Source organism: Pristiophorus japonicus, chromosome 5 (genome assembly GCF_044704955.1).
Source record: "Pristiophorus japonicus isolate sPriJap1 chromosome 5, sPriJap1.hap1, whole genome shotgun sequence".
Taxonomy (NCBI): domain Eukaryota; kingdom Metazoa; phylum Chordata; class Chondrichthyes; family Pristiophoridae; genus Pristiophorus; species Pristiophorus japonicus.
The window spans coordinates 93,156,582-93,300,760 of NC_091981.1; the positions used below are offsets into that span (position 1 = coordinate 93,156,582).

At 46.5% G+C, this 144,179-nt stretch overlaps 1 long non-coding RNA gene across 1 annotated transcript; it reads left to right on the top strand.

Moving 5' to 3' along the window:
- Positions 1–11,057: 11,057 nt before the first annotated feature.
- LOC139263850 (uncharacterized) lies at positions 11,058–119,884 on the top strand. Its single transcript, XR_011593232.1, has 4 exons — positions 11,058–11,153; positions 63,572–63,732; positions 118,397–118,494; positions 119,599–119,884. It is a non-coding gene; the product is annotated as an uncharacterized lncRNA (long non-coding RNA).
- The last annotated feature ends 24,295 nt before the right edge of the window (positions 119,885–144,179 follow it).

Consider the following 144,179-nt stretch of genomic DNA (forward strand, 5'->3'; position numbering starts at 1 on the left):
TGACCCCCCAACATACACACCAGTGACAACCGACACCGCGGTTGGCCACGAAGCAGAACCCATCATCCACAGCAGCCCAGCAGGACTCACCACACCAGGCAGCCCAGCAAGGCCAACTGCACAGCAGCCCAGCAAGGCCCAACAAACGATTCACCAAAACCAGCATTTGCACCGAGACGATCAATCAGGGAAAGAAAGGCCCCAGATCGACTCACCTTGTAAATAGTTACACTATTGACTTTGGAGGGGAGTGTTGTTATATAGGTAAACCTGTATATACCTTGTGTAGCCACCAGAGGGCTCATCCCCTGGAGTCCCAATGGATGCCACAATCCCTTGGGAGCATCTGTACTTAAGGAGGCTTCACAGGCTGGAGAGGCACTCTGGAGACCTGCAATAAAATACTAAGGTCACACTTTACTTTGAGCTCAGAGTATCCAGTCAGACTCTTTATTCATCCATAACAATAACCACTGCCCCCATGCTTTTGATAGCAGCTGTTGGTAATGATTCTGCTATTCTCATTTACACCCCCTGTAGAGATCCATCTTTTACTTGTCCCATTACTATTCCCTTTTGCCTTGCACCATCATCCATTTTGTCATGAATTTCTCCTGCCTTCCTCCCCTCCCCGCTTTCCCTGCTTCTATACTTGCGTGGGGGCCCCGACCTGCATGAGAACACCAGCAGCAGATCGGGGCCATAAAAGGAGCAGCATGGAGGCATCAGGAGCAGCGTGGAGGCCCCGACCTGTGTGAGAACACCAGAGGCAGGTCGGGGCCATAAAAGGAGCGGCGAGCAGTGGCCCTGGAGCAGCGATGGCAGCGAAGAGTGACGTCCTCAAGGTCCAGGTTGGTGATTGGAGCATGGGCAGATACAGCAGGAGTGGCGAGGTCGTGACGAAGGAGCAGCGAGAGAATGTAGAGGGACATGATCGGAGCCCAGGGGAGGCGTGAGTTCGGGGCCAGGGTCACAACGGGAGCACAGGCCAGCCCACACTGCGATATGTGTGTGCACTAGGTCCGTGCAGCAGAGCTGGTCTCCAGTTGTCTTGGATAATCCTTGCCACTGGACCAAGACCTAGCTCTGTCAAGTCCATGGGGTGGCTGGTGTGCAATGGCCACCACACGTTAAAAAAATCCATGCACAGGCATCTTCCACCATTGAGGATGTAGTTTGGGTCCTTCATTGAAACACCTGTGAACTCAGCCTTTTTTGGTGTGGGAGCAAGTCATCCTCGTTTCAAGGGACCGCCTATGATTAATGACTTTCTTAAAACCAGTTACTAACATCTCTAAATTTTTCCCGTTCTGATGAAAGCTCATCACCCTGAAACGTTGACTCAGTTTCTCTCTCCGATGCTGAGTATTTCCAGTATTTTCAGTTTTTATTGTAGTGCTTGTTTAACTGGCTATTTCTCACCTGTTACAAAATTGCTGTCTCAGATTTTTTGTATTTCAGATGTGTTATACGTTTTTTGATCTAATTGAAACCAAGAGATTATGTCGTCGAAAATGAAGCGCCCGTATTATAGTACTGTCACATCGCTTGTTAGATGCATTCACCTCACTCGGATGGAACAGGCGTGACTGGAGAACCTGCAACGTGAAAGCGGCAGTCTTCAGTTAAAGGTGAACTGCTGTAAATTCCGTTTCCACATTCAAAGTTTTTTGTTTGCAGCAATCAGTCTTGGGATTGGAGGACCAGCACGAGTAGGAGAGTGACATCAGGTGCCAAGTGATATCAAGTCCCATTGTTCCGATAGACAGCAGGTCTACAATACCAGACACTCTTACATTGTACTGACAGAGAAAGAAAGACTTTCATTTATATAGCACCTTTCACGACCACCAGACGTCTCAAAATGGTTTACAGCTAATGAAGTACTTTTGCAGTGTAGTCACTGTTGTAATGTGGGAAACACAGCAGCCAATTTGTGCACAGCAAACTCCCACAAACAGCAATGTGATATTGACCAGTTAATCTGTTTTTGTTACTGTCATGTATCTTACATTATTATATATAACTGTATCCTAACATGCTATACATGACTGTAATAAGATATGACCTGTAACCACCAGCATACCTGATCACCAGTGGTGCACTTGCAAGAGACAGGTATATAAGGGCAGGTCTCAGGCAAGTGCAGCATTCCAGAGCCGTGAAATAAAGGTGCAGGTCCAGAGTGACCTTGACTTCACTACATGCCTTGTGTGAATCTGTACTGAGGGGACAGGACTTTACAGTGGTGACGAGTTATGGGATTACAGAATCCACAGAATGGCGAACAACGGATCAGATGAAAAGTACAATGCGGGAGACTGGTTAGGCGACGATAAGGCAGACAAGAGAAGAGCCCATCTCTTGACCAGCAGTGGCTCGAAAACATACGCTTTAATGAAGGATCTGTTGGCACCCGAGAAACCAGCAAGCAAGTCGTTTGAAGAATTGAGCACACTGGTAAGAGACCACCTGAAGCCAGCGAGCAGCCTACACATGGCCAGACACAGGTTCTACAACTACAGACGCTGTGTGGGCCAGAGCATACCCGACTTCGTGGCGGAACTTCGGAGGTTGGCTAGTTTATGTGAGTTCTCCGATGAACTGAGGAGAGAAATGCTGAGAGACTTTTTCATTGAAGGAATAGGCCACGCAGGCATATTCTGAAAGCTCATAGAGACCAAGAACCTGACCTTAGAGGCAGCAGCACTGGTTGCACAGACATTCTTGGTAGGGGAAGACGAAACGAGGTTGATTTACAATGCAGGTACGACAACTAAAGAAATATCGGAACAAGAAGTTCACAGCACTAAACACGCTGCTGCCCCCACACACAGACAAAACCGGGAAAACAGGCTCTCGACAGCAGGCAGAAGCCATCAAGGGCCACAGGAACGGCCGTTCACACCTCATCAACCCACAATGCGAGCAATCAACTACAAACTGAGAGAAGCTCAAGAGAGATCAGCCAGATGCAGCTCATTCTTTGGGAACACTTTGAACAATGGAACAGGTCTGTGCTGGAGGTGTGAGGGTGGGCACTCATCAAGGGGATGTCAATTTCAGCAGGCTGTTTGCAGAAATTGTGAAAATACAGGGCATTTGGCCCGCATGTGCAAAAAAACGGCAGCTTGACTGGTATATGAATCAGATGGATCGGAAAGCGGACCAGAAGATGGTGGGGACAGTACCCGGGACACCGATGTACAGCGGGTCAACACGATCAATGGCCGCTGCTCCTACAACAGGACGCCTCCTATAATGATGAGGGTCCTACTCAATGGGATATCTGTCAACATGGAGCTGGATACGGGAGCGAGTCAATCTCTCATGGGCGCTCAACAATTTGAAGGACTGTGACTGCATAAAAGAGACAGACCAAAACTCACAAGGGTCGACGCCACACTAAGGACCTATACCAAAGAAATCGTACCAGTCCTCGGCAGCACCATGCTCTCTGTCACACACAAAAGGACAGTGCACTGACTTCCCCTGTGGATTGTATCCGGAGACCCCCCAGCACTGCTGGGGAGAAGCTGGCTGGCAAAACTAAACTGCAAATGGGATGATGTCCATGCCATGTTATTAGAGGAATGGATCTCCTGCTCAACAGTTATAAAGCGATTTGAACATCTCTTTCAGCCAGGTGTGGGCACTTTCAAAGGGACCAAAGTCAAAATCGACATCACACAGGATGTTAGACCGGTCCATCACAAGGCCAGAGCTGTACCCTATGTGATGAGGGAAAAGATTGAACACGAACTAGACAGGCTTCTGCGGGAAGGCATTATATCACCTGTGGAATTTAGCGACTGGGCAAGTCCCATCGTCCCAGTCATGAAGCCTGATGGATCCGTACGAATCTGTGGGGACTACAAATCTGCCATAAACAGAGTCTCCCTACAGGACCAGTACCCACTGCCCAGAGCGGAGGACTTATTTGCCACATTGGCTGGAGGAAAATTTTCTCAAAATTAGACCTCACATCTGCGTATATGACACAAGAATTGACCGAGGAATCCAAGCTACTCACCACCATCAACACACATCGAGGCCTTTTCATGTACAATCGATGCCCATTCGGCATCAGGTCGGCAGCTGCCATATTCCAGCACAACATGGAGAGCCTGCTCAAGTCCATCCTGGGGACGGTTGTATTTCAAGACGACATACTTATCACGGGCAGGGACCCTGACTCCCATCTCCGTAATTTGGAGGAAGTACAAAAGCGGTTGGATCGGGTAGGCCTACGAGTCAAGAAATCCAAGTGCCTGTTTCTCGCTCCTGAGGTTGAATTATTGGGCAGAAGGATTGCCGCTGATGGAATCCGCACAACAGAGTGCAAAACAGAAGTGATTCACCTGGCATCCAGGCCCCGGAATGTCTCAAAACTGCGCGCCTTTCTCGGGCTACTCAATTACTTTGGGAACTTTATGCAGAAGTTAAGCACGCTGCTGGAGCCTCTCCATGTGCTACTCAGGAAAGGGTGCGATTAGTTTTGGGGGGACACCCAGGAACGTGCCTTCAATAAGGTACGCAACCTTCTGTGTTCCAACAGCGTTTTGACTTTGATCTAGTTCTCACATGTGATGCGTCAGCATATGGGGTCAGGTGCATTTTGCAACATGTCAATAGTGCGGGCAAATTACAACCCATACCTTATGCCTCCAGGTCACTTTCGCGGGCGGAGCGCGTGTACAGAATGGTAGAGAAGGAGGCACTCGCGTGTGTGTACGGTGTCAAAAAGATGCACCAATACCTTTTCAGGGCCAAGTTCGCGTTAGAAACCGACCACAAGCCCCTCATGTCCCTCCTATCCAAGAGCAATGCAATAAACGCCAACACCTCAGTGCGAATTTAACGGTGGGCTCTCATGTTGGCGTCCTACGACTATACCATAAGGCACAGACCAGGCACAGACAACTGTGCCAACGCGCTCAGCAGGCTACCCCTGGCGACCACGGAAGGGTCTGACGAACAGTACTGTGAGATAGTCATGGGAATCAATGCCTTTGAGTCCAAAAGTTCGCCCATGATGGCTCGCCAAATCAGAGCCTCGACGGCCAGCGACCCCACGTTATCCTTAGTAAAAAGATGTGTCCTAACAGGTGACTGGGCAGAGGCTCGCGATGCCTGCCCCGAGGAATTAAAACCCTTTCACAGACACATGCATGAGCTATCACTACAAGCAGACTGCCTGATGTGGGGCAGCCGAGTAGTCATGCCTCTGCGAGGCAGAGAGGCATTGGTCCGGGAGCTCCACCGCGAGCACCCGGGGATCGTTCTCATGAAGGTCATAGCCAGATCCCACGTCTGGTGGCTTGGTATTGACACGGATTTGGAGCTCTGCGTCCGAAGGTGCACCATTTGTGCCCAACTCAGCAATGCCCCCAGGGAGGCTCCACTGAGCCCCTGGCCCTGGCCTACTAAACCGTGGTCGCGGGTGCACGTAGACTATGCGGGCCCATTCATGGGCAAAATGTTCCTTGTAGTAGTAGATCCATTTTCAAAGTGGATCGAATGCACCATTTTTAACTCGAGCACAATCTCCGCCACTGTGGAGAGCCTCGCAACCATGTTTGCAACGCACGGAATCCCTGACATATTGGTCAGTGACCATGGTCCGTGCTTCACCAGCGTAGAATTCCAAGACTTTATAATTGACCACGGCATAAATCACGTCAAGACGGCACGTTCAAGCCGGCCTCCAACGGCCAGGCGGAGAGAGCAGTGCAAATCATTAAAATCCAAGGTCCCACGCTGCAGGGTTGCCTGTCGCGACTGCTGCTGGCATACAGATCTCGTCCGCACTCATTGACTGGGATCCCCCCCGCGCAACTGTTGATGAAAAGGACTTTAAAAACAAGGCTCTCATTAATCCTCCCAGACATGCACAAAATCGTTGAGGCAAAGCGCCGTAAGCTGACTGAGTACCATGACAGAAATTCGAGGGAGAGATGGAATGAGATAGGGGACAAAGTGTTTATACTAAACTATGGCAGGGGTCCCAAATGGCTTGCAGGGACAGTAACAGGCAAGGAAGGAAACGGGCTACTGGTATTACAAATGGACAATGGCAAAACCTGCCGAAGGCATGTAGACCAAGTCAAAAGCAGATTTACCAACATCACTGCGGAACCAGAGGCAGACTACAATGTGGAACTCGCATCACACCTGGTGGACAGACAGAGGGAACAACCTGAGGAAAGGGCAATCCCAACAGATAGCCCAGGCGAGTCAACAACAATCACACCAATCGAAACAGACATCCAAGGTGAGATACTAGCAACCACACCCAAAGAAAAACAGACACCAAGGATAGCTCAGATGAATACGTGGCTTGAGCAATGGTGCAGCAGGGAGGGATTCAAATTCCTGGGGCATTGGAACCGGTTCTGGGGGAGGTGGGACCAGTACAATCCGGACGGTCTGCACCTGGGCAGAATCGGAACCAATGTCCTCGGGGGAGTGTTTGCTAGTGCTGTTGGGGAGGAGTTAAACTAATATGGCAGGGGGATGGGAACCAATGCAGGGAGATAGAGGGAAACAAAAAGGAGGCAAAAACAAAAGACAGAAAGGAGATGAGGAAAAGTGGAGGGCAGAGAAACCCAAGGCAAAGAACAAAAAGGGCCATTGTACAGCAAAATTCTAAAAGGACAGAGGGTGTTAAAAAAACAAGCCTAAAGGCTTTGTGTCTTAATGCAAGGAGTATCCGCAATAAGGTGGATGAATTAACTGTGCAAATAGATGTTAACAAATATGATGTGATTGGGATTACGGAGACGTGGCTCCAGGATGAGCAGGGCTGGGAACTCAACATCCAGGGGTATTCAACATTCAGGAAGGATAGAATAAAAGGAAAAGGAGGTGGGGTAGCATTGCTGGTTAAGGAGGAGATTAAGGCAATAGTTAGGAAGGACATTAGCTTGGATGATGTGGAATCTATATGGGTAGAGCTGCAGAACACCAAAGGGCAAAAAACGTTAGTGGGAGTTGTGTACAGACCTCCAAACAGTAGTAGTGATGTTGGGGAGGGCATCAAACAGGAAATTAGGGGTGCGTGCAATAAAGGTGCAGCAGTTATAATGGGTGACTTTAATATGCACATAGATTGGGCTAACCAAACTGGAAGCAATACGGTGGAGGAGGATTTTCTGGAGTGCATAAGGGATGGTTTTTTAGACCAATATGTCGAGGAACCAACTAGGGGGGAGGCCATCTTAGACTGGGTGTTATGTAATGAGAAAGGATTAATTAGCAATCTCGTTGTGCGAGGCCCCTTGGGGAAGAGTGACCATAATATGGTGGAATTCTGCATTAGGATGGAGAATGAAACAGTTAATTCAGAGACCATGGTCCAGAACTTAAAGAAGGCTAACTTTGAAGGTATGAGGCGTGAATTGGCTGAGATGGATTGGCGAATGATACTTAAGGGGTTGACTGTGGATGGGCAATGGCAGACATTTAGAGACCGCATGGATGAACTACAACAATTGTACATTCCTGTCTGGCATAGAAATAAAAAAGGGAAGGTGGCTCAACTGTGGCTATCAAGGGAAATCAGGGATAGTATTAAAGCCAAGGAAGTGGCATACAAATTGGCCAGAAATAGCAGCGAACCTGGGGACTGGGAGAAATTTAGAACTCAGCAGAGGAGGACAAAGGGTTTGATTAGGGCAGGGAAAATGGAGTATGAGAAGAAGCTTGCAGGGAACATTAAGACGGATTGCAAAAGTTTCTATAGATATGTAAAGAGAAAAAGGTTAGTAAAGACAAATGTAGGTCCCCTGCAGTCAGAATCAGGGGAAGTCATAACGGGGAACAAAGAAATGGCGGACCAATTGAACAAGTACTTTGGTTCGGTATTCACGAAGGAGGACACGAACAACCTTCCGGTTATAAAAGGGGTCGGGGGGTCTAGTAAGGAGGAGGAACTGAGGGAAATCCTTATTAGCCGGGAAATTGTGTTGGGGAAATTGATGGGATTGAAGGCCGATAAATCCCCAGGGCCTGATGGACTGCATCCCAGAGTACTTAAGGAGGTGGCCTTGGAAATAGTGGATGCGTTGACAGTCATTTTCCAACATTCCATTGACTCTGGATCAGTTCCTATGGAGTGAAGGGTAGCCAATGTAACCCCACTTTTTAAAAAAGGAGGGAGAGAGAAAACAGGGAATTATAGACCGGTCAGCCTGACATCGGTAGTGGGTAAAATGATGGAATCAATTATTAAGGATGTCATAGCAGTGCATTTGGAAAGAGGTGACATGATAGGTCCAAGTCAGCATGGATTTGTGAAAGGGAAATCATGCTTGACAAATCTTCTGGAATTTTTTGAGGATGTTTCCAGTAGAGTGGATAAGGGAGAACCAGTTGATGTGGTATATTTGGACTTTCAGAAGGCGTTCGACAAGGTCCCACACAAGAGATTGATGTGCAAAGTTAGAGCACATGGGATTGGGGGTAGTGTACTGACATGGATTGAGAACTGGTTGTCAGACAGGAAGCAAAGAGTAGGAGTAAATGGGTACTTTTCAGAATGGCAGGCAGTGACTAGTGGGGTACCGCAAGGTTCTGTGCTGGGGCCCCAGCTGTTTACACTGTACATTAATGATTTAGATGAGGGGATTAAATGTAGTATCTCCAAATTTGCGGATGACACTAAGTTGGGTGGCAGTGTGAGCTGCGAGGAGGATGCTGTGAGGCTGCAGAGCGACTTGGATAGGTTAGGTGAGTGGGCAAATGCATGGCAGATGAAGTATAATGTGGATAAATGTGAGGTTATCCACTTTGGTGGTAAAAACAGAGAGACAGACTATTATCTGAATGGTGACAGATTAGGAAAAGGGGAGGTGCAAAGAGACCTGGGTGTCATGGTACATCAGTCATTGAAGGTTGGCATGCAGGTGCAGCAGGCGGTTAAGAAAGCAAATGGCATGTTGGCCTTCATAGCAAGGGGATTTGAGTACAGGGGCAGGGAGGTGTTGCTACAGTTGTACAGGGCATTGGTGAGGCCACACCTGGAGTATTGTGTACAGTTTTGGTCTCCTAACCTGAGGAAGGACATTCTTGCTATTGAGGGAGTGCAGCGAAGGTTCACCAGACTGATTCCCGGGATGGCGGGACTGACCTATCAAGAAAGACTGGATCAACTGGGCTTGTATTCACTGGAGTTCAGAAGAATGAGAGGGGACCTCATAGAAACATATAAAATTCTGACGGGGTTAGACAGGTTAGATGCAGGAAGAATGTTCCCAATGTTGGGGAAGTCCAGAACCAGGGGTCACAGTCTAAGGATAAGGGGTAAGCCATTTAGGACCGAGATGCGGAGGAACTTCTTCACCCAGAGAGTGGTGAACCTGTGGAATTCTCTACCACAGAAAGTTGTTGAGGCCAATTCACTAAATATATTCAAAAAGGAGTTAGATGAGGTCCTTACTGCTAGGGGGATCAAGGGGTATGGCGAGAAAGCAGGAATGGGGTACTGAAGTTGAATGTTCAGCCATGAACTCATTGAATGGCGGTGCAGGCTAGAAGGGCCGAATGGCCTACCCCTGCACCTATTTTCTATGTTTCTATGTTTCTAAACAACTGAACCACAACTCAGATGCTCCACGCGAGAGCGTAGACCACCTGAGAGACTGAACCTAAAAAGACAATAAGACCTTGGGGGAGGGTGATGTCATGTATCTTACATTATTATATATAACTGTATCCCAACATACTATACATGACTGTAATAAGATATGACCTGTAACCACCAGCATTCCTTACCACCAGGGATGCACTTGCAAGAGACAGGTATATAAGGACAGGTCTCAGGCAAGTGCAGCATTCCAGAGCTGTGAAATAAAGGTGCAGGTCCAGAGTGACCTTGACTTCACTACATGCCTCGTGTGAATCTGTACTGAGGGGACAGGACTTTACAATTACGTTGATTGAGGGATACATATTGACCAGGACACCAGGGATAAGTCCCCTACACTTCTTCGAAAAAGTGCCATGTGATTTTTTATGTCCACCTGAGAGGGCAGACAGGGGCTCGATTTAATGTCTCATCAGAAAAACGGCACCTCTGACAGTGCAGAAGGAGGCTTAGGTATAGTCAGGAATGAGTGACAGAGCGGCGGGGCGGGGAATTGGTGGGAAGGCACGGCCTGATCCAATAGCAGAAATCATGAAAGGACAAAAATCTATGGTCACTAGTTACAGACACATCGCTAAAGTAATCAAACTTCAACCAGATGTGAACAGCTGTTTGAAGACCAGACTTTGCCTGGAATCAGCACAGCTTTACAAATCGGTAAATATAGGGGACTATCAAGGTGCGAAGAACTTATTGAACTGCTTGAAATAATAGGTTATAAGCTGCGCCTTTGTAACTGAGGCCTGTGATAATGGTGAATGGTGAGCGTTATTTGCGGATATAGCAACTGCTTGAGGTAAGCGTGGATGGTGGGGACTGTACTGGTTAAGGGCCTTATTTTTTATATTTTTCTTACTGTGATTATAATCTGCATTTGAATTTTATACTGGCACTCGGAACTACTTTACCCTGCTTTGAGAGCATGTTTACATGCCATTGCCATTCTTAAGAACGCTCAGGCAATTTTTATTAATCATAATGGAAAATGCTAAGGAACCAATTATTCTCTGATTGAGTGCACACATTTCAGGCACCTCTCTGCTGGTTGAATGCCTTCTGAAGACTGGAATGGATATTTTTGGTTTGGGTCAGGAGCATTTCAATGATTTATAAATAATATAATGAGTTCATAAATCTCAATGAGCATATTGTTGGCAACCACCAATCAATGCCTGCTTCCTCACATGTGGGCTCAACTTTCCCCGAGCCAGTTTTTTTAGCGTACTTGCCCAAGTTGTGCCGCTTCATTACGCCAGTAGATGCTCCAGAAAAAAATCTTTGTACTTTCGCCAATGTTTGGCCTCTACTATAGACCCGCGCAGCGTGGCCAGTTGCCTCGGGGGTGGAGCCTGCGGCCTGCACCGGAAAAATGTGCTGGGATATCTGCACATGCGCAGTGGCAGTTCAGCACGACAGTTGAGTGAAAGGCTGTGTTCAAACTGCCTTTGAAGTGGCGAAGCTGCCAGAGCGATGCATTCACTACAGTGTTGAGCTACCAGCTCAACAGGTAATGCCATCAGTACAGTGAAATGCTGCAATCACCATATTGTTAAGAGACTGAAGGCTGTTTGTTCAAAATACCATGGCTGAGGGAATAGTTGAGGGATTGCTTTGAAAATGGCCTCATTGTTGAAGCCACTCATACTACCTCTTTCATATTCCTTAACAAGAGATTAATTACATTAGGACGTATATAATTTTGTGACCGTGCTTATTGTTAAAGGGACTGTATGGCATACTATTGTTTACCGAGTTGTTGGAGGGTCTACATGCTCCCTCCCCTCCCCCCCCCAGCCTCTACGTTGAATTGCCGCCCCTCTGTGGCCCCGATGTTGCCCAGTTCACTCCCTCCTGCCCCTAGCGCAGGCCGAGTGGCCTCCCGATACATTCTCCCACCCCTAGCCCAGGCCGAGTGGCCTCCCGGTGCGTTCTCCCGCCCCTAGCCCAGGCCGAGTGGCCTCCCGGTGCGTTCTCCCACCCCTAGCTCAGGCCGAGTGGCCTCCCGGTGCATTCTCCCACCCATAGCCCAGGCCGAGTGGCCTCCCGGTGCGTTCTCCCACCCATAGCCCAGGCCGAGTGGCCTCCCGGTGCGTTCTCCCGCCCCTAACCCAGGCCGAGTGGCTTCCCGGTGCGTTCTCCCGCCCCTAGCCCAGGCCGAGTGGCCTCCCGGTGCGTTCTCCCACCCCTAGCCCAGGCCGAGTGACCTCCCGGTGCGTTCTCCCACCCCTAGCCCAGGCTGAGTGGCCTCCCAGTGCGTTCTCCTACCCCTAGCTCAGGCCGAGTGGCCTCCCAGTGCGTTCTCCCGCCCCTAACCCAGGCCTAGTGGCCTCCCAGTGCGTTCTCCCGCCCCTAAACCAGGCCGAGTGGCCTCCCGGTGCATTCTCCCGCCCCTAGCCCAGGCCGAGTGGCCTCCCGGTGCGTTCTCCCGCCCCTAAACCAGGCCGAGTGGCCTCCCGGTGCATTCTCCCGCCCCTAGCCCAGGCCGAGTGGCCTCCCGGTGCGTTCTCCCGCCCCTAACCCAGGCCGAGTGGCCTCCCAGTGTGTTCTCCCACCCCTAGCCCAGGCCGAGTGGCCTCCCAGTGCGTTCTCCCATCCCTAGCCCAGGCCGGGTGGCTTCCCAGTGCGTTCTCCCACCCCTAGCCCAGGTCGAGTGGCCTCCCAGTGCGTTCTCCCACCCCTAGCCCAGGCCGAGTGGCCTCCCAGTGCGTTCTCCCGCCCCTAAACCAGGCCGAGTGGCCTCCCAGTGCGTTCTCCCGCCCCAAAACCAGGCCGAGTGGCCTCCCGGTGCGTTTTCCCGCCCCTAAACCAGGCCGAGTGGCCTCCCGGTGCATTCTCCCACCCCTAGCCCAGGCCGAGTGGCCTCCCAGTGCGTTCTCCCGCCCCTAAACCAGGCCGAGTGGCCTCCCAGTGCGTTCTCCCGCCCCAAAACCAGGCCGAGTGGCCTCCCGGTGCGTTCTCCCGTCCCTAGCCCAGGCCGAGTGACCTCCCGGTGCGTTCTCCCACCCCTAGCCCAGGCCGAGTGGCCTCCCAGTGCATTCTCCTACCCCTAGCTCAGGCCGAGTGGCCTCCCAGTGCGTCCTCCCACCCCTAACCCAGGCCTAGTGGCCTCCCAGTGCGTTCTCCCGCCCCTAAACCAGGCCGAGTGGCCTCCCGGTGCATTCTCCCGCCCCTAGCCCAGGCCGAGTGGCCTCCAGGTGCGTTCTCCCACCCCTAAACCAGGCCGAGTGGCCTCCCGGTGCGTTCGCCCGCCCCTAGCCCAGGCCGAGTGGCCTCCCGGTGCGTTCTCCCACAACTAGCCCAGGCCGAGTGGCCTCCCGGTGCGTTCGCCCGCCCCTAGCCCAGGCCGAGTGGCCTCCCGGTGCGTTCTCCCACCCCTAGCCCAGGCCGAGTGGCCTCCCGGTGCATTCTCCCACCCCTAGCCCAGGCCGAGTGGCCTCCCGGTGCGTTCTCCCACCCCTAGCTCAGGCCGAGTGGCCTCCCAGTGCGTTCTCCTACACCTAGCCCAGGCCGAGTGGCCTCCCAGTGCGTTCTCCTACCCCTAGCTCAGGCCGAGTGGCCTCCCGGTGCGTTCTCCCGCCCCTAACCCAGGCCGAGTGGCCTCCCAGTGTGTTCTCCCACCCCTAGCCCAGGCCGAGTGGCCTCCCAGTGCGTTCTCCCATCCCTAGCCCAGGCCGGGTGGCTTCCCAGTGCGTTCTCCCACCCCTAGCCCAGGTCGAGTGGCCTCCCAGTGCGTTCTCCCACCCCTAGCCCAGGCCGAGTGGCCTCCCAGTGCGTTCTCCCGCCCCTAAACCAGGCCGAGTGGCCTCCCAGTGCGTTCTCCCGCCCCAAAACCAGGCCGAGTGGCCTCCCGGTGCGTTTTCCCGCCCCTAAACCAGGCCGAGTGGCCTCCCGGTGCATTCTCCCACCCCTAGCCCAGGCCGAGTGGCCTCCCAGTGCGTTCTCCCGCCCCTAAACCAGGCCGAGTGGCCTCCCAGTGCGTTCTCCCGCCCCAAAACCAGGCCGAGTGGCCTCCCGGTGCGTTCTCCCGTCCCTAGCCCAGGCCGAGTGACCTCCCGGTGCGTTCTCCCACCCCTAGCCCAGGCCGAGTGGCCTCCCAGTGCATTCTCCTACCCCTAGCTCAGGCCGAGTGGCCTCCCAGTGCGTCCTCCCGCCCCTAACCCAGGCCTAGTGGCCTCCCAGTGCGTTCTCCCGCCCCTAAACCAGGCCGAGTGGCCTCCCGGTGCATTCTCCCGCCCCTAGCCCAGGCCGAGTGGCCTCCCGGTGCGTTCTCCCGCCCCTAAACCAGGCCGAGTGGCCTCCCGGTGCGTTCGCCCGCCCCTAGCCCAGGCCGAGTGGCCTCCCGGTGCGTTCTCCCACAACTAGCCCAGGCCGAGTGGCCTCCCGGTGCGTTCGCCCGCCCCTAGCCCAGGCCGAGTGGCCTCCCGGTGCGTTCGCCCGCCCCTAGCCCAGGCCGAGTGGCCTCCCAGTGCGTTGTCCCGCCCCTAAACCAGGCCGAGTGGCCTCCCGGTGCATTCTCCCACCCCTAGCTCAGGCCGAGTGGTCTCCCGGTGCGTTCTCCCACCCCTAGCCCAGGCCGAGTGGCCTCCCGGTGCGTTCTCCCACCCCTAGCCCAGGCCGAGTGGCCTCCCGGTGCATTCTCCCACCCCTAGCCCAGGCCGAGTGGCCTCCCGGTGCGTTCTCCCACCCCTAGCTCAGGCCGAGTGGCCTCCCGGTGCGTTCCCCCACCCCTAGCCCAGGCCGAGTGGCCTCCCAGTGCGTTCTCCCGTCCCTAACCCAGGCCGAGTGACCTCCCGGAGCGTTCTCCCGTCCCTAACCCAGGCCGAGTGGCCTCCCGGTGCGTTCTCCCACCCCCCTAGCCCAGGCCGAGTGGCCTCCCCGTGCATTGTCCCGCCCCTAGCCCAGGCCGAGTGGCCTCCCAGTGCGTTCTCCCACCCCTAACCCAGGCCGAGTGGCCTCCCGGTGCATTCTCCCGCCCCTAACCCAGGCCGAGTGGCCTCCCGGTGCGTTCTCCCACCCCTAACCCAGGCCGAGTGACCTCCCAGTGCATTCTCCCACCCCTAACCCAGGCCGAGTGACCTCCCAGTGCATTCTCCCGCCCCTAGCCCAGGCCGAGTGGCCTCCCGGTGCGTTCGCCCGCCCCTAACCCAGGCCGAGTGACCTCCCGGTGCATTGTCCCGCCCCTAGCCCAGGCCGAGTGGCCTTCCGGTGCATTGTCCCGCCCCTAACCCAGGCCGAGTGGCCTGCCGGTGCATTGTCCCGCCCCTAGCCCAGGCCGAGTGGCCTCCCGCTCCGCCCGCTGCCTTCCCGTGCTGAGTGCAGAAAGGTGAATTGGAGTTTGATGCTGAAGGTACGACTTCAATTTTTTTATTTCTTATAGAATTGCGGTAATGATTATTTCTTGATTATTTTAATAGTGTGAAAAATGGTTTTGCAAATTTGTTCCCTCTGAGAAGTGGTGTTTCTATTCAATGGATTTTATTTTTCAATATCTCATTAGTAGTTTTTGTTTGCAAATTTATTATCGATTTGTTTGCATTGATTTATTTAACATTGCTAAGGCTTGGTTGGTTCAGTTCCAGATCCTCTCCTCTTCCTGCCCCTATCCCAGGCCGAATGGCCTCCGGGGTACTTACCTGCACCAATTTCTTTAACTCTCCGCAAGGGTTTTCTCGAGTGACCACATACGTTGGCTTAAGTAGAAATGGAGTAACTATTAGCGGGCCAAAGTTGCTTAAATGGCCAGAACTGGTGTAGGTGGTTGTTAGTTATGCTGGTGCAAATTGATTGGGGAAACTGGGGATTTTTAAGTTAGGCCAGAAAGGCAGCCTACCCCCAAAAAAACCTGAGCAAATACTGGGGAAAATTGAGCCCATGCTCTCACCATATTTACAATTTGAGGTAATAATGTGGGCCACTATTATTTGAAGGGGAACAAACGATAGGAGATGGCTTCCAGGGAAATCAAGGTTAATGTATGCAGCCATAGCTCATAACACCCGTATGCTACACGCAAAAGGAAACAGGATGTAAGTACAAAGATGCACAGCTATTTCCAGAATTAGTATAAAAAATCTCTTGAGATTTTAAAGCAACGTTTCACATATCTAGACTAATCAGGGCAGTCTTACAGTACATCCCCCTCCCCCCTCAAGTTTCTAGTATAATTGTCATCTACTGCATGATCCATAATTTCACCCTAAAAAGAAATCTCAATGTGTAGGTCAATGACCCAGATGATAAAGACAAGGATGAAAGTGACAGTGAAGAATCAGCAGTGCTGCCAGAAATGCAGCAGGGAAGACTGGTGCACCAGGCATTAATTCCAGATATCTTCCAAGGAGTGCCACAGCTACACCATTTCTTAAAAAGCCAACCACAGCTGCAAAGCAACTGAGCCTCAACCCTTTCCTCCTCTATTTTTATGGCACAATTCTTCAAATATCAACAATTGAAATCTTCTGCTGGGCTGTTTCTATATTGTAGTCAATGACAGATAAATACTCAGTACAATGTTCAAACCAAGCGTAGTGTATTTATTTCCTGCATTGTGCAGTGTGTGAATATTGCCAGTTTGAATTGGCACAGTGCTGCCCTTGTGTACTATGCAACAGACATATGGCACCTAACCTACTTCTATGTGATTTCCTTGCAGAAGGAATAAATGTGCTGGTTGACATTGAAAGTTTGCTGAGGTTCTGGTGTCTCTAGAATTCTTGGGACTATGTAGTGTGTGAGGGCCCTGCTTTTGAGTCCACCACATCAGTGCCTGTGAAAGTTGCCTGGATGGTGCCATTTCTTCCAATGACTGATGTAGCAGGCACTTTGGAGGAGGAGTTAGCCATGAGTCCCTTAGATTCTGTTCTTCATCGAAACATAGAAACATAGAAAATAGGTGCAGGAGTAGGCCATTCGGCCCTTCGAGCCTGCACCACCATTCAATGAGTTCATGGCTGATCATTCACCTCAGTACGCCTTTCTTGCTTTCTCTCCATACCCCTTAATCCCTTTAGTCGTGAGGGCCATGTGTAACTCCCTCTTGAATATATCCAATGAACTGTCATCAACAACTCTCTGCGGTAGTGAATTCCACAGGTTAACAACTCTCTGAGTGAAGAGGTTTCTCCTCATCTCAGTCCTAAATGGCTTACCCCTTATCCTGAGACTCTGTCCCCTGGTTCTGGACTTCCCCAACATCGGGAACATTCTTCCTGCATCTAACCTGTCCAGTCCCGTCAGAATTTTATATGTTTCTCTGAGATCCCCTCTCATCCTTCTAATCTCCAGTGAATAAAGACCCAGTCATTCCAGTCTCTCCTCATATGTCAGTCCTGCCATCCCAGGAATCAGTCTGGTGAACCTTCGCTCCACTCCTTCAATAGCAAGAGCATCCTTCCTCAGATTAGGAGACCAAAACTGAACACAATATTCCAGGTGAAGCCTCACGAAGGCCCTGTACAACTGCAGTAAGACCTCCCTGCTCCTATACTCAAAACCTCTAGCTATGAAGGCCAACATACCGTTTGCCTTCTTCACTGCCTGCTGTACCTGCATGCCAACTTTCAATGACTGATGTACCATGACACCCAGGTCCCGTTGCACCTCCCCTTTTCCTAATCTGCCGCCATTCAAATAATATTCTGTCTTTGCGTTTTGCCCCAAAAGTGGATAATCTCATATTTATCCACATTATACTGCATCTACCATGCATTTGCCCACTCACCTAACCTGTCCAAGTCACCCTGCAGCATCTTAGCATCCTCCTCACAGCTCACACTGCAACCCAGCTTAGTGTCATCTGCAAACTTGGAGATATTACACTCAATTCCCTTATCCAAATCATTAATGTATATTTTAAATAGCTGGGGTCCCAGCACTGAGCCCTGCAGCACCCCACTAGTCACTGCCTGGCATTCTGAAAAGGACCCGTTTATCCCCACTCTCTGTTTCTGTCTGCCAACCAGTTCTCTATCCACGTCAGTGCATTACCCCCTATCATGCTTGTAACCTTCACGTAACTGTAACCTTCATGTAGCAACACTGTACACTGTATACATATAAGAAATGCACACCTTGACCACAGGGGGTGAACTTGTGGGAGACAATCCTCACCTGGTCATCCAGGTGTATAAAGGGAGATCGCACGCAGGGTCATTACTTCGTGGTCCTGTGAATAAAGGTACAGGTCACATAGTGACCTTGTCTCCAGTATGTGCCTCGTGTTGATTTGCTGTAGTGTGTAAGGACACAACATTTGGCGACGAGAAATGGGAATCAACGACTCATGAGAATGGCCACCGGTAGCATGGAGGAACGGTACTGTGTTGGTGAGGACTGGGACGATTTTGTTGAGAGGCTCCAGCAGAGCTTTGTCATGAAGGACTGGCTGCGAGAGGTAGCGGCTGACAAGTGAAGGGCGCATCTACGCTGTGGACCTAAGACGTACACGCTGATGAAAGATCTACTCGCACGCGAGAAGCCGGCGGACAAGACCTTCGAGGAGCTCAGCAAACTGATCGGTGAGCACCTCAAACTGGTGAGTAGTATACACATGGCCCGACACCGATTCAATACGCACCAACATCGGGAAGGGAAGAGCATACCGGACTTCGTTGTGGACCTTCGGCGCTTGGCCAGCCTCTGTAAGTTCAGAGACGCCTGAAGGGGGGAGATGTTGCGGGATTGCTTCATTGAGGGCATTGGTCATGCCGGGATTTTTAGGAAGCTAATTGAGACCAAGGACTTGACCTTGGAAGCAGCGGCATTGGTGGCTCAAACCTTCATGGCGGGGGAGGAGGAAACCAAGATCATATACGCGCGTAACTCTGCTCCCAATGTCGCGATGGAGCAGGGAGTTAACATGGTAAATGCGACGCAGAACCCCGCAGGCAGGCAAGGGCAATTCGACACCAACCAGGCAGTAACAGACTTTAGGGTGGGTCCTCAACAGAGACAATGGCAGGTTGAATGGACATTTACACCATCAGAAGGGACAATACTTCCCGGAATGGGACCATTGACACCCACTAACAGAGTGCTCAAGAGTAATCAAAGAGATAATCAGAGAGGAATGCCTGGTAACAGCTCTTTTGTTCACAACAATCTCAGCTCATGCTGGAGGTGCGGTGGCAGACATGCTGCGAAAACCTGCAAGTTTCAGCAATTTACCTGCAGAAATTGTAACTTATGTGGACATTTAGCCAGGATGTGCAGGAAGCCTGCAGCGAGGCTGGTCTATTAAGTGGATGAACCACAAGAGGGGTCTGCAAGGCAGGGTTATGCTTGTGACACAGCAATGGACGCTGAAGTTCAGCGGGTTCAGGTGGCAAATGATCCACAGCTCATACACAAAAACGTCACCTATGAGGATGAGAGTACTGCTAAATGGCATCCCGGTATGCATGGAGCTGGACACAGGAGGCAGCCAGTCACTTATGAGTGTCCAACAATTCGAGAAACTGTGGTCACTCAGAGCTAGCAGACCCAAACTAGAACTCATTGACACGCAATTACGGACATACACCAAAGAGATCATCTCAGTGCTAGGCAGTGCAATGTTGGTGGTCACGCATAATGGATCCGAGAACTGGCTGCCACTCTGGATTGTCCCGGGAAATAGTCCCGTGCTTTTGGGGAGGAGCTGGCTAGCCGAGAGGAACTGGAAATGGTGGGATGTGCACGCCATTTCATCTGTGGAGCGAAGTTCATGCTCACAGGTCTTACAAAAGTTTGAGTCACTATTTCAACCTGGTGTCGGGACTTTCAAGGGCACCAAAGTAAGGTTACGCATCACCCCGGATGCCACACCGGTGCACCACAAAGCCAGAGCTGTGCCATATGTGATGCAGGAGAAATTGAGAGTGAGTTGGACAGGTTGCTAAGAGAGGGCAAAATTTCGCCAGTTGAATTCAGCGACTGGGCAAGCCCCATCCTGTTCTAAAAACGGATGGCTCGGTCAGGATCTGTGGCGACTACAAGGCCACCATCAACCGAGTGTCACTTCAGGACCAATACCCGCTTCCGAGAGCAGAGGATCTTTTTGCCATGCTGGCAGGCGGCAAGCTGTTCACCAAGTTGGACCTCACCTCGGCCTACATGACCCAGGAACTGGCCAAAGAATCCTAGCTACTGACCACCATCACCACGCACAAGGGGCTGTTTGTCTACAACAGGTGTCCGTTTGGCATTCGTTCAGCAGCCACTATCTTTCAAAGGAACATGGAAGGCCTGCTCAAATCCATCCCCGGAACAATCGTATTTCAGGACGACATCCTTATCACGGGTTGAGACACCGAGGAACACCTTCACAACCTGGAAGGGGTGCTACGCTGACTGGGTAGGCCTGCGACTAAAGAAGTCCAAATGTGTGTTTTTGGCCCCAGAGGTCGAGTTTTTGGGCAGGAGGGTTGCCGCAGACGGGATCCGGCCTACCGAATCCAAAACGGAGGCGATCCATCGCACGCCCAGGCCCGGCAATACATCGGAGTTGCGTTCATTTCTGGGACTATTGAACTATTTCGGGAACTTTCTGCCGAACTTAAGTATATTGTTGGAGCCGCTGCACGTGCTCCTGCGTAAGGGTTGCGATTGGTTTTGGGGGGATTGTCAGGAACAGGCTTTCAATCGGACGCGGAACCTGCTTTGTTCTAATAAGCTGTTGACCCTGTACGACCCCTGTAAGAAATTGGTTTTGACATGTGATGCATCATCCTATGGGGTTGGGTGCATGTTGCAGCAGAGTGATGATGAGGGCCAACTCCAACCTGTGGCTTATGCTTCCAGGTCGCTCTCCCAAGCAGAAATGGGGTATGGGATAGTTGAAAAGGAAGCACTCGCATGTGTCTACGGGGTGAAAAAGATGCACCAGTACCTTTTTGGCAGAAGGTTCAAGTAAGAAACGGACCACAAGCCGTTAACATCCCTGTTGTCCAACAGCAAAGCTGTTAATGCTAATGCGTCAGCTCGCATACAGCGATGGGCTCTCATGCTGGCTGCGTATGACTACACCATACGGCACCGGCCAGGCACCGAAAATTGCGCTGACGCGCTCAGCAGGCTTCCACTGGCCACCACTGAGGGGGCAGCGGAGCAAAGCGCTGAGATGGTCATGGCTGTCGATGCTTTTTACAGCGCAGGCTCCCCCATCACAGCCCACCAGATCAAAACCTGGACAAACAGAGATCCCCTCCTGTCCCTGATTAAGAAATGTGTTCTGACTGGGGATTGGGCGCCCACACACGGAGCATGACCTGAAGAGGTCAGACCGTTTCACAGACGGATGGATGAACTTTCCATCCAAGCCGACTGCCTACTATGGGCAGCCGGGTAGTCATGCCCCAGAGGGGTAGGGAAGCATTCATCAGGGAACTCCACAGCGAGCACCCAGGCATTGTGCTAATGAAGGCCATTGCCCGGTCACACGTATGGTGGCTGGGAATTGATGCAGACCTGGAACACTGTGTTCGCAGGTGCACAACGTGTGCCTAGCTGGGCAATGCCCCTAGGGAGGCCCCACTCAGCCCATGGCCCTGGCCCACCAAGCCATGGTCACGCATTCACGTAGACTACGGGGGCCCGTTCATGGGGAAAATGTTCCTCATTGTTGTTGACGCGTACTCAAAATGGATCGAGTGCATCATATTGAATTCATGCACGACATCCACCACAGTGGAAAGTCTGCATACGGTATATGTGACCCACGGCTTGCTGGACATCCTGGTTAGCGACAACGGCCCGTGCTTCACCAGTTATGAATTCCGGGAGTTTATGTTGGGTAATGGCATCAAACATGTCAGGACAGCACCGTTCAAGCCAGCTTCCAATGGCCAGGCAGAACGTGCGGTCCAAGTAATAAAGCAAGACATGCTACGGATTCAAGGACCCTTCCTTCAATGCCATCTATCGCGCCTCCTGCTGGCCTACAGGTCCCGACCGCACTCGCTCATGGGAGTCCCGCCAGTGGAACTACTCATGAAACTACACTTAAAACTCGGCTGTCCCTCATCCATCCAGTCCTGTCAGACATTGTTGAGAGCAAGCGCCAGTCCCAAAATGAGTGCCACGACCGTAACTCAAAGGGGAGATGGATAGAAATCGATGACCCGGTATTTGTTCTTAATCACGCTGTGGGGCCCAAGTGGCTCAAGGGTACTGTAATTGGCAAAGAGGGGAATAGGGTCATAGTGGTCAGACTTAACAATGGGCAGATATGCCGCAAGCATCTGGACCAAGTAAAAAAATGGTTCAGCATGGACACTGAGGAACCTGAGGAAAATCATGAGATGCTGCCCACACCACTGTCAGTGAACAAGCAACAAGAACCATGCACAGTCCCTGTGGTCAGCCCGGACAAGCCGGAATCACCACAGGTGACAAAGATGCATGCCGAGGCTCAACAACCAGAGCCCCAATTGCAGCGCTCTACGAGAGAGCATCGACTGCCCAAAAGACTCAATCTTTGACCCAAAGACGTTGGGGGGAGGTGATGTCATGTTTGTAACCTTCATGTAACTGTAACCTTCATGTAACAACACTGTACGCTGTATACACATAAGAAATGCACACCTTGACCACAGTGGGGTGAACTTGTGGGAGACACTCCTCACCTGGTCATCCAGGTATATAAAGGGAGGTCCCATGCAGGGGCATCACTTCGTGGTCCTGTGACTAAAGGTACAGGTCACAGAGTGACCTTGTCTCCAGTATGTGCCTCGTGTTGATTTGCTGTAGTGTGTAAGGACACAACACCCCGAATACCATGTGCTTTAATTTTGCACACGAATCTCTTGTGTGGGACCTTGTCAAAATCCTTTTGGATGTCCAAATACACCACATCCACTGGTTCTCCCTTGTCCACTCTACGAGTTACATTCTCAAAAAATTCCGGAAGATTTGTCAAGCATGATTTCCCTTTCATAAATCCATGTTGACTTGGACCAATCCTGTCACTGCATTCCAATGTGTTGTTATTTCAGTTTTAATAATTGATTCCAACATTTTTCCCACTAGTGGTGTCAGGCTAAGCAGGCTATAATTCCCTGTTTCCTCTCTCCCTCCTTTTTAAAAAAATGGTGTTACATTAGCTACCCTCCAGTCCATAGGAACTGATCCAGAGTCGATAGACTGTTGGAAAATGATCACCAATGCATCCACTATTTCTAGGGCCACTTCGTTAAGTACTCTGCAATGCAGACTATCAGGCCCCAGGGATTTATCAGCCTTCAATCCCATCAATTTCCCTAACACAATTTCCCGCCTAATAAGGATTATCTTCAGTTCCTCCTTCTCACTAGACCCTCAGTCCCTTAGTATTTCCGGAAGGTTATTTGTGTCTTCCTTAGTGAAGACAGAACCAAAGTATTTGTTCAACTGGTCTGCCATTTCTTTGTTCCCCATTATAAATTCACCTGATTCTGACTACAAGAGACCTACGTTTGTCTTCACTAATCTTTTTCTCTTCACATATCTATAGAAGCTTATGCAGTCAGTTTTTATGTTCCCGGCAAGCTTCTTCTCATATTCTATTTTCCCCCTCCTAATTAAACATTTTTATCCTCCTCTGCTGAATTCTACATTTCTCCCAGTCCTCAGGTTTGCTGCTTTTTCTGGCCTATTTATATACTTCTTTCTTGGATTTAACACTATCCCTAATTTCCCTTGCTGGCCACGGTTGAGCCACCTTCCCCGTTTTATTATTACTCCAGACAGGGATGTACAATTGTTGAAGTTCATCCATGTGATCTTTAAATGTTTGCCATTGCCTATCCATCATCAACCCTTTAAGTATCACTTGCCAGTCTATCCTAGCCAATTCACATCTCGTACCATTCCCTTAAGTTCAGGACCATAGTCTCTGAATTAACTGTGTCACTCTCCATCTTAATAAAGAATTCTACCATATTATGGTCACTCTTCCCCAAGGGGCCTCGCAAAACAAGATTGCTAAGTAATCCTCTCTCATTACACAACACCCAGTCTAGGATGGCCAGCTCTCTAGTTGGTTTCTCGACAAATTGGTCGAGAAAATCATCCCTAATACACTCCAGGAAATCCTCCCCCACCGCATTGCTACCAGTTTGGTTAGCCCAATCGATGTGTAGATTATAGCCACCCATGATAACTGCTGTACCTTTATTGCACGCATCCCTAATTTGTTGTTTGATGCTGTCCCCAACCTCACTACTACTGTTTGGTGGTCTGTGCACAACTCCTACTAGCATTTTCTGCCCTTTGGTCTTCCACAGCTCCACCCATACAGATTCCATATCATCCAAGCTAATGTCCTTCCTTACTATTGCGTTAATTTCCTCTTTCACCAGCAATGCTACCCCACCTCCTTTCCTTTCTGTCTATACTTCTTGACTGTTGAATACCCCTGGATTTTGAGTTTCCAGCCTTGGTCACCCTGGAGCCATGTCTCCGTGATGCCAATTATATCATATTGATTAATTATAAGAACATAAGAATTAGGAACAGGAGTAGGCCATTTAGCCCCTCGAGCCTGCTCCGCTATTCAATAAGATCATGGCTGATCTGGCCATGGACTCAGCTCCACTTACCTGCCCGCTCCCCGTAACCCTTAATTCCCTTATTGGTTAAAAATCTATCTATCTGTGATTTGAATACATTCAATGAGCTAGCCTCAACTGCTTCCTTGGGCAGAGAATCCCACAGATTCACAACCCTCTGGGAGAAGAAATTCCTTCTCAACTCAGTTTTAAATTGGCTCCCCCGTATTATGAAGCTGTGCCCCCCCCCCCCAGTTCTAGTCTCCCCGATCAGTGGAAACAACCTCTCTGCCTCTATCTTGTCTATCCCTTTCATTATTTTAAATGTTTCTATAAGATCACCCCTCATCCTTCTGAACTCCAATGAGTAAAGACCCAGTCTACTCAATCTATCATCAAAAGGTAACCCCCTCATCTCCGGAATCAGCCTAGTGAATCGTCTCTGTACCCTCTCCAAAGCTAGTATATCCTTCCTTAAGTAAGGTGACCAAAACTGCACGCAGTACTCCAGGTACAGCCTCACCAATACGCTATGCAGTTGCAGCAAGACCTCCCTGCTTTTGTACTCCATCCCTCTCGCAATGAAGGCCAACATTCCATTCGCCTTCCTGATTACCTGCTGCACCTGCAAAATAACTTTTTGGGATTCATGCACAAGGACCCCCAGGTCCCTCTGCACCGCAGCATGTTGTAATTTCTCCCCATTCAAATAATATTCCCTTTTACTGTTTTTTTTTCCAAGGTGGATGACCTCACATTTTCCGACATTGTATTCCATCTGCCAAACCTTAGCCCATTCGCTTAACCTATCTAAATCTCTTTGCAGCCTTTCTGTGTCCTCTACACAACCCGCTTTCCCACTAATCTTCGTGTCATCTGCAAACTTTGTTACACTACACTCTGTCCCCTCTTCCAGGTCATCTATGTATATTGTAAACAGTTGTGGTCCCAGCACCGATCCCTGTGGCACACCACTAACCACCGATTTCCAACCCGAAAAGGACCCATTTATCCTGACTCTCTGCTTTCTGTTAGCCAGCCAATTCTCTATCCAGGCTAATTCATTTCCTTTGACTCCGTGTACCTTTATCTTCTGCAGTAACCTTTTGTGTGGCACCTTATCGAATGCCTTTTGGAAATCTAAATACACCACATCCATCGGTACACCTCTATCCACCATGCTCATTATATTGTCAAAGAATTCCAGTAAATTAGTGAAACATGATTTCCCTTTCATAAATCCATGTTGCGTCTGCTTGATTGCACTATTCCTATCTAGCTGTCCCGCTATTTCTTCCTTACTGATAGCTTCAAGCATTTTCCCCACAGATGTTAAACTAACTGGCCTATAGTTACCTGCCTTTTGTCTGCCCCCTTTTTTAAACAGAGGCGTTACATTAGCTGCTTTCCAATCCGCTGGTACCTCCCCAGAGTCCAGAGAATTTTGGTAGATTATAACGAATGCATCTGCTATAACTTCCACCATCTCTTTTAATACCCTGGGATGCATTTCATCAGGACCAGGGGACTTGTCTACCTTGAGTCCCATTAGCCTGTCCAGCACTACCCCCCTCGTGATAGTGATTGTCTCAAGGTCCTCCCTTCCCACATTCCTGTGACCAGCAATTTTTGGCATGGTTTTTGGTGTCTTCCACTGTGAAAATGGAAGCAAAATAATTGTTTAAGGTCTCAGCCATTTCCACATTTCTCATTTCTCATCTTCTAAGGGACCAACATTTACTTTAGTCACTCTTTTCCATTTTACATATCTGTAAAAGCTTTTACTATCTGTGCTGCCTGTGCAGTTAATTTGTCCACCTTATTCCGAATACTCCTCGCATTGAGGCACAGAGCCTTCAGGTTTGTCTTTTTAACACACTTTGCCCTTTAGAATTTTGTTGCAATGTGGCCCTTTTTGATTTTTGCCTTGGGTTTCTCTGCCCTCCACTTTTACTTTTCTTCTTTCTATCTTTTGCTTCTGCCCCCATTCTACTTCCCTCTATCTCCCTGCATAGGTTCCCATCCCCCCTGCCATATTAGTTTAACCCCTCCCAAACAGCACTAGCAAACACTCCCCCTAGGACATTGATTCCGGTCCTGCCCAGGTGCAGACCGTCTGGTTTGTACTGGTCCCACCTACCGAGAATCGGTTCCAATATCCCAGGAATTTGAATCCCTCCCTTCTACACCACTCCTTAAGCCAGGTATTCTTTTGAGCTATCCTGCGATTACTACCTTTGAGGTCCTGCTTTTTACTTTAACTCCTAGCTCCCTAAATTCAACCTGTAGGACCTCATCCCATTTTCTACCTATATCGTTGGTTCCTATATGGACCACGACAACTGACTGTTCACCCTCCCCCTTCAAAATGTCCGTCAACCATTCCGAGACATCCTTGACCGTTGCACCAGGGAGGCAACATACCATCCTGGAGTCTTGATTCCGGCCGCAGAAACGTCTATCTATTCCACTTATAATAGAATCCCCTACCACTATGGCTCTCCCACTCTTTTTCCTGCCCTCCTGTGCAGCAGAGCCACCCACGGTGACATGGACTTGGCTGCTGCTGCCCTGCTCTGATGAGTCATCCCCCCCAACAATACCCAAAGCGGTGAATCTGTTTTGGAGGGGGATGATCGTAGGGGATCCCTGCACTACCTTCCTTCCACTGCTCTTCCTGTTGGTCATCCATCCCGTATCTGTTTGTGTAACCTTTACCTGCGGTAAGATCAACACACTAAACGTGCTATTCACGGCATCCTCAGCATTGCGCATGCTCCAGAGTGAACCCACCCGCAGCTCCAGTGCCGCAATGTGGTCTGTCAGGACCTGCAGCAGGGTACACTTCCTGCACATGTAATCATCAGGGACACTGGAAGCGTCCCTGAGTTCCCACATAGCACAGGACTCCTTGCAACAGGATTTGCAGCATCTGAGCTATAAAATTGTCTTTCCTCACTCTGTAACATACAATTTGTCGCTGCGTCGGTGAGGCGGGAGATCGAGCACCCAGAGGCCTATAAAGGCCATCAGTTGGGAGTTGGAGAGTTCGAGGTGCGTCGGTGAGGCGGGAGATCGAGCAGCCAGAGGCCTAGAAAGGCCAGCTGGTGCAGTTGCAGCAGTGAGGCAAAAAAAAATTAGAAAGAAATCGAAAGTTGACGTCACAGCCATGGAGGTAAGTGATTGGCTGGTGATTGGTAAGTAGTTTTTCTTTTTCTTTTCTATATCAGTAAGTAACCTTAAGCATTGTTGTTGCCAAATTAAGTTTATCCAAGGGTTAAGTCGTGGCAGGACAGCTCGGACATATGTTATGTTCCTCCTATACTATGTGGGAAATCAGGGACACTTCCGGTATCCCTGACGACTACGTGTGCGGGAAGTGCATCCGCCTCCAGGTCCTGACAGACCGCATTGAGACACTGGAGCTGCGGGTGGATTCACTCTGGAGCATGAACGATGCTGAGAATGACATGAATAGCATGTTTAGCGAGTTGGTCTCACCGCAGGTAAAGGGTACACAGCCAGATAGTAAATGGGTGACCAGCAGGAAGAGCAGTGCAAGGAAGTCGGTGCAGGGGTCCCCTGCGGTCATCGCCCTGCAAAACAGATACTCCACTTTGCGTACTGTTGAGGGGGATGACTCATCAGGGGAGGGCAGCAGCAGCCAAGTTCATGGCACCGTTGGTGGCTCTGCTGCACAGGAGGGCAGGAAAAAGAGTGGGAGAGCTATAGTGATAAGGGATTCGATTGTAAGGGGAATAGATAGGTGTTTCTGCGGCAGCAACCGAGACTCCAGGATGGTATGTTGCCTCCCTGGTGCAAGGGTCAAGGATATCTCGGAGTGGGTGCAGGACATTCTGAAAAGGGAGGTTGAACTGCCAGTTGTCGTGGCGCACATATATAAGTACCAATGATATAAGTAAAAAAAACGGGATGATGTCCTACGAGACGAATTTAGGGAGTTAGGAGCTAAATTAAAAAGTTGGACCTCAAAAGTAGTAATCTCAGGATTGTCACCAGTGCCACGTGCTAGTCAGAGTAGGAATCGTGGGGTAGCCCAGATGAATACATGGCTTGAGGTGTGGTGCAAAAGGGAGGGATTCAAATCCCTGGGACATTGGAACCGGTTCTCGGGGATGTGAGACCTGTACAAACCGGACAGTCTGCACCTGGGCAGGACCGGAACCAATGTCCTAGAGGGAGTGTTTGCTAGTGCTGTTGGGGAGGAGTTAAACTAACATGGCAGGGGGATGGGAACCTATGCAGGGAGTCAGAGGGAAATAAAATGGAGGTAGAAGCAAAAGATAGAAAGGAGAATAGTAAAAGTGGAGGGCAGAGAAACCCAAGGCAAAAAACAAAAAGGGCCACATTACAGCAAAATTTTAAAGGGGCAAAGTGTGTTAAAAAGACAAGCCTGAAGGCTCTGTGCCTCAATGCGAGGAGTATTCGGAATAATGTGGACGAATTAACTGCGCAGACTGCAATTAACGGATATGGTGTAATTGGCATCACGGAGACATGGCTCCAGGGTGACCAAGGCTGGGAACTCAACATCCAGCGGTATTCAACATTTAGGAAGGATAGGCAGAGAGGAAAAGAAGGCAGGGTGGCATTGCTGGTTAAAGAGGAAATTAATGCAATAGTAAGAAGGGACTTTAGCCTGGATGATGCAGAATCTGTATGGTTGGAGCTGCGGAATACCAAAGGGCAGAAAACACTAGTGGGAGTTGTGTACAGACCACCAAACAGTGGAAGTGAGGTTCGGGACAGCATCAAACAAGAAATAAGGGATGTGTGCAATAAAGGTACAGCAGTTATCATGGGTGACTTTAATCTACATATAGATTGAGCTAACCAAACTGGTAGCAATGCGGTGGAGAAGGATTTCTTGGAGTGTTTTAAGGATGGTTTTCTCAACCAATATGTCGACGAACCAACTGGAGAGCTGGCCATCCTAGACTGGGTGATGTGTAATGAGAAGGGACTAATTAGCAATCTTGTTGTGCGAGGACCATTGGGGAAGAGTGACCATAATATGGTGGAATTCTTTATTAAGATGGAGAGTGACACAGTTAATTCGGAAACTAGGGTCCTGAACTTAAGGAAAGGTAACTTCGACGGTATGCAGCGTGAATTGGCTAGAATAGACAGGCAAAGGATACTTAAAGGGTTCATGGTGGATAAACAATGGCAAACATTTAAAGATCACATGGATGAACTTCAGCAATTGTGCATCCCTGTCTGGAGTAAAAATAACACGGGGAAGGTGGCTCAACCGTGGCTAACAAGGGAAATTAAGGATAGTGTTAAAACCAAGGAAGAGGCATATAAATTGGCTAGAAAAAGTAGCAAACCTGAGGACTGGGACAAATTTAGAATTCAACAGAGGAGGACGAAGGGTTTAATTAAGAGGGAGAAAATAGAGTACAAGAAGAAGCTTGCAGGGAACAGAAAAACTGACTGCAAAAGTTTCTATAGATATGTGAAGAGAAAAAGATTAGTGAAGACAAATGTAGGTCACTTGCAGTCAGATTCAGGTGAATTTATAATGGGGTACGAGGAAATGGCAGACCAATTAAACAAATACTTTGGTTCTGTCTTCACGACGGAAGACACAAATAACCATCCGAATGTACTAGGGGACTGAGAGTCTAGTGAGAAGGAGGAACTTAAGGATATCCTTATTCAGTGGGAAATTGTGTTCGGAAATTGATGGGATTGAAGACTGATAAATCTCCGGGGCCTGATAGTCTGCATCCCAGAGTACTTAAGGAAGTGTCCCTCGAAATAGTGGATGCATTGGTGATCATTTTTCAACAGTCTATCAACTCTGGATCAGTTCCTATGGACTGGAGGGTAGTTAATGTAACACCACTTTTAAAAAAAGGAGCTAGAGAGAAAGCGGGTAATTATAGACCTGTTCGCCTGACATCAGTAGTGGGGAAAATGATGGAATCAATCATTAAGGATGAAATAGCAATGCATTTGGAAAGCCGTGTCAGGATCGGTCCAAGTCAGCATGAATTTATGAAAGGGAAATCATGCTTGACGAACCTTTTGGAATTTTTTGAGGATGTAACTAGCAGAGTGGACAAGGGAGAACCAGTGGATGTGGTATATTTGGACTTTCAAAAGGCTTTTGACAAGGTCCCGCACAAGAGATTGGTGTGCAAAATCAAAGTGCATGGTATTGGGGGTAATGGACTGATGTGGATAGAGAACTGCTTGGCAAACAGGAAGCAGAGAGTCGGGATAAATGGGTCCTTTTCAGAATGGCAGGCAATGACTAGTGCAGTGCCGCAGGGCTCAGTGCTGGGACCCCAGCTCTTTACAATATACATTAACGATTTGGATGAAGGAATTGAGTGTAATATCTCCAAGTTTGCAGATGACACTAAACTGGGTGGCAGTGTGAGCTGTGAGGGGGACGCTAAGACGCTGCAGGGTGACTTGGACAGGTTAGTTGAGTGGGCAAATGCATGGCAGATGCAGTATAAGTGGATAAATGTGAGGTTATCCATTTTGGAGACAAAAACACAAAGGCAGAATATTATCTGAATGGCGGCAGATTAGGAAAAGGGGCGGTGCAACGAGACCTGGGTGTCATGGTTCATTAGTCATTGAAGGATGGCATACAGGTACAGCAGGCAGTGAAGAAGGCAAATGGTATGTTGGCCTTCATAACTAGGGGATTTGACTGCAGGAGCAAGGAGGTCTTACTGCAGTTGTACAGGGCCTTAGTGTGGCCTCACCTGGAATATTGTGTTCAGTTTTGGTCTCCTAATCTGAGGAAGAATGTTCTTGCTATTAAGGGAGTACAGCGAAGGTTCACCAGACTAATTCCAGGCATGACTGGACTGTCATATGAGGAGAGACTAGATCAACTGGGCCTTTATTCACTGGAGTTTAGAAAGGTGAGAGGGGATCTCATAGAAACGTATAAGATTCTGACGGGACGGTACAGGTTAGATGCGGGAAGAATGTTCCCGATGTTGCAGAAATCCAGAACCAGGAGACATAGTCTTAGGATAAGGGGTAGGCCATTTAGGACTGAGATGAGGAGAAACTTCTTCACTCAGAGCGTTGTTAACCTGTGGAATTCCCTGCTGCAGAGAGTTGCTGATGCCAGTTCATTGGATATATTCAAAAGGGAGTGAGATATTGTTAAGTCCTGACTCTAATGTAGTGACTTACACGGGACACATGCTGAAGTCAAGGTCACTCAGGACCTGCACCTTTAATTCCAGCTCTCCAGTGTTGCACTTGCCTGAGACCTCCCTTTATATACCTCAGTGGGACAGGTATGGAGTGTTTCCTGCAAGTGCACCCCTGGTGGTAAGGTATGCTTATTGTTACAGGTCATATCCAGTTACAGTCATGTATAGCATGGTAAGATACAGTTATGTTCAATAATGTGAGATACATGACATCACCCTCCCCCAAGGTCTTATTGCCTTTATAGATTCAGTCTCTCAGGTGGTCTGCGCTCTCGCGTGGAGCGTCTTAGTTGTGGTTCAGTTGTTTGCCTTGGTGCCTATTTTTCGTTCGGTGTGATTGCTTGTATCTCGCCTGGGCTGTCTGTTGAGACTGCCTTTTCCTCAGGTTGTTCCACCTGTCGGTCCACCAGGTATGGTGTGAGTTCCACATTGTAGTCTGCCTCTGGTTCTTCAGTGTTATCAGTGAATCTACTTTTTACTTGGTCTACATGCCTCCGGCAGGTTTGGCCCTTGTCCATTTGTACAACCAGTAGCCTGTTTCCCTCTTTGTCTGTTACTGTCACTGCAAGCCATTTGGGACTCCGGCCATAGTTTAGCACAAACACTTTGTCCCCTATCTCATTCCACCTCCCCCTCCAATTTCGGTCATGGTACTCTGTTAGCTTTTGACGATGAGCCTAACAATTTTATGCATGTCTGGGAGGATTAACGAGAGCCTGGTCTTTAAGGTTTGTTTCTTCAATAGTTGTGCGGGTGTGAATGTAGGTGGAAGAATCATGAAAGGGTTAATAAAATGGTTCTACGAATCAATAAGAAAATAAGAAAAGACAGAATTAGTTTCCTGTGAGAAAGTAGTGGACAAAGTAGCTTGTGTGACCATCACTGATAAACAAGGGTTGATGGCCATGACTTGATAAGGTGCACATTTGCTTCGTGTGATTAAGCTGGGCTATTCCGCTCGTAAAAGCATAAACTGTTCTAAAGATAAACAGGCTGTCAATTCATGAAGCCCTAGTAACACATTGTGATTGATGAAGCAGGCCATACCTCCTTCGGTTTGTAAGAATAAAAGGGATGCGTCTGTGAGGATAGGCAGACCTTTTGTCTGCCTGCCCCGGAATCTATAGACTCTGTGCTGGCAGTTTGGTAACAGGTCCGAAGCTGCTTCAATAAAGATAAAGATGTAAAAATTGAAGGTATCTGACTCGATTATTGTCGAATGCAGCTGACTACCTGAAATAGGACTTAACACGGGGGGAACCCCAGTCAACGAATGTGGACGAGATCTGTATGCCAGCAGCAGTCACGACAGGCGGCTCTGCAGCGTGGGACCTTGGATTCTGAGCATGCCTTGTTTAATGATTTGCACTGCTCGCTCCACCTGGCCATTGGAGGCCGGCTTGAACGGTGCCGTCTTAACGTGATTTATACCGTGGTCAACTATGAAATCGTGAAATTCTGCGCTGGTGAAGCATGGACCATTATCACTGACCAATATGTCAGGAATGCCGTGCGTTGCAAACATGGTTCTAAGGCTCTCCACAGTGGTGGAGGTGGTGCTCGAATTTAAAATGGTGCACTCGATCCATTTTGAAAATGCATCAATGACTACGAGGAACATTTTGCCCATGAATGGGCCCGCATAGTCTACATGCACCCGCGACCATGGTTTGGTGGGCCAGGGCCAGGTGCTTAAGGGGGCCTCCCTGGGGGCATTACTGAGTTGGGCACAAATGGTGCACCGACGGACGCAGAGCTCCAAGTTCGCATCAATGCCAGGCCACCAGACATGAGATCTGGCTATGGCCTTCATAAGGACGATCCCCGGGTGCTCGCGATGGAGCTCCCGGACAAACGCCTCTCTGCCTCGTAAGGGCATAACTACTCAGCTGCCCCTCATCAGGTAGTCTGCCTGCAGTGAGAGTTCATGCATGCACCTATGGAAGGGTTTGACCTCCTCGGGGCAGGAATCGCGAGTCTCTGCCCAGTCACCGGTTAAAACACATCTTTTAACTAGAGATAACGTGGGGTCGCTGGTCGTCCAAGTTCTGATTTGGCGAGCTGTCGTGGGCGAACCTGTGGATTCAAAGGCATTGATTGCCATGACCATCTCACAGTCCTGTTTGTCGGACCCTTCTGTGGTCGCCAGGGGTAGCCTGCTAAGCTCGTCGGCACAGTTGTCTGTGCCTGGTCTGTGCCTTATTGTGTAGTCGTAAGCCGCCAGCATGAGTGCCCACCGCTGAATGCGCGCCGAGACGTTGGCGTTGATTGCCTTGCACTTGGATAGTAGGGACGTGAGGGGTTTGTGTTCGGTTTCTAATGCAAACTTGGCCCCGAAAAGGAATTGGTGCATCTTTTTGACACCGTACACGCACACGAGCGCCTCCTTCTCAACCATACCGTACCCGCGCTCCGCCCGCGAAAGTGACCTGGAGGCATAAGCAACAGGCTGCAATTTACCCGCATCATTGACGTGCTGTAAGACTCACCCGACCCCATACGCTGACGCATCACACGTAAGGACTAACTTTTTACCTGGGTCAAAAAAGGCTAAAACACTCTTGGAACATAGAAGGTTGCGTGCCTTATTGAAGGCGCGTTCTTGGCCATCCCCCAAAACCAATTACACCCCTTTCTGAGTAGCACGTGGCGAGGCTCCAGCAGCGTGCTCAAGTTCTGCATAAAGTTCCCAAACTAATTGAGTAATCCAAGAAAGGAGTGCAGTTCCGAGGCATTCCGGGGCCTGGGTGCCAGGCGAATCGCTTCGGTTTTGGATTCGGTTGAGCGGATTCCATCAGCGGCAATCCTTCTGCCCAAAGATTCAACCTCAGGCGCGAGAAACAGACACTTGGATTTCCTAACTTTTAGGCCTACCCGATCCAATCGAATTAGTACTTCCTCAAGATTGTGGAGATGAGAGTTGGTGTTCCTGCCCGTGATGTGTATGTCAACTTGAAACATAACCGTCTCCGGGATGGACTTGAGCAGACTCTCCATGTTGCGCTGGAATATAGCAGCTGCTGACCTGATGCCGAATGGGCATCGATTGTACACAAAAAGGCCTCGATGTGTGTTGATGGTGATGAGTAGCATGGACTCTTCGGTCAGTTCTTGCGTCATATACGCAGACGTGAGGTCAAGTTTCGAGAAAAGTTTTCCTCCAGCCAATGTGGCAAATAGGTCCTCCGCTCTGGGCAGCGGGTATTGGTCCTGTTGGGAGAATCTGTTTATGGTAGACTTATAATCCCCACAGATTCACTCGGATCCATCAGGCTTCATGACTGGGGACGATGGGGCTTGCCCAGTCGCTGAATTCCACGTGAGAAATTATGCCTTCCCGCAGAAGCCGGTCCAGTTCATTTTCAATTTTTTCCCTCATCACATAAGGCACAGCTCTAGCCTTGTGATAGACCGGTCTGGCATTCTGTGTGATGTAGATTCTAACTTTAGCCCCTTTGAAGGTGCCCACACCTGGCTGAAAGAGATGTTCAAAACGGCTTAGAACTGTTGAGCAGGAGGTCCGTTCCTCTGACGACATGGCGTGAACATCATCCCATTTCCAATTAAGTTCTGCTAGCCAGCTTCTCCCCAACAGGGCTGGGGGATCCCCGGGGACAATCCACAGGGAATGTCGGTTCACCATCCCTTTGTGTGTGACTGAGAGCATGGCACTGCCAAAGACTGGGACGATTTCTTTCGTATAGGTCCTGAGTTTGGTGTCGACCTTTGTGAGTTTTGGTCTGTTGCTTTTGTGCAACCACAGCTGTTCAAATTGTTGAACGCTCATGAGGGATTGACTGGCCCCCGTGTCCAGTTCCATGTTGACGGGTATCCCGTTGAGTAGAACCCTCATCATAATTGGAGGCGTCTTGGTGTAAGAACAGTGGATATTGATCGTGTTATCACGCTGTACCTCGGCATCCCGTGCACTGTTCCAACCGTCTTCTGGTCCGCTTTCCGACCCTTCCGATTCGTATACCAGCCGAGCTGCTGTTTTTCTGCACATGCGAGCCAGATGCCCTGTGCAGTTGCAGTTTCTGCAAATGGCATGCTGAAATCGGCACACCCTTGTTGAGTGCCTTCCCCCACATCTCCAACACAGACCATTTCCATTGTTTCTGAAGGATGAGCTGCGTCTGGCTGATCTCCCTTGAGCTTCACTCAATCTGTTGTTGATTGCTTGCATTGTGGGTTGATGAGGTGTGATCGGCCGTTCATGTGGTGCTTTATTTTGATGGCTTCTGGCGCCACTGTCTGCTGTTGAAGGCCTGCTCTCCTGCCTCTGTCTGTGTGTGGGCGTAGCGGTTTGTTTCACAATGTGAACCCCTTGTTCCGATGCTTCGTTGGTTGTCTTACCCGAAGTATAGATCAGCCTCATTTCTTCTTCGCCTGCCAAGAATGTCTATGCGACCAGTGCTGCTGTCTCTAGAGTCAAGTTCTTAGTCTTTATAAGCTTTCGAAATATGCCTGCATGACCTATTCCTTCAATAAAAAAGTCTCTCAGTACTTCTCTCCTTAGTTCATCGGGGAACTCACATGAACTAGCCAGCCTCCGATGTTGCACCACGAAGTCGGGTATGCTTTGGCCCACACAGTGTCTGTAGTTGTAGAGCCTGTATCTGGCCATGTGTAGGCTGCTCGCTGGCTTTAGGTGGTCTCTCACCAGTGTGCTCAACTCCTCAAACGACTTGCTTGCTGGTTTCTTGGGTGCCAGCAGGTCTTTCATTGAAGCATAAGTTTTCGAGCCACAGCTGGTCAAGAGATGTGCTCTTCTCTTGTCTGCCTTATCGTCGCCCAGCCAGTCTTTGGTCACAAAGCTTTGCTGGAGCCTTTCTATAAAGTCACCCCAATTGTCTCCAGCATTGTATTTCTCATCTGAGCTGTTGGTAGCCATTCTGTGGATTCTGTGATCCCGTAACTCGTCGCAATTGTTAAGTCCTGACTCTAATGTACTGACTTACACAAGACACATGCTGAAGTCAGGTTCACTCAGGACCTGCACCTTTAATTCCAGCTCTCCAGTGTTGCACTTGCCTGAGACCTCCCTTTATATACCTCAGTGGGACAGGTATGGAGTGTCTCCTGCACCCCGGGTGGTAAGGTATGCTTATTGTTACAGGTCATATCCAGTTACAGTCATGTATAGCATGGTAAGATACAGTTATATACAGTAATGTGAGATACATGACAGATATGGCCCTTACGGCTAAGGGGATCTAGGGGTATGGAGAGAAAGCAGGAAAGGGGTACTGAGGGAATGATCAGTCATGACCTTATTGAATGGCGGTGCAGGCTTGAAGGGCCGAATGGCCTACTCCTGCACCCATTTTCTATGTTTCTATGTTTCTATGGGCTTGACTTTCCACTTTCAGGCTAAGGCCGAAAAAAATGGGCCTTGTTCCAGCGATGCGGGACCTATCGCCCGTGCTGATCGTCGGCTCAAGGCCCATTTTTTCTTGCGATGTTCCACTCGGCCTTAGCCCAGCGATGTTAAATGGGCGATGTCATTTCTCGCGATCTCCTGATCGCCCAAAGAAAATGGAAGTGAATGAAAAAAAAAGCTTCCCTAGCAACACATTACTGCGCATGAGCAGGTTGATTTTTTTTTTCAGGTTGATGCTTCTTCCCATGTTTTGAGATGTCAAGGGTCTTCACACATGCTCAGAAGCTCTGGGTGGGTCTGGGAGAGAGAGCGAGAGAGCGAGGAGAAAGGAAGCAGGTCAGAAAGTCTTACCCAAATTACAGATAAATTTAAAGAATGGAGGAAGGTGCAGGAAAGAGAAGGGCCAAACCCTTCAGCGAAGAAGCAAATGAGGCCCTCGTAAATGCTGGTGGGAGGATGTGACACAGGGTGGGCAGGGGAAACCTCCACCCGTGCATATCGCAGGAATTGGTCCGAAATAACCGACATAGTCACATCGGCCCCCAATGAAATGTGCACACCAAACCAGTGCCACAAACGGTGGAACAGCATACTGGCAGCTGCGAGAGTAGTTGAAATTTATATTTATGTATTATTTAATGATCTAAATAGTAACTAGAATCTGCAATGTTATTGGGTTACATTTAAACATAACTAAATTTTACGCAACCCAGCATAAAGTTAAATGTTCACTTGTTCACTTGTTATCATTACTTAACTGTTCCCTTTCCATTCTTTCTGAAATGGTCACTTGTTGTCATGACTGAAATGGTCATTTGTTGGCATGACTGAAATGGTCACTTGTTATCATCACTGAAATGGTCATTTGTTATCATCACTGAAATGGTCACTTGTTATCATCATTGAAATGGTCACTTGTTATCATCACTGAAATGGTCACTTGTCATCACTGAAATGGTCACTTGTTGGCATGACTGAAATGGTCACTTGTTATCATCACTGAAATGTTCACTTGTTGCCATCACTGAAATGATCACTTGTTATCATCACTGAAATGGTCACTTGTCATCACTGAAATGGTCACTTGTTAGCATGACTGAAATGGTGACTTGTTATCATTACTTAAATAGCCACTTGTTCTGTAAAATGTTCATTTCTTCTTCTTGTAACGTTTTGGGGATTTTGAGGGAAGGGTGGGTTCGTGCGGGAGGTGGGGGGTTGGAGGGAGGGTGTTGTTCATTAGTTCTTTGTTTGTTAATTAAAAAAAAAATTTCTACAACTTTTGAACCTTCTCTCTTACTTACATAAGTTTTACAACGTACAGTTCTTCATGCAGATTTGTTTGTTTATTCTGTTTCCCCACGGAATATCATTAAATAACTTTCACTATGCAAAAGCTATTTAATAAATAATTCCAATATATGCATAAATAAGGTGATAATACCTATTTATATTCCCTGTCCCAAATTTCTGAGTACAATTTGCATCAATGTTAATAAATAACTCAGAACAATTCTCCATCCTTCCTCAGAGGCTAAAAATGGCATCCGTAGTGCCCATTTCCCTCTCTAAGGTCCTGAAAAAGCAACTATTTTTGAGCACTCTTTTGGGCCTTGCATCAGCCCAGCGAAGTGCATGCTAAGTGCTGAAACTTGGGATGGGACTTGTGTGGGCGATCATTTGGGCGATCATCTCAGCGATCAAAGTGGAAACTTGGGAGCCTATTTTTCCAGCGATATTTTGGGCCTAGTTTCCACTTTTTGCTCAAAATGGGCGATAGAGGTCCATTTTGGGCCATAGGTGGGCCTTAGAAAGACAATGTGAAGTGGAAAGTCTAGCCCTATGTTTCTACAGCAGGATTGCTGGCACAATATCTGCCCCAATGATATTCCAGGCGCTAAACAGGCCCTAATTGCAGGCCACAGCTGATTATGAAGATTACTGGATTGCTTTATGGGACGTGGAGCCCAACATTAGCTCACAAACTGCAAAGAACAAAACCACATGTAAACCAGCTGACTTTATTACCCCCAAAAACTTTTAGCAACTCAGTTAACTTTTGAATAGCACACCATTAGCAATTTCAGTCTTACATTTTTTGTAAATTGTTTTGATGGATTGGGTTGGTATAAATTGATGGATGATTAAGATTCTGAAAGTTAATTTCTCATTGCCACTCCTAAACCCTTGAAGCTAAGTACTACAACTAATTAATACAGTGACATTACTGACTGATCTGTAGCTGGTGTGTTTTGTTTGAATTCTTAAATACAAGATATTGTAAATGCTGTAACTGCAATCAGAACAAATGTTTGTAATATAATGTTTATATCTTTAATTAACATAATTTCAACCTAAACAAATTGATACCCCATCATATACCCCTGAAAATAAAAATAAAATTCATCACTAAGCCCATAAAAATAAACAAAATAGATTTAAATGGAGTTAATATAGATTTATGAATAACCCTTTCTTAACAATCATTGAGATTCATATATAATTGCCATTTCAGAAAGCAGTGCTTTGTGTGTTAAATTGATTTCTTATTTTTGCACTTGTACATAACTGGCAATTGTTTCTAACCTAACAAAACTTTATAGGTCACCAACAGCTTTCTGATATCGGTATCTGCAGCAAAGTGAATGGAAGTGTTGCTTCCAGTTTTATGTTTGAGTCTTGATGTTTGTTGAAGGTTATGTGATTCTATGATGAGTAGGGGTAAGGCATATATGCATGATTTCCCATGTTTTTGGTTGTTCTGTGCATGTCTATATTGCCCACTTTCCTAGTTGTTATCTTTCACATTTGAGTTGTTCAAGAGCTCTAATACAACGATAATGTGATTACAGCAACCACAGATATCTCACGCAGCATCTGCACCCTTCTTTAATACATTAATTTGAATCTTTTCAGCAGCACAATGATTCAAGTTCATGTTTAGAATGAGTGATGAGATCAATTAGGGAACTAGGGAAGCTGCACGGGCAGAGGGAGAGGAAGAAATGAAAGCTTCTCCTATGCACAATGATGCTTTCTTTTAAAGTAGTGCATAATGCAGGATACTTTTCTAGTAAGTGTAAACAGAAATAGGGTTGATAAAAATATGATTTCAAAAGGTTCACTGGCCTCACAGCTGCAGCGACTTCAGAGGATTATTCTCTTTTGCTAAATAACTTTAAGAAATGACCTACTCAAAGGTTAATGTTAAGCTATATTTAAATTTATACTAAGACCACCATCTAAATTCTCTGTATTAATAAAGTTAAAAAATTAAGCCCTGACATTTAATTAAGCTATTCTTAAGACTGACTCTCTACTTTCAACTGGAGAATGAAGCATCTATATCCAAATTATCCAGATTCAAAGGTATATGTAATTCATCATATCATTTATTTTGACTCAGTCCTTTTAAGAAAGTAACTTTTTGTTAAACCATTTTATCATGTTTTCTGAAAGTGATAAGTATTAGAAAGTACTGCAGTATTTACCACCACTTTCTTTTAAAATATTACAGACCGAACATTTTAATCTATGCATTAACTGGATTATACTGTGTATAAGCTAAGCTACTTTGTTAATTATGAAAAGGATCATGTATTGTGTCCGGTCTGCTTTAGGTTAACCAAGCACCGAGTGCCACTACTATTTGGTTTTGTTTCCTCAGTTGAAGAACAAATTGTAATACAGTGTCAGAATTAATATTATCTCACCAACTATTGCATTAAAGCTGAGGGATTTTATGTGTTATACAATCTTATGCGCATCCCTGTGTAAGACTGAGGGAATGAACCAAATGTAACCTATACAACACTTAAATAGTTGATTGACATAAAATAGTGGACAGAATAGATATACATTTAAATGCAATGGGAATTACAGTATACATCTTTTAGCAATATGTGTTTTTTAAATTTTAGTTACAATGGGCTCAATTTTCCCCAAGCCCGTTTTCTGCCGTATTGCCAGAGTTGCACTGCTTATTTAGGTCAAGAAATGCGGGAGAAAAACTTGTCTGAAGTTTCCCCGATGTTTGTGCTGTAATCTGGAGCCACGCAGCACGGCCAGTCGCCTCGGGGGATAGTGCCTGCGGTCTGTGCTGGAAAAAGGAGCTGGGCCTTCTGCGCATGCGCGGGGACAAAACTGACGTTCTTGATGTTGCTGAAATGGCCGCACATTAGTGACCTCTCTCTCCTTCCCCCCTCTCCCTCCCCGGGCACCAAGCCTTCAGATCAGCTATCTGCGACCCTCTCCGGTCCCTGAGTGAGGTGCCTTGCTGGTCCGCTGTGGCCCCCTGTGACCCCACTGAGTGAATGCCGGTCAGTTTGCTCCCTCCCCCGCCAAACCTCTCCGGTCCCGAGTGCGTGCCGGTCCAGGTCTGCTCCGCTTCCCGCCCCTAGCCCAGGCCGAATGGCCTCCGATTTACTTACCTGCTCCAATTTCTTTAACTCTCTGCAATGGTTTTCTCGAGAGGCCACATACGCTGGCCTAAGTAGAAATGGAGTAACTATCAGCTGGCCAAAGTTCTCTAAATGGCCAGATTTGGCGTAGGTGGCTGGTTACGCCCCCTTTTGAGGGAAAAAAAAACTTACCTAAAAAAAAAGTAACTAAATGAGTTACGCTGGTGTAAATTGATTGGGGAAACTAGAGATTTTTAAGTTAGGCCAGAAAAAGCAGCCTGCTCCAAAAAACCCAGCTCAAATACTGGTGAAAATTGAGCCCAATGTCCATGCATAAGAAGCAATGGCTCAGATTTGCTGCCTTGGTTTCATTACTAGACTCATGGAAGGTTATCCACTTTTAGAAACTAAGTAGGTCTGTGATGAATTATAAACAAATCTGTCTCCTTGCTAGTAAAACAATTCAATTAGTCCCTCCTGCAGCTGCATAACCTACTTAATGGAATTCCTCTGTTTGCTATTTTAACAAATTATTTGAAATAAATTGGTTAATGCCATTGTTAACATAGTGGGCTAAAACATTTCACAAACACATTGTAATATTAGTGCTAATATCACACAGCATGATTTCAACTCTCTAGTTTTTCCAATTAGTGAGTTATTATCTCTCACAAGGCATCTAACTGTTGATTATATTGGGCTTATCTTGGCACAATTAATGTATATCGGAATCTGACATTTTAACTGAGAAAAGATGGTTTCTAAGAAAACAGTAATGCGGCAGAAATGCCATCTGTCAGTAGCTTACTGTTACTATATCACCTAATAAGAATTAATGAATAAATAAATATTATGGGATGTAAATCCCAGGAAATCTGTATCATGATGCAGATGCAAGCAAGATTAGAAGTAAATGTCAAAATCCGTTCTACTTCTATGCATGCAAAAAATCAAATCTAACAGGTTAAGAATATAAACATAGCATTTTGTATCTTTGTGAACCACTTTGTGGAGATGATGGGAAGAAAACTCTGGGAGAGATTGTTTGAAAATGTATGCAGCATATGAAAAGAAAATATAAAAAATCGTTACAGAAATAGGTTATAATATACATAAATTCTGAAATTGCCAGCAATATTAGTGGACAATTAACACACTTTCATCACTCTTCTCTGCCTTCTATTTTAGAAATATAGAAACATAGAAAATAGGTGCACGAATAGTATAATCATGGCTGATCATTCCCTCAGTACCCCTTTTCTGCTTTCTCTCCATACCCCTTGAACCCCTTAGCCGTAACTCCCTCTTGAATATATCCAATGAACTGGCATCAACAACTCTCTGCGGCAGGGAATTCCACAGGTTAACTACTTTCTAAGTGAAGAAGTTTCTCCTCATCTCAATCCTAACTGGCCTACCCCTTATCCTAAGACTGTGTCCCCTGGTTCTGGGCTTCCCCAACATCGTGAACAATCTACCCGCATCTAACCTGTCCCGTCCCATCAGAATCTTGTATGTTTCTATGAGATCCCCTCTCATCCTTCTAAACTCTAATGTATAAAGGCCCAGTTGATCCAGTCTCTCTTCATATGTCAGTCCCGCCATCCTGGGAATCAGTCTGGTGAACCTTTGCTGCACTCCCTCAATAGCAAGAACATCCTTCCTCAGATTAGGAGACCAAAACTGAACACAATATTGCAGGTGAGGCCTCACCAAGGCCCTGTATAACTGCAGTAAGACCTCCTTGCTCCTATACTCAAATCCCCTAGCTATGAAGGCCAACATACCATTTGCCTTCTTTACCGCCTGCTGCACCTATATATTAACTTTCAATGATTGATGAACCATGACATCCAGGTCTCGTTGCCCCTCCCCTTTTCCTAATCTGCCACCATTCAGATAATATTCTGGCTGCGTGTTTTTGCGCCCAAAATGGATAACCTCACATTTATCCACATTATACTGCATCTGCCATGCATTTGTCCACTCACCTAACCTGTCCAAGTCACCCTGCAGCCTCTTAGCGTCCTCCTCACAGCTCACACTGCCACCCAGTTTAGTGTCATCTGCAAACTTGGAGATATTACACTCAATTCCTTCATCTAAATCATTAATGTATATTGTAAAGAGCTGGAGTCCCAGCACTGAGCCCTGCGGCACTCCACTAATCACTGTCTGCCATTCTGAAAAGGACCCGTTTATTCCGACTCTCTGCTTCCTATCTGCCAACCAGTTCTTTATCCATGGCAGTATATTACCCCCAATACCATGTGCTTTGATTTTGCACACTAATCTCTTATGTGGGACCTTGTCAAAAGCCTTTTCAAAGTCCAAATACACCACATCCACTGGTTCGCCCTTGTCCACTCTACTAGTTACATCCTCATAAAATTCTAGAAGATTTGTCCAGCATGATTTCCCTTTCATAAATCCATGCTGACTTGGACCGATCCTGTCACTGCTTTCCAAATGCATTGCTATTTCATCTTTAATAATTGATTCCAACATTTTCCCCACTATTGATGTCAGGCTAACTGGTCTATAATTACCCACTTTCTCTCTCCCTCCCTTTTTAAAAAGTGGTGTTACATTAGCTACCCTCCAGTCTATAGGAACGGATCCAGAGTCGATAGACTGTTGGAAAATGATCACCAATGCATCCACTATTTCTAGGGCCACTCTGGGATGCAGCCTATCAGGCCCCGGGGATTTATCGAACTTCAAGCCCATCAATTTCCCAAACACAATTTCCCGCCTAATAAGGATATCCTTCAGTTCCTCCTTCTCACTAGACCCTCGGTCCCCTTATATTTCCGGAAGGTTATTTGTGTCTTCCTTTGTGAACACAGAACCAAAGTATTTGTTCAATTGGTCTGCCATTTCTTTGTTCCTCATTATAAATTCACCTGAATCCGACTGCAAGGGACCTACATTTGTTTTCACTAATCTTTTTCTCTTCACATATCTATAGAAGCTTTTGCAATCAGTTTTTATGTTCCCGGCGAGATTCTTCTCATACTCTATTTTCCCCCTCTTAATTACACCCTTTGTCCTCCTATGCTGAATTATAAATTTCTCCCAGTCCTCAGGTTTGCTGCTTTTTCTCACCTATTTATATGCCTGTTCCTTGGATTTAACACGATCCTTAATTTCCCATGTTATCCACGGTTGAGCCACCTTCCCCGTTTTATTATTACTCCAGACAGGGATGTACAATTGCTGAAGTTCATCCATGTGATCTTTAAATGTTTGCCATTGCCTATCCACCGTCAACCCTTTAAGTATCATTTGCCAGTCTATTCTAGCCAATTCACACCTCAAACCATCAAAGTTATCTTTCCTTAAGTTCAGGACCCTAGTTTCTGAATTAACTGTGTCACTCTCCATCCTAATAAAGAATTCTACCAAGGGGTCTCGCACAACAAGATTGCTAATTAGTCCTTTCTCATTACACATCACCCAGTCTTAACCCATTTACTTTAAAGAATAGTAAGCATTTATCTGTTAATATCACTTGAAATAATTTCTAGGTTTATATCATTTAAACATCATTGAAATGCTCCTGACTATTCCAGTCTTCAGAAGGCATTCAACCTGCAGAGAGGTACCTGAAATGCACCCTCTCAGTGAAGTTATTTTTTTAGGATCTTCTGTTGTGATGAATAAAAATGCCTCAGAATTGACTGAAGCAAATAATCTTGTAATCATGCTCTGAAAGCAGAGGAAAGTAGCTCTTAGTAAAAGGGCTTGAAATTCGTTAGCATTCCGCCCATTTACCACCCATGTACCGCCGGCGGTAAATTTGGCAGTCAATTACCACCGCCAGTAAGTGAAACTGCCCACCCATTATTTTAAAAACTAACGTAATTTCTCAAGCCCCATCCAAAATGATGCGCAAAGTGGAAATGCCCAAATACCGCCCAAATTACTGTCGGCAGCAAATTCAGCAATTCGTCCAAATACCACCCAAATTATCACCGGCCTAAAATACCGCCCTGAAAAAGCTGCACTCACCTGATCTTAACCCAGCAGTATGGATGACATATTTTAAATTGGATGAAGTTGAAGAAAAGGCTGCTTCAAGTTGATGGGAGCATTAAAGTTATTTGTGAGTGGATTTTAAGGGTGTTTGAAAATCTTGCACATTATCTGAGCACATTGTGGTCAATTTAGAGTACATTTGTGGTTGTTTAATGACCATTGAAGAATGTTGAAGACAGTTTAGGACATTTAAAGGAATGGGTACTGTAATTTCTCAGCCAGTATTGCTGACTACTCACATGCTGTAGAATAGAAATGGAAGAAGGTTCATTGAAGAACATTATGTGCCCAACCAAAGAGGTGGCAGACTGCTGAGGAGGAGGAGGAGGCCTTTCCCCCAACACATTTACAGGGAGCAGTGGTCAAACCTCCACCTGTTCGATACAACGTGAGTTAGAAGATTGTGCTTCCGAAAAGATGTCATCAGAGAGATTTGACAGCTAGTTAAGAAGACCTGCAGTCTACCAGCACCATCAGGATTGCACTGCCCGTTGAGGTTAAGGTGACTGTGGCACTTTCCTTCTATTCATCGGGCTCTTTTCAGGCATCAGCTGGCGACATTTGCTGCACCTCTCAGTACGTCACACATCGCTGCATTCAGCAGGTGACTGAAGCACTTTACGCATGCAGGATGGACTTTATAAACTTCCCAGTGACCAGGGAGGTACAGGGAGGCTTTGGGTTTTTTGAGAATAGCAAACTTCCCCAAGGTCCAGTGTGCAATAGATTGTATGCACATCACCTTGCGTGCACCTTTAGAGGGGCCAGAAGTGTACCGGAACTGAAAGGGATTCCACTCCCTGAACGTGCAGCTCTTTGTCGACCACAAATCAAATAATCATAGCAGTGAATGCCAATTTTCCATGGAGCATTCATGATGCGTACATCTTGCGTGAGACCACTGTCTTTGACCTCTTTAACAGTCAGCCACAAGGTCAATGCTGGATGCTGGGTGACAAAGGATATGGCTTTGCCACTTGGTTCTTGACCCCATTCCATAAGCCCCAGACAGATGGCGAGCATCGCTACAATCACAGCCATATAGCCACACGTAATGTCGTCGAAAAGACAATTGGAGTGCTGAAGCAGCGCTTCAGATGCCTGGACCACTCTGGAGGCAGCCTACAATATCACCCTGAGGAGGTCGCTGAGTTCATTGTGTTGTGTTTCATGTTGCACAACTTAGCCATTAAGAGGGGACAGGAATTGCCAGATGGGACTGTTGGATCACCTCAGGAGAGAAGGGAGGCGGATTTCGGTCATGGTACTCAGTTACTCAGGTACTCAGTTAGCTTTTGATGCTTAGCCTCAACAATTTCATGCATGTCTGGGAGGATTAACAAGAGCCTGGTTTTTAAGGTTCGTTTCATCAATAGTTGCGAGGGGGGAACCCCAGTCAACGAATGCGGACGAGATCTGTATCCCAGCAGCAGTCGCGACAGGCGGCTCTGCAGCGTGGGTCCTTGGATTCTGAGCATGCCTTGTTTAATGATCTGCACTGCTCGCTCCACCTGGCAATTGGAGGCCGGCTTGAAAGGTGCCGTCTTAACGTGATTTATACCGTGATCAACTATAAAATCGTGAAATTCTGCGCTGGTGAAGCACGGACCATTATCACTGACCAATATGTCAGGAATGCCGTGCGTTGCAAACATGGTTCTAAGGCTCTCCACAGTGGTGGAGGTGGTGCTCGAGTTTAAAATGGTGCACTCGATCCATTTTGAAAATGCATCAACGACTACGAGGAACACTTTGCCCATGAATGGGCCCGCATAGTCGACATGCACCCGCGACCATGGTTTGGTGGGCCAGGGCCAGGGGCTTAGGGGGCCCTCCCTGGGGGCATTACTGAGTTAGGCACAAATGGTACACCGACGGACGCAGAGCTCCAAGTCCGCATCAATGCCAGGCCACCAGACATGAGATCTGGCTATGGCCTTCATAAGGACGATCCCCGGGTGCTCGCGATGGAGCTCCCGGACAAAAGCCTCCCTGCCTCGTAAGGGCATAACTACTCGGCTGCCCCACTTCAGGCAGTCTGCCTGCAGTGAGAGTTCATGCATGCGCCTATGGAAGGGTTTGACCTCCTCGGGGCAGGCATCGCGAGTCTCTGCCCAGTCACCGATTAAAACGCATCTTTTAACTAGAAATAACGTGTGGTCGCTGGTCGTCCAGGTTCTGATTTGGCGAGCCGTCATGGGCGAAACTGTGGATTCAAAGGCATTGATTGCCATGACCATCTCACAGTCCTGTTCCTCGGACCCTTCTGTGGTCACCAGGGGTAGCCTGCTAAGCACATCGGCACAGTTGTCTGTGCCTGGCCTGTGCCTTATCGTGTAGTTGTAAGCCGACAGCATGAGTGCCCACCGCTGAATGCGCGCCGAGGCGTTGGCATTGATTGCCTTGCACTCGGATAGTAGGAACGTGAGGGGTTTGTGGTCAGTTTCTAATGCAAACTTGTCCCCGAAAAGGAATTGGTGCATCTTTTTGACACCGTACACGCACACGAGCGCCTCCTTCTCAACCATACCGTACCCGCGCTCCGCCCGCGAAAGTGACCTGGAGGCATAAGCAACAGGCTGTAATTTACCCGCATCATTGACATGCTGTAAAACATACCCGAACCCGTATGCTGACGCATCACACGTAAGGACTAACTTTTTACCTGGGTCAAAAAAGGCTAAAACACTCTTGGAACATAGAAGGTTGCATGCCTTATTGAAGGCGCGTTCTTGGGCATCCCCCCAAAACCAATCGCACCCCTTTCTGAGTAGCACGTGGAGAGGCTCCAGCAACGTGCTCAAGTTCTGCATAAAGTTCCCAAAGTAATTGAGTAGCCCGAGAAAGGCATGCAGTTCCGAGACATTCCGGGGCCTGGGTGCCAGGCAAATCGCTTCGGTTTTGGATTCGGTTGGGCGGATTCCATCAGCGGCAATCCTTCTGCCCAAAAATTCAACCAGACACTCGGATTTCTTAACTTTTAGGCCTACCCGATCCAATCGACTTAGTACTTCCTCAAAATTGCGGAGATGAGAGTTGGTGTCCCTGCCCGTGATGAGTATGTCATCTTGAAACACAACCGTCCCCAGGATGGACTTGAGCAGACTTTCCATGTTGCATCGATTGTACACAAAAAGGCCTCGATGTGTGTTGATGGTGGTGAGTAGCTTAGACTCTTCGGTCAGTTCTTGAGTCATATACACAGATGTGAGGTCAAGTTTCGAGAAAAGTTTTCCTCCAGCCAATGTGGCAAATAGGTCCTCCGCTCTGGGCAATGGGTATTGGTCCTGTAGGGAGACTCTGTTTATGGTAGACTTGTAATCCCCACAGATTTGCACGGATCCATCAGGCTTCATGACGGTGACGATGGAACTTGCCCAGTCGCTGAATTCCACGGGAGAAATTATGCCTTCCCGCATAAGCCGGTCCAGTTCATTTTCAATCTTTTCCCTCATCACATAAGGCACAGTTCTAGCCTTGTGATGGACTGGTCTGGCATTCTGTGTGATGTAGATTCTAACATTAGCCCCTTTGAAGGTGCCCACACCTGGCTGAAAGAGATGTTCAAAACGGCTTAGAATTGTTGAGCAGGAGGTCCGTTTCTCTGACGACATGGCGTGAACATCATCCCATTTCCAATTAAGTTCTGCTAGCCAGCTTCTCCCCAACAGGGCTGCGGGATCCCCGGGGACAATCCACAGGGAAAGTCGGTGCACCATCCCTTTGTGTGTGACTGAGAGCATGGCGCTGCCAAGGATTGGGATGATTTCTTTAGTATAGGTCCTTAGTTTGGTGTCGATCTTTGTGAGTTTTGGTCTGTTGCTTTTGTGCGGCCACAGCTGTTCAAATTGTTGAACGCTCATGAGGGATTGACTGGCCCCCGTGTCCAGTTCCATGTTGACGGGTATCCCGTTGAGTAGAACCCTCATCATAATTGGAGACGTCTTGGTGTAAGAACAGTGGACATTGATCGTGTTAACCCGCTGTACCTCGGCATCCCGTGCACTGTTCCAACCGTCTTCTTGTCTGCTTTCCGACCCTTCCGATTTGTATACCAGCCGAGCTGCTGTTTTTCTGCACATGCGAGTCAGATGCCCTGTGTAGTTGCAATTTCTGCAAACGGCATGCTGAAATCGACACACCCTGGTTGAGTGCCTTCCTCCACATCTCCAACACAGACTGTTTCCATTGTTTCCGAAGGATGAGCTGCGTCTGGCTGATCTCCCTTGAGCTTCTCTCAATCTGTTGTTGATTGGTCACATTGTGGGTTGATGAGGTGTGATCGGCCGTTCATGTGGCCCTTGATTTTGATGGCTTCTGGCGCCATTGTCTGTTGTTGAAGGCCTGCTCTCCTGCCTTTGTCTGTGTGTGGGGGTAGCAGTTTGTTTCACAATGTGAACCCCTTGTTCCGATGCCTCGTTGGTTGTCGTACCCGAAGTATAGATCAGCCTCGTTTCTTCTTCGCCTGCCAAGAACGTCTGTGCGACCAGTGCTGCTGCCTCTAGAGTTAAGTTCTTAGTCTCTATAAGCTTTCGGAATATGCCTGCGTGGCCTATTCCTTCAATAAAAAAGTCTCTCAGTATTTCTCTCCTTAGTTCATTGGGGAACTCACATGAACCAGCCAGCCTCCGAAGTTCCGCCACGAAGTCAGGTATGCTTTGGCCCACACAGCGTCTGTAGTTGTAGAACCTGTGTCTGGCCATGTGTCGGCTGCTCGCTGGATTCAGGTGGTCTCTCACCAGTGTGCTCAACTCCTCAAATGACTTGCTTGCTGGTTTCTCGGGTGCCAGCAGGTCTTTTATTAAAGCGTATGTTTTCGAGCCACAGCTGGTCAAGAGATGGGCTCTTCTCTTGTCTGCCTTTTCAACGCCCAGCCAGTCTTTGGTCACAAAGCTTTGCTGGAGCCTTTCTATAAAGTCATCCCAATTGTCTCCAGCATTGTATTTCTCATCTGAGCTGTTGGTAGCCATTCTGTGGATTCTGTAATCCCGTAACTCGTCGCCACTGATAAGTCCTGACTCTAATGTACTGACTTACACAAGACACATGCTGAAGTCAGGTTCACTCAGGACCTGCACCTTTAATTCCAGCTCTCCAGTGCTGCACTTGCCTGAGACCTCCCTTTATATACCACAGTGGGACAGGTATGGAGTGTCTCCTGCAAGTGCACCCCTGGTGGTAAGGTATGCTTATTGTTACAGGGCATATCCATTTACAGTCATGTATAGCATGGTAAGATACAGTTATATACAGTAATGTTAGATACATGACAACATGCAATTAGCATAAACAGAATTTACAGAAGCTGCATGGCATTTTAATAAGATTTCATGATCCCAGCATTACATTACATAATTTATACATTATGCTCACATAGCATTAAATTACATGACCGCTGCATGGCCCGGGGATTATACCTGTCCACTGAATCTGCACCACCATGGGTGGCCAAGCGATTATGTGCCCCTATGAGGGCTGCAACTCATTCCTCCAGGTCTGTCAGTTCCTACAACTCTGCTGGCCTTCCTCCCGTGCACCGACGCTTGACGCGATTGGATGGTATCTTCTTCTGCAAAGATGACAAGAGCATTGTATTAGCTAATTGTCCCGGTCCTAGTACGGAATACGCAGATAGACATCCGCAAATAGACATCCACAATTATCCATCCCCAGTGCTTTTTATCCATGTCCCATTAATGTTATATGTTAGTATCGTTAGAATGCAAATGATGCAAGTACAGAAAAATAATGTAATAAGATTGTTGATAGGAAATAATGCGTGACACCAAGCTTACCATGCTTACCATGCTTAACAACATTACAATGTCGCAGATTTACATTTTAAGTAATGAGTCAGTGCATGTGTTAAGTTGTATTTACTCTCACAGACGTAACAAAGTCGTTCCAGCGCTTGCGGCACTGGCTTGGCTCCCGAAATTCATGGGCGGCCTCCGACACCACTTGCACAATCTCCGCCCATATACGCTGGTAGACTGCGGAGAGTGATTTCCCACACCCACCCCGGGTCAATTTGGTCCAGCGCGTCTCCACTGCGTGGACCAAGGCAGCTTGTGCTTCATCAGAGAAGCGTTTGGCCCTCTTCCTCCCTCCTACCTCAGTCAGCTACCTCCTCCATTCGCTCAACTTCACTCTCCATTTTTAAGTACAATCAGTACACAAACAAGGGTCAAATTCAAGGCTTGAAACAAAAAATAAACAATTACAGTGATTAATGGGATATTCCTTTGAAATTCAAATGCACAGGCTGTCTCTTCTCTCTTGCTCTCTCTCTCCATTAAGAACATAAGAAATAGGAGCAGGAGTAGGCCATATGGCCCCTCGAGCCTGCTCCGTCATTTAATATGATCGTGGCTGTTCCGATCATGGACTCAGCTCCACTTCCCTGCCTGCTCCCCATAATCCCTTATCAGTTAAGAAACTGTCTATCTCTGTCTTAAATTTATTCAATGTCCCAGTTCTACAGCTCTCTGAGGCAGTGAATTCCATAGATTTACAACCCTCTGAGAGAAGAAATATATCCTCACCTCAGTTTTACATGGGCGGCCCCTTATTCTAAGATTATGCCCCCTAGTTCTCATTTCCCCTATCAGTGGAAACATCCTCTCTGCATCCACCTTGTCAAGCCCCTTCATAATCCTATACGTTTCGATAAGATCACCTTTCATTCTTCTGAATTCCAATGAATAGAGGCCCAACCTCCTCAAGCTTTCCTCATAAGTCAACCCCCTCATCTCCGGAATCACCTAGTGAACCTTCACTGAACTGCCTCCAAAGCAAGTATATCCTTTCTTAAATACGGTAACCAAAACTGTACGCAGTATTCCAGGTGTGGCCTCACCAATACCCTGTAAAACTGTAGCAAGACTTCCCTCTTTTTATACTCCATCCTCTTTGCAATAAAGGCCAAGATTCCATTGGCCTTCCTGATCACTTGCTGTACCTGCATACTAACCTTTTGTGTTTCATGCACAAGTACCCCCAGGTCCTGCTATACTGCAGCACTTTGCAATTTTTCTCCATTTAAATAATAACTTGCTCTTTGATTTTTTCTGCCAAAGTGCATGACCTCACACTTTCCAACATTATACTCCATCTGCCAAATTTTTGCCCACTCTCTTAGCTTGTCTATCTCCTTTTGCAGATTTTTGTGTCCTCCTCACACCTTTATTTTCCTCCCATCTTTGTATCATCAGAAAACTTGGTTACGTTACACTCGGTCCTTTCTTCCAAGTCGTTAATATAGATTGTAAATAGTTGGGGTCCCAGCACTGATCCCTGCGGCACCACAAGTTACTGGTTGCCAACCCAAGAATGAACCATTTATCCCAACTCTCTGCTTTCTGTTAGTTAGCCAATCCTCTATCCATGCTAATATATTACCCCCCCAACCCCGTGAACTTTTATCTTGTGCAGTAACCTTTTATGTGGCACCTTGTCATATGCCTTCTGGAAGTCCAAATACACCACATCCACTGGTTCTCCTTCATCCACCCTCTTCGTTACATCCTCAAAGAATTCAAGCATATTTGTCAATCATGACTTCCCCTTCATAAATCCATGCTGACTCTGCCTGACCGAATTATGCTTATCCAAATGTCCTGCTATTGCTTCTTTAATAATGGACTCCAACATCTTCCCAACCACAGATTTCTATAGTTTCCTGCTTTTTGTCTGCCTCCTTTTTTAAATAGGGACATTACATTTGCAGTTTTCCAATCTGTTGGGACCTCCCCAGAATCCAGGGAATTTTGGTAAATTATAATCAATGCATCTACTATCCCTGCCGTTAATTCCTCCCCCCTATAGCCCCTTGACTATCCACTGTTGGGATATTGTATGTGTCCTCTACTGTAAAGACTGATACAAAATATTTGTTCAGAGTTTCTGCCATCTCCATCTTCTTTATTACTAATTCCCCGATCTCGTCCTCTAAGGGACCAACATTTACTTTAGCCACTCTTTTCCGTTTTATATACCTATAGAAACTCTTGCTATTTGTTTTTATATTTCATGCTAGTTTACTTTTGTCATGTATGCAACCTTCATACAACTGTAACCTTCATGTAACTGTAACCTTCATGCAACCACACTGTACACTGTATATATGTCCTGGAAATGCACACCTTGACCACAGGGGGTGAACTTGTGGGAGACACTCCTCACCTGGGCACTCAGGTATTTAAAGGGAGGTCCCACGCAGGGTCATCACTTTTTGGTCCTGGGAATAAAGAAAGTTCATGCAGTGACCGTGGCTGCAGTACATGCCTCATTTCTCATTTGGCGATGAGAAATGTGAATCACCAAACCACGAGGATGGCCACCAGTAGCACAGAGGAACGTTACTGTGTGGGTGAGGACTGGGACGACTTTGTTGAGAGACTCCAGCAGAGTTTCATCACGAAGGACTGGCTGGGAGCGGCAGCGGCTGACAAGCAAAGGGCGCATCTACTGACCAGCTGCGGACCAAAGACGTATGCGCTGATGAAGGACCTGCTCGTACCTGAGAAGCCGGCGGACAAGTCCTTCGAAGAGCTCAGCCAGCTGATCAGTGAGCATCTCAAACCGGCGAGTAGCATACACATGGCCCGGCACCGGTTCTACACACACCGGCATCGGGAGGAACAAAATATCTCGGACTTCGTTGCGAACCTGCGGTGCTTGGTCAGTCTCTGTAAGTTCACAGACGCCTGCAGGGGGGAGATGTTAAGGAATTTCTTCATTGAGGGCATTAGACATGCCGGGATTTTCAGGAAGCTCATAGAGACCAAGGACTTGACTTTAGAAGGGGTGACATTGATAGCTCAGACCTTCATGGCAGGGCAAGAGGAGACCAAGCTAATTTACGCGCGCAGCTCTGGTTCCAACGTGGCGATGGACCAGGGAGTTAACATTGTGAATGCGGCTCAGGACCCCGCAGGCAAGGGCATTTTGAAACCGGCCAGGCAGCAACAGATGCTAGGATGGGCTCACAACAGGGACAATGGAAAGGGGATCGACAATTCACGCCATTTCGAGGAACAATGCTTCCCGTGATGGGACCATTGACACCCACCTTCAGAGCGCTTAGAAACAACCAAAGGGACAATCAGAGAGGAATGCCTGGAACAGTCCTTTTGTTAACAACAACCTCAGCTCATGCTGGAGGTGTGGGGCTGGACATACTGCGAAAAGCTGCAGGTTCCAGCAATTTATCTGTAGGAATTGCAACATCAATGGACACTTGGCCAGAATGTGCAGGAAGGCTGTAGCAAGGCTAATCTACAAGACAGAGGAACCAGGCAAGAAGTCTGCAATGCAGGATGATGCTTGGGGCAAAACCATGGATGCTGAAGTTCAGCAGGTTCATGTGGCTGACGTCTACAGCTCATATACCAAAACGCCACCCATGATGATGAAAGTTTTATTGAATGGCATGGAGCTAGACACAGGAGCCAGCAAGTCGCTTATGAGTGCCCAACAATTTGAGAGACTATGGCCACACAGAGCTAGCAGGCCAAAACTGGAACGCATTGACACGCAGCTACGGACGTACACTAAAGAGATCATCCCAGTGCCAGGCAGTGCAAACTTGGTGGTAACACATAATGGGTCAGAGAACCGGCTGCCACTCTGGATTGTCCCGGGAAATGGCCGCGCACTTTTGGGGAGGAGCTGGCTAGCCGAGATGAACTGGAAATGGGGGGATGTGCACGCCATTTTATCTGTGGAGCGAAGCTCATGCTTACAGGTCCTACAGAAATTCGGGGTCCTGTTTCTGATATGTCCTTACTACACAGTATAAATGCACACGAGGCCCATGCTTGAGAGAAGGTCAGTCTATGACCTGTCCTTTATTCCTTAGCACTCAAGTGTAGGAAGTGGATGGAGCTTCCCCTTTTATACCTGAAGGTCCAGCTTAGGAGTGTCTCCCACCTAGTGGTCAGTGTTCTCACGGTGTACAAATTAGGTCAGATTATACATGGGTTACAATGCTGGTTGAATACATGACATCACCTCCCCCCGCAAAGTCTTATTGGGATCACAGGTTGAGTCTCTCTGGTGGTTTACGCTCCCTTGTAGAGCGCCTGAGTTGGGGCTCCGGTTGTTGGACACTGGCCTGAGTGTCTGCTGTTTGCGGTGCCTCAGGCCTATCCAGACTGCGCACAGTGACTGGGCTCTCCTCCCTTTTGTTCCGGTGTTCGGTCACCTGTGGTGGAGTGAACTCTATATCGTGTTCTTCCTCTGCTTCTTCTATGGGGTTGCTGAACCTCCTTTTTGTTTGATCCACATGTTTGCGGCAGATTTGTCCATTGGTAAGTTTAACTACCAGAATCCTATTTCCCTCTTTGGCAACCACAGTGCCTGCGAGCCATTTGGGCCCTGCAGCGTAGTTGAGGACAAAAACAGGATCATTTACATCAATACATCGCGCCCTCGCATTCATGTCATGGTAGTCATATTGTGACTGGCGCCTGCTCTCAACAATTTCTTTCATGGTGGGGTGTTTAAGGGATGACCGTGTTTTGAGCATCCTTTTCATTAGCAGCTCTGCGGGTGGAACCCCTGTGAGCGAGTGTGGTCGGGATCAATAAACCAACAGGAGGCGTGATAAGTGGGTTTGTAGGGAACCCCCTTGGATTCTGAGCATCCCCTGTTTGATTATCTGCACTGCTTGTTCTGCCTGGCCGTTTGAGGCCGGCTTGAACGGTGCCGTTCTAACATGGTTAATTCCATTGCCTGCCATGAAGTCCTGGAATTCAGTGCTTGTGAAGCACGGGCCATTGTCGCTGACCAAGATGTCCGGTAGACCGTGGGCGGCGAACATTGCCCGTAGACTTTCGACCGTGGCAGAGGATGTGCTTGAATTTAAAATGTCACACTCAATCCATTTGGAGTAGGCGTCTACTACAACCAAAAACATTTTCCCCATGAAAGGACCTGCGTAGTCCACATGGATGCGTGACCAAGGCTTGGCAGGCCATGGCCAGGGGCTAAGGGGAGCTTCCCTGGGCGCATTGCCCAGCTGGGCACACGTGTTGCACCTGCGAACACAAAGTTCCAGATCTGCGCCTATCCCTGGCCACCAAACGTGTGACCTGGCAATTGCCTTCATCGTGACAATGCCCGGGTGTCCATTGTGGAGTTCTCTGATGAACACCTCTCTGCCCATCTGGGGCATGACTACGCGGTTTCCCCACAGTAGGCAATCGGCCTGAATCGAGAGTTCATCCTTGCGCCTGTGAAATGGTTTAAATTTCTCAGGGCATGCCCTGTACGTGGCTGCCCAGTCCCCATTCAGGACACATTTCTTGACTAGAGACAATAGCAGGTCTCTATTTGTCCAGACTTTAATCTGACGGGCTGTCACGGGTGAGCCTTCGCTTCCGAAAGCTTCAACAGTCATGACCATCTCAGCAGCATGCTCGGTAGCCCCCTCAGTGGTGGCTAGTGGGAGCCTGCTGAGTGCATCGGCGCAGTTTTCAGTTCCCGGTCTGTGCCAAATTATGTAGTCATAGGCGGCTAACGTGAGTGCCCACCTCTGTATGCGGGCCGATGCGTTTGCATTTATGGCCTTGTTGTCGGCCAAAAGGGACGTTAGGGGTTTGTGATCTGTCTCCAGCTCAAATTTCCTGCCAAACAAGTACTGGTGCATTTTCTTTACCGCATATACACAAGCGAGTGCCTCCTTTTCTACCATCCCGTAGCCCCTTTCTGCCTGGGACAGACTTCTGGAGGCATAAGCTACCGGCTGTAACTGACCCTTGGCATTGACATGCTGCAATACACACCCAATACCATAGGACGACGCATCGCACGTTAACACAAGTTTCTTACATGGGTCATATAGCGTTAACAGATTGTTGGAACATAACAATTTGCGTGCTCTATTAAAAGCCCTTTCCTGGCTGTCCCCCCAGACCCATTCGCGACCTTTGCGTAGGAGCACGTGTAGCGGCTCTAGCAGCGTGCTCAATTTGGGAAGAAAGTTACCAAAATAGTTCAGGAGCCCCAGGAATGGACACAGCTCCGTCGTGTTGCGGGGTCTGGGTGCTCTCTGGATCGCTTCCGTCTTGGACGCAGTAGGGCTGATCCCATCTGCTGCTACCCTCTTCCCCAGGAATTCTACCTCTGGAGCTAGGAAGACGCACTTCGCCTTTTTCAGTCGCAGCCCTACCCGGTCCAGTCTGCGTAGCACCTCCTCCAGGTTGTGGAGGTGTTCTTCAGTATCGTAACCCGTAATGAGGATGTCATCCTGAAAAACCACCGTCCCTGGAATCGACTTGAGGAGGCTTTCCATATTTCGTTGGAAGATCGCGGCGGCTGAGCGAATCCCGAACGGACATCTGTTGTACTCAAACAACCCCTTGTGTGTCATGATGGTGGTCAACTTCTTCGACTCACTCGCCAGCTCCTGGGTCATGTAAGCTGAGGTCAAGTCCAATTTTGAAAAAGGTTTGCCACCGGATAGCGTCGCAAAGAGGTCCTCCACTCTCGGTAGCGGGTACTGGTCTTGGAGTGACACCCGATTGATGGTGGCCTTGTAATCGCAACATATCCTGACCGACCCATCCGCCTTGAGCACCGGCACAATTAGGCTCGCCCAGTCACTGAATTTGACTGGTGAGATGATGCCTTCCCTCAGCAGGCGGTCCAATTCGCCTTCTATCTTTTCCCGCATCACGTACGGCACCGCTCTGGCCTTGTGGTGTACTGGCCTGGCGTCCGGGTTTATGTGAATCACTACCTTGGCCCCCATTGAAATAATGAGTCAAATTTGTCCAGGATCTGTGAGCATGATACTCGCTCCACAGAGGAAATTGCATTGACATCTCTCCATTTCCAGTTTATGACAGCAAACCAACTCCTCCCCAGTAGTGCGGGAGCGTTCCCTGGGACAATCCAGAGTGGCAGTCTATTCTCCGGATCTTTGTGGATCACGACTACCGTGGCGCTGCCTAGCACCGGAATGATCTGCTTTATGTAAGTCCGTAGCTGTGCATCAATCGCCGATAATTTTGGCCTCCTGGCCTTGGACGCCCACAATTTTTTGAACTGTTTGATACCCATCAGGGACTGGCTGGCCCCCGTGTCTAGCTCCATTGATACTGGGATGCCATTGAGGAGCACTTTCATCATTATCGGTGGCGTCCTGGTGTATGAACTGTATACGTGCTCCACATGAACTCGCTGAACTTCAGCTTCCAGCGATTTTCCCCAGCGTTCATTTCTGCAATTTCTGCAGGTATTTTGCTCACCTCTTCAAACTCCGGCTGAGTGTGTTCCTCCATGCCTCCAGCATGAGCTGCGGTTTGAAACAAAAGGTCCCTTGCCAGTCGATCGTACCTGACTGCCCCTGTTATTGTCCTTGAGTGCACCATTAACAGGTGTTGATGGCCCCATTACTGGCCGCATTGTCCCTTGCAATGGCGTGAATCGCTGTTCAGCTTGCCATTGTCTCTGTTGAACTCCCCCTCTGGGTTCGACTACATGTTGGGGCATGCCCGACTGCCCTTGTCTGCCTGGAGAACTGTGTGCTGCTTTAACAATGTTGAATCTCTGTCCCAACCATTCCTTAACACAGTACCTCTCGTCTGTTCTGCTAGTGGCCATGCTCGCGTGGTTTAAATCCCATTTCTTGTCGCCATTGATACGTCCTTACTATACAGTACATGAGGCCCATGCTTGAGAGAAGGTCAGTCTATGACCTGTCCTTTATTCCTTAGCACTCAAGTGCAGGAAGTGAGTGGAGCTTCCCCTTTTATACCTGAAGGTCCAGGTTAGGAGTGTCTCCCACCTAGCGGTCAGTGTTCTCACGGTGTACAACTTAGGTCAGATTATACATGGGTTACAATGCTGGTTGAATACATGACAGTTTCAACCCGGTGTCGGGACTTTCAAGGGCACCAACGTAATGATACGCATCACCCCGGATGCCAGACCAGTGCACCACAAAGCCAGAGTGGTGCCGTATGTGATGCGTGAGAAAATTGAAAGTGAATTGGACAGGCTGCTCAGAGAGGGCATAATCTCGGTAGTTGAATTCAGCAACTGGGCAAGCCCTATTTTTCCTGTTCTCAAAGCAGATGGCTCGGTCAGGATTTGTGGCAACTACAAGGCCACCATCAACCGAGTGACACTGCAGGACCAATACCCGCTTCCGAGAGCAGAGGGCCATTTTGCCACGCTGGCAGGTGGCAAGCTGTTCACCAAGTTGGACCTCACTTCGGCCTACGTGACTCAGGAACTGGCTGAAGAATCCAAGCTTCTGACCACTATCACGACGCACAAGGGGCTTTTTATCTACAACAGTTGTCCGTTTGGCATTCGTTCGGCGGCCGCTATCTTTCAGAGGAACATGGAAAGCTTGCTCAAATCCATTCCTGGAATGATTGTATTCCAAGACGACATCCTAATAATGGGTTGAGACACCGAGGAACACCTCCAAAACCTGGGGGAGGTGCTACGCCGACTGGACCGGGTAGGCTTGCGGTTGAAAAAGCCCAAGTGTGTGTTTTTGGCCCCAGAGGTCGAGTTTTTGGGCAGGAGAGTTGCCGCAGACGGGATCCGGCCCACCGAAGCTAAAACGGAGACAATCCGCAGGGCGCCCAGGCCCGGCAACACATCGGAGTTGCGATCATTCCTGGGACTTTTGAACTATTTCGGGAACTTTCTGCCGAACTTAAGCACATTGTTGGAGCCGTTACACGTGCTCTTGCGTAAAGGTTGCGAATGGTTTTGTGGGGGGACGGTTAAGAATGGGCTTTCAATAGAGCGCGGAACCTTCTAACAAGCTGTTGACCTTGTACGACCTCTGTAAAAAACTGGTTTTAACATATGATGCATCATCCTATGGGGTTGGGTGTGTGTTGCAGCAGAGTAATGATGACGGCCGACTCCAACCGGTGGCTTATACCTCCAGGTCACTCTCCCAGGCAAAGTGTGGATACGGCATGGTCAAAACGGAAGCACTCGCTTGTGTTTACGGTGTGAAAAAGATGCACCAGTACTTTTTCGGTAGGCGGTTCGAGCTTGTAACGGACCACAAGCTGTTAACATCCCTGTTGTCCGACAGCAAGGCTGTCAATGCCAATGCGTCAGCTTGCATACAGCGATGGGTTCTCACGCTGGCTGTGTATGACTACACCATACGGCACCGGCCAGGCACCGAGAATTGCGCTGATGTGATCAGCAGGCTCCCACTGGCTACCACAGAGGGGGCGTCGGAGCAAAGCACTAAGATGGTCATGGCCGTTGAGGATTTTGACACTGCAGGCTCCCCTATCACAGCCCGCCAGATCAAAATCTGGACCAACAGAGACCCCCTCCTGTCCACGATAAAGAAATGTGTTCTGACTGGGGATTGGGCGCCTGCACACGGGGCGTGCCCCGAGGAGGTCAGACCGTTTCACAGACGGATGGATGAGCTCTCCATCCAAGCCGACTGCCTGCTATGGGGCCCAGAAAGGAAGGGAAGCCTTCATCAGGGAACTCTACAGTGAACACCCTAGCATCGTGCTAATGAAGGCCATTGCCCGGTCACATGTATGGTGGCCAGGAATTGACTCAGACCTGGAACACTGGGTTCGCAGGTGCACGACGTGTGCCCAGCTGGGCAATGCCCCCAGGGAGGCCCCCCTCAGTCCGTGGTCCTGGCCCACCAGGCCATGGTCACACGGTCACGTAGACTATGCGGGTCCGTTCATGGGAAAAATGTTTCTGATCGTTGTCGATGCATACTCGAAATGGATCGAGTGCATCATATTAAACTCGTGCACGACATCCATCACAGTGGAAAGTCTGCGCATGGTTTTCGCGACCCACGGTTTGCCGGACATTCTGGTCAGCGACAATGGCCCGTTCTTCACCAGCCATGAATTCCAGGAGTTTATGTTGGGTAATGGAATCAAACACGTCCGGACAGCGCCGTTCAAGCCGGCTTCCAATAGCCAGGCGGAACGTGCAGTCCAAATCATAAAACAGGGCATGCTCCGTATCCAAGGACCCTCCCTTCAGCACCGCCTATTGCGCCTCCTGCTGGCCTACAGGTCCCGCCCGCATTCGCTCAAGGGAGTCCCGCCAGTGGAACTACTCATGAAACGCATGCTTAAAACGCGGCTGTCCCTCATTCATCCAGCTCTGGTAGACATTGTTGAGGGCAAGGGCCAGTCCCAAACCGAGTGCCATGATCGAAACGCAAGGGGGAGGTGTATAGAAATTGATATCCCGGTCTTTGTTCTTAACCATGCTTTGGGACCCAAGTGGCTTGAGGGAACCGTAATTGACAAAGAGGGGAATAGGGTCATAGTGGTCAGACTCAACAATGGGCAGATATGCCGCAAACACTTGGACCAAGTAAAGAAAAGGTTCAGCATAGACACTGAGGAACCTGTGGAAGAGCATGAGATGTTACCCACACCACTGCCAGTGGACGAGCAACAAGGACATTCACCAACATGCACAGTCCCTATGACCAGCCCAGACAGGCTGGAATCACCTCCGGTGACAGAGATGCATGCCAAGGCTCAGCTACCAGAGCCCCAACTGCGGCGCTCCACGAGAGAGCGTCGACCACCTGAAAGACTTAACCTTTGACACAAAAAGACATGAGGGGGGAGGTGATGTCATGTATGCAACCTTCATACAACTGTAACCTTCATGTAACTGTAACCTTCATGCAACCACACTGTACACTGTATATATGTCCTGGAAATGCACACCTTGACCACAGGGGGTGAACTTGTTGGAGACACTCCTCACCTGGGCACTCAGGTATTTAAAGGGAGGTCCCACGCAGGGTCATCACTTCTTGGTCCTGGGAATAAAGAAAGATCACGCAATGACCGTGTCTGCAGTATATGCTTCGTGTAATTCAGTAGCAAGGTGCAGGGACACCACAACTTTCATAGTCTATCTTCCCTTTCTTAATCATTTTTTTAGTCATTCTTTGCTGGCTTTTAAAAGCTTCTCTCTCTCCCTCTCCCTTCCTCTTCTGCGCATGCACAGGTGACCCCTGACTTGCCGGTAAAAGGTAAGTTAGGAAAAAAAAAAGATTGTGCATGCGCAGGAGGGCTGTTCTCAGGGACGCCAGCCTTACATGAGCAAAAAGACTGCTCTCTACTGCTACCACCACCAGCGGGAAAAAAAATCCAAAACTAGCGGCTTTGGATCTGGCCGGTATTCCAGCGGTTCTAAAAAGTCGAACATTGATTACTGCCGGAACACCACCCGGATATGGCCGGTAGCGATACAAGTGGAAATTTTAGCTCAAAGAGCCTGCAAAGGGTTAAGTGAGTGGACAATAAGGTGACAGATGGAGTATAATGTGGGGAAATATGAGGTTATTCACTTTGGTAGGAAGAATAGAAAAACCGAATGGGCTAGAAATTCAGTATCACCTATTTTGAGGTGGTAATCCCAGCTGGTTGGTAAGTGTAACGCCTTGTGAAAGTTAATACCATCTACCGCGAAATTCGGTTTCAGCACCCCAAGAGGGAAATGGATCGGTGAATCAGTCATTGCACAATTCTCTTAGGCCGGTGAAGCTGAAAATTATTGCGATAAATTCCCAGAGCGAAGGTGGATGAGGCGATGGTCGTCAGATGTTCCGGCGCCAGCCGCTTCTTAAAGGGAGAGTAAGAGGACTCTCTGCAGGCTCAGTTTCACCATCACAGTCTGGTCAGAGCAGCAACATGGCTGAGGGTGCAGTTCACCAAAGTGCCCACTGCTTTTCCAACGCGGCCCTTGAGGCTTTGACGGAGGCTGTGGAGAGGCGAAGGGATGTCCTGCAGTTTGAGAGTGGCAGGAGGCCACCGCCAACAGTGTTCAGATGTTTGTGGAGGGAGGTGGCACAGTCCGTGTCGGCAAGGAACACGGTGCCCAGAACTGCGACGCAATGTCGCAAGAAGTTGAACGACCTCACTCGGATCGTCAGGGTGATAACGCTTTCTATTAACCTTATAATGCCATAATGTGAACTTCACTTTCTCACACAGTGTAGAGTCTGTGCAGTACCTGCTCCTTCACTATGTGTACCAGCCCATGGCCTTCATTGCTGAAGATAGCTGCAAAATTCCACCTCAGTTCAGCAGCCATACCCTGGGCCTCCATGAGTAGCTCTCCTTCTTGGTCCCTACTCAGCCCCACCCCTCCTCTTATTACCTTTTCACTCTTTATGTGCATTTACAAAACTTTAGCCTTACCCTTAATCTTAGCTGGTAGCCACCAAATCCCACCGCTCACACAACCACTCTGCGCAGCTACTGAGAGTCAAATGGACATCGGCACGCTTCCATACAGTAGCAACTATTCAACTCTGCAAGGCACATGTGGCAGGCGATTAGCTGCACACTTACTCACACCACCTTCTGTTGTTATTGCAGGCAAAACTTGCTCACAACAGATGCCAACAAATGTGGACCAGAGGAGGGGAGCCTGACCTCCATGCCCTCAGGGAGGTGGAAGAGCGAGCGTCCGCCCTCATGGGCGCACAAGTGGGTGCGGTAGTTGTCGGGCAAGCCGAGCCTCCCTGGCGACAGTGACGGTATGTTCATCCCCTTTCCCTCTTGTATGAGACCATTTACCCCTGAACCCACACGCCTTTCCCACTTTACATACAAATGTCCCATGTCACCTCCTTCTTTGTTTCCTGCCCTCTCCCCTTCTGCTAACCACACTGCTCCTCAACGATGGGGGAGACAAGGAGGAACGGGGCGACAGTTCTGCGCCACTCCGGCAGGATCCATCTGCTGCAGACAGTGGGGATGCCACCTTGCTGAACGAGCCGATCTTCCTGGGATTTAACGAACCCGACGTTCCTGCACCCAGTGACCTGCAGTAACGCCCAGCGCAAAGGGAAGCTCGGGGGCCAGCTCCCCGGAGGGTGAGTCGGCGCCTGAGTCCTGCTGAGCATGACTCAGATGTGCACTTGGATTTTGAGGGTATGGCGACAGATTCTCAGGGGATGCACCACGAGCTTATGGGTGCATTGGCAAGGGTCCCGCAGAGCATGGATACACTTGCTGTGAGGTTGGGGGAGACTGCCTCAAGCATTGCCTGTGCCTCTGAGCATTCCATAGAGCCCATCCTTGGCAAGTACCAAAGGACGTTGGAGTCGACAAGTGACCGTGGGGACCCAGAGGTGATGGCGCGTGCCAAGGCTGATGTGACAGCAGCTATCACAGTACAGGCCAAAGCTATTCAAGGCCTTCGTGATGTGATGCAGTCACTGGTTGGTGGCATCAATTCTCAGTCCGTTGCATTGCAAACTCAGTCTGCTCTCAGGCAGACTCAGATTGATGCCACGCCAGCACTGGCTGCTGCCATCCTCTCTGGATTCCCCACACTCCAACGGGGAACTCATGGTGCCGAAGCAGGCCAGCAATCTATGCTCCAGTCGATTGCTCCAGATGCTGAGGCTCTGCCCCGGGGGATTAACAGTGTGTTGATGGAAATGGAAGGTGCTTTCATCTCTCACTATGCCAGCATTCTGGCTCCCACCACTGCCACTCATACCAGACTGCTGCCGCACATATTGAGGTGGTGCAGTCTACGACTGAGCCTTCAAAGCCCAGAGCTGGGTCAGGGCATCCTGCTAGGCCATCTTTAGTCTCTGCTTCACAGACACAGCAGCCTTCAAGCAGCCTTGCTGCAGGCACTGTAGACACATTAAGGAGGCGCACTCGGCATGGGAATGGGGGAAAAGGGAACGGGTGGAAAATATGCGAGTAAGTCCCAATAAGGACTTTTCCAACCATGGCCAGATAACCACATATTGTAAGTATAATTGTACAAATTTTGTTGCTGATGTTTGACGCCTATTATTTGTGGAAGGGTCTTGGCATAATGTGATTCATGGGAGCTGGTCTTGCATTTCAGATGGGAGGAGCGTTTGTATATATATTCAGGAATTTTCTTGTGTGTTATGCTGTTTCAAGGGGCATTTGTTACATTCTTTATTAGTTGTTGGTGAAGGGTTATTGGTGTACGGCTTGAGGGCACACTCTTGTTAGAGATAATAAAATGTTGATTTAACCATTTGCATTGCTGTGATGTATATTAATTGTGAATTTCATGGACCTGTGCCATGAGCCTAGCACATAGCAATGTAACTATGAGGCCCAATCGCCATCGGAATTTTTTGCAGGATGAGGCGCTGACGTGAGACCCTTGCAGCGGTAGCTTTGGCATGGTGCCTCCTCCATGGCTGCTGATCCTCCTCCTCATCTGCGTTGTCACGCTATGCTTCATCATGCTCCTCTCCCTCTTCCTCCTCCTGAGGTGGAGCTGCAATCCCCAGTGGCAATGCCTGGGCCCTCATGATGGCCAGGTTGTGCAGCATGCAACAGACCACAATGAAGCACGAGACTTGATCAGGTGAGTACTGAAGGCTCCCTCCAGAGCGGTGGAGGCATCGGAAACGCTGCTTTAGCATCCCAATAGTCTGCTCTATGAGGTTCCGGGTGGCCGCATGGCTCTTGTTCTACTGATGCTCAGCATGGGTGTTGGGATTGCGGAGGGGTGTCATGAGCCAGCTGGCTAGACCATAGTCTTTGTCACCTAGCAGCCAGCATGACCTTGATGTGGTGTCTGGAAGAGTCGAGGCACAGTGCTCTCTCACAGGATGAAAACATTGTATGCGCTGCCAGGATAGCTGGCATTCACAGCAAGGATGCACTGCCAGGATAGCAGGCATTCACAGCGACGATGCGCTGCCAGGATAGCGGGCATTGACAGCGAGGATGCGCTGCATGTGGTCTCATTGAGAGAGTGGTAGCCTTTGTGGTTGCGAAATACCTCGGCATTCTGGTGTGGTGCACGCAATGCCATGTGGGTGCAATTAATCGTGCCCTGAACCATCGGAAAGTCCACTACCCAGGCGAATCCCTGTGACCATTCCTTCTGCTTCTCCCTCATCATAGGAAAGTTTATATAATCCATTGTCCTGCGGTAGAGAGCGTCTGTGACCTTGCGGAAGCAGCAATGAGCAGCAAATTGCGATATGCTGCAGATGTCCCCTTCTGTAGTCTGGAAGGTTGGAAGAAGCGGACAGATACCTTTACTGCGACGGACAGCGAAGTCCTGGTCCTGATATCAGCCTCTAGGTCTGGCTGCAGTAGATGGCATAGCTTGGTGACTACCTCCTTGTAGAACCGCAGCCTTCTAACACACTGCACCTCAGACATGTCTAGGTATGATGAGCGCTCCCATTAAATCAGTGGGGGGTAAGGCCTCCTGCCCCGACATCTACTGTGTCTCCTCATTTATGGCACCACATTCCCAATCTCCCTCCTCTGTAGACACCACCTATCAATTGCTTGGAGGAGGCGATGGTAGCATGTTAGCACTGCACCCATCTAAATGCACCCCTCAAATCGATACTTAACTGTAACTTTGAAGACAATCACCACAGCAATCCCAAAGATACACGCACTGTGCTATGTGCATTCGTAGCACTCACTGTGACCTCTGAGTAACCCGGTTGTTCATCCCTTTAAATACCCTCCCAGCATCGCCCAAAAAAGCTGGGACCGCCTGCTTTCTCTGCCGTGTTCAGCGGCTGTTGGTAAGTGAGGTGCACAAACCGATGTTCGCGTTCGGGGCACTAGCACGCGTACTGATGTCATGATCTGACTGCCGTTAGATGGCGAGGTGATAAGCGTTAGCGCCACCGGTAAAAGTGAACTGAATTCTCCGGGCAGCGCTAAACTCTCCGCAGCCGGGTGTTAAGCCATGAGCTTGCTTTGCCGCCACTCCAGAGCGCTAACAGGAGGCAATATCCAACCGAATATATTTTTTAAATGGTGAGAAACTATTAAATGTTGGTGTGCAGAGAGATTTAGATTGTTCTTGTACAGGAAACACAGAGGCCGGAATTTTAGGGGGTGGTAGCGGGCACGATCGGTGGCGGGTTAGGTGGGAAAGTTATTATTTTTGACAGCCGGGAACCTGTTGTCGTCCCACTTCCATGCGTCTTTCCCCAAGGCGCGTCTGTTATCGTGGAGCCGAGCCGACTGGCAGCAGCACACAACCCAATTGAAATCATTATCAGGTAGTTTACAAGCACTTAAGAGCCCTTTCTCACTTACTGTTTAAATTTCCCTGTATGCTGCGGAATTCACACAGCTCGGGGTCCACGTCTGTCAACCTGAGGCGGGGGTTCCGTGGCAATTGCTCCAGCTGATTACTTGACAGCATCAAATGTACAGTAAAATCTCTCAGATGATCACTTCCTCAGGTAGAAGCTGTTGCTCAGTCCATTCCCAGCACAGACTCTGCTGGCTGCAAATGATTCCAGCAATGTCTCCATCCAATATTACCTCTTTGGATGAACTCTCTCAGCATTGATGGAATGCTTCTACAGTCCTGCAGACCATAAGCTTGGTGCCAGATTTGAGGGCCTGATCTTCGAACACTCTCTTCCTCAGGCGGCTGAAGGTTGTAATGATATCCGCCCTCCTGTATGGCTCAGAGACGTGGACCATATACAGTAGACACCTCAAATCGCTGGAGAAATACCACCAACAATGCCTCCGCAAGATCCTGAAAATCCCCTGGGAGGACAGACACACCAATGTCAGTGTTCTCAATCAGGCCAACATCCCCAGCATTGAAGCACTGACCACACTCGACCAGCTCCGTTGGGCGGGCCACATTGTTCGCATGTCCGACACGAGTCTCCCAAAGCAAGTGCTCTACTTGGAACTCCTACACTGTAAGCGAGCCCCAGGTGGGCAGAGGAAACGTTTCAAGGGCACCCTCAAAGCCTCCTTGATAAAGTGCAATATCCCTACCGACACCTGGGAGTCCCTGGCCAAAGACCGCCCTAAGTGGAGGAAGAACATCCAGGAGGGCGCTGAGCACCTCGAGTCTCGTCACCGAGAGCATGCAGAAAACAAGCGCAGATAGCGGAAGGAGTGTGCGGCAAACCAGACTCCTCACCCACCCTTTCCGCCAACAACTATCTGTCCCACCTGTGACAGAGAGTGTAATTCCCGTATTGGACTGTTCAGTCACCTGATAACTCACTTTTAGAGTGGAAGCAAGGCTTCCTCAATTTCGAGGGACTGCCTGTGATGATGAGAATGCTTCTGTCATCTGTACTTCATCTGCCATCTATTCCATCAGCACGAGTGCCGTTTATACTGTCTTGGATCACAATGAGCCCCAACATTAGCAGCACATTATCACATCTGCATCTCATTAGCCACCTCTCACACTCACCCTCATCCTCATGCAATCATACCAACTAACAACACACAAGGAGGCCACTTGGAATTGCTACCCCACTCCATCGTAGTCTCCCTCTCCAGAGCCTTTCATCTATTTTGTGTTTCAAGTGTGGTGCACTTCAAGTTGTCTATTTGCTAATATTCCTCAACTTCCTCATCTGTACTCCCTTCTTCAACAAAGCATATGTCACCAATGTTGAGTATATTCAGCGCTGAGATAGATAGATTTTTCGACTCTAGGGGAATCAAGGGATATGGGGATATGGAGGGAAAGTGGAGTTGAGGTCGATGATCAACCATGATCTTATTGAATCGCAGAGCCGGCTCAAGGAGCCATGTGGCCTACTCCTGCTCCGATTTCTTATGTTCTTATATTCTTACTCTAATGATCAGCAAGACAATGAAAAAAATCCATGGTTTTCACAAATAAAAATCACAATTACATATGAGGAAAAACAATATGTTGAAGTTAGAGGCAGTCTAGAATCTTGGGCCTAAGATACAAGCCAATCAAGCTTTACTCTCATGACTTATATCACTGCCTTTCAGTTGTATAACTGGCCTGTAAATCTCTTATATCAGCATATTTTCTGTATGTGTTGCAGGGGCTATATCTAAACTTCAGGTATATAAGATAAATTAAAATACTTTTGCCTCTGAAAAGGAAGGTGGCATTGCACATTCAGATATGATCAAATGAGTTCGGGGATTTTCTAACATCCTACATGATTCTGTTTTCAAGGTATTTTGCTGACAATATACAATGTCCCTGGTGCATTGTATGGAAAGAACATTGCTTGTTGTCTTGTGTGCATTTACTGAGTAAAGTGGGCGATGAGCTAAAAGTATTGCTGGAACATATTGTTGAATATCCTGACCTTGAACTGATGCTGTTAAAAGTGATGTAACTGACGATGTGACTGGACTGTTCTATCACTGAAAATGAGTGGCTGTAACAATGACAAAGACAGAGTAAATTGCAGATCCACATCTATAAGCAACTGAATTAAAAAAATATTTTTGTCTTTATTTTGAACTGTGGATTAATAATAAATCTCTCATTGTATAAAATGATGCACGGTTTAGAAGTTGATATGTTTAAAAAGAAATGAAAGTCAAAAAGTGGGACATCTATTTATTAGTTTCGAAAGGAAATAAATTAAGATTTATTATTGAAGGGAAAGTAGAATAATTCATAAAATAATGGGGTTTTTTAATAACTGGTTTGATGCAGCAAGATGAAGGATCAACTCGTATCTTGCATCAAGAATTAACCTTCATTTTACAGATACCATTTTCAGCTACATCTAATTCATTGTACTTCTTGTCCATTATCTCCCATGTCTGTTCTTCAATTTCCAACTGCTTTATCAGGATGGAAAAAAACATGTGGTATTAAGTTGTAGTTAATGCTGTATTATATAAGACAAATCTGAGAATTTGTAATGTAAAAATTATGATCTTTGTGGAAATTATAGACCAACAGGAAAAACATGCGCAATGTGATTCTGTTCACCAGTCCTGGTTTAGGATGTGTTAATGATTACAATCTGTAATTAAAAAAAACATATTAGTGGATGTGCAGCCAATGTTGGCATCAGGCATTATGCTGTGTGATGATTACTGTACACCATATTTTATAGTATGTTAGTGTGCTACAGAATGGTAGGATGTAACTTCCCCACACCTGCTGAATTTCACAAATAAGTCATGCGTTTGGGAGGATGGGGAGGCAGGGGAGAGTCCTCGAGCCCAATGTCAGCCAGGGCCTATTATTTTCCATTTTGTTGCTGGGTCAGGACATAGGACTGCATTCACTGGACCACTGAATCACTGGGTTACATCCAGTCTACTGCACAGAAACAGGCCATTTGGCCTAACAGGTCCATGCCGGCATTTATGCTCTACCGAGTCTCCTCCCACCCCAATCATCTAATACTATCAGCATATCTCTCTATTCCTTTCTCCCTCATGTGCTTATCTAGCTTCCCCTTAAAAGCATTCTTATTTCTTACTTGTATTAGGATCATCTGCTTTTACAAGGTACCTTTCTGTGATTCTATTCCTGTGCCAGCTCAGGTGTTTTTTTTTCCATATGGCACCTATTATCCTCAAACTATTTCTTTGTTTTATATTGATTTTTGTTGCTGCTGTCTTTCCTTACCACTATACTTTCCTATTTTTATCAGTGTTAAGGCCTAGATTTGGTTGATTCAGGCAGCTCGAACTACCTCATCTCCAGTAAAAAATTATGGTGAGAAACAGAGCAGCCCATATAGCAATGTTCATTTTCTCCATATTCATGACCTCAAACCTAATTTCAAGCATCTACAGAGGGACTGACACTGCTGTCTTGTTGCAGTATGGCAGCAACAGTATATTATGTGCTCCCTACAACTTTTGCTCAATCACAGGAGCAGTTCATGCTAATAGCTGTTATCTTTACCTCTGCCTGAGTTTCCATGGATACATTGCCTGTGCTGCAGGGAGCTGCAGCACTTGCACAAGAAGTGTTTTATAAATACATGCTGCAGATAGCAGGGCTTCTAATGGATCTGCAAAGAGCTTTAATCACTGAAGTGTACATGCAGAGAACTATGCATCTTTGTGTTTTTCTTCAAATATAAAATATATTTGCCATTGTTCTCGAGCTGGCACTTTTAGTCCCTTCTCTAGGTACCTGTAAGAAATTGACAGCTTAGAATGGGGCAGTAAGACATTCACAGAAGGTTATAAAAATGCTTACAGCTGCAGTGTTGAAGTTTCACAGAGAAATAATTTAAAATGGTTAGCTGATATGTATATAAAACCAATGAGGGCACTACCCCATGTGTGGTTTTTAAGCCACTTTTGACAGCAAATATCTTTAAATAAGGAGCAGAGTTAAGAAATGTTTTGTGACTCAGGTGGCACACAGTGCATGTGTATATCAATTGCTATGTTATGGAGTGGCAGGACCTGTGGTTTCTCCATACAATGATTTTCTGAGCTGTATCAGCCAAGCAGAGGCCAAGTACTTCCTCGTAGGTGTAATACATATAGCTCCACCTGTGGATTACTGTGGCACTGCAGCCAGTGCTGTGTACAAATAAAGAGGGAACAGGTCACCTGACTAGAGTTTTGGAGTATTCTGCCATCTTAAGGCTTGTGTGTGTTTGTGAGTTGTACTGAAGATATAACAATGAAGATGGGATAATCGGAAAAGAAAGCTGCAATTTTTGTTGGCGGAGTATTCAGCCAACCAACAAAGAGACTTTGAGAGTTTCTCTGTTTTGATTAACAGCTACAAATCCAAGCTAATTACAAGCACACTTGTCTGAACTGCCAGAATCCAGATGGCTGCGCCTATGGGAATAATAGGGCATTTGGGGGAGTTTCAACACGACCGTGAAAGTTTCGGAGCATATGTGGAGCGGTTAGAAATGTTTTTCACCGCAAATAATATCACCAAAGTCCCCAATGATGAAACCCATAACCGGGTGGTGTTGGAAAGACAACTCCTGAAAAATTTGCTTGTGCCTGTCAAGCCAAAGGTTACAACTCTTAAGCAGATTGCATTACAGTCCTGATCCCCTGGAAATTGCTGAAAGTTATCGTTTCAGAATATGAGATCAGTTAACCGAAGAAAATATCAGTGAGTACATTATAGCATTAAAAAAGTTAGCTATTCACTGAATTTCGGAAACTTTCAGGACCGAGCATTACGTGACCGCTTTGTTTGTGGGATGAAAAATGATGTGATCAGAAGAAAGTTATTGACAACGCCGAACTTGACTTTTGATTTAGCTTGTCAGACAGCTATGTCAATGAACATGGCCGACCAATATGCCCGAGAATTTCATACTATTTCCAGTCGTCAGACAACCGAAGTGAATCACCTGCAGGTTTAAAGTAAAAGGCAGTTGGGTCCCAAGGTCTCAGAAACTGGCAATGGTAACAGAGCATTGAAGTCCTGCTATTGGTGCCTGGGACAACACATTGCTCAAAGTTGTCGATATGTGAAGGCAGAGTGTTTTATCTGCAGAAAAACTGAGCATCTTGCGAAGGCATGCCGACTGAAGGGTCAACCAACTTTCAAAGCTATAAGTAGAAATCCCAGAGACTACATAGTATGGAAGAAAAACAACAGGATGAGGAGGTTTTAGAGCTACACATCATCAGGAGCACGAGGGTAACTAACAGCGATTCGAAAAGTATCAGAATCCACATAGATGTTGCAGGAACCAAGATACCCATGGAAATCGACACTGGTGCATCCGTGAGTGTAGTATCAGAATCACTTTACCACGACAAATTCCGTGATTTCTCATTGGAGAAATCCAAGATAGAGCTGCAAGGCTACTCAGGAGAGAACATTACTGTGGTAGGTCATATCACCGTACTGGTGAAATATAAAGATCAATTTCAGAGCTTGCCTCTATTAGTAGTAGCAGGAGACAAGCCTGCCTTACTAGGAAGAAATTGGTTGGGATCACTGAAGCTGGATTGGAGTGAGATTTTTCGTGTTGAAATGAGATTTGCATCAAAGGATGATGTTATCAAGAATTATCAGAAGATGTTCTGTGAAACAAGCAGTCCGATTCAAGGCTTCAAGGCGATGTCAGGGTACAGAAGGACGCTAGATCAGTTTAGTTTACTGCAAGCCACGTCCTATACCATATGCACTCAAGGAGAAAGTTGAGCAAGAACTCAAAAGACTAGACACTGAGAACATTATTTCTAAGATAGATCTACGTAATTGGGCTACAACCATTGTTGTTGTACCTAAGTCCGATGGTAAGGTAAGATTGTGTGGTGATTATAAAGTAACCGTAAACCAGGTTCTAGAGGGTAATCTTCCCAATACATTGCCAATTGTAGAAGATTTGCTCACAACACTGACAGGTGGTCAGATCTTCTCAAAACTGGATCTTACGAATGCCTACTTACAGCTTGAACTAAATGAGGAGTCCAAGTCATGCTTGACTATAAATACTTATCTAGGCTTAAAACAATTTAATAGGCTACCATTTGGAGTGTCTTCCACCCCTGCCATATTTCAAGGGGTGATGAACCAGATTTTGCAAGGTATTGAAGGGGTAGTATGTTATTTAAATGACATACTAATTTCAGCACCAAATAGGCAAATTCCTGATAACATATTGAATGAAGTCCTCAAACGGCTAGAGAAGGACAGAGTATGAGTGTCTGCTCGCAATTGTGATTTATTTCAAAACTCCGTGGAGTACTTTGGGTTCAGACTAGACAAAGATGGTTTACATCCAACCAAGGGAAAGCTGGATGCAATCAGGAAAGCATCCACTCCCAAGAATGTCACTGAACTTTGATCATTTTGGGGTTTTTTGAACTATTATGGGAAATTCAACATGTTATTATGAATTTGCCTGTTTGTTGCTGAAATTAGTATGTCATCTAAATAACATACTACCCCTTCAATACCTTGCAAAATCTGGTTCATCACCCCTTGGAATATGGCAGGGGTGGAAGACACTCCAAATGGTAGTCTATTAAATTGATATGAGCTTGGATGAGTATTTATAGCCAAGCATGACTTGGACTCCACATTTAGTTTGGCTACAGTGTTGCATCCACTGAAGGAACTATTAAAAAAAACAGGTCCATTGGAAGTGGTCAGAAGAATGCAATACAGCATTCAAGGAGTGTAAAAGCAAATTGGTAGAGAGCACCATGCTAGTTCACTATGACGTATCTAAGGAGATCAAGCTAGCATGTGATGCCTCTCCATATGGAATTGGGACAGTGATCCCTCATGTACTACATAGTGGGGAGGAGAGACCAATTGCTTTTGCTTCATGCGCTCTCAGTGCCAGTGAGCATAATTATGCGCAAATCGAAAGGGAAGCTTTGGCATTCATTTTTGGGGTCAAGAAGTTCCACAAATACTTGTACGGTCGTAAGTTTACCATCATTACGGACCATAAGCCCTGGACAGCAATCCTCTATCCAAAGTCCCCAGTTCCAAGCTGCAGCCCGATTGCAGAGATGGGCTTTGATTTTGTCAGCATATACATATGATGTTGGATACAGATGATCAGCTGATCACAGTAATGCTGATGATATGTCTAGATATGCCAAGTTACACCCAATAGGGAAGAAGTGTTCTATTTTTCATACATTGTTGAACTGCCAATCACAGCTGAAGAGATTGGTAGAGCAACCAAACGTGACCCAGTTATGTCAAAGGTGTATGGCTGGTCAAACCAGGTAACAGACAAAGATATTCATCCATTCTTAATTCGTAGGAATGAATTATCAGTTGATAAAGATTGTATCATGTGGGGTGCAAGAGTGGTTATACCAAATAAATTTAGGTCCAAATTATTAGGAGACCTCTATGACCAGGACCTGGGAATGTGCTTGACCAAGAGTTTTGCATGCAGTTACTTTGATAGAGGTAGAGTTAAAGAGAGAGAGTTCAAATGGAAATCAAGGGCATCGCTTGGAGAAAACTTTCCTCAGGATCAGCCTCGAATGAGTTTAAATTCGACGCCATGTTTGAAAGGATCTGTTTGAGGGTGAAGGTACCCTCTTCGAAACAGAAAACAAGTGGTTAAACTTGATTTGTAAATATGGCAAAATATGTCCATATCTTTTGTTATGTAAAACCATGCAAGTTATGTATGATGATTATTTTGTTATAATTATTTCTTCATTAAGGAGGGAGAAGTGTAATATATATAGCTCCACCTGTGGACTACTGTGGCTCGTCTGTGCACTAATGTGTGCGTGCGAGGTCCGTGCAGCAGAGCAGGTCTGCAATCGTCTTGGTTAATCCTTGCCACTGGACCGAGACCTAGCTCTGTCAAGTCCGTGAGGTGGCTGGTGTGCAACGGTCACAACACATTAAAAAAAATTCACGCACAGGCATCTTCTGTCCCCTCGGTTGGAGTTCAGGACTGGAACATTGGGTTCTTCATCAAAGCACCTGTGAACTCGTGGAGGCAAGTCATCCTTGTTCGAGGGACTGCCTATGATGATGATGATGACTGTGGCACTGCAGCCAGTGCTGTGTACAAATAAAGAGGGAACAGGTCACCTGACAAAAGTTCCGGAGTGTTTTGCCATCTCAAGGCTAGTGTGTGTTTGTGAATTGTACTGAAGATATAATAGCAGGGAAGAAGGAAAACTTTGGAGGTTTATCACTCTGGAAAATCTTTGTATAACTCTCAGTGATTTGGCTCAAGGGCCCCACTGACAAAAGCCTGGGGCCTTGTCACCAGTGAGTCATATGAGGTGCAGGAAGAACTAAAGAATAGGAGAACTTTTTTTCTTTAAGGAGCCAAAGGCTATTTATAAGTTTAAAACCTTTTCAATTTTAATTAAAGCAAAGAGAAATTCTTGGGGGTGAAATGTGGTCTTAGGGAGACGTTCTGAACAATAGTGTTTACATCATGTTCCCAGCACACATGCTGGATTCTTCATTGTACAGGATTTTACAAATCTCTCAGCACACAAGTGCTGCTACAAGTACTGTGAACAAAGTGATGTTGTTTTCAAATTGTAACGTACAGGGCAGGTCACACATACCTGCAGCTGCACGTCCGCAGATGATTCAGAGTCCACCATCAAGGATGATGAATGCAAGGCCATTAACACCTTGTTGGCGCTGCGGGGGTGATCATTATTTCCATTCATGCCGATTCAAAGATTATGTTTGCAAGGGCTGTGGAACAATGGGACACCTCCAATGAGTGTGCAGCCGAGCTGCTAAGCCTGTTAAACCTGCAAATCACCATATTGTAGAGTAGGACAGATCCATGGAGGATCACGATGAACCAGAGCCTCAGATAGAGGAGGCAGAGGTACATGGGGTGCACACATTCACCACGAATTGTCCCCCGATAATGCTGAATGTTGAACTGAATGGACTCCCAGTGTCAATGGAGCTGGACACGGGCACGAGCCAGTCCATCATGGGCAAAAAGACTTTCGAAAGGTTGTGGTGCAACAAGGCCTTAAGGCCAGTCTTAACTCCAGTTTGCACGAAACTAAGAACTTACACGAAAGAATGATTCCTGTAATCGGCAGTGCTACCGTAAAGGTCTCCTACAATGGAGCGGTGCACAAGCTACCACTCTGGGTGGTACCGGGCGATGGTCCCACGCTGCTCGGCAGGAGCTGGCTGTGAACGATACGCTGGAACTGGGACGATGTCCGAGTGCTATCGCCCACTGACAACACTTTGTGTGCCCAGGTCTTCAACAAATTTCCTTCGCTGTTCGAACCAGGCATCGGGAAATTCCAAGGAGCAAAAGTGCAGATCCACCTAATTCCGGGGGCGCGATCCATCCATCACAAGGCGAAAGCAGTACTGTACAATATGAGAGAAAGGGTAGAGATCGAACTACTGGCTGCAATGAGAGGGCATCATTTCACCGATCGAATTCAGCGAGTGGGCCAGTCCTATTGTCCCAGTCCTCAAGGGAGATGGCACCGTCAGAATCTGTAGTGATTACAAAGTAACTATCAATCATTTTTCCCTGCAGGACCAATACCCACTACCAAAGATTGACGACCTCTTTGCAACGCTGGCGGGAGGAAAAATGTTCACGAAGATGGATCTGACTTCAGCCTACATTATGCAGGAACTGGAAGAATCATCAAAGGCCCTCACCTGCATCAACACGCACAAAGGTATTTTTTGTTTATAACAGATGCCCATTTGGAATCCGATTAGTGGCGGCGATATTCCAGAGAAATATGGAAAGTTTATTGAAGTCGGTCCCGCACACCGTGGTCTTCCAGGATGACATCTTGGTCACAGGTCGGAACACAATCGGGCATATGCAGACCCTGGAGGAGGTTCTTAGTCGACTCAACCGCGTGGGGCTCAGGTTAAAACCAGTGCGTTTTCCTGGCACCTGAAGTGGAGTTCTTGGGAAGGAGGATTGCGGCGGACGGCATCAGGCCCACCAATGCAAAGACGGAGGCAATCGAGAACGCACCGAGGCCACAGAACGTGACGGAGCTGCGGTCGTTTCTGGGACTCTTGAACTACTTTGGTAACTTCTTACCAGGTCTCAGCACACTGCTAGAACCACTACATGTCTTACTACGAAAAGGGGGCGAATGGGTTTGGGGCAAAAGCCAAGAAAATGTCTTTGTAAAAGCGAGAAAATTATTATGCTCAAACAAATTGCTTATGTTGTATGATCCATGTAAGCGTTTGGTACTAGCATGTGATGCGTCGTCATATGGCATTGGGTGTGTATTGCAACAAGCTAATGATTTCAGGAAACTGCAACCGGTTGCCTATGCATCCAGGAGTCTGTCTAAGGCTGAGAGAGGCTACAGCATGACTGAAAAAGAAACATTAGCGTGTGTCTATGGGGTGAAGACAATGCATCAGTACCTGTTTGGACTAAGATTCGAATTGGAAGATATCCATAAGCCACTTATATCCCTGCTTTCCGAGAGTAAAATACTAACACATCGGCCCGCATCCAGGGATGGGTGCTCACGTTGTCCTCATACAGCTACACCATCCGCCACAGGCCAGGCACAGAAAACGCGCCGATGCTCTCAGTAGGCTGCCATTGCCCACCATGGGGGTGGAAATGGCGCAGCCCGCAGATCTAGCCATGGTTATGGAAGCATTTGAGAGTGAGCAATCACCCATCACAGCCCGGCAGATCAAAACCTGGACAAGCCAGAACTCTTTAGTATCTTTAATCAAAAGCTGTGTACTTCATGGGAGCGGGTCCAGTGTCCCAGTGGAAATGTAGGAAGAGATAAAGCCGTTCCACCGGCGCAAAGATGAAATGTCTATACAGGGAGAATGCCTTCTGTGGGGCAATCGAGAAGTGGTCCCCAAGAAGGGCAGAGACACCTTCATCAATGATCTCCACAGTACCCACCCAGGCATCATAATGATTAAAGCGATCCCACGTGTAGTGGCCCGGTATCGATGCGGACTTAGAGTCCTGCGTTCACAGATGTAAGACATGCTCGCAGTTAAGCAATGTACCCAGGGAGGCACCGCTAAGCTTATAGTCTTGGCCCTCCAAACCGTGGTCTAGGGTACATGTTGACTATGCAGGCCCATTCTTGGGTAAACTTTTCCTTGTGGTTGTAGACGTGTACTCCTAGTGGAATGAATGTGAGATAATGTCAGCTAGCACGTCCGCTGCCACTACTGAAAGCCTGCGGGCCATGTTTGTCACACATGGCTTACCTGCAGTCCTGGTGAGCGACAACAGGCCATATTGCAGGGGGATGGGAACCTATGCAGGGAGACAGAGGGAGACAAAAATGAGGCAAAAGCAAAAGACAGAAAGGAGGTGAGGAAAAGTGGAGGGCAGAGAAACCCAAGGCAAAGAACAAAAAGGGCCACTGTACAGCAAAATTCTAAAAGGACAAAGGGTGTTAAAAAAGCAAGCCTGAAGGCTTTGTGTCTCAATGCAAGGAGTATCCGCAATAAGATGGATGAATTAACTGTGCAAATAGATGTTAACAAATATGATGTGATTGGGATTACGGAGACGTGGCTCCAGGATGATCAGGGCTGGGAACTCAACATCCAGGGGTATTCAACATTCAGGAAGGATAGAATAAAAGGAAAAGGAAGTGGGGTAGCATTGCTGGTTAAAGAGGAGATTAATGCAATAGTTAGGAAAGACATTAGCTTGGATGATGTGGAATCTATATGGGTAGAGCTGCAGAACACTAAAGGGCAAAAAACGTTAGTGGGAGTTGTGTACAGACCTCCAAACAGTAGTAGTGATATTGGGGAGGGCATCAAACAGGAAATTAGGAGTGCATGCAATAAAGGTGCAGCAGTTATAATGGATGACTTTAATATGCACATAGATTGGGCTAGCCAAACTGGAAGCAATACGGTGGAGGAGGATTTCCTGGAGTGCATAAGGGATGGTTTTCTAGACCAATATGTCGAGGAACCAACTAGGGGGGAGGCCATCTTAGACTGGGTGTTGTGTAATGAGAGAGGATTAATTAGCAATCTCGTTGTGCGAGACCCCTTGGGGAAGAGTGACCATAATATGGTGGAATTCTGCATTAGGATGGAGAATGAAACAGTTAATTCAGAGACCATGGTCCAGAACTTAAAGAAGGGTAACTTTGAAGGTATGAGGCGTGAATTGGCTAGGATAGATTGACGAATGATACTGAAGGGGTTGACTGTGGATGGGCAATGGCAGACATTTAGAGACCGCATGGATGAATTACAACAATTGTACATTCCTGTCTGGCGTAAAAATAAAAAAGGGAAGGTGGCTCAACCGTGGCTATCTAGGGAAATCAGGGATAGTATTAAAGCCAAGGAAGTGGCATACAAATTGGCCAGAAATAGCAGCGAACCTGGGGACTGGGAGAAATTTAGAACTCAGCAGAGGAGGACAAAGGGTTTGATTAGGGCAGGGAAAATGGAGTACGAGAAGAAGCTTGCAGGGAACATTAAGGCGGATTGCAAAAGTTTCTATAGGTATGTAAAGAGAAAAAGGTTAGTAAAGACAAACGTAGGTCCCCTGCAGTCAGAATCAGGGGAAGTCATAACGGGGAACAAGGAAATGGCAGACCAATTGAACAAGTACTTTGGTTCAGTATTCACTAAGGAGGATACAAACAACCTTCCGGATATAAAAGGGGTCAGAGGGTCTAGTAAGGAGGAGGAACTGAGGGAAATCTTTATTAGTCGGGAAATTGTGTTGGGGAAATTGATGAGATTGAAGGCCGATAAATCCCCAGGGCCTGATGGACTGCATCCCAGAGTACTTAAGGAGGTGGCCTTGGAAATAGCGGATGCATTGACAGTCATTTTCCAACATTCCATTGACTCTGGATCAGTTCCTATCGAGTGGAGGGTAGCCAATGTAACCTCACTTTTTAAAAAAGGAGGGAGAGAGAAAGCAGGGAATTATAGACCGGTCAGCCTGACCTCAGTAGTGGGTAAAATGATGGAATCAATTATTAAGGATGTCATAGCAGCGCATTTGGAAAATGGTGACATGATAGGTCCAAGTCAGCATGGATTTGTGAAAGGGAGATCATGCTTGACAAATCTTCTGGAATTTTTTGAGGATGTTTCCAGTAAAGTGGACAAAGGAGAACCAGTTGATGTGGTATATTTGGACTTTCAGAAGGCTTTCGACAAGGTCCCACACAGGAGATTAATGTGCAAAGTTAAAGCACATGGGATTGAGGGTAGTGTGCTGACGTAGATTGAGAACTGGTTGTCAGACAGGAAGCAAAAAGTAGGAGTAAATGGGTACTTTTCAGAATGGCAGGCAGTGACTAGTGGGGTACCGCAAGGTTCTGTGCTGGGGCCCCAGCTGTTTACATTGTACATTAATGATTTAGACGAGGGGATTAAACGTAGTATCTCCAAATTTGCGGATGACACTAAGTTGGGTGGCAGTGTGAGCTGAGAGGAGGATGCTATGAGGCTGCAGAGTGACTTGGATAGGTTAGGTGAGTGGGCAAATGCGTGGCAGATGAAGTATAATGTGGATAAATGTGAGGTTATCCACTTTGGTGGTTAAAAACAGAGAGATAGACTATTATCTGAATGGTGACAGATTAGGAAAAGGGGAGATGCAATGAGACCTGGGTGTCATGGTACAGCAGTCATTGAAGGTTAGCATGCAGGTACAGCAGGCGGTTAAGAAAGCAAATGGCATGTTGGCCTTCATAGCGAGGGGATTTGAGTACAGAGGCAGGGCGGTGTTGCTACAGTTGTACAGGGCCTTGGTGAGGCCACACCTGGAGTATTGTGTACAGTTTTGGTCTCCTAACTTGAGAAAGGACATTCTTGCTATTGAGGGAGTGCAGCGAAGATTCACCAGACTGATTCCCGGGATGGCGGGACTGACATAGTCCACATACCAGACACGAGACTCTCAAAGCAAGTACTCTACTCGGAACTCCTTCACGGCAAACAAGCCAAAGGTGGGCAACGGAAACGCAACAAGGACACCCTCAAAGCCTCCCTGATAAAGTGTAACATCTCCACTGACACTTGGGAGTCCCTGGTCCAAGACCAACCTAAGTGGAGGAAGTGCACCTCGAGTCTCAATGCCTAGAGCATGCAGAAATCAAGCGCAGACAGCGGAAAGAGCATGCGGCAAACCAGTTCCATCTACCCCTTCCCTCAATGACTATCTGTCCCACCTGTGACAGAGGCTGTGGCTCTTGTATTGGACTAGTCACCAAAGAACTCACTTCAGGAGTGGAAGCAAGTCTTCCTCGATTTCGAGGGACTGCCTATGATGACATAAAGTTTTGGTATATTACAGGAGGTATGCATTGAATAATCAAGAGTTCACATTGAGCTGATCAAGTGTGGTCAGTGCTTCAATGCTGGGGATGTTAGCCTGAATGAGGACGTTGATGTTGGTGCGCCTGTCCTCCCAGGGGATTTGTAGGATCTTGCGGAGACATCGTTGGTGATATTTCTCCAGCAACTTGAGGTGTCTAATGTACATGGTCCATGTCTCTGAACCATACAAGCCTGTAGACCATGAGCTTGGTGGCAGTTCGGAGGGACTGGTCTTCAAAAAGTATTTTCCTCAGGCGACCGAAGGCTGCACTGGCGCACTGGAGGCGGTGTTGGATCTCGTCATCGATGTCTGCTCTTGTTGATAGGAGGCTCCCGAGATATGGGAAGTGGTCCACGGTGTCCAGGGCTGCGATGTGGATCTTGATGACTGGGGGGCAGTGCTGTGCAGTGAGGACAGGTTGGTGGAGGACCTTTGTCTTACGGATGTTTAGCGTAAGGCCCATGCTTTCGTATGCCTCAGTAAATACGTCGACTATGTCCTGGAGTGCGGCCTCTGTATGTGCGCAGACACAGGCGTCGTCCGCGTACTGTAGCTCGATGACAGAGGTTGGGGTGGGTCTTGGATCTGGCCTGGAGACGGCACAGGTTGAACAGCTTCCCATTGGTTCTGTAGTTTAATTCCACTCCATCGGTGAGCTTGTTGACTGTGAGGTGGAGCATGGCGGAGAGAAAGATTGAGAAGAGGTTTGGGGCGATGACACAGCCCTGTTTGACCCCTGTCTCATCTGGAGGGAGGAGAACATGCCGGGGGATCTCAGAGATGCAGTAATCGTGACCATCTTTAAAAAAGGGGACAAGTCTGACTGCGGCAACTACAGAGGAATCTCCCTGCTATCAGCCACTGGGAAAGTCGTCGCTAGAGTCCTCCTCAACCATCTTCTTCCCGTGGCCGAGGAACTCCTCCCGGAGTCACAGTGCGGATTTCATCTCCTACAGGGCACAACGGACATGATTTTTGCAGCGTGACAGCTACAGGAAAAATGCAGAGAACAGCTCCAGCCCTTATACATGGCCTTCTTTGACCTTACAAAGGCCTTTGATATTGTCAACCACGAGGGTCTATGGAGCATTCTCCTCCGTTTCGGATGCCCCCAAATGTTCGTCACCATCCTCCGCCTGCTCCACGACGACATGCAGGCCGTGATCCTTACTAACGGATCCATCACAGACCCAACTTTATGTCATATCCTTTCATTATCTATATGGCTGTAATAAGGAATAGTGCTTATGTCCACCTAATGCTGAAACATTTCAATATACATACATTTAAAGTGTTGCCTCAGGCAGAGATGTGTCACACAGTGGGGATCAAGTGATTAGGTAATATTTTCCAAGGGTTATCACCCCACCTAACTTTAGGCAATACTTGGACAGGCATGGAAGGAAATTGAGTTTTTTTTTTATGTCACTTCTGCTCAATGCCAGAAGCAGCTGGCATAAAATTGGTGGGTGTATATAAGTAGGGCAGTAATAATGTAGTGACATCATACGTCCTTTTTCTGACATTACCACCTCATTAATACAGAATGTAAAGCATGGCCATATAAATCAGGTGTCTAGCGTTGCTAGGCAGTGATGAAAAGACAGAAGTTGATTTAAATGACCTCGCAGGTACTTTAAAAAATAGTTATTGAAAGCTTAATTCACAACTGATTATCATAATTTTTATTTACACTGCTGAAAACTGCTTTGCCAGCTACATTTGTGCCATCTGCACGAGGCCTCCCATTCCACCATCTCTTCAATTGGATTTCCCAGTGAAATTACTCTTCTATCTTACTTTTAAGGAGAAAGATGGGTGAAGCAATGGAGGAGGTCAGGATAGCCAGGCAGCACAGAAAGTACATGACCCCCACCTGCAAGTATACCCACGTAAGAATATACAGACCAAGGAAGTCCAACCTGCACCTGACATAGCAGCAAAGCTTGCTAAGGCTGTGCCATCAATGAATAATCCCACATGCTGCAGCCTGACCTACACAGCTACTGCATTTCCAATGGCCGTAAAGGTTACAAAGACTCTGAACGGTTATGCTATGGGGTCATTTAAGGCAGCCATCAGTAACATTAGCTAATCAGTTCTGCACAGCTGTATAAGGCAAGTCACACATGCATCATTTGCTTCAAATAGCCAATTCATCCATTTCCCCCTGGACAACTAACTGCTGCATGACAGGACAATACACTTTTACAGAGCAGCAGGATTCCCCAAGGTTCGAAGAGTCAGATAGTGAATCCACGTGCCCATCCATTAGCAAAATCATCTCCTGTGTGAAAAGAAAAGGATTCAACACTCTCAATAACCTGCTCCTTTGTGATCGGTAGCAGAACATCAGCAAAGATCCCACAATCAACAGATCAGATCAAAGCTCTGCAGTCCCATCACATCCAGTCATGAATGGTGGTGGACAATTAACCAACTAACGGGAGGAGGAGGTTCCATGAACAACCCCATCTTCAATGATGGTGGAGCGAGAAGTACCAAGTGGATGATCCATCTCAGCCTTCTGCTGAGATCCCCACCATCACACATGCCAGTCTTCAGCCAATTCGATTCACTCCACGTGATATCAAGAAATGGCCAAGTGCACTGGATACAGCAAAGGCTATGGCCCCAACAACATTCCGACTGTCATGCTACGGACTTGTGCTCCATTGACCGGAAACTTAATTGGACCAGAACATAAATACTGTGGCTACAAGAGCAGGTCAGAGGCTAGGTGTTCTGCAATGAGTGATTCGCCTCCTGACTCCCCAAAGCCTTTCCACCATCTACAAGGCACAAATTAGGAGTGTGATGCAATACTATTCACTTGCCTGGATGAGTGGAGAACTAGCTGCGCCTCAAGCAAAGCTGTTTCAGTAGAGCTAAACACTGGCATTTACCTGAAAATTGCCCAGGTATGTCCTGTCCACAAAAAACAGGTCAAATCCAATCTGGCGAATTACCGCCTCATCAGTCTGCTCTCAATCATCAGCAAATGATGGAAGGTGTCATCGACAGTGCTATCAAGCAGCACTTACTCACCAATAACCTGCTCACCAATGCTTAGTTTGGGTTTTGCTCGGACCACTCAGCTCCAGCCTTGGTCCAAACATGGACAAAAAAGCTGAATTCCAGAGATGAGATGAGAGTGACTGCCCTTGACATCAAGGCAGCATTTGACCGAGTGTGGCATCAAGGAGTCCAAGTAAAATTGAAGTCAATGGGAATCAGAGGGAAAATTCTCCACTGGCTTAAGTCATACCCAGCACAAAGGAAGATAGCTGTGGATGTTGGAGGCCAATCATCTCAGCCTCAGGACATCACTGCAGGAGTTCCTCAGGGCAGTATCCTAAGCCCAACCATCTTCAGCTGCTTCATCAATGACCTTCCCTCCATCATAAGGCCAGAAATTGAGATGTTCACTGGTGATTGCACAGTGTTCAGTTCCATTTGCAACTCCTCAGATAATGAAACAGTTTGTGTCCACATGCAGCAAGACCTGGACATCATTCAGTCTTGGGCTGATAAGTGGTAAGTAACATTTGCACCACACAAGTGCCAGGCAATGACCGTTTCCAAAAAAAGAGAGAGTCTAACCACCTCCTCTTGACATTCCACAGCATTACCATCGTCAAATCCCCCACCATCAACATCCTGCGAGTCATCATTTTCCAGAAATTTAACTGGACCAGCCACATAAATACTGTGGCTACAAGAGCAGGTCAGAGGCTGGGTATTCTACGGCGAGTGACTTACCTCCTGACTCCCAAAGTCTTTCCACCATCTACAAGGCACAAGTCAGGAGTGTAACAGAATATTATCCACTTGCCAGGATGAATGCAGAACAAGCTACGCCTCAAGAAGCTCGACACCATCCAGGACAAAGCAACCCGCTTGATTGGTACCCCATCCACCACCTTCAACATTCACTCCCTCCACCACCGGTGCACTGTGGCTGCAGTGTGTACCATCTACAAGATGCACTGCAGCAACTCACCAAGGCTTCTTTGGCAGCACCTCCAAAACCCGCAACCTCTACCCCCTAGAAGAACAAGGATAGCAGGTGCATGGGAACACCACCACCTCCAAGTTCCTTCCAAGTCACATACCATCCTGACTTGGAAATATATCGCCGTTCCTTCTTCATCGCTGGGTCAAAATCCTGGAACTCCCTCCCTGACAACACTGTGGGAATACCTTCACCATGCGGACTGCAGCAGTTTATGAAGGTGGCTCAACACCATCTTCTTCAGGGCAATTAGGGATAGACAATAAATGCTGGCCATGCCAGTGACGCCCACATTCCTTGAATTAATTTTTAAGAAGTTATCACGATGTTTCATTTTAAAGCAGTCATCGTGTTGACACTCTTTCACCCAGGAAGGTAAGTATACTGGTGTCTCCTAGGAGATCAAGGCTGCCCTCTGCAACCATAATTCAATTTACAATCCAGTGTATGTTAATACACCTAGTGTCTCTACCACTTCATTTCCTCTTTGCTTCAGTGGGTGACATGTGAATGCTTAACCCTGATCGAATGCTCCTCTTGTCATTACTTCAGTGGCAGAAATGCATGAGGTGGCTAGCTGCTGTTTGTCAAGGTGAACCTCTTGGGACTGAGATGATCCTCATTTAATAGCAGCTAAGTCCTGAGATGAACCTGCTGCAGAGTGCTCTATGGACACCCTGGTCCTGCATCCTATCTGCCACATGTGCAGGCACCTAATAAAGCTCATGGGAGGGCCCAAATGTGCTGCTATCATGAGACACAGCATCATTGTGAGTGCATTTCTGTCATGCCACTTGTATTGGTCACTGGTTTTGCATGGAAATTGAGGTATAGAAAAAATGGCCGAATGACACCAAACATATCAATGAAGTCCTAAAAGCTGGATGTCTGTACCCTAACTCCAAGGTCGTTGATGTTTTAAAAACAGCTTTCTCCACTTGGGTACCGAAAACCTTTTTGAAAGTAATCTGAGCATCCACATCAGAAACGAAAACTGTCCTTAGGGCCTGTCATGGGGGCCTCTGCTACAGACCGGTGTGGATACATGCTTTAGGTGGATTGCAGTGCTGTAAAGCTATCAATCATGGTGTTATAGATGAAGTTAGTGGACTCCTTCAATTAAGCCACCATCTGCTGCACATTCTTGGAGATAGTCTCCAGTTCCTCCAAATGGGTTTGATCCTCTACCAGCCTCCCTCTACTGAATGCAGCCGAGGAGTGACAGCTCCCAACCCTCCAGTCAACAGCATCTTCTTCCTCATCTTCTGCTCTTAACCCACTCATGCTGTTTGCATCACCCTGTGCATTCCTCTCTGCCTCATTGTGTAATTCCCACTGTGTGCATGTCTATGAGCTGGTGATTGGGCTATATGCATTTTTTTATCTCTGCTTCTTCCAGTTCACAAAGCTTATAGAGGAAGGCAAAAGAAAGAGGAGTTAGATTAAGAGCTGAGATGACATGCCACTCTTAGTAGAAGGAGCAACTGCAGGGTTTCATGATCTAATTTACTGACAGGTAATGCAGGATGCAATATGGAAGAAAACAATATTGCATCATAATAAAACTGTTCACAGAACTATATTTCTTGCCAACTCAAAGCTGTATTTAACCAACTCCTGTCTTCTTAGACTGTATTTAACCAACTCCTGTCTCCCTATCCGTATTTAACCAACTCCTGTCTCCTTATTCGTATTTACCTAATTCCTGTCTCCTTAGGCTCAATTTTCCCGGGTCATTTGCGCCGTGTTTTTGGCGCACGCCGTTTTTTCTGGCATAATTATTTAATTCAAAATATCCCTTGGAATCTGGCATAACTGGTTTAGTTATGGTTTTTCTAGGTTTTTCTAGGTTAGGTTTTTTTGACGTCATAGTCTGCACCAGTTCTTAGCCTTTTTCGCAGTTTGCCCAAACATTTTTTATCCTAGGTCGGCGTATCTGGCCACCCTCGAAAAACCTTCTGGTGAGTTAACAGAAAGCAGCGCACATTGAAAAATCAACGCTGAAACACACCAGTGTTTTTCATCAAAGTTTTTGGAGGGAGTCTTTAACACTTGAAATATCCATAATAAAGTTCAGCTTTTTTTTTACCTCCAGGTTTAGCGATTAGAAGGCTGCTGCACTAGGCACAAGACTGCAATGAGTTTGGGGGAGGTGGGGAGAAGGGGAGAAGTCACAAGACTGCAATTATTTAGGGGGGGGCAGGAAGAGAAGTCCCAAGACCTGGGTGTGCCTGCCTTCCTGCCGTTTTGAGCTTCTTGCAAAGGACAAATTTAATTACAAGGGTAATACTGACAATGCCATACCTGCAACATTCCTTCCCTCATGTTCACTGATAGTGTCCTGGACATCGTTCCCATTTCTCGTGAGATTGCTGTTACTTCTCCCAACAGTCCCGTTACCTCACCACTCACCACACTGATGGTTTCCAGGAGTGGTCGTGTAAGGTTAATGCTCTCCACACTCATTGCCATCATCTGAATCACATCTGTTAGATCCTGCACCTCAGGAGAGCATGGTAGAGCTCTTCTTCCCTTCCTCACCCTGCGTGTTCCTCGCTGCACCCCACAACTAGGACCTGCAACCTCAGAAGGTGGGGCCCTGGGTGTGCCTCGCTGCACCACACAACTGGGACCCACAGCTCGGATGGTGGGGCCCTGGGTGTGCCTCGCTGCACCACACAACTGAGACCCACAGCTCGGATGGTGGTGTCCTGGGTGTGCCTCACTGCACCATACCACTGGGACTCACAGCCTCAGATGGTAAGAAACCATGGAATGTCCCACCAATACTCAAACTACTAGTCACGGAAGAGGCTGGCACTTCAATGGGCGGCACCTGCACCTCCTCCAAAGTCAGTAAAACAGTGGGGGCTTCATCCATCTCCATCCCATCCCCCTCACTACCATGCTCTTGGTCTGGAGAGTGGGATTGGAAGATGTTCTCCTCTTCAGGCTCATCCTCTTCTGCATCGTCAGGGTTGGCCTCAAGTTCTGCAAAATATAACAGAACACAGGCAAACGGTTAGCAGCAGAGGAGGGGGCAGGGTGGGTGGCATTATAGGTTCACACAGCTTAAGGCAGCAGGATTTGAAGGACCACGATGAATGATAGCACATTGCATTAACTGAAGTGTAGCTGATGGAGACCTCCCCAGGAACCAAAGCATAGCTAGCCCGCGCAATACTTAACATTTAGCAAAGTCCGACTGTGGAATTTGCAGGACTTACCCTCTCCCTTGAGTGTGGGCCCAGCTTGTGCAGTGGTGGTTGCTTTTCTCCTGGCAGGATCCATCAAAGCAGCAACCCTGTCTTCCAAGGGTGCCAGTGGCTGCAGATTTGCCAGGCCTCCTCCTGTTCGAGTTCTTTCCCTTTTATTATGTGCCACCTTCCTCTGCAAAGATGAAAATGCAACTTTTTAGAGCGGTGTCTTTCTGCTGGGTGGGACATTTACAGCTGGTCACATTTACAATTGCAATTGCATTGAGTGAATGAAACTATTTCTTGCACAAACTATTTGACCAAGGTCCTGCCACATCTTTTTACACTGGCCTCCAGATCTCGTGATGGTCACCATTGCGTAGTAATCTTCTGCAACTTGGTTCCAGCGTTTCTTCATTTCTTGGGTGGAACTTTTATGTGATGTCTGCTGGTGTCCAGCTCCTACCATCTGGTCTCAATCACAAGAACTAGTGCCTCCACTTCATCCTGTAAGAAATTCTTGGTCCTTGCACCGCGTTGCATCTTGTATTGCTGCAGATGTGATTTTTCCAATGCTCTCACACAGCACTCCTTCTCACACACGCAACTGGCTCTTTAAAAATGGCCGATTGCCAACCCAGAGCTGTACTGCGTATGTGCGTCTATTGAAATAACGTCAAAAACGTCACTTTGTTTGTCGCGCATGCGCAGAAGGTGCGGCATTGTTTTTTCGGTGCAGACAGCAGGCTCCACCTCCTGAGGCGACTGGACACGCGGTTCGGCGCCAAATTTGAATTGTACATTGGGGAAACTTTGGCAAAATATTTCTGGAGCATTTCTGGCCTAGATAAACGGACGTAACTCTGGCAATACGTCAGAAAACTGGCTTAGGCAAAATTGAGCCCCTTATCCATATTTAACTAATTCCTGTCTTCTTATCTGTATTTAACCAATTTTTGTCTCCTTAGACCGTATTTAACCAATTTCTGTCCTCTTCTGTGACATCACCTCACCATACATTGACTGCTGATATAATTTCAGCAAGATGCATTTTATAATTAGCATGATCCACGACAGTTGAGCAGAAGCCAAAAAGACCCACAGAAAGCAGCTGTGGTAAATACTGAGAGCACTGTAAGGGAGAGGGAAAAGCCAGCTCAAAAATGAGAATGTTAAAACCTTAAAAGAATGTATATGACAAGGCAGTAGAGGATAAAGAGGCTGTGAAAGAAACGCTGACCTTATGGTAATTAGAATTAGGTAGTAAAGATTAGCATATATCATGGGAAAACCTCTCATTAAATGGAATAAGGCAGATTTTCCTGTTCCTGATCCTGGGGATATTGGATATCTGGGTGCAGCTTATGAAGGAAAATGACACAGGAGGAGTTCATGCCCCCAATAAAGCTCATCGGATGTTCCATTAATTTAAATGAATGGACGGCAAATCGGGTCAGCTTCCTTATGTGCATGTACCCCTCACCATTAAATTTTCCTCTATGCACTGCACCAACGTGATCCAATACACGCAGGCACATGAACAGAAAAATCTGCCCCTTTATCCTGCATTATCTGCCCCATTATCTCTCTCAGTCTTTCCTTCTTCCTACAATCTTTAGGTTTATACATAAGAGCAGACGGTGAAAGATTTATACAATCTGAGGAATATTTTAAAACCCAATCTTGGTGACACCTAATCACTACTTCCTGATTTACTTTGTCTTCTCTTTTACTCTTTTCAACCTTAATGACATCTTGCACTATCGACCTTGGCCCTTCTTACTGGTTTAAACCTTTATTTTGCTTTTTTGGTAAGAAAAATTAAGCTTTGTAATCTGTGCTACTCTTGCCAATCATTCACAAATTCAGGGGAGAGCTGGACTAGAGAAAAATACCAAAGAATGTGCAGAACTGGTTGACATGTTCCTGAGGTAGGGACATGACTCTGCATAAATGATATTATGTAGGTGATTCATATTAAAATAAACTAAAGCAAACAATAGAATGAGTTCAAATGTTTTCATGAGAGGCCAGATGCTAGATTAAATTTGGATTTCAGTCACTTTACTTATCGTTTCAGCGCACCACTTTATGATCAAAAATGAATCCCAGTAAATTCCAGTTGGCTTGGCTTACAAAATCAAAACTGAGAGATTTGTTGTAAGTCCTATTTTTCAACAATTGTTTAAAAAGCCAAGAAACAATATTAGTCTTTTTAAATAATCAGAATCAGTGCAGTCTCATCAGACTATTAAACTATGACCGAGAATCAGTGTTGCTAATAGCCTGACATGGTTAGTGTTTTACAACATCATTTTAAGTAATGGTGGAAAAAATGTCAGCAATATTTTTATTCCAGTCCCAGCTGTCCATTTCCTTTCAGGTTTAATTCATCCCAGTTCAACCCCAGTGTCAACACTGTTCGTGAATTTAATAGATTTCCATAAATGTGAAGCAACAAAGTAGTCAATACATCAAATGTGATTTATTGCACAGCCGGTAAGTGATGCATTCTAATCCACAATGCACAAGTTGTTTGAAATTCAATATGCATTGCGTTTGTAATTTTATGTTTCATGCTAACAAAGCCATGACTTTGCATTTTACTGTACTTGTGTCTGTGTGCATTGGGACTCCTTCTCCTCCTCTTCACTTTCTCTTCCCTTCTATTTCTCCCTCTATCTCTCGATTGTTCTCCTTCCGCTCGCACTCTCTGCTTTCTCTCTCCTCCCCCTCCCTCTCTCTGACTCTCCCTCTCTCATGGTGGAGAGGCAGGAGAAAGAAGAGAACAAGCATTCAAACAGTGTTATTTCACAGCGCAATAGCAGAGAGATTATTTCAACACGTGGAATAGACTCCAAGTAGGGTAGTGGAGGCAGAAATCTCCGAATCATGCAAGAAATCTTTGCATGCCATAACGTGGAACTCTAGGTTTTCTTGCTGAATGAGCTAAGCTGCACTGAATGGACTTCCTCATCTACACCTATTTAGTGACAGGACTCTCATTAGCAATACTTCTGTAACCCCCTTCGTCAACTCCTCATGTAATTTTTGATCTATGCAATTAACTATGTCATAAGAGAGTGAATGGAATTCCCACTTAGGTCATGATGTCATCACCAGAAATAATTGGTATTCCAACAAAAATAGACTTGTAAATAAGCCTTGAAGTAACAAGATCATGGAGGTTTTCATCTTGGTGGTAAGCCAGAATGGGGTTACCAGCAGATTTTAATTTTTCTGTTCTAACTCCATAAAGTGTAGATAGGGTAATAGAGGCAATTAGGCAGAATTCGTGACCATCACCTAGTCTCAGAAGGTGACCAGAGATAATTCCAGCTAGAGGGTGCCTTATTAATACATAATTAAGGGGAAAAAAATTAGGCCTGTCTCTATGAGGTATACTGGAATAATCTTTTCATTGGGGCAGATCATCAGCTTTGAATTCAGATCGCATTCAGTGTGAATAAGAACATAAGGAATAGGAACAGGAGTGGGCCATACGGCCCCTCGAGCCTGCTCCGCCATTCAATAAGATCATGGCTGATCTGATCATGGACTCAGCTCCACTTCCCCGCCCACTCCCCATAACCCCTTATCCTCTTATCGTTTAAGAAACTGTCTATTTTATCTTAAATTTATTCAATGTCCCAGCTTCCACAGCTCCCTGAGGCAACGAATTCCACAGATTTACAACCCTCTGAGAGAAGAAATTTCCCCTCAGCTTTGTTTTAAATGGGCGGCCCCTTTTTCTAAGATCATACCCTCTAGTTCTAATCTCCCTCATCAGTGGAAACATCCTCTCTGCATCCACCTTGTCAAGCCCCCTCATTATCTTATACGTTTCGATAAGATCACCTCTCATTCTTCTGAATTCCAATGAATAGAGGCCCAACCTACTTAACCTTTCCTCATAAGTCAACCCCCTCATCCCCAGAATCAACCTAATAAACCTTCTCTGAACTGCCTCCAAAGCAAGTATATCCTTTTGTAAATATGGAAACCAAAACTGCACATAGTATTCCAGGTGTGGCCTCACCAATACCTTATATAGCTGTAGCAAGACTTCCCTGGTTTTATACTCCATCTCTTTTGCAATAAAGGCCTTCCTGATCACTTGCTGTACCTGCATACTATCCTTTTGTGTCTTATGCACAAGTACCCCCAGATCCCGCTGTACTGTGGCACTTTCAATCTTTCTCCATTTAAATAATAACTTGCACTTTGATTTTTTTCTGCCAAGGTGCATGACCTCACACTTTCCAACATTATACTCCATCTGCCAAATTTTTTCCCACTCACTTAGCCTGTCTATGTCCTTTTGCAGATTTTTTGTGTCCTCCTCACACATTGCTTTTCCTCCCATCTTTGTATCATCAGAAAACTTGGCTACGTTACACTCAGTCCCTTCTTCCAAGTCATTAATATAGATTGTAAATAGTTGGGGTCTCAGCACTGATCCCTGCGGCACCCCACTAGTTACTGGTTGCCAACCAGTGAATGAACCATTTATCCCGACTCTTTGTTTTCTGTTCTCTGTTAGTTAGCCAATCCTCTGTCCATGCTAATGTATTACCCCAAACCCTGTGAATTTTTATCTTGTGCAATAACCTTTTATGTGGCATCTTGTCAAATGCCTTCTGGAAGTCCAAATACACCACATCCACTGGTTCCCCTTTATCCACCCTGTTCATTACATCCTCAAAGAACTCCAGCAAATTTGTCAAACATGACTTCCCTTTCATAAATCCATGCTGACTCTGTCTGACCGAATTTTGCTTTTCCAAATGTCCGGCTACTGCTTCTTTAACAATGGACTCCGACATTTTCCCAACCACAGATGTTAGGCTAACTGGTCTATAGTTTCCTGCTTTTTGTCTGCCTCCTTTTTTAAATAGGGGCGATACATTTGCAGTTTTCCAATCTGCTGGGACCTCCCCAGAATCCAGGGAACTTTGGTAAATTACAACCAATGCATCCACAATCCCTGCTGCTACTTCTCTTAAGACCCTAGGATGAAAGCCATCAGGTCCAGGGGATTTATCTGCCTTTAGTCCCATTATCTTACTGAGTACCATCACTTTAGTGATTGTGATTGTGTTAAGTTCCTCCCCCCTTATAGCCCCTTGACTATCCACTGTTGGAATATTTTTAGTGTCCTCTACTGTAAAGACTGATACAAAATATTTGTTCAGAGTTTCTGCCATCTCCATGTTCCCCATTACTAATTCCCCGGTTTAGTCCTCTAAGGGACCAATATTTACTTAAGCCACTCATTTCCTTTTTATACACCTATAGAAACTATTGCTATCTGTTTTTATATTTTGTGTTAGTATACTTTCATAGTCTATCTTCCCTTTCTTAATAATTTTTTTAGTCATTCTTTGCTGTCTTTTAAAAGCTTCCCAGTCTTCTGTCCTCCCACTAGTTTTGGCCACTTTGTTTTTAATTGGATACCGTCCTTTATTTCTTTAGTTAGCCACGGATAGCTATCTTTTCTCTTACACCCTTCCCTCCTCACTGGAATATATTTTTCTTGAGAGTTGTGAAATATCTCCTTAAATGTACACCACTGTTCATCAATCGTCCTACACTTTAATCGATTTTCCCAGTCTACTTGACCCCACTCTGCCCTCATACCTTTATAATCTCTTTTATTTAAGCTTAGTATGCTGGTTGGCGATCCAACTTTCTCACCCTCTAACTAAATTTAAAATTCAATCATGTTATGATCATTCATTCCGAGGAGATCCTTTACTAGGAGATTGTTTTTTAATCCTGGCTCATTACACAGGACCATATCTAAGATAGCCTGTCCCCTGGTTACATACTGCTCAAGGAACCCCTCGCCTCTGCACTCTATGAACTCCTCCTCACAGCTACCCGACCAATTTGATTTGTCCAATCAATATGGAGGTTAAAATCACTCATGATTATTGCTGTTCCCTTTTTACAAGCACCCACTATTTCCTGGTTTATGTTCCGACCACAGAGTTGCTACTGTTAGGGGGCCTATAGGCGACGCCCACAAGTGACTTTTTTCCCTTATTGTTCCTTATCTCCACCCAAACTGTTTCAGCACCCTTATCATATGAGCCAATATCATTTCTTACTATTGCAGTGATTCCATCCTTTATCAATAGAGCTACCCAACCTCCTTATCCTTTCTGTCTATCCTTCCGGATTGACAAGTAACCCTGAATATTTAATTCCCAGTCCTGGTCACCTTGGAACCACGGTTCTGTAATGGCTATCAGGCCATACCCTTTTATCTCAATTTGAGCCATCAACTCATCTATTTTATTACAAATGTTATGTGCATTTAGATGCCTTTAAGTTTATTTTTTTACCCTTTTTTCCTGCTTGTTTCCACTCCCCTTCAAACTCACTTTCTTTATTTTTGCTTTCTAATTCCAATGATGAGAAAAATTTTACTTGAAGACTATCTGACCAGCTGCAATTAATGCTCGGACAGATTTTCATCCTCAACACATTGCTTGTGGCGGCTGAGTGTAATGGCCACTGACTATCTAGAGTTTTCTAGAATTATAAGTAAGGTGTATCACTATTGGGAGAAAAATTTACACTGCATATCAGGCTCCACTTGTTTGATTTCTCAGTAGTTTGATTTGGCCTTTCTTAAGCTTGGTAATTGGTCACTGCAAATCAGACACTCAGTTGAGCAAAAAAAATTTGTTTTCTCTTTCTCAACCTGAATTGCATCTAGCAGTCAGTATAAGACTATTCTACGAGTGTTCGCGGCATTTCACTGCCCAGAGATTTGACAGTTTCTGTTCTGAAAATAACAGTGATGTTAAACTGCACTTAATTATCACTTGACACCTCACTTTATATAGTACATCCAAAAGCCAACCATGGAATTCTAATAAGTTGAAACTATAAATTTTCATTACAGCTTGTCTTTCTTTCTTTACATAATTAAAGAGTTCTGGTGTAGTTTCCCAGCCTGATATTTCAACAAACATCTACCAACAGGAGATTTTATATCAGAGAGAAGTTGCAACATCCAAACTGATATGGCTCACACCCAATTAGAGCCTCTCTAATCTTGTTGATTAAATTGAGCTTTGTAGCAGGTTTTCCTGATAATTCAATGTTAAAACTGGCTCCTTCCTGCATACTCGATGCAGTGGTAAACCATTTAGACTACAGGGTCAATTCTTGCTCTGTAATAAATTACCAGTTTCTCAAATGGGGCATCAGGATGCTGCAAAGGGCCTGGGGAGAGACAAATTAGCTATGGTTCTCACTCCTGATTGCTGTCCCGTAACCCTTGCTGAAAAGTGCACATTTATATGATGCCTTATCACATCTGTTAGAAATTACTTAAAATACTTCAATCTTTCATTATTTTGGCGGTCAGTAAGTACAAGTAAACACTGCAACCAGTTTTTGCATGGCAAGATCCTAAAGTAACAAATTGATAATGATCAGTTTATTTCTTGCTTTGCACAAACTGGTTTATCGCTATCACTGTAGCTCGAATTTTATTCAGTGAACTACACTGCAGCTTTTCTTCCTCCTCCTCTCACAGGGTCCTGGGTTCACTCTCACTCTCACTGTAGTTGTAGTAGTATTAGCAAAGATTTAACAATCACACTACACACTACCAGTTCAACTATTTTAGTTGTGCACTTTAAACAAATGCCCCCTGCAAGGGGGGGGCACACTCCAAAATAATTTTTTTCCAATGCCCCTTTTTTGGGGGGAGGGGCGGTGTTGGGGGGGGGGGGTGGTTTAGGGCACTAAAAGCAGAAATTATACAAGTGCCCCCTGGCTAAAGGAGAGGGCACGAACTGCTCTGCAGGTGGGGAGCACCTATCCAGGTGGATAGTGATTAGGGCTTGCACTTTACTGAACCTCAAAAGCTAACAGCCATTCAGATCGAGGACAGGGGTCGGAGGGGTGTCGGAGAAAGATTGAAGGGAGAGATGGGGGTCGGGGAAAGATCGGAGAGAGAGATGGGGTTGGAGAAAGATCAGAGGGGGCTCGGAGAGCGATCGGAGGGGGCTCGGAAAGAGATCAGAGAGAGAGGGGGGTTGGAAAGTGATCAGAGGGGGGTAGGAGAGAAATAGAAGGGAGAGATGGGGGAGGCGGTGTCAGAGAGAGATCAGAGGGGGTGTAGTGAAAAATAGGAAAGCGAGAAATGGAGGGTCGGGGAGAGATCGGAGGGAGAGAGTCGGTGAGTGCGGGATCAAGGGGCGGTGATCACGGAGGGTGTACGATTGCTGGGAGGTTAATTAGTTTCCTTGGTGTGCTGGGGGGAAGCATTCTTGCTGCTCCTGGCCCACAAGCAATGCTGTAAAAGCACTTGCCTCTTCCAAACAGTAGCCCTCGCCTCCCTTTAGCTGTCAAGTTTTCTGAGGCGCAAGAAACACGCTTAGCCAGTGTTAAGCTTGAAAAATCTTAGGCACTCAGCATCATTAAAATTGAAAGTGGGTGGGTTCGAGACAGGTTTGGTTGAGGTTTAAGATTTTAAAATATTTTTACTTCCCACTCGACCCAAACCCACTGGATTTTGAGGGTTAAAATGCCTCCCTTTGTGTCCATGCTTAGGTGTTAGCTGCCTTACCCCCTTATGACATGTCTCATCTGGGAGCCTGTTTCCTCCAAGCCCTCCTCCATCCGCCTAGTTCAAATTCATTTTAATTGCTGTCTTAGGGCTAGACTTTCCATCAGTAACGCCTCGCTACCGCCACTTACTGGCCATTTAATCGCTGAGATGAAGTATAATGCCCATTTATCGCCCGTTTTCCCTAAAAATGGAAACTAACGTCTATTTATCGCCAGTGTTAGTTTTGGCATCAAGTTAATGCCGAGAATTAGTTAAACTGCCTGCCCATATTTTTTTTCAAAATTATGATGTCAACAACAGTGCATCACCCAGAATAATGTTTAGAAAGGAAACTAACACCCAGAAACTGCCCAGAATATTGCCGAGCATTACTTTTGGCATCTCGTCCATATATCACCGATAAGATCGCTCACCCAAAAAACGCTGAGAAAAAGCTACACTCACCTGACCTTAACCCAGCGGTATGGAAGCCATTTTGTAAATTGGAGGACTTTTCATATAAAATGCAACTTTAAGTTCTGGGGAGTTTTGATTTAATCTCTGAGTTCTTTTAAGGTGATTTTAAAATCTCACATTCTGCAGACTAGAGATGGGAGAAGGTATATTGAAGAGCATTATGTGCCCAATCAAAAAGGTGGCAGACTGATGAGGAGGAGGAGAACTTACACCCAGGGGGTGGGGTGGGACTGATTTGCCGCACGCTCCTTCCGCTGCCTGCGCCTGACCTCTTCACGCTCGCGGCGCTGAGATTCGAAGAGCTCAATGCCCTCCCGGATGCACTTTCTCCACCTAGGGCGGTCTTTGGCCAGGGACTCCCAGATGTCAGTGGTGATGTTGCACTTTACCAGGGAGGCTTTGAGGGTGTCCTTGTAACGTTTCTGCTGCCCACCTTTGGCTCGTTTGCCGTGAAGGAGCTCCGCATAGAGAAATTGCTTAGGGAGTCTCTTGTCTGGCATGCGAACTATGTGGCCTGCCCAGCGAAGCTGATCGAGTGAGGTCAGTGCTTCAATGCTGGGGATGTTAGCCTGGGCGAGGACCCTGATGTTGGTGCGTCTGTCCTCCCAGGGGATTTGCAGGATCTTGCGGAGACATCATTGGTGATATATCTCCAATGACTTGAGGTGTCTTCTGTACATCGTCCATGCCTCTGATACGTACAGGAGGGTGGGTATTACTACAGCCCTGTAGACCATGAGCTTGGTGGTAAATTTGAGGGCCTGGTCTTCGAACACTCTTTTCCTCAGGTGGCCAAAGGTTGCACTGGCGCACTGGAGGCGATGTTGAATCTCCGCATCAATGTCTGCCTTTGTTAATAAGAGCCTCCCGAGGTATGGGAAGTGGTCCACGCTGTCGAGGGCCGTGCCGTGAATTATGATGACTGGGGGGCAGTGCTGTGCGGCAAGGACAGGCTAGTGGAGGACATTTGTCTTATGGATGTTTAGTGTAAGGCCTATGCTTTCGTATGCCTCGGTGAATACATCGACTATATTCTGGAACTCAGCCTCAGAATGTGCGCAGACGCAGGCATCGTCCGCATACTGTAGCTCAACGACAGAGGTTGGAGTGATCTTGGACCTGGCCTGGAGACGGCGAAGGTTGAACTGGTTCCCACTGGTTCTGTAGTTTAGTTCCACTCCAGCGTGGAGCTTGTTGAGGTGGAGCAAGACAGCGAGGAAGATTGAGAAGAGGGTTGGAGCGATGACGAAGCCCTGTTTGACCCCGGTCCGGACGTGGATTGAGTCTGTAATGGATCCGCTGGTAAGGATCACGGCCTGCATGTCATCGTGGAGCAGGCGAAGGATGTTGACAAACTTTGGGGGCATCCAAAATGGAGGAGGATGCTCCATAAGCCCTTGTGGTTGACAGTGTCAAAGGCCTTTGTAAGATCGAAAAAGGCCATGGAGAAGGGCTGCTCCCTGCATTTTTCCTACAGCTGTTGTGCTGCAACGATCATGTCCGTTGTGCCCCGTAGGGGACGAAATCCGCACTGTGATTCCGGGAGGAGGTCCTCGGCTACAGGGAGAAGATGGTTAAGGAGAACTCCAGCGACAACCTTCCCAGTGGCTGATAGCGGGGAGATTCCCCTGTAGTTGCTGCAGTCGGACTTGTCCCCCTTTTTTAAAGATGGTCACGATCACTGCATCTATGAGATCTCTTGGCATGCTCTCCTCCCTCCAAATGAGAGAGATGAGGTCAAGTATCTGCGCCAACAGCGCCTCTCCGCCATACTTTAGCGCCTCAGCAGGAATTCCATCCGCACCCGTAGCCTTGTTATTCTTGAGCTGTTTTATGGCTTTGCCTACCTCGTGCAGCGTTGGGGTTTCACTGAGGTGGTGGCGGGTCGCATGCTGCGGGATGGAGTTGAGAACACTCGAGTCAAAGGCAGAGTCTCGATTGAGGAGATCTTCAAAGTGCTCCTTCCAGTGGGCCCTGGCAGCCTCGGTGTCCTTGATGAGTGTTTCTCCGTTCTTGGCCAGCAGTGGTTTTGGGGCCTTGGGAGTTTGGACCGTAGGTGGCCTTGACTGCAATGAAGAATCCTCGCATATCGTCACTGTCAGCCAGTTGTTATATCTCCTGTGCTTTCTCCATCCACCACCTATTCTTTAGGTCCCGGATTTTTTTGTTGGACCTCAGCCTTGAGCCGTCTGCAATGTTGCTTTGCAGCTCCAGAGTTGGGTGGTTGCTTGAGGATCAGAAATGCTCTGCGCTTACGATCTATTAGTTCTTGGATCTCCTGATCATTTTCATCAAATCAGTTCTGGTGTTTTCTGGTTGAGTAACTAAGTGTCTCTTCACAAGCACTGGTTATAGAGGTCTGGAGGGCAGACCAAGTGCTGTGGGCATTCAGCATCTCAGGGTCATCAAGGCACGCCAGATTAGCTGTGAGGCGCTTGCTAGATAGGGCTCTCTTATCTGGGTCTTTAAGTGCCCCGGCATTAACTTTTTTGCGGCACTGCTTCTGCTGTACCCTCTGCTTTAGGGCAGTGTTAATGTCGATGATGGATAGGATTAGGCGATGGTCCGTCCAGCAGTCGTCAGCTCCTGTCATGGCGCGGGTGATGCGCACATCCTTGTGATCCCTGGCTAGGACGATGACATAGTCGAGCAGGTGCCAGTGTTTGGAGCAAGGGTGTTGCCACGATGCCTTATATTTTTCCTCTGGTGGAACAGGGTGTTGGTGATGAGGAGTTTGTGTTCTAGACATTTTGTCAGGAGTAGGTCTAACACACAGACATGTGTGGGACTCACAAATTATGGGCATCTACCTTTGAGAATAACTCATGCATCAGTCTATCATTGGTGGAACATCTTTTATGGACTATTTGCAGAACAAAGAGAGCCCTTATTGATCTGCTGCAGATCTAGTTTGGACAGATTTCCTGAGTAGCAAGAGTTAAGCATAAGATAGAAGTGACACTTAATAAAACTATTCAATGTACAGCCAAGAAACAGGACAACTGTGGGTGGAATTATTCATCACGTTTATATCAGCAATTTTGACTCGATAGGCTCAGAATCTATCCATGCTGCACCATAGATTAATGTCATGGTAAGTCATACCAGCTGCACAATCCATAAGAACATAAGAACATAAGAATTAGGAACAGGAGTAGGCCATCTAGCCCCTCGAGCCTGCTCCGCCATTCAACAAGATCATGGCTGATCTGGCAGTGGACTCAGCTCCGCTTACCCGCCCGCTCCCCATAACCCTTAATTCCCTTATTGGTTAAAAATCTATCTATCTGTGATTTGAATACATTCAATGAGCTAGCCTCAACTGCTTCCTTGGGAAGAGAATTCCACAGATTCACAACCCTCTGGGAGAAGAAATTCCTTCTCAACTCGGTTTTAAAATGGCTCCCCCATATTTTGAGGCTGTGCCCCCTAGTTCTAGTCTCTCCGACCAGTGGAACAACCTCTCTGTCTCTATCTTGTCTATCCTTTCATTATTTTAAATGTTTCTATAAGATCCCCCCCTCATCCTTCTAAACTCCAACGAGTAAAGACCCAGTCTACCCAATCTATCATCATAAGGTAACCCCCTCATCTCTGGAATCAGCTGAGTGAATCGTCTCTGTACCCCCTCCAAGGCTAGTATATTGTTAGCGTTAGTGTTTTCTCAGAAGAATCACTCAACACTCAGAGTCGGTTCCAATGCCGTCGCGGCCTTTATTACACTTAGCGGGGAGGAAATCACAAGACTGAGTCCAGGCTTCTCTCCACAGAACAAAGGGTTACATGCACTTTTATATGTTTCACAACAGTTACAAACAGTTTACTACAGTTACACAGCCCATCACGGCTGGACACAAGCCAATCACAACGATTATAGATTACATATAGGTTCTTTTAACCCAATAGAATTCCCCTCATGTCTCAGGAACCATATGTTCGGTTCTTGTCAGCTTGGGCTGATTGATAACTTTACTACAGGAGATAAGTTCTCTCACTAGTTCTTTCTTCTTGGAGAAAATATTGGTTTATAACCTTGTTTACAGGAGATGGGTTCTCTTATCTCTTTCTTCCTGGGGAATTAATTGGTTTATGGCCTTGAATACGGGAGATGGGTTCTCTCCTCATTATTCTTATCCTGCATCCAAGGCATTCCTATAGTGGGCCTCACAGGGTTATTGCTCGGTCATTGAACATTCAACAGTTCACAGCTTGACTACCTGATTTCCCATCATGCCTGGGCAGCCATTTTATGTGTGGCCACTTTAAATTTATATGCGGTTAGATAAATCTAGCAGGTGCCTAATGCCTAGTATTCTGGTATATTCTAAAGGTGCCTACCTCCTACAACAATATCCTTCCTTAAGTAAGGTGACCAAAACTGCACGCAGCACTCCAGGTGCGGCCTCACCAATACCCTGTACAGTTGCAGCAGGATCTCCCTGTTTTTGTACTCCATCCCTCTCGCAATGAAGGCCAACATTCCATTCGCCTTCCTGATTACCTGCTGCACCTACAAACTAACTTTTTGGGATTCATGCACAAGGACCCCCAGGTCCCTCTGCACCCCAGCATGTTGTAATTTCTCCCCATTCAAATAATATTTCCTTTTACTGTTTTTTTTTCCAAGGTGGATGACCTCACATTTTCCAACATTGTATTCCATCTGCCAAACCTTCGCCCATTCGCTTAATCTATCTAAATCTCTTTGCAGCCTCTCTGTCCTCTACACAACCCGCTTTCCCACTAATCTTCGTGTCATCTGCAAATTTTGTTGCACTACACTCTGTCCCCTCTTCCAGGTCATCTATGTATATTGTAAACAGTTGTGGTCCCAGCACCGATCCCTGTGGCACACCACTAACCACCGATTTCCAACCCAAAAAGGACCCATTTATCCCGACTCTCTGCTTTCTGTTAGCCAGCCAATTCTCTATCCATGTTAATACATTTCCTCTGACTCTGCGTACCTTTATTTTCTGCAGTAATCTTTTGTGTGACACCTTATCGAATGCCTTTTGGAAATCTAAATACACCACACCCATCGGTACACCTCTATCTACCATGCTCGTTATATCCTCAAAGAATTCCAGTAAATTAGTTAAACATGATTTCCCCTTCATGAACCCATGCTGCGTCTGCTTGATTGCACTATTCCTATCTCGATGTCCCGCTATTTTTTTCTTAATGATAGCTTCAAGCATTTTCCCCACAGATGTTAAACTAACCGGCCTATAGTTACCTGCCTTTTGTTTGCCCCCTTTTTTAAACAGAGGCATTACATTAGCTGCTTTCCAATCCGCTAGTACCTCCCCAGAGTCCAGAGAATTTTGATAGATTATAACGAATGCATCTGCTATAACTTCCGCCATCTCTTTTAATATCCTGGGATGCATTTCATCAGGACCAGGGGACTTGTCTACCTTGAGTCCCATTAGCCTATCCAGCACTACCTCCCAAGTGATAGTGATTGTCACAAGGTCCTCCCTTCCCACATCCCGTGACCAGCAATTTTTGGCATGGTTTTTAAATGGCACTGTGAAGACGGAAGCAAAATAATTGTTTAAGATCTCAGCCATTTCCACATTTCCCATTATTAAATGCCCCTTCTCATCTTCTAAGGGACTAACATTTACTTTAGTCACTCTCTTCCATTTTATATATCGGTAAAAGCTTTTACTATCTGTTTTTATGTTTTGCGCAAGTTTACTTTTGTAATCTATCTTTCCTTTCTTTATTGCTTTCTTAGTCATTCTTTGCTGTCATTTAAAATTTTCCCAATCTTCTCGTTTCCCACTAACCTTGGCCACCTTATACGCATTGGTTTTTAATTTGATACTCTCCTTTATTTCCTTGGTTATCCACAACTGGTTATCCCTTCTCTTACCGCCCTTCTTTTTCACTGGAATATATTTTTGTTGAGCATTATGAAAGAGCTCCTTAAAAGTCCTCTACTGTTCCTCAATTGTGCCACCGTTTAGTCTGTGTTTCCAGTCTACTTTAGCCAACTCTTCCCTCATCCCACTGTAGTTCCCTTTGTTTAAGCATAGTACGCTCGTTTGAGACACTACTTCCTCACCCTCAATCTGTATTACAAATTCAACCATACTGTGATCACTCATTCCGAGAGGATCTTTTACTAGGAGATCGTTTATTATTCCTGTCTCATTACACAGGACCAGATCTAAGATAGCTTGCTCCCTTATAGGTTCTGTAACCTACTGTTCTAAGAAACAATCCCGTACGCATTCTATGAATTCCTCCTCCAGTCTACCCCGTGCGATTTGATTTGACCAATTGATATGTAGGGTTAAAATCCCCCATGATTACTGCCATTCCTTTTTCACATGCCTCCATTATTCCCTTGATTATTGTCAGCCCCACCGTGAAGTTATTATTTGGGGGCCTATAAACTATACCCACCAGTGACTTTTTCCCCTTACTATCTCTAATCTCCACCCACAATGATTCAACATTTTGTTCATTAGAGCCAATATCATCTCTCACAGCTGCCCTGATATCATCCTTTATTAACAGAGCTACCCCACCTCCTTTCCCTTCTTGTCTATCTTTCCGAATTGTCAGATACCCTTGTATGTTTAATTCCCAGTCTTGGCCACCCTGCAACCACGTTTCTGTAATGGCCACCAAATCATACCCATCTGTAATGATTTGAGCCGTCAACTCATTTACTTTATTTCAAATGCTGCGTGCGTTTAGGTAGAGTGTTTTACTACTAGTTTTTAAACCATGATTTTTAGTCTTGACCCCTCCTGCAGCCCCTTTATATTCATACATATTGTCCCTTCCTATCACCTTGTGGTTTACACTTACCCCAGTGCTACTCTGCTCTGTTGCCTCCTGCCTTTTGCATTCTTTCTTGGGGTCCTGTTCATCTGCGCTCTCGCCCACTCTAACTAGCTCAGAGCCCTCTCCTGGGTTCCGAATACTCCTTGTATTGAGGCACCGAGCTTTCAGGCTTGCCTTTTTATTACACTTTGACCCTTTAGAATTTTGCTGTACAGTGGCCCTTTTTGTTTTTTACCTTGGGTTTCTCTGCCCTCCACTTTTACTCATCTCCTTTCTGTCTTTTGCTTCTGTCTCCATTTTGTCTCCCTGTATTGGTTCCCATCCTCTGCCATATTAGTTTAACTCCTCCCCAACAGCACTAGCAAACACTCCCCCTCGGACATTAGTTCCAGTCCTACCTCGGTGCAGACCATCCGGTTTGTACTGGTCCCACCTCCCCCAGACCCGGTTCCAATGCCCCAGGAATTTGAATCCTTCCCTGCTGCACCACTGCTCAAGCCAAGTATTCATCTGCGCTATCCTGCGATTCCTACTCTGACTAGCATGTAGCACTGGTAGCAATCCCGAGATTACTACTTTTGAGGTCCTACTTTTTAATTTAGCTCCTAGCTCCTTAAATTCATCTCGTAGGACCTCATCCCTTTTTTTACCTATGTCGTTGGTACCAATGTGCACCACGACAACTGGCTGTTCACCCTCCCTTTTCAGAATGTCCTGCACCCGCTCCGAGACATCCTTGACCCTTGCACCAGGGAGGCAACATACCATCCATACCATAAGCAATCTAAATGTTAAAACATTTAGGGCTAGAAATTGGTCTTTTGGCGATAGCGATATTTTTTTGGCATTTTTCACCAAAAATACCGTTACAAATACCGCTATTTTTTTAAAGGCATTAAATTGGCAACAAAACGCAGCCGATGGTAAAAATCGGCTTTGCACGAGGATTCACAGTGGGAATCGCGGTCCTCGCTAACTTTAGTCCGAGGCCGATTACTGCTAAAAAGACAGGCCCTGGGAGGGGGAAAACACACACAAAAAATTGCAAAGATCAAAAAATAAAAAATCACAAAACATTTACAAGATCCTTAACTAAGTAATTGCTGCAAAAGAATTAAAAAATAAAAACTTTAACTTTCCTTTTTTGCAGGTCTTCATACTTATCGCTGTTTCTGAGTCTGCAACGCAGGCTTTTCTCGGATGTTTCTTTCACACAGAATACGGGTGTGCCAAATTGTCAATTTAAAGCGATATCGCTTTTTTTGGTGTTGCGCGATGCCGGTCCACTTTTCAGCGGTATTTCAAAATTTGGCACAATTTTGGCCAATTTAGGTGAACAGCTTTTACCATCAAAAAAGGTGAAATATCGCAAAAGAAATGAGCGCAAGGCTGGCTAATTTCTAGCCCTTTGGTTTAGAAATTCCCTACCTTACCACCGACTGTTAGCACCATATTTCTGCAAGAATTGGTGTCCGCCCTGCTTCCGGCGCGGGAAGTGGGGCGGCCGCTATTTTGGTGAGGTCCTTAGTGCTGCCGTTGTCAGCTGGCCTCTCAAATTCAAATGAGCAGATCGTGACGTCAATCGGTGTACAGCGCCTGATTTGACACATCACTGCTATTTTCGGCATTGCCGTACAACATAACGACCTCTCCAAACCTCGCACAGAAGACCGTGTGTGCAGCAGCACTGCAGAGATGTGGACACACGTCTTTTAGGTAAGTTTGGATTTCAACTTTTGAACTTTTTTCTCATATTTTATATAAGTAGTTGTTTGGTGCAATACATTTTAAAAGTTGTTAATGTGTGCAGGAAATGCTGCTGTGCACTTGCAAGGCTTTGGATAGTAAAGGAAAGTCTCTGAGAAGACAGAAAATGCAGGAAATACTCAGCAGGTCAGGTAGCATCTGTAGAGAAAGAAACCGACTTCATGCTTCAGGTTGAGATGCTGGCTGGCCTGCTGAGTATTTCCAGTATTTCCTGTTTTTATTTCAGATATCCAGCATTCACAGTATTTTGCCTCTGAGAAGACCACTTGCTCAGAGTCCTGGGGGCACGTGGAGATGAAGCAGCAGCAGCAAAGGGGACAAGCTGCTCACAGAGGGCAGAGGAAATTGCAGAAGAGGAAGAGGAAGATGCAGAAGATGAAGAAGCGGAAGGAAGAAAGCAACCCAGACAGCCCCTTTCTGGCCAGGTTATCCGGGATGAAATCAACCGACTGTGGTACCAATAACCACAACCTCAAATCTCCTTTCAACATTTGTCCCGCACCTTGCCTTCCCTCTGTTAGTGACCATCACAGTGGGAGCAGCACGTGCTGATGCAGGAGGGTGACGGCTGCGAAGAGGGCGACTTGATTGGATGTCACCATAATCCAGGTTGGTGATGGGAGCTTGGGCAGGTACAGTAGGATCGGCGAAGTTGGGCCACAGGAGCAGCGAGAGATCGCAGAGCGGTGTGATCGGGGTCTTGGAGAGGCGTGAGTTACAGGGCCCAGAAGAGGCGAGGGCCCAGGGGCAGCACAGACCAGCCCACACTACGATATGTGTGCGCATTAGGTCCGTGCAGCAGAGCTAGTCTCCCATCGTCTTGGTTAATCCTTGCCACTGGTCAAGCCCTTACTCTGTCAAGCCCGTGTAGTGGCTGGTGTGCAATAGCCACCACACGTTAAAAAAATCCACACACAGGCATCTTCCACCCTTCAACATGTAGTTCGGGACCTGGAATATCAAATCCTTCATTGAAACACCTATGAACTCATCCCTTTTTGGTACGGAAGCAAGTCATCCTCAATACGAGGGATTACCTAAGAAGAAGTCCTCTTAGCTGTGATGCTGCAATAAAAGCCACCACAAAGCAAATCTTCCAATCAATGTTCCCTGTAAGGTGCGCAGCCATGGGGCCCCGCACCTCTCTGCTGGTCTCGCGCAACCCGGGACTGGCTTTTTCAATGTAAAGTTTTGAGCATGTGTGAAACAGTGAATGGGTGCACAGCCCCTTAAAGGGGCCGTACACTCTCAAAAATTAAGAGGGAACTTTGGCTGGAATTTTCTGTACCTGGGTGGGCCAGTGTGGGCGGGCAGTCACCATAGCGGGTCGCGACCCTGTTGCTAGCTCCATCCTGCTTCACAGAATGACTGCGCTAATGGGGCCTATTAAGCCTGCCCTGCATGTTACTTGGCCCAATTAAATGCTGCGAGTCTGGTGACATCATCCTTGATGCATTTTTAGTGAAAGGGGCCCTGGCCAAATTGCATTTGAAGGTTCATCTAGGAGTGTGCAGGCAGCACACTGGAGGATTTTATGCCTCCAAACAGTTGAAGAGATGGGTGCACAGAGGGCTGCACCCAGGTTCTCTAATGACTCCCTCCATATGCTTGTGGAGGGAGTCAGAGGACGCAGGAAGATCCTCTTCCCTGCTGATTGAAGGAAGAGGCCTTGCCAGGAGACCAACGGAGCCTGGCTCCAAATAGCAGAGAAGGTGAATAGCAGGGATGTCGTCAGGAGGATCTGGCTACAGTGACGCAAACGCTTCAACGATCTCATTAGATCAGGAAAGGTGAGTACAAAGCCGCACTTAACTTCATCTCTCACAGGTCCGTCAAGAGCCTCCACCACTGTTCAGGTGCAAGTGGAAGATGATTCCTCAAAAGAGCCTCCAGCCTCTGAGGACGCAACGTCACCAGACAGAAGTGCACCCAGCATCGGTGCAGATATTCACACCTCAGAGCGTCCTTTCGAAATAGAGTAGTGTTGTCACCTGGTGTGTCACAAATCACAACCGAGCAACAGTAAATGGAGGACACAGATACAGCAGTGGAAAGCCCTCGGAGGTCGCAGGACAATCCCAGTTCTGCTCAGCTACACAGATGCTGAGCCTCGGGGTCATCCAGAAAAAGGATCCTGTAGCTGGAGGAACAAGTGTAGGAGGCTCGGACAGGTTTTGCGATTGTGATAACTGCCAGTGTTCAGAGAATGGAGGAGTCCATCTCCAACATGAGCGACACCATGTCACAAGCGATGGCTCTTCCATGGATAGGATGGTCATCCACATGGAACAGCTAATGCGCCACTCACAGGAGCACATAGCATCTATGGAGAATAGATGGCAGAGGCCCATCAATGTCCTCGCTAGGAGGGATGTCAGTATAGACATGGGTCCTCATGGCCCCACTGATGTGCAGCACGGTGCTCTCTAACTACTTGCTAACAGGGAAGTGCAGGTGGCCCATGACAGGGATGATAGTGAGAGGAAAAATGTGGGCTCCTCTCAAAGCATTCACACTTCTCCCCTGTTGCCACCCTTCAATCAGAGCCTCAGATGCCACCCTGGACGCGATGGCTGAGTCTGCCCCTAAATATTCACAGGAGGAGCAGACTTTGGCGGGGCCATCACAGGCTCCAAAAGACAGAGGACTACTGCCAAAAGTGACTAAGTAATTACAGCAGGGAAGTGAGGAGCCTGCCTCGACCTTTGCCAAAGCCATAGGGGTAGTACCTCATAAAAGCACGCATAAAAGAAAGGTGCCACACGAGTAGATTCACAAGAGTAGTCACGGGTGTTTTATTCAATGTTGATGTGACATTTCAGTTTATTTAATGTAACCTATAAATGTCTTTCTTTTCAAAATTTTCTGGTTTTGGACAAATTTGTGTGCACCATTGGAAGTGGCTAAGTTGGAGTGAAGGGCCAGACATAACTTTACCTCCACCAATGGTGATGACTTTGAAAGGAATGAATTGGTCATTGTAGTGATGGTGCGTTTTTGGAGTGGTGCCAACCAGGAAAAGCATATGGCAGCCATATGGGCGGACTACGTAAAGTTAAGTAAATCTTGCCATGCTGAGGCCACCCCTGGCCTTCCGGGCAGCAATATGCTCGAGTGCTGGTGCCATCTGCACCGCAAGTTCTTCCATGTCCTGGTCCTCCTCATCTTCCAGCTGATGCTCCACCGACCCTCCTCCTCCTCCTCTGAAGAGGCTGTGTGCTCAGTGTGTTGCTCCTCATGCAGAGCTAATCCTCACTGCTGCACTATGTTGAGCAGGGCGCAGTAGACCCTGACAATTCTGGAGACTCTGGCTGGTGCATACTGATGGGCTCCTCCAGATCTGTCAAGGCATCTGAATCACATTTTCAGCATGCCTATTGTCTGCTCTATAACACATCTGGTGGAGATGTGACTTTTATTATATCTCTCCGCAGCCCCAGTACCTGGCCTCCTCAAAGGTGTCATAAGCCACGTCTTCAGTGGATAGCTCTTGTCTCCAAGCAGCCAGCCAGAAGGTATGTCTGGAGGTGCAAAGAGCTGAGGAAGGGTGGACTAGTGAAGGACGAAGAAGTCATGGCACCTGCCAGGGAATTTGGTGCACACATGCATGATGATCTTCCTATGGTTGCAGACAAACTGCATATTGAGTGAGTTGAAGCCCTTGCTGTTGACAAACACGCCTGGGTGATGATGGGGTGCCCTGATGGCCACATGTGTGCAGTCGATGATGCCCTGCACCCGTGGGAAGTCAGTTAGAGTGGCAAAGTCAAGCGCCTGCTCAGTAACTCTGGCTTCATCAGTGGCAAAGTTGACATAATTGACTGACTTGTCAAAGAGGGCATCGGTGGCCTGTGTGATACATCTGTGGGCAGCCGACTGTGAGATGCCACAAAGGTCTGCTGCAGACCCCTAGAAGGAGCCTGAGGAGAAGAAGTTGAGGCCACTGGTGACTTTGATAGCCACTGGTAAGATGTGTCCACCAGGTGTTCTGGACTGCAGGTCTTCCTTCAGCAATGTGCAAATGTCTGCGATGACCTTGTGCAATAGCCTGAGCCTCTTTTGGCACTGCTGCTCTGTCATATTGAGAAAGCTCATCCTCTGTCTGTATACCTGTGTTGGGGGTACCGTCTCCGGCGCGGTGCAGCCCTGCGCTGATTACCTTTGTCCTGTGCAGCATCAGGGTGTTGAGGAGAAGGTTGGTGGTGTTGTTGTTGGTGCTTCTGGTGTTGGGGCTCAATGCAGTCAGTTTCTGAGGACCAAGGTGAGACAGTATAAACAGCACCCATGCTGATTGAAGAGATGGCAGGTGAATTAGAGTTGACAGGGCAATCTGTCAATGGTGAGAGAGGTTCTTCCAATGAGGTGAGACTGGATGGAGACTTTGCTAGAAAGACTTGCAGCCTGCAGAAAGGTAAAGCTGTGCTGGGAATGCAGTGAACAACAGCTTCTGGCTGGGGAAAATGATCAGCTGCCAGGTGGGAGCTTAAACTACATTTGATGCTGTGAATTAATCAACTGCAGCAATGGCCACTCAACTCCCACCTCAAGGTGACAGATGTGATTCCTGAGCCGCGTGAGCCCAGTGGCCATGCAGGGAAATTTAAAATGCAGGGTATAAAAGGCTCTTAAGTGTCTGTAAATTATCCGATAATGATTTGAATTAGGCCGCCCAATTCTACTGGTCGGGTCACTGTCGCACCAGCAAATACGCCCGTGAGAAAGGCGCGTGGGGTCGGGATGATGGCGGGTTCCCCACCTGTCCTGCCTCCATTCCTGCCCACTACCACCCTGGAAAATTCAGGCCTTTGTTTCCAATCTAACTTTATCCATATTGTTATATATGCATGCTTGTATTGTTGTGTGATGTCTGTAACACTGGATGTACCCTTACCCTGTACACACCTTATCTGTACACGAGAGGGTGCTGCTGCTGGAGACCTAAGGGTTCCCTGCACACTGCAGATAACCCAGTATAAAAGGAAGCTCACAGCTTGGTGTCCTCACTCAAGGAGCTGCAAATAAAGGACTTCAGTCGACACAGTTTAAGTACCATACCCTGCCTCATAGAATCATTGCACTAAGGTGCCGACATACACTACACATATATACATCCAATATGACATCAAAAAAATCAACTAATCACCATTATGCATTCCCTTCGTGACTGCTTTGCAGTTGCCTTTGCCTATCCTAGTGATACACCACTGGCTGCAGCATTGCTGGTGGAAGGCTGCTGACTTTCAGTGGCGGACACTGCAGATGGCATTCCAGCATGACCTCGAGGAGCTGGGAGTGTGAAGTCAAGTGACAGTGTTTCTTTTTCTTCTTCTTCTTCATCTTCATGGTCAACCACTGGCTGGGCAGGCTGGATTTCTTGGGTGTCTGAAATGGGGAAGGCACAAGGGTCGGGTTGTGTTGAGGAGAGGGCAGGAAAGCAAGAGCTGCATGCTTACACTGTGCACAGCTTGTAAATCAGAAGATATTGTGGGATGAAGGGGAAGTGGGATGTGAGAAGGAGGATAATGTATGAAGACACCGGCATCTTGTATCCTTTCAGCCCCGCCGCTGGCCAAGGCCTCAGCCATGCTCCTGCAAAGAATGACCTAGTGGCATAGTTGGTATGAGATGGCTTTTTAAGATGCATTCACTGACCTTGACTAGTGTTCTGAGGGCATGAAACTGCTTTGGGCACTGGAGCCAAGTCCTGAGTGCAACACTGCTGGCAATGATGGCATTGGCGATCTGGTCTCATGTCCTACTTTTTGGAATGCCTCCTGACCCCTGTGTGTCTTCACTTTGATCCTCCTGCATAAAGTTAGGGTGCTGCGTATGAGACCCTGAGTGCCCTTTCCCTGGCCTGTTGTGTCCTTTGCATTCATACTGAAGCACTTTTAACAGTTTGTTATGTAGAGAAGGTAGTTCAGCTTTAAGACCTGAAGATTTCTGGAATAATTTTTAGGGGGCAAAATTGGCCCTTTTTCCCCGAGCCGGCGCGCAACTGGCGATGACACCATCGCCGTGCATGCTGACCACTCGCCGCCCCCCGCCGACCCCTTAATGCCCCCTGGGGGAAATTGCCCCGTGGACCATAAGGCTGGCGCGGGCAGATGTCAACGCTAGCTTCGCATGTCGTGAAGCTGGCAGACATCCAATCCCGGGGCATTATTTAAAGGGGAGGCCTGCAGCGCCCTGGGCTGCATTCATTGTTGGTTGGCTGACATTTGGGTCGGCCCGACCATGGTGGCCCTAGTGTGGACCAGGCCGCCATCGTGCAGACCATCACTCCGTTTTGGGAGCCCGGCTACTGGCCCGGCCTCACGCTGCCCTGGTGGTCCAGTGGCGGCCATTAAAGGGCCTTGCAGAGTGTGCAGTGGCTCTCCCCTTTAATGGAAGGGGAGGGGCGTTGTAACATGTCAGTGCTACGTGGAGCTTCCAAGTAGCGCTGGCCTCAGCGCCATGCTACCACTCCAGGAGCGCCCCTCAAAGGGGCGGATGGCCCAATTCCGCGTTGGGGTGGGACTTCCAGGCTGGGCAATAAAAGTCTATGTCCTGGAAGGTTGCCGCCCCCCAATTGAGGCAAGGGGCAATTTCACTCCCTTAATGTTTTTTTTTCAGAAGGCTGTTGAGCTCGAAGGGCTAGAGACTGCCTATTTTTAAATTATTTTTTTAGAAGGCCCTCAAGACTGCTTTCCAAAATGACAGCTTTGCTTTAAGAAAAGGCAGCCTTGTTCCAGGGAAGCTGCGGCCAAGCTACATTGGGTCTCCTACTGAGCGCACAGCCTGAAGCAGCGCGTCCCTCGCTAGGATGTGTGCTCCAATCATTCAAATCCGCAGGCAACGCCAAAATAATGGTGCTGCCTGCGATCTTTTTACCATCAAACCTCACCTGAGGTGTCACCACCCGTTTTTGGGCCTTATCAGATTTCTAGGCCCTAATCTATTACAACGCTTGATGACAAAAATAACAAAGTATTGCACTTACATTTTCAAATATTATACATTCCTCCTGTGAATGATGTATTTGTTCCTGATGGGGTGTTGCTGCATTTAGAGTCTAAATGAATTGCACTTTTCTACATTAGCCCATTACTTAGTGATCGCTCCTCAATTTTGAGCTGTGATTAATTATTACGGCACACGTAATTATGTTAGTCCATCTTCCCTTAGCCTCTCCTTGATTTGCTAATACTGGTTTAATGAATCCTCCTGTTTTTCTCCAATCCAATCCCTTTCAGTTATTAGCATTTTAAAATAACTTGGCTTAATAATTTAAATAATTTACAAGCAGCAGTTAAATTGAAAACAATTCTGGTTGATATACTATCAAAATTGGACAGACTTTACATGTAAAGTATCTAAAATAGAAATTAAATTGAATGGTCTCTGGGGTGAGAATATCCAGACACCTAAAAGCTCTTTAGTCATTGGATCTCAAAACAATCCTTGAGCGTGTATTAAAATAATTCTTAAGTATTCTTATTTATTTCCCTTAAAAGGAGATTGTTGCTGTTTTACAGAGGAAGCATAGATAGAAGAGCTATTTGTTATTTCACCACTATGATATCAAATCGAGAATGGTTTCTTGCAATTTGTTTTTTTTGCATGAATTATATAATTACAATGCAAATTACATCATTTTCTCATTTACTGTCAAACAAAAAATGTTTGCTGTTTTTCAATGGCAACTTTAAGCCTACAGATGTCTCTGTTTGTCAGTTTACTTGCGATACTTTTCTTTGAAACTGTAGAAATAAAAATGGAGAACCATATTGAATCTGAAATAAAACCAAGATAAATATTCTGGAAATACGCAGAAGATCCATCAGCAGCTGTAAGGAAAAAAAGACGGGATAACACTTCAGATGAAGATCCTTTGACAGAACATTAAGAAGCCGAGAAATTGGCCTCCTTAGCTCCTCCCGTTATCACCTCCGGGGGGCGATAACGGGGCGGTAACGACTTAACGACCGGGTGTGGCGGGATGCGCGTCTCCCGCTAACTTCAGCGAAAGGTTTGTGGCGGCAGTAAGACGTTGCTCCCTGATCTCCTTCACCTGAAGATCATGGCGTCATTGCCATCTGCATTGCTCCGGTAGCGCCCCGGACCCGAACTTAGGTTCTGCCCCTTGCAGCATCGCCGGGCGAAAACACCGGCAGCTGCAGGAAACGTTGTTCGGGAGGCCGGCTGCTTCGGGAGCGAAAGTTAAAGGGGAGGTTGCCGAGGTAAGTAGGAAAATTTCTAAAATGTTTTTTTCAGCTTTTTAAAATTCTCCTGGGTCGCGATCGATCAGCCTGGCACTCTACTGCAGTGCATGGGGCTGACCAGGCCGGATTGCGGCTGCCATCGGGGACCAGCTAATTTGTCCCAATGCAGAGCCTGCAGCGATGGGCCTTCCCTTTAAGGGAGGGAAGGAGCCTCAGAACATAGCAGCGCTGCACGAGACATTGTGCAGCACTGCACCACTACCGTCCTGCCTGCATCCAATCGGGGCACTCACGAATTTCTCCCCCAATGAGTTTACACCCAAAACACTAAAATCTATCTTTTTCTTTACATATGCTAATAGACCCATTGTGAATTTTCAGATTGTTTTGTATTTATTTGAATCTAAACCTTTGTAAAGATTTTTATTATTTAAACAAAGATTTAGAAACCCAATCAGTATTCGCAAAAATGTGGCACACGTGAAACTCCTGCTACAATTATGATTTGTACTAAAGTGCTCTATTCCTGTAATGTAAGGAGCACTATACAAATATTAATTGTTGAAGTAAATGTTTGAGCTGTGTTGAGCTAAAGGGACACTATTCATTTAAGGAGGAATGTGTCACTTTGCCATCCTAATCTTACTAATGTGGGTTGGTTGTCATAGCAAAGGACTTCTGAATTCTTAATATTGCACATTATCAGCCCTTTGCTCCTGCCTCTAAGCACCTTAAGTAAACAGATATTCATCATTTATAAATGATTTCAATAAAATAATTAGTAAAAGACTGTGCATGAAATTTTCTGGCTGACATTTTGTGTAAGAGCTTAATACAAACAATTCAATAGTTAAAAAATGGAAATGTGAGAGCCTACGGTTTCTTATCATTTATGATGGGATCCTGCTTTGCATTCAGCCCATGCAGTGGGTGAAAACTGAAGCTCCATGCCAAAGGAGGCGCTTAAAGGGACAGATGCATTTTTAATGTTTTATTGTTCATTTTCAAGTACCTTTTTACTGCTGTTTCTTTTAACAACAGCAGCAACAACATCCATTTAACAGTGCCTTTAACATAGAAAAATATCCCAAAGCATTTCATAGAAGTTTATACAAAATATACATTGTTTCTCCAGGATTTTTTCTGTTGAAGTTACAAAAGGGGATCGGGAAAAGACCTGTGGAAATGTTACCTCCTTTTCTTTGTGGTTGCATTCATCTAAATTTTGGCGATGCAATTTACTATATCCCTTCCAACACAACCCCCAAATTAGCAACCTCAATGTTAAGTGCAATGGACAACAGTGCACTGTAAGGTGTCGAAATTGCCCCTCTCCGGAGTGGAGTGGCCACCGACTTTTCATGGAATGGCTGCTGCTAACCCAATTGCCCCCCTGAGTTTTCCCGGTGGTGTCCCGATCCCCCTGCTACCGCTCTGCCGATCTGTGGGAAGGGCGTCGTCACCTTGGGTACTGCAGATCTACCCCCCGACAGCGACATTCCCCTTCGAAATCTGCGGCCAGCCTGGCGGTGCCAAAACAAGCTTTTTCTCGGTGGGCCAGTGAGGCTGTGGCCTTCTGCAGTGGTGGTGCACCTTCCCTCACAGGGGAGGTTGCACAGCCACTGGCGCCATGTTTTTTTTGTCAGCCCACTGCCATGTTGGCCTGACAAATATGTCCCCAGGTTCGTCCAGGCTGCCAACAGACAGCCTGGCACCCCCTCTTGGATGCCAGGCTGCTGGCCTGGATGAAATCCTCCCTGGTAGCCCAGTGGCCCGAAATTTAAAAGTCGCGGAGGCTCTCCCCTTTAATGAAGGGGAGAGCCGTAGTGACGCGGCGCCGTGATGACGTCATCGCGCCGGTGACTCCGCTCCACACCCAACTTCCGCCCCTCAGTTGCTGTCACCGCCGTGTTTCCGCCCCTCACGTGTTGTCACCACCCTCATTATGATTGAGTTCCAGATGAATGGATAAAAAAACCAACAACGAGCCGAATATCATGCAAGAGTCAACCTGAACCGTAGCTGCAGTAAAAACCCGTTTCGGGCAGGGGGCAATTTCTACCCCTACCTATTTAAATATGCCTGACCAATGAAGATTTAGCATGGTTAGGCATCATCTGCTCTGACAGGCACAAATAACATTCGGCTCAATTTCTACTCGTTCTGCAAACTTTGTTGGAAACTCATTCTTCGGGATAATGATAGTGGCTGGAAAGGCAGTGTGAGAAGGCTTTTGACCAATTTAAAAAAAAAATCACCCATCAGGTGTAGTATCCAGCACAAGAAGAAGATTCCACCAGCACAAAGTCGTTCTACTGAAAAAATAGGAGATCTACTCACAATTCACCCATGGTGATTGGAATTATTGGAGGTGAACAATTTGATCTTTTCCAAGTCTTGCTTTCCACTCCACACAATTGATAAAGAGTGGAAAGTTTATGTTATGGTGTTGAGTGAAGACACACAATAACAACTTAAGGTTGCAGGACAACACATGAAATACAAATTACTCCTTTTTCAAAATCAAAAGACTTTTGAACCCCACACATCTAGGACTGAAAGCTATCAAAAGATTGAGTCAAAAATAGAAAATGCTGGGAATACACAGCAGGTCAGACTTTATCTGTGGAGAGAGAAACAGAGGCCGGGATTTTACTAACCTTGGCAGGTGCATGGCGGGCAATGTCAGTGGCAGGTCCCAACCCCGCTGCTGCTCCACCCCGCTCTGGAAAATGATTTTCCCTTGATTGGTCGTGACAAGCCTGCCCAGCACATTTCCCAGCCAATTAGAGGAAGTAGATCTAGTGATGTTATTTGATGACATGTCATCAGCCGGTTTCCTTAAATGGGCCATAGCCAAGTTTAATTTGACATTTGTGCTGGCAGTGTTCTGCAGCATTGAGGTGCTGCAAACACTGACAATGACTGCACAAAGGCACAGGGCTGCACCCAAGCTCTCCCATGACTCCCTCCATATGCTTATGGAGTTAGTCACAGCAAGCAGGGAGGTCCTCTTCCCTTCCCATGGGTGGAAGGGACCTCCCCAGGAGATCAACACAGCCTGGTTGCACATTGCAGAGCAGGGCACAAGCAGGGATGTGGTCAGGAGGACCTGGCTGCAGTGCTGGAAACATTTCAATGATCTCAATAGATCACGAAACATTGGTACTGTAAGGGGTAAAAAGTATATTTAAAACCGAAATAAGGGTACGGTATGAAATCAGATTAAAGGGCACAGCTCATGCCTGTGTGCTTATCTTCAAAAGCTGCAGAACAAGCTGAGAAATGCAGAGCAAGGTTAAAAACTGCAGAACAACACATTCTAACAGACTGAGGTCAGCTCTGCAGGAGCTGGGAGATGGAAATGCTGTGAAACTACTCAGCAGCCCGTTTGATAAGGGTTAATGAATCAATGTAGCTCTGCTGATAAGCTGTAGGCCAACTGGTGGTCATAGAAAGTTGTGCACGAGGGTCTCACACATCGGAAAATGTATAACTGTGTGTAGAACCATCACTCGGGGAAGATCCTGTCTTAGGCAGCTGAGGCTGTGATGCTTCCCCTGTATATGCTTGAATAAAAATCGTAAAAATGAATCCAAGGTTTAGTCTGTTTGATGGTGTCGATTCCTTATTTCAGGGAATCCACCTTGAAGACGAGAAGCCTTTTTATCCCAATAATTGGTGTCACGAATAGGATACAGACTCTCCAACCTGGATGATGTGGCAGCTATTGGGGTGAGTAACTCTTAAATACCACTTACAAGTTAGAGATGAAACATTGATGGGGAAGGAGGTAATCTGAATAAAGAGCAAAGTTATTGCGAACCACGGAAGGACGGAAACCAAGGGATAAGAACGCCTTAGGTTATGAGTATGTCCTGAAGCACGGTGACACAGAGCTAATACTAACGAACGGCACAAACAAGAAGGAATACAAGAGTAACCTGCTGGCGTGGTGTGACGACCCCAGCGATCTTAATAAAATGGCCAATGGGAGAGAATGGGGACCAGAGGGGTCTCTGGTATATATGCTCGCTGAGAAGAATGTGAAACTAATCAAAAATACAAGTTAAAACCGACAGGTAAGCTGCCGAGGAAAAAAAGAAAACATAACATTTATTGAGTGAAAGGATGTTGTTTAAAAGTTTCAGTTTGTATGAAAGTGTGTGTTTGTGTGGAAGTTTTCTTGACTGTGGAATATTTGAGGTGGGAGTTAATGAATTTTTCATTTGTCTGAAAGCCTGTCTTTTAAAAGAGAAATGGTTGTCTGTATGTTTGTTTTAGCTTCCCCCACTTTTTGGACATGGAGCTGAAAGCATTTTTAACCCTTTGTAATGTTGTATTGAATCTGGGAAAGTATGAATAAATTGAGTGTTAAAATGTTCATTGTATACCTCGTTGAATTAGATTTTAAGTTAGAAATGCAGGTGTGGATTTATTTTGATTTACGGAGCCATGAAATGCACAAAAGACGGGTTGTTTAACAAAAGATTAAACTTCAGCCTTGAAGTTACAGATGTTAAAAAAAATGAATTGAGTGTTTTAATTGGATTACAAAAAAATTGCAATTGTCTTATGTAGTTTAAATTAAAAATGCATGGTTTCATTTTAAATCAATTTGAATCGTAACAAAACACTGTCTTTTCAATTTGGTTATTGCAAACAAATCAATTTGAACGTTTAAAAAGCACCGTTTTCTTTGGTGTCCCTTTTTAAAAAAAAGCCTGTATACATTTCTCGGAGCTACAAGCTAAGGGAAGCTCCGCCCTCTTTTGCCTTCTGTGTAAAATGTGTTTGTGATGTTTGTTAAATACAAAAACTAATTCAATATTTTTACAGTTCATTGGAAAAGCATCTGAAGAAAGAAGAATATGGAAATTGACATAACTTACTGTGTGCTATTTTTTCTGCTCTGTATTGTGTTTAACATATTGACTATGAAAAAAAGATATTGGTCTCAATTTAATTGGAATTATTGAGGGTAATTAATCAATGAAAACCGGACTTTCATTGTGGCATCAGTGAAATTCTGGTTATTTCAAAGTGAGAATGTCCCTAGTTCCAGATATGACACTTTCACCACATTGAAAAATTAATAAAAGACACTCTATGTTGATAATGATTTTTGCTAGGAAAAATAAAAGTTGTCGTTTGATTGTTTGGAAAATTTTATTTTAATTACCTGTTAGTTCTAGGTCAGTAAAAGAGTTTTAAATTTCGGTTTGGAAATCTTTTTAAAATGGATGATACTGAACAGTTTGGAAATAATGTTAGAAAGTTTAGAGGCAATCTAAAATGTTGTATTCTCTGATGAGAGACAGTCGTGCCGAGGTGGGGAGATCGAGATGAATTGGAGCACTTGTCTCTCATATCAGGGAAGGTTTTCAAAAAAAAGTAATGATGTCATGACTTCTAACAAACCTGCAACAGAGTTAACCCTTTCCGCTGACAGCTATATATTTTTGGTTTACCAAACAACAAAATTAAATTTTAAGATATTGGACATTATTAATTTAAGTTTCTTAATTGGAAGTGAATGTTTTCCCACATGCCAGAAGGAAAATAAATTGTAACGGTTATAAAGAATTAAAAAAAATGTGTAATGACTGTGTCCAAGTTAGAATGTTTGATCTATGTTTTCTATCTTTAATATTTAATAATTTTGGACAGTAAAGCTCCTCCAGGTATCAGGAATGAAATTAATGGGATGTGTAAAATGGAAAGAGGAAGTAAACATGCTTAAGGTACAGGGAGAAGTCTCTCCACAGGAAAAGGAATGGTGGAAGCAGAGGGGAGCCCAACAAGGGGCAGACAGGATATGGAGGAAAGATGGGAATGTGATAGCCTCAGAGTGCATTCAGGAAAGCCTATTGAGCATTTACCACAGATATGTCCATACAGGTAGAACCAACATGATAAATTCGATGGTGGAAGGGAATGGGTAGATATAGAAAACCATTGTAGAAAGTGTGTGACATGCGCAAAGTACAACTCAGGAGGGAAAATAAAGGTCAGGATGGGACATCAACCCCGACTAAAGGGACTACAGATAGATTTTACTGGACCGCTATTCAGCCACAAAGGGAAGACATACTGCTTAGTTATAATAGATCAATTTACGAAGTGGGTAGAAACTTTCGCCATTGGGAATTGCTCATCCGAAACCGTGGCCAGAATTTTAACGGAGGAAATAATCATCATCATAGGCAGTCCCTCGAGATCGATGAAAACTTGCTTCCACTCTTAGCATGAGTTCTTAGGTGGCTGTACAGTACAATATGAGAACCACAGTTTCTGTCACAGGTGGGACAGATAGTCGTGGTGGGAAAGGGTGGGCAGGGAGCCTGGTTTGCCGTACGCTCCTTTCGCTGCCTGCGCTTGATTTCTGCATGCTCTCGGCAACGATACTCGAGCTCAGCGCCCTCCCGAATACACTTCCTCCACTTAGGGCGGTCTATGGCCAAGGACACCCAGGTGTCAGTGGAGATGTCACACTTTATCAGGGAGGCTTTGAGGGTGTCCTTGTAATGTTTCCTCTACCCGCCTTTGGCTCATTTGCCGTGGATGAGTTCCGAGTAGAGCGCTTGATTTGGGAGTCTCGGGTCTGGCATGTGAACTATGTGGCCTGCCCAGCGGAGCTGATCAAGGGTGGTCAGTGCTTCAATGCTGGGGATGTTGGCCTGGATGAGGACGCTAATGTTTGTGGATCTGTTCTCCCAGGGGATTTGCAGGATCTTGTGAAGATATCGCTGGTGGTATTTCTCCAGCGACTTGAGGTGTCTACTGTACATGGTCCACGTCTCTAAACCATACAGGAGGGCGGGTATTACTATGGCCCTGTAGACCATGAGCTTGGTGACAGTTTTGAGGGACTGGTCTTCAAACACTCTTTTCCTCAGACGGCCGAAGGCTGCACTGGTGGTGTTTGATCTCATCATCAATGCCTGCTCTTGTTGATAGGAGGCTCCCGAGATATGGGAAGTGGTCCACGTTGTCCAGGGCCACGCTGTGGATCTTGATGTTTGGGGGGCAGTGTTGTGTGGCTAGGACAGGCTGGTGTAGGATCTTTGTCTTACTAATGTTTAGCGTAAGGCTCATGCTTTCATACGCCTCAGTAAATACGTCGACTATGTCCTGGAGTTCAGTCTCTGTGTGTGCTTAGACGCAGGCGTCATCTGTGTACTGTAGCTCAACGACAGAGGTTGGAGTGGTCTTGGACCTGGTCTGCAGATGGCAAATGTTGAACAGCTTCCCACTGGTTCTGTAATTTAGCTCAACTCCAGCGAGGAGCTTATCAACTGAGAGTTGGAGCATGGCAGCGAGGAAAATTGAGAAGAGAGTTGGGGCGATGATGTAGCCCTGCTTGACCCTGGTCCAGACATGAATTGGGTCTGTGATGGATCCATTGGTAAGGATCACGGCTTGCATGTCGTCATGGAGCAGGCGGAGTATGGTGACATACTTTTGGGGGCATCCGAAACGGAGGAGGACAGTCCATAGACTCTCACGGTTGACAGTGTCAAAGGCCTTTGTAAGGATGAAGAAGGCCAGGTATAAGGGCTGGCGCTGTTCCCTGCATTTTTCCTGCAGCTGTCATGCTGCAAAAATCATGTCTGTTGTGCCCCAGAGGGGACGAAATCCACACTGCGACTCCGGGAGGAGCACCTCGGCCACGAGCAGAAGACGATTGAGGAGGACTCTAGCAACGACTTTCCCAGTGGCTGATAACAGAGATTCCTCTGTAGTTGCCGCAGTCGGACTTGTCCCCTTTTTTAAAGATGGTCACGATCACTGCATCTCATTAATCTCCCGGCATGCTCTCCTCCTTCCAGATGAGAGAGATGAGGTCGTGTATTCGTGCCAGTAGTGCCTCTCCGCCACATTTCAGTGCCTCAGCAGGGATTCCATCCACTCCCATAGCCTTGTTTTTTAGCTGTCTTATGGCCTTTTCTACCTCATGCGGTGTTGGGGTCTCACTGAGGTGGTGGCAGGTAGCATGCTGCGGGATGGAGTCGAGAACACTCGAGTCAAAGGCAGAGTCTCGGTTGAGGAAATCTTCAAAGTGTTCCTTCCAGCGGGCCCTGACTGCCTCGGTGTCCTTGATGAGTGTTTCCTTGTTCTTGGCCAGGAGTGGGGTGGGGCCTTGAGAGTTTGGTTCGTATGTGGCCTTAACTGCGGTGAGGAATTCTCATACATCATGGCTGTCGGCCAGCTGCTGTACTTCCTGTGCTTTCTCCATCCACCACCTGTTCTTTAGGTCCCGGATTTTTTGTTGGACCTTAACCTTTAGCCGTCTGTAATGCTGCTTTGCTGCTTCCGAGTTGGGTTTTTGTTTAAGGCTCAGAAATGCCCTGCACTTGTAGTCTATTAGTTCTTGAATCTCCTGATCATTCTCATCAAACCAGTCCTGGTGTTTCCTGGTTGAGTGACCGAGCGTCTCCTTGCAGACACTGGTTATGGAGGCCTGGAGGGCAGACCAAGCGCTGTGGGCATTCTGCGTCTCTGGGTCATCAAGGCATGCCAGGTTAGCTGTGAGGTGCTGACTGTAAAGGGCTCTCTTAGCTGGGTCTTTAAGTGCCCCGGCATTGACTTTTTTGCGACTTCGCTTTGGGGCTATGTTGATGTCAATGATGGATCTGATTAGGCAGTGGTCCGTCCAACAGTCGTCAACTCCTGTCATGGCATGGGTGATGTACACATCCTTGCGATCCCTGGCTCGGACGATGACATAGTCGAGCAGGTGCCAGTGCTTGGAGCGAGGGTGTTGCCATGATGCCTTGTATTTGTCTCTCTGGCGGAACAAGGTGTTTGTGATGACAAGTTCATGCTCTAGACATTTTGTCAGGAGTAGGGTACCACTGGAGTTGGCTTTCCCTATCCCTTCTCTGCCAATCACGCCTCCCCAGAGGTCTGTGTCTTTGCCGACCCTGGCGTTGAAGTTGCCGAGGAGGATCAGTTTGTCGCCCGCGGGGACACAGGTCAAGGATTTATCGAGTTTGGAGTAAAAACCCTCTTTGACCTCATCTGTTGCATCGAGTGTTGGGGCATTAGCACTGATAACTATGGCGCACTGGTTCCGGGATAGGGTGAGTTGAAGCGACATGAGGCGTTCGTTAGTCCAGTGGTGGAGTCTTTGAGGCGGTCGACCAGCTCGTTTTTGATGGTGAAGCCAACTATGTGGAGGCGGCGTTCTGCCTCTGGTTTTCCTTTCCTAAAGAAGGTGTGACCTCCACCTTGTTCCTTGAGCTGGCCTTCCCCTGCCTGCCGGGTTTCGCTTAGGGCTGTGATGTCGATATCAAAGCGTCTAGGTTCCCGGGCAATTATGGCGGCGCGGCGTTCTGGTCTATCGCAGTTGGAGTTGTCCATGAGGGTCCTGTTGTTCCAGGTCCCAAACTTCATGTTAGAGGAGTGGAAGATGCCTGTGCGTTATTTCTTTTCACGTGGGGTGATCGTTGCACGCCGGCCACCACACGGGCTTAGCTGAGCGAGGTCTTGTTCCAGTGGCAAGGGCGTCCAGGACAACTGGAGACCAGGCACTGCTATATGGGCCTAATTGCCTACGGCGAGGTGTTGGCCGCAGGCTCGGCACTGGGTAGCGCCCTTGGTGGTAGGTGGTCCAAGGCTTGGTTGGCAGCAGGCATGGGGGGGGCCAGTGGTGCACTGGGGTTCATAATGGGGGAGCAGGAGAGTCACAGCCATTGTACTCACCACGTGCTGGAGGAGGAGAGGAGGCCAGGCCATCAGTGGGGAAGGAGAGGTCCACAGCATGGCCGCCGATTTGCGATGGTAACAGGCCTTAAGGAGAGGGGCAATTCTGGCCCCCATGTGTCTTTTATTGTATTTACAGCAATATTTGCTTTGCCACAGTAGTCCACTAGGTAGAGCAGTAATTCATTAGGTGGAGTTATATTACACTTCTCCCTCCTTAATGAAGGAGTAATCATAACAAATAATTATCACACATAATTTGCAAGGTTATACATAATAAAAGATATGGACTTATTTTGCCATATTTACAAATCAAACTTAACCACTGGTTTTCTGTTTCAAAGAGGATGCCTTTGCTCTCGAACAGAATCTTCCAAACATGGTGTCGAACTTAGATTAATTCTAGGCTGAGCCTGAGGAGAGTTTTACTCCAAGGGATACCCTTGATTTACATTTGAACTCTCTAGAACTTTAGACTGTTTGTCTGCCTGACTCGGACTCAGACTTAAGTTCTGACTTTCTCTTCGACTTGTTTCTAGTACATCTGACGTAGGATTTGCTATTGGTATGTTACTTGTTATAAGATTATCTGACTCATCAGAAATAATCAAATCTTTCCACTTTCAACTCCTTCTACATCTGTAGGTAAAATATGATCAACGTGAACAAACCTAACCTGTCCATGGTCAAACATATTGACAAATCTTTACTCTTCCTGGTAACCACTTTCACCATTTACGATGATGGTTCTTCACTCTCATCTTCTGAGTCAAGTTCACACTTCTATCTCTTACTCTATCTCTATCATGATTCTCTTTTGTCTTCATTGTTTCTCTTCTACTAATGGTGTCAAGTTTGGGTTTAACAACGAGAACCTAGTTCGTGGCTGTCATTTGAGAAACAACTCTGCTGGTGTTCTACCAGTAGTCGTATGAAGAGTATTACGATAAGTAATTAGAAAATTTGCTAATTTGTGGCCCAACAACAACTTCCGTTTCTTTGGATTTGGATCCAACATTTGCTTGATGAGGGCACATTTTACAACTTGTACTGTGCGCTCTGCTGCACCATTTGAAACAGGGTGGTGTGGTGGCACTTTCGTATGTTTCACATCATTTCTGCTCATGAACTGTGCAAATTCTTCTGGACAAAACTGAGGTCCATTATCAGACACAATTTTTTCTGGGAGGCCATATGAAGAAAATAATCTTTGAAAATTGTCTTGTGTTTTATTTGTTATTATTTTCCGCATCAGAAACAACTCTCCTCACTTCGAATGGTTAGCAATCAAAATGAACAATTGTTGTCTTTCTAGCTCAGCAACATCTATATGTAACCTTTGCTACATCCTGGGAGGCCATTTCTATGGCTGTAATGGTACTGATGGTGGTTTCTTGCTCACCGATTGACATGTTGTACACTGACTAACGATGCAATCTCTCTCATTATCTAGACCTGGCCACCATAAGTAACTGCATCCAAAACTCTTGGTCAAGCACTTTACCAGGTGCTGGTCATGAAGATCTCCTAATAATTAGGACCTAAACTTATTTGGAATAACTATTCTTAGAAACATAGAAACATAGAAAATATGTGCAGGAGTAGGCCATTTGGCCCTTCGAGCCTGACCACCATTCAGTAAGATCATGGCTGATCATTCCCTCAGTACCCCTTTCCTGCTTTCTCTCCATACCCCTTCATCCCTTTAGCTGTAAGGGCCATATCTAACTCTTGAATATATCCAATGAACTGGCATCAAAAACTCTCTGCGGTAGGGAATTCCACAGATTCACAACTCTCTGATTGAAGAAGTTTCTCCTCATCTAAATGCTAAATGGCCTACCCCTTATCCAAAGACTGTGTCCCTTGGTTCTGGACTTCCCACATCTAACCTGTCCAGTCCCGTTAGAATCTTATAAGTTTCTACGAGATCCCCTCTCATCCTTCTAAACTCCAATGTATAAAGGCCCAGTTGATCCAGTCTCGCCTCATATGTCAGTCCCGCCATCCCAGGAATCAGTCTGGTGAACCTTCGCTGCACTCCCTTAATAGCAAGAACGTCCTTCCTCAGATGAGGAGACCAAAACTGAACACAATATTCCAGATGAGGCCTCACCAAGGCCCGATACAACTGAAGTAAGAGCTCCCTGCTCCTACACTCAAATCCCCTAGCTATGAAGGCCAACATACCATTTGCCTTTTTCACCGCCTGCTGTACCTGCATGCTAACTTTCAATGACTGATGAACCATGACACCCAGGTCTCATTGCACACCTCCCTTTCCTAATCTGCCGCCATTCAGATAATATTCTGCCTTCATGTTTTTGCCCCCAAAGTGGATAACCTCAAATTTATCCACATTATACTGCATCTGCCATGCATTTGCCCACTCACCTAACCTGTCCAAGCCACCCTGCAGCCTTTTACCATCCTCCTCACAGCTCACACCGCCACCCAGTTTAGTGTCATCTGCAAACTTGGAGATATTACACTCAATTCCTTCATCTAAATCATTCATGTATATTGTAAAGAGCTGGGGTCCCAGCACTGAGCCCTGCGGCACTCCACTAGTCACTGCCTGCCATTCTGAAAAGGACCCGTTTACCCCAATTATCTGATTCTTGTCAGACAACCAGTTCTCTATCTACGTCAGTACATTACCCCAAAACCATGTGCTTTGATTTTGCACACAAAGCTCTTGTGTGGGACCTTGTCAAAAGCCTTTTGAAAGTCCAAATACACCACATCCACTGGTTCTCCCTTGTCCACTCTACCAGTTACATCCTCAAAAAATTCTTGAAGATTTGTCAAGCATGATTTCCCTTTCATAAATCCATGCTGACTTGGTCACTGCTTTCCAAATGCACTGCTATTTCATCTTTAATAATTGATTCCAACATTTTCCCCACTACTGATATCAGGTTAACCAGTCTATAATTCCCCGTTTTCTCTCTCCCTTCTTTTTTAAACAGTGGTGTTACATTAGATAGCCTCCAGTCCATAGGAACTGATCCAGAGTCAATAGACTGTTGCACCCAACATGATACAATCTTTATCCACTGATAATTCATTCCTATGAACGAAGTATGGATTTATATCTTTCTCTGATACCTGGTTTGGCCAGCCATTTGCTAAGCAATCACACACTTTTGACATAACTGGGTCACGTTTGGTTGCTCTACCAATCTCTTCAGCTGTGGCTGGCTGTTCATCAATGCATGAAAAATAGAACACTTCTTCCCTATTGGGTGTAACTTGTGATAGGGATGGCAACCTAGATGTAGCATCAGCATTTCCGTCTGACAAGGTACAACAACAATTGGTGTAGCCCAATTACATAGATCTATCTTAGAGATAATGTTCTCAGTCTCATCTTTTGAGTTGTTGCTCAACTTTCTCCTTGAGTGCATATGTTACATGGCTTGCAGTAAACTGATCTAGCGTCTTTCTGTACCCTGACACTTGTCTTGAAACCTTGGAGTGGACGGCCTGTTTCGCAGAACAGTTTCGGATATTGCTTGATGGCATCATCCTTCGATGCAAATCTCGTTTCAACACGAAAAATCTCATTCCAATCCAAGTTATTAATCAGGTTTGTCTCCTGCCACGGCGAAGAAAGGCACGCTCTGAAACAGATCCTTGTATTTCACCTTGTATTTCATCCTACCACAGGGATTTGCTCTCCTGAGTAGCCTTGCTGCTCTATATTCGACCTTTCCATCGGAAAATCACTCAACTTGTTAAGATATAGCGTTTCTGGTTCTATGCTTATGGATACACCAGTGTCGATTTCCATGGATATCTTGGTTCCTGCAACTTCTACTTGTATGACGATATTTCATGAATTGCTGTTAGGATACCCTTATGCTCCTGATGACGTGTATCTCCAGAATGTCCTCGTCCTGTGGCTTCTCTTCCATCCCATGTAGTCTCTGCCGATTTCTACTTATAGCACTGAACATCACTTTACTCTTCAGTCTGCATGTTTTTTTTACAGATATACTTATGATTTCAGACATATGGTCGGTTTAAATGTTTTTTATCTAACATAACCTTGTTGCGCATTGACTCAGATAGCTGCACCGTTACACACTGGTGATTCCTTAACATCAAAAGGTATAATTACACTTAATCTCAATCAACTTAAACTTTAACTGTCTCGAAGGTGATGCACACCATTGATGTATTACCTGCACACCCAGCAGTGTGTCAGCTTTGTAAATAAAACCAATGTTCTTTCAGGCAAAGCGCTCATTTATGAACTCCTGGCGTAAGAGTCTTGCAGCTATAATGTCACCATGGGCCCTTTCCTGCGGTCTACAGGGGCGCGGGGGTATGGCTTCAGCATCAGCTTGATTCTGTGGCCCGATGTCAGCGTCCAGCTCCTCGTCCTCCTCTTCCTCGCTCTCCTGAGTGGACCATTACACCCTTCTGGCAATTCGTGTCTCCTCCTGACAGCCAAGTTGTGCAGCATGGAGCATACCAACATGAATTGAGCTACCTGCTCAGGGTGATATTGGAGCTCGCCTCCTGAGTGGTCCAGGCATCTAAAGTGCTGCTTAAGCACTCCAATGGTTTTCTCCATGAGATTGCGAGTGGCTCTGTGGTTCTCAATGTACTGCTTCTCGGCTTCGATGTGGGTGTCATGCAGGGATGTCATCAGCCATGTGGCGAGGCCATATCCTTTGTCACCAAGCATCCAGCATTGACCTTGTGGTTGATTGTTAAACAAGTCAGATACAGTGCTCTCACGCAGGATGTGAGCATCATAGATGTTGCCCAGAAATTTAGCATTCACTGCCATAATAATGTGCTGGTGGTCAAACAATGCATTGCACATTCAGGGAGTGGAATCCCTTGTGGTTCATGAAAACCTCTGCATCCTGAAAAGGTGCCCGCATCGCGATGTGTGTAGTCTATTGCTCCCTGCATCTTGAGAAAGTTAGCAGTTCAGTAGACTCCCAAAGCCCTCTCAGTCTAAGTCTCCCTGGTCATAGGGAAGTCCATCCTGCATGCGTACAGGGCTTCAGTGACCTGTCTAATGCAGCAATGTGTGGCATGCTGAGGCACACCGCAAATATCGCCAGCTGAAGCCTGAAAAGAACCCGACGCATAAAGCCATGGTGACTTTGACCTCGACAAACAGTGCAGTACTGATGGTGTTGGCAGGCTGCAGATCTCTCCTTAGCAGCTGGCATACCTCACTGATAACCTCTTTGTGGAAGTGAGGTATGCCAGCTGATAAGGAGAGATGTCTCCGAAGGCAGGTGGTGTCGGGCAAGTCGAGGTAAGACTGCTTCTCCCTGTACTTGAAGGGGGTATAACGTCTGGTCCTCCTCATCAGTCTGTCACGTCTTACATTGGGCACATGATGGTATCGAGCGTACCTTCTGCCATCTCGAGTCTGCAGCATATAAGTGGTCAACAAGAGAGGATGAGAAAGGACAGGCCGCATTCTAATAGTTATCTGTTTTCCACAGAATGAATGTACCCACTAAGACACCTAGTAAATTCCAATCATCCACAGTATAATAAGATGTTTGTCCAGATGTTCACTTCATCTCCAAAGACCTCCAGAGTACATCCGAACTCCTCCAAGGTTGAAGCAGAGCAGCCTTTTAAATGATGCAACATGTGATTTAGAATGTGGCATTCATACTGCTGTGAGTAGTTCTGGTTAGTTCCACTTGTTCCCAGCCAAAAGTAAGGATGGGCGATATATTAGGGGTTAGTTTTGGCAAATGTAATCTTTATGACTAAAAACAGTGGCCGGGCGGTATTATTAAATCTCGGTGTTAATTACGTGCGAAAAGTAATGCTGGGCAATATTATGGGCGTTGGGATCGCCTATTCTGATGATTCCGCCCAAAAAAGTTGGCGGGCGGTATTATTTTTGCTCAGCGATATGCACACGCGGAAAGTAACGCTTGGCGATAAGTGACTGAGAAATGGGTGTCAGTTTCCATTTTGTGGCTAAATGGGCAATATCTGGGCATTAGACGTTGTTTCAGCATTAAAATGGACGTTAAGTGGGCGTTATGCATGCAAAAATAATGGAAAATCTAGCCCCTTGAAGTTTAACATGGAAAAAGTAAACGTGGTAAAAAAGGAATCGGGGGTAAAAGAGGAATTCTAGAAATGGTAGGCGCGGGATATGCGGCAGAGGTTGCGACGGTAAATACTATAGATCTACACATGATAGATGAGCTGAACCTTACGGGGATTGTTGGATAGGGATGAGGACAATGAAAGGGTACAGGTACAACTGGGTAGTGGCATGGAGAGGGAATTGTTACAAGTCACCCACACATTGCGAGACCATACCAGAACCATAAATTTGATAAACAAAATGGAGAGAAATGTAAGCAGGAGAATACAGATGGAAATATTTTGCGTAGGGTACTCTCAGTGGAATACAACATAACCTAGAGCAACCCCAAAATGGAAAGGTGCCGGATTGGATACCAATTGATGTATTTACCAGCTGGACCATGGACAAAAACATGATTCATACGTGTGAGGTGCGGAGGAAAAATCATGCTTGGGTCCCAAAGGTCAGATGTGTAACCGGACATTTAAATATAATAGGTTTTGTACAATCAATACCACAGTATGATGTGACAAAGGGAGATCCCCTATACCAAACAGACAATATAGAGGAAATAAGAAATCAAACTCGCATGCGACACCATGACCAATCCAGATATGTGATTAAAGAAAACAACTATACAAAGAGTCTTAACATAGATGATTGCTATAAAAATAATCAAGTTGTTTTATGTCGAGATCCAGCACGAATGACCAAGGACGACAGTGGATATGGCCGAATTGACGGGTGCACATTGAGTATCACACCACTGGCACGGGATTACGAAACAACTGCTGTTCCATAAGGAAATGGGGAATGGTGTTTGGGCACCACGGCAACTAACATGACAGTTACCAATAAGGGAGGGGTTGCCTCCTGTGCCATCATGGATACTGACTTCCGCTTCACCCCGCTTGACGAAACACATATAAGTGGGTATATCATATACCCTGAACCGGAAGAAGAAACAATTAATGGGACAATGATAGACACTATCCGAGAAGGGTATGAGAAGGCCATAAGGCCGCAAGGAAAACCGATATCCAGACTAAATAAGTAACAAACTCTACTAGAGCAGGATATTCGGAGGCAAAGGTGGAAGTACATAGTGCTGATGGAAGAAATCGACAAATTGCAAAAGGACACTGAGGTACTTGGTACATGAAGTTTTGGACTGCTGGATTCAATGTGCAAGTACATCCGTGGATACCACTAATATCACATGTACTGGTTGTTGTGCAAGGCGTAGAATTGGTAATCTTGCTGTTGTTAGCCTGTCAGAAATATAACCGACATAAGAGGCATGCCGTGGCACGAGCAATAACCAAAAGATTGAACAAAGGGAAGATAGACAGTTCGGCAGAGAGGACTTATCTTGCATAACCTTGATGGGAAAGCCAACAGGTGGGTCCTGCAGTTCGTGAAGTAGCATTACCCAAATGAAGGGACAAACCTGGGGCTCACCCACGAGGAATTAACTGGGAATTGGCCTGGCTTGGGCATATAGCCAAGGGCCATAAGTGGGAGATTGTAAAGGGGTAAAAGGTATATTTAAACTGAAATAAGAGTATAGTATGAAATCAGGTAAAGGGCACAGCTCGTGTCTGTGTGCTTATCTTCAAAAACTGCAGAACAAGCTGAAAAATCCAGAGCAAGGTTAAAAACAGCAGAGCAACACATTCCAATAGACTGAGGTCAGATCTGCAGGAGCTGGGAGAGGGAGATGCTTTGGAACCACTCAGCAACCCATCTGATAAGGGTTAACGAATCAATGTAGCTCCACTGATAAGCTGTAGGCCAACCGGTGGTCGTCGAAGGTTGTTCACGAGGGTCTCACGCCTCGGAAAATGTGTAACTGTGTATAGAACCATCACTCGGGGAAGATCCTGTCTTAGGCTTCCCCAACATATGCTTGAATAAAGATCATAAAACTGAATCCAAGATTTTGTCTGTTTGATTCCATGGTTGTTATAAGGGCAGGTGTCAACTCCTTATTTCAGGGGATCAACCTTGAAGAAGAGAAGCCTTCCTTTTACCCTAACAGTACAAAGCCACACTCAACCTCATCCTGCTGTGCCTCTCATCACATCCCTATCACTCTGACTTCCCTACCCTACTCCTGTACATTCTTACTCACACTAACTTACCTTACACCTCCACCCATCTCTCTCTATCTATATTATCACATCGCCATCTCACTGGCCACACAGCAGCTCACACTCGCCCTCACCCTAGTGCAATCATACCAACTAACAACACACAAGAGTAGACAATGTTCATGTAAAGTTTCTGTTAATGTGTCAAACATTGAAACCTTTATTTTCAAAACTTTACGTTGTTGGAAAGATTTGTGTGCACTTTTGGAAGTGGTTTAGTGAGTTGCAGTAAATGGTGAGAGGTAACGGTACCCCCCACAATGGTGATGAGTGTGAAAGGAATGGCTTGGACATTGTCGGGATACTTTATGGTGTTGGTATGGAGTGGCCATAGTGAGGCTATCCCTGTCCTTCTGGGCAGCAATGTGGTTGGGTGCTGATACCCTACATCCTGTGCAGCATCAGTTGATTGCAGAGAAGGTTGGTGGTGTTGTTGTTGATGCTGCTGGTGTGCCTGGTGCTGCTGGTGTTACTGGTGTTGGGGCTGATTGTTGGGCGATTCTGAGGACCAAGTTGAGAGAATATACATGGCACCCATGCTGATGGAATAGATGGCAGGTAAAGTAGAGAAGACAGAAGTGAACTGTCAATGGTGAGAGAGGTAATTAGGTATTACTGGATGGAGACTTGTGTAAAGACTTGCAGCACGGTGAATCTGTTGTGGAATTGCTGTGAGGAAGAGCTTAAAGCTGAGGGAAGATATCTCTGTAAGGTGGGAGCTTTACTGTACATTTGAAGTTGTCAACTCAACAGCTGATTCAATGGCCACTGAACTCCCGCTTCAGTTTGACAGACAAGATCTCCGACCAGCGTGGACTGCGGGGGCGAGCTCAAATGTATTCTTAATGATGTGTAAACAAGGTCATAATTACCTGAACTGGATCCCTCCTCGCTGCATATCTGGTCTGCTCAGCGCTGACAGAACCTACATCAGGAAAGACGCAGGTCAGCAGGTTCACAGCGGGGTCCCAAACTCGCTGGGAAAAAAAAGCACTTTCCCACCCGACCCATCACCGATCGTGTCCACTGACCCCGGAAAATCTAAGCTCAAGTTAACGTTTCAGGTCGATGAATTTTCGTCAGAAGAGAAAATTTAGAGCTATAACAAGTTTTAAGCAAGTGTAGAGACAGGGGAGGGAGGAAGGGAGGAAAGAACAAAAGGCAAGGTCTGTGACAGGGTGGAAGGCAGGAGACATTTCAAGACAAAGGGGTTGATCGTGCGAGGCAAAAGGAGATGGTAAAAGGTTGAGACATTGTGACCAAAGATTAGGGCTGGAATTCTCTGGCATCCATGAGGGCAGGATTGGAGGTGGGTCAGGAGTGAAAGTTGAAGTAACTTGGAGCGGGTCAGGAACCCGCCGTCATCCCACCTCCTGCCTTCATGCGCCATTCCCTCGGGTGCGTTTGCCAGTGTGGCAGCAACCCGAACAACAGAGGCGGCCGAGCTAATTTAAATCATTAATACAAAAGCAAAATAGTGTGGATGCTGGAATCTGAAATAAAAACAGAAAATGCTGGAAATCTCAGCGGGTCAGGCAGCATCTGTGGAGAGAAATAGAATTAACGTTTGAGGTCGATGACCCTTCGTCAGAACTGGCAAAAGTTCAAAATGTAACAGATTCTTAAGGAAGTGCAAGGGGAACTGAAAGGGGGAGGAGAGGAAAGGAAAAAAGGGGAGGTCTGTGATAAGGTGGAAGGCAGGTGAGATTTGAGAGACAAAAGGGATGATGGGCCAAATTGAGATGGTAATGACACGTTAGGAAACAAAAAGGGAGGAAAGGGAACAAAATATGGGCAGAGGTTACGGTCTGAAATCAGTGCTCATATGAGTGACTCCCGTATGCCATGTGGTTGTATGAGATATAATTCTGTCAGTTGCTGAGATATCCCCCTCTCTCCATCTCCCACATCCAGCTGCTCTGCAACTCCTGACACTTCCAGGGCCACCTCTTCTGCTGCAGTTAAGGTGGCCAATAATGGAGAGCAACCTCCGATTCTCTCCCTCTTACTGTGGGCTCTCTTCTCCTGAAAAGAGGGAAAGAAGAGAAGGTTGAGTGATGGAATGACTATAAGGAATGGATCGGTTACATCTTTAGAGGGTGATTATGTTGGAGTCTGGTGCCAATGCCAAATGGCGTGTTCTTGTGTGTTGTTAGTTGGTATGATTGCATTTGGATGAGGATGAATGTGAGGTGTGGTTAGTCAGATGGGGATGTGATAATGTAGATAGAGAGAGGGGGATCGGCGGAGGTGCAAGGTATGTTGGTGTGAGTAAGGATGTGCAGGAGCAGGTTTGGGAAGGCAGAGTGATGGGGTTGTGATGAGAGGCAGAGCAGGATGACGTTGAATGTGGCTTTGCATTCACTTTTGTACTCACCTTTCCTGATGTAATGAGATCATTGAAGCACTTCTGGCACTGAACCCAGGTCTTCCTGATGACTTCCCTGTTATTCACCTCCTCTGCAATCTCCAATCAGGCTCAATTGTTCTGCTGGGGAGTTCTCTTGCACCCATCGGGAAGGAAGAGGACATTCTCCCCTGCTCTCACTCCCACAAGCATATGGAGGGTGTCATCTGAGAATCTAGGTGCAGCCCTCTGCCTCTGTGCAGTCATGTTTACAAGTGTTTGGAACACTCCAGTGCTGCAGTACAGTGCCTGCACAATCCTCGGTGAACCTTCAAATGCAATGTGGCCATGGCTCCTTTAAATATCCCGGCTGAAAATGTGTCATCGATGATGTCATCAGACCCGCACCATTTAATAGTGCTGCCTTAATAGGTGCCATTAACGGAAAGGTGATTTCAGGACTGGAATGTAATGAGGAACAGGGTCATGACCCGCCGCAGCAACTGCCTGCACCTGTCTCGCCCAGGTACAGAAAATTCCAGCCCAGGACATTGTCTAAAGTTACAAGAATATTAGAAAATTGCTGGAAGCACAATCATTTACTGTGAATGGCTGGACACAAAATAAAGTTCAAGGAACAATACTGACTACAAAAAAAACACAGTAAGCCAAGTTGTAAAACAAAATTGAGGGGCAGCTGTAAGTCCCATACTTTTGACTTTGTGGAATAAGGACGTTTCTTCATAGAATCATAAAGCACAGAAGGAGGCCATTCGGTCGATTGTGCCTGTGTTGGCTCTTTGAAAGAACTATCCAATTAGTCCCACTCCCCTGCTCTTTCCCTGTGGTCCTGCAATCGTGTCATTTCCAAGTATATATCCAGTTCCCTTTTGAAAGACTTCACTTTGGCTATTACAGTCTGTTATTGCTATGACATAGTGCATGATTAAAGTATTCGTAGTTTATGATCAATTACATCTTTCATAAATTCAAGCCAGTCTTCTTTGATTTTAAAATTATTTATAAATTTGAGAATTGTTATGATGTGGAATGCATTGCCTGAACGGGTGGTAGCAGCAGATTCAGTAGTAACTTGCAAAAGGGAATCAGATATATACTTGAAAAGAAAACATTTGCAGGGGAAAGAGCAGGGGAGTGGGACTAAATAGATAGCTTTTTCAAAGAGCAGGCACGATAAGCCAAATGGCCTCCTTCTGGCTGTATGATTCAATCAAACAGTCATATATTCCTTCAATCTATTTTTAACTACGCATGAATACAATGTTGTTTTCATCTTCAATTAGTAACCCTCATCTTCATCTGCGGAACAGGAAGAAGGGCATATTATTGTGAACTTGGAGGAGGTTAAGGTGTCTACCTAACACAAGGAACTCAGTGTGTCTGAGGAAGATATTGAAACAAAAGAATTATAACAACATGCATACATGAAGCAAATGCTTCAGTGTGTAGTTGGGCTGTGGGAGACATGGGGTGAATTTTCTGGGAGTTTTTCCTGCTCATCCACCATAACTTTGGCAGAAGAGCTGGAGAATTTCCTGAACACATGTAAACATCATTTAGGCTATGGTTTCCATGGCTCTTCTGCCGAAATAATGGTGGGCGAGTGGAAGAAACCCCACAAAAATTCAACCCCAAAGTGTTGAATTACACTTCAATTCCACTGTTAGCAACTTCTCAGATGATGAAGCAGTTCATGCCCACATGCAGCAAGACCTGGACAACATTGAGGCTCGGGCTGATAAGTGGCAAGTAGCATTCATGCCACACTCTTTCTTTTCCTTTCTTTCACAAAAGTGGCAGGCAATGACCATCTCCAAAAAGATAGAATCTAACCACCTCCCCTTGACAGTCAACTGCATTACCATCATTGAATCCCCTATCATCACATTCCTGGGGGTCACCATGACCAGAAAATTAACTGGAGCAGGACATAAATATCGTAGTAACAAGAGCAGGTCAGAGGCTGACTCCCCAAAGCCTTTCCACTATCTATGATCCACAAGTCAAGAGTGTGATGGAATACTCTCCACCTGTCTGGATGAGTGCAGCTCCAACAACACTCTAGAGGCTGCAAAGGGACATAGACAGGTTAAATGAGTGGGCAATAAATAAGGTTGCAGATGGAGCATAATGTGGAGAAATGTGGAATTATTCACTTTGTAGGAAGAATAATAAAAAAGAAAAGAAATTAAATGATAAGAAACTATTAAATGTTGGTGTTCCGAGAGATTTAGGTGTCCTCATACAGGAAACCCAGAAAATTAGCATGCAGGTACAGCAAGCAATTAGGAAGGCAAATGGCATGCTGGCCTTTATTGCAAGGGGGTTGGAGTACAAGAGTAAGGAAGTCTTACTATAATTGTACAGGGCTTTGGTGAGATCACACCGGGAGTAGTGTGCACAGTTTTGGTCTCCTTATCTGAGAAAGGGCATAATATGGTAGAATTCTTTATTAAAATGGAGAGTGACAGTGCTAATTCAGAGACTAGGGTCCTGAACTTAAGGAAAGGTAACTTCGATGTTATGAGACGTGAATTGACTAGGATAGATTGGCAAATGATACTTAAAAGGTTGACAGTGGATAGGCAATGGCAGACATTTATAGATTACATGGATGAACTTCAACAATTGTACATGCCTGTCTGAAGTAAAAATAAAAAGGGGAAGGTAGCTCAACCATGGCTAACAAGGGAAATTAGGGATAGTGTTAAATCCAAGGAAGAGGCATATAAATTGGTGAGAAAAAGCAGCAAACCTGAGAACTGGGAGAAATTTAGAATTCAGCAGAGGAAGAAAAAGGGTCTAATTAGGAAGGGGAAAATAAAGTCTGAGAGTAAGTTGCAGGGAACATAAAAACTGACTGCAAAAGCTTCTACAGATATGTGAAGAGAAAAAGATTAGTGAAGACCAATGTAGGTCCTTTGCAGACAGAATCAGGTGAATTTATAATGGGGAACAAAGAAATGGCAGACCAAATGAACAAATACTTTGGATCTGTCTTCACTAAGATACAAATAACCTTCCGGAAATACTAGGGGTTCGAGGGTCTAGTGAAAAGGAGGAACTGAAGGAAATCCTTATTAGTCAGGAAATTGTGTTAGGAAAATTGATGGGATTGAAGGCCGATAAATCCTTTGGGCCTGATAGGCTGCATCCCAGAGTACTTAAGAAAATTGCAGTAGAAATAGTGGATGCATTGGTGATCATTTTCCAACATTCTATTGACTCTCGATCAGTTCCTTTGGACTGGAGGGTAGTTAATGTAACACTACTTTTAAAAAAAGGAGGAAGAGAGAAAACAGGGAATTAGAGACCGGTTAGCCTGACATCGGTGGTGGGGAAAATGTTGGAATCAATTATTAAAGATGAAACAGCAGCGCATTTGGAAAGCAGTGGCAGGATCGGTCCAAGTCAGCATGGATTTATGAAAGGGAAATCATGCTTGACAAATCTTCTAGAATTTTTTGAGGATGTAACTAGTGGAGTGGACAAAGAAAAACCAGACGATGTGGTGTATTTGGACTTTCAAAAGGCTTTTGACAAGGTCCCACACAAGAGATTAGTGTGCAAAATTAAAGCACATGGTATTGGGGGTAATGTATTGACGTGGATAGAGAACTGGTTGGCAGACAGGAAGAAGAGAGTCAGAATAAACGGGTCCTTTTTAGAATGGCAGACAGTGACTAGTGGGGTGCCACAGGGTTCAGTGCTGGGACCCCAGCTATTTACAATATACATCAATTATTTAGATGAAGGAATTGAATGTAATTTGCAGATGACACTAAGCTGGGTAGTGGTATGAGCTGTGAGGGGGATGCTAAGAGATTGCAGGGTGACTTGGACAGGTTAGGTGAGTGGGCAAATGCATGGCAGATGCAGTATAATGTGGATAAATGTGAGGTTATCCACTTTAGTGGCAAAAACAGGAAGACAGAATATTATCTGAATGGTGACAGATTAGGAAAAGGGGAGGTGCAACGAGACCTGGGTGTCATGGTACATCAGTCATTGAAATTTGGCATGCAGGTACAGCAGAGGGTGAAGAAGGCAAATTGCATGTTGGCCTTCATAGCTAGAGGATTTGAGTATAGGAGCAGGGAGGTCTTACTGCAGTTGTACAGAGCCTTGGTGAGGCCACACCTGGAATATTGTGTTCAATTTTTGTCTCCTAATCTGAGGAAGGACGTTCTTGGTATTGAGGGAGTACAGCGAAGGTTCACCAGATTGATTCCCGGAATGGCAGGACTGACATATGAGGAGAGACTGGATCAACTGGGCTTGTATCCACTGGAGTTTAGAAGAATGAGAGGGGATCTCATAGAAACATATAAAATTCTGACGGGATTGGACAGGTTAGAGGCCGGAAGAATGTTCCTGTTGCTGGGGAGATTCAGAACCAGGGGTCACATTCTAAGAATAAGGGGTAAGCCATTTAGGACCGAGATGAGGAGAAACTTTTTCACTCAGAGAGTGGTTAACGTGTGGAATTCTCTACCGCAGACTGTTGTTGAGGCCAGTTTGTTAGATATATTCAAAAGGGAGTTAGATATGACCCTTACTGCCAAAGGGATCAAAGGGTATGGAGAGAAAGCAGGAAAGGAGGTTGAATGATCAGCCATGATCTTATTGAATGGTGGTGCAGGCTCGAAGGGTCGAATGGCCTGCTCCTGCACCTAATTTCTATGTTTCTATGTTTCTATACATGCCTTGGAGGCATTGCAACAAAGGTTCACTCGATTGATCCCTGGGATGAGAGGGTTGTCCTATGAGGAGAGTTTGAGTAGATTGGGCCTATACTCTCTGGAGTTTAGAAGAATGAGAGTTGATCTCATTGAAACAACAATAACAACAATTTATATTTATATAGCGCCTCTAACGTAGTAAAACGTCCCAAAGCGCTTTACAGAAGTGTTATAAGACAAAACAAATAAATTTGCCACCGAGCCACAAAAGAAGAAATTACGGCAGATGACCAAAAGTTTGGTGTAAGAGGTATTTTTTAAGGAGCTTTTTAAAGGAGGAAAGATAAATATTGAGGCAGAGAGGTTTAGGGAGGGAGTTCCAGAGCTTAGGGCCCAGGCAGCTGAAGGCACGGCCACCAACGGTTGCACAGTTATTATCAGAGATACTCAAGAGGGCAGAATTTGAGGAGTGCAAATATCTCAGGGGGTTGTGAGGCTGAAGGAGATTACAAAGTTCAGGAGGCATATATGACCCTGAGGTGGATTGATGGGGTAGGTGCTGAGAGGTTGTTTCTCCTGGATGGAGAGTCTATAACTAGGGGACATACTCACAGGATAAGAGGTCAGCCATTTAAGACTGAGATGAGGAAAAAATTATTCACTCAGAGGGTTATGAATCTTTGGAATTCTCTACTCCAAAGGGCTGTGAATGCTGAGTCGGTGAGCATATTCAAGGCTGAGATAGATAGATCTTTGGACTCGAGGGGAATCAACGAATTTGGGGATTGGGCGGGAAAGTGGAGTTGAGGACGAAGATCAACCATGATCTTATTGAATAGTGGAGCAGGCTCAAAGGGCCATATGGCCTACTCCTGCTCCTAATTCTTATGTTCTTATGTTTTTAAGAAGCTCGACATCATCCAGAACAAAGCAACCCATTTGATTGGCACCCCATCCACCACCTTAAACATTCATTCCCTCCACCACTGGTGAACTGTGGATGCAGTGTGTACCATCTAAAAGATGCACTGCAGAAACATGCCAAGACTTCTTCGACAGCACCACCCAAAACCATGACCTCTACCACCTCGAAGGACAAGGGCAGAGTTGCATGGGAACACCATCACCTCCAAGTTCCTCTCCAAGTCACACACTATCCTGACTTAGAAATATATCACATTCTTTCATCATCGCTGGGTCAAAATCCTGGAACTCCCTACCTAACAGCACTTTAGCAATACCACCATCACATAGACTGCAGCGGTTCAAGAAGGTGGCTCACCACCACCTTCTCAAAGACAATTAGGGATGGGCAATAAATGCTGGCTTTGCAAATGACGCCCACATCCCATGAATGAATTTTTTAAAACTTCCACCAACTTAAGGTAAGAAAACTGAAACCATCCAAAACAAAAAAACCATGACTGGCAAGTAAGCACTTTTCCTAGTGTTCCAGAAACTGGTTTTATCTGTCTCAGGACTTAAAGTTGGCTCCATGGGCACTCAATAATAAATCCACTAACATCCCCTCTGGGGAAATTTAGGCCTGTCCTAACTCTTGTGCTAGCTGATTGGAATTAGAAGATTGACACTGGATGTTTATTGATATTTGTTATAAAGGAAGATTTTCATACTGTAGCCCTGTACTAGTTGCTTGACAGTAGTGTACCATACTGCTGTATTTATATAATCATTCTCCATGTCACATATCAAACAGCCGGGATCCCACAAACCACAATCTTTCATCCTGCCCCGCTTCAGTGATGAGTATTTTCTGAGAACATTTAATTTTGTGTAGCAGGCTAGCAGCTCTTGGTGAATTGTGACAAATAGCTGCACTTTGACACATATCGTTAGATAGCAAACAATCAAATAGAATTTGTAATTGAAGATTAAATCCTTCCAGGCAAAACAAATATGTTTAGCTGTAATAACACTTACAAGCTCTTCCAATTTTAAATTTGCTTGTAGATTTCCACAAGATTTGATGGAACTGTGGAAAGGAACAAATCTTGTCTACAGGTTGCAATTCTGGCAGACTACAGATGAAATGGAACTCAATGTGTGAAAATGGAGTTGTCTCTTTCAGCCAGTTTATGTAATTCGTTCAAATTTAAATCTCAGTCCAACTGGTCTTTAGAATCTGAAGCATACAGGAGATGTTACTTTAATTCTTATAATAATACAAACAAAATAAGTTTAATTGTACCCAGGCAATGTGTGGAATTTACCGACACTGAGTTGCAGGTTGAGTAAGTGCTACTGTTCAGGGGGCTTTCCCAACAGTGTGCCTGTTAACTTGTTCTAATATCACCATTTCTTCTTTGGTTTTTAAAAGTATCTTTCTGCCTCCTTTATAGAAAGAGATGAAAGACTTGCATTCAAAAAGTACCTTATCACATCTTTTGGAAACATCCTAAAGAACTTCACAAACAACAGATGACTTTGAAGTGTTTCTTTCTGGGCTGTTGTTTTCTAGGCAGTCAATTTGTGCACAGCAAGATCACACAAACAGCAATAAAAAAATGAAAACTAATCTGCTTTAGATGATGTTGCTTTGGTGGGGATGGGAGGAGAGAAGGATGTTGGCCAGAACATCAGAACTCCATGCTCTCCTTCAAATAGGGCCATGGTGCCTTTTATGTCCCTCTCTGCCACTTGAACAGAAAAGCAGGGCCCAGAGTGATGGTACCTCTGCCAATACTGCATTGGAATGTCAACCTAGTTTATGTCCTGAAGTTCTCAATAACTTGCACCATTCCCCATTTTTAACCATGCGAGCAACAATGTTTGGTATAGCTGATGACATAATTGTGACTGGCTGTCCATTAAAAATAATCACAGGAAACGGCTACTTAATGGTAAATCAGTGACAGAGGAGTGGGAGGCATTCAAGGAGGAGATCCTGAGGGGACAGAGTAAATATTTTCCCTTAAAAAATAAGGGTGGGGCTAACAAATCTAGAGCCCCCTGGATGTCAAGAGACATACAGGGTAAGATAAAGAAAAAAAGGAAAGCTTATGCCAGATACCGAGAATTCAATACTGCAAAAACTCTAGAGGAGCGTAAGAAGTGCAGGGGTGCAACTAAAAAATATATCAGGAAAGCAAAGAGAGAGCATGAAAGAATGTTGGCAAGTAAAATCATGGAAAACCCAAAGCTTTACAAATACATTAAGAGTAAAAAGATAACTTGAGAAAGAGTGGGGTCTATTAGAGACCATAAAGGTAATCTGTGTGTGGAGAAGAAGACGTGAGTATGATTCTTAATTCATACTTTGCATCTGTTTTCACAAAAGAGATGCAGAGTTTGCAATGAGGGAGGATGAATGTGAAATATTAGATGAGATAAACATAGTGAGAGAGGAGGTATTAAGGGGCTTAGCAGCTTTGAAAGTGGATAAATCCCCAGGCTCGGATGAAATGTATCGCAGGCTGTTAAGAGAAACAAAAGAGGAAATACCAGAGGCTCTGACCATCATTTTTCAATCCTCTCTGGCTACACGTGTGGTGCCAGAGAACTGAAGGACTGCTAATGTTGTACCTTTGTTTAAACAGGGAGAAAGGGATAGACCGAGTAATTACAGATCAGTCAGCCTAACCTCAGTGATGGGAAAATTATTGGAAAAAATCCTGAGGGACAGGATAAATCTTCATTTGGAAAGACATGGATTAATCAAGGGCAGTCAGCATGGATTTGTTAAGGGAAGTTCATGTCTGACTAAATTGATTGAATTTTTTGAGGAGATAACCAGGAGGATTGATGAGGGCAGTGTATAGGATATAGTGTATATGGATTTTAGCAACGCTTTTGATAAGGTCCCACTTGGCAGACTGGTCACGAATGTAAATACCCATGGTGTATGTAAATTTGTATTTACGTTGTACAGCCACCAGAGAGCTCATCCCCTGGGGTCCCAAGGGATCCCACAATCCCTTGGAAGCACAGGTACTTAAGGAGGCCTCACAGGCTGGAGAGGCACTCTGGAGACCTGCAATAAAAGACTACAGTCACACTTTACTTTGAGCTCACAGTATCCAGTTGGACTCTTTATTCATACATAACAACTGGCGACGAGATACAGATGACGAATACAATGATGCAGAGCACAGTGGGCATCCTGGAGAAAGTCTCGGAGGGAGATGATTGGGAAACCTTCGTGGAGTGACTCGACCAATACTTTGTGGCCAACGAGCTGAAAGGAGAAGCGAACGCTGCCAATCGAAGGCCGATTCTCCTCACTATCTGCGGGGCAGCAACATATGGCCTCATGAAAAATCTGCTTGCTCCAGCAAAACCCACAGAGAAATCGAAAAGTACAGGGCAGGACTTACACGCCTGCAGCTGCACATCCACAGATGACAGAGTCCACTATCAAGGGTGGTGAATACAAGGCCATTAACACCTTGTTGGTGCTG